The sequence below is a fragment of the Erithacus rubecula genome (assembly GCF_903797595.1).
Source record: "Erithacus rubecula genome assembly, chromosome: 1".
In the NCBI taxonomy this organism is placed as follows: domain Eukaryota; kingdom Metazoa; phylum Chordata; class Aves; order Passeriformes; family Muscicapidae; genus Erithacus; species Erithacus rubecula.
Window position 1 is genome coordinate 83,675,458 of NC_136658.1, and position 122,566 is coordinate 83,798,023.

At 39.3% G+C, this 122,566-nt stretch overlaps 4 protein-coding genes across 10 annotated transcripts; all 4 read left to right on the forward strand.

Annotated features, from left to right (window-relative positions):
* Positions 1 to 15,865: 15,865 nt before the first annotated feature.
* Positions 15,866 to 38,356, forward strand: LOC306806213 (interleukin-1 receptor-like 1). 4 transcript variants are annotated; one of them, XM_079314725.1, is made up of 13 exons: positions 15,866 to 16,011; positions 16,765 to 16,949; positions 20,149 to 20,238; positions 21,082 to 21,157; positions 23,299 to 23,500; positions 23,761 to 23,923; positions 24,004 to 24,160; positions 26,221 to 26,289; positions 27,623 to 27,755; positions 27,846 to 28,003; positions 31,815 to 31,958; positions 33,895 to 34,053; positions 35,856 to 38,356. In XM_079314725.1, the coding sequence occupies exons 3-13, from the start codon at positions 20,236 to 20,238 to the stop codon at positions 36,200 to 36,202; spliced, it is 1,611 nt and encodes a 536-aa protein (XP_079170851.1). In that variant the 5' UTR covers positions 15,866 to 16,011; positions 16,765 to 16,949; positions 20,149 to 20,235; the 3' UTR covers positions 36,203 to 38,356. The 4 variants fall into 4 exon arrangements, with proteins under 4 accessions (XP_079170851.1, XP_079170850.1, XP_079170852.1 ...); XM_079314724.1 differs by having other exon boundaries at positions 15,867 to 16,011; positions 24,004 to 24,166; XM_079314726.1 differs by having other exon boundaries at positions 15,867 to 16,011; positions 21,087 to 21,157; positions 24,004 to 24,166.
* A 4,733-nt stretch (positions 38,357 to 43,089) lies between these two features.
* IL18R1 (interleukin 18 receptor 1) lies at positions 43,090 to 61,904 on the forward strand. 4 transcript variants are annotated; one of them, XM_079301467.1, is made up of 13 exons: positions 43,090 to 43,312; positions 43,492 to 43,631; positions 44,981 to 45,149; positions 46,159 to 46,277; positions 47,292 to 47,532; positions 53,046 to 53,223; positions 54,120 to 54,273; positions 54,782 to 54,844; positions 56,305 to 56,461; positions 56,642 to 56,775; positions 57,571 to 57,732; positions 59,312 to 59,470; positions 61,006 to 61,904. In XM_079301467.1, the coding sequence occupies exons 4-13, from the start codon at positions 46,229 to 46,231 to the stop codon at positions 61,404 to 61,406; spliced, it is 1,698 nt and encodes a 565-aa protein (XP_079157593.1). In that variant the 5' UTR covers positions 43,090 to 43,312; positions 43,492 to 43,631; positions 44,981 to 45,149; positions 46,159 to 46,228; the 3' UTR covers positions 61,407 to 61,904. The 4 variants fall into 4 exon arrangements, with proteins under 4 accessions (XP_079157593.1, XP_079157594.1, XP_079157595.1 ...); XM_079301468.1 differs by having other exon boundaries at positions 43,090 to 43,631; positions 45,005 to 45,149; XM_079301469.1 differs by lacking the exon at positions 44,981 to 45,149 and having other exon boundaries at positions 43,090 to 43,631.
* A 6,254-nt stretch (positions 61,905 to 68,158) lies between these two features.
* Positions 68,159 to 86,485, forward strand: IL18RAP (interleukin 18 receptor accessory protein). The gene is made up of 11 exons (XM_079303424.1): positions 68,159 to 68,257; positions 73,551 to 73,682; positions 74,738 to 75,005; positions 75,146 to 75,320; positions 76,565 to 76,739; positions 78,430 to 78,498; positions 78,652 to 78,772; positions 80,508 to 80,662; positions 81,542 to 81,679; positions 85,112 to 85,282; positions 85,894 to 86,485. Exons 2-11 carry the CDS (start codon positions 73,559 to 73,561, stop codon positions 86,262 to 86,264), a joined length of 1,767 nt encoding a protein of 588 aa, XP_079159550.1. The 5' UTR covers positions 68,159 to 68,257; positions 73,551 to 73,558; the 3' UTR covers positions 86,265 to 86,485.
* A 2,268-nt stretch (positions 86,486 to 88,753) lies between these two features.
* SLC9A4 (solute carrier family 9 member A4) lies at positions 88,754 to 119,783 on the forward strand (the record flags this gene model as incomplete). Its single annotated transcript, XM_079320846.1, has 12 exons — positions 88,754 to 89,012; positions 91,126 to 91,589; positions 96,640 to 96,899; positions 100,015 to 100,232; positions 102,209 to 102,411; positions 103,536 to 103,622; positions 104,812 to 104,882; positions 107,152 to 107,313; positions 112,837 to 112,933; positions 114,655 to 114,786; positions 115,493 to 115,580; positions 118,956 to 119,783. The coding sequence occupies 12 exons, from the start codon at positions 88,754 to 88,756 to the stop codon at positions 119,252 to 119,254; spliced, it is 2,340 nt and encodes a 779-aa protein (XP_079176972.1). The 3' UTR covers positions 119,255 to 119,783.
* Between the last annotated feature and the right edge of the window lie 2,783 nt (positions 119,784 to 122,566).

The window sequence follows — 122,566 nt, forward strand, 5'->3', positions numbered from 1 at the left end:
CATTTTTTCTGATATCCACACTGTTTATTTATTTATTTATTTTCTGGTGTTTTTTTCTTTCCAAATATGCACAACATAATTATTTATTCTGTGCCATGGATTTGGGGGACTTGGACAAGCACTGGATTTGGAAAGAAATTTAAGCTATCTGCTCTTTTCTGATTTCTCACTCCTAGGAAAGCACACTCAGACTAGATCAACTAGTATCAACTAGATCTGTACTTTCTAGGTAAGATGTGAACCAACTACATATTTTCAAGAGTAGCGTAGCATAGCAGAAATAACAGGACAAATACATCTTTAGGTCCCTGAGATCAGATCACTTGGTCAGAGCTTGGTGCTAATAAAGCCAAGGTTGCATGTTCTATCATCATATGGGCCATTCACTTTAGAGTTGGACTTGATGATGCTGGTGTGTGTCTTCCAACTCAGAATATTCTGTGATTCTGTTTAAAGACCCTACTGAGAGGTAAAGGAGTTTATAAATTCTCCTGAAATGGTGAATAAGCAGAGGATTTGGGAGTTGAAAAAAATAACATTAATCTGTCCCTTTAAAACAGAAAAAAAACCCCTTTGGCAGTTAAATCCCCTACATATTGCCTCCAGGAACAAACAGGGAGAAAGCTAAAGAGCTGTCTGGACAGGGACACTCACAGTGGGAAAAAAACTTGTGTGCCATATGTCCCCCTTCCATCTGTGTATGCTCTCTTCTGGGTCGTGACATCTGGTTCTGCTTGATATCTGGCTCTGATTCCTGTTTTTAAAAAGTAAACGGGACTTAATTCTCCTCAGAGACTGAAGAGAATAGACCACATGCTGACTTTTAAAAGAAAAGCCAAGTTTTTCATAAAAATATGTCTCCTCATCCTAGATCTGAATGACTTGGTACACGTATGCATTTAAATGAGCCAAAGAAGTGCCAGCACCGTCTGCTGTCACTTTTAAAAAGCTGCTAGCTTTGCCATGTTTGACATTTTTGGAGGGTTGGGCCATGAAGTTTGTTGGGTACCTAAATTAGAAGATGAATTGGCTTATTATTAAGGAAGGGATCACGTCCAAGAGAGCAGACAGCTGAGGATGGGAAAAGATTGGGTGTTCCAGGGCGAGGGCTGGTGAGCCACAGAAGCCAACTGTGGGGATCCTGGAGCCCCTGGAGCTGAGCCACACTGGCCTTGTGCCGTGCAATGCCTCCACCTAGTGATGCCTGAGACTGAAGCTCTCCTCTTCCAGTAAAAGCCACACTGTTTACATGAGATCATAATGAAATTTTGCTGCTAATAATGCCAAGCCACAGCATTAAAGAAAAAAAAGCGCCCCAAGGGGGAGTAAAAAAAAGAAGATGCAATGACAACTGCTGTTCTGAATTATACTGTAATTATAATTTTTAGTGCTTTTCCTGTCTTATGTCAGAACTAGCAGGGAATTTAGTGGGAAATGGGAGTTTTGGCCTTTGAGTCTGTGCAACTGTTAATCTGGAGTCTTAGAGCTGGTTGGGAAATGGGGAGTAGTAGAGCTCTGTAGAGCTGTGTTTCCTTATCTGCCTCCAGCATATGTCAATTGGATCTAATTGAGCAACTCTTAGCATTGGTTATTCCAAGAAGAAGACTGTGATTAGAGACCACTTCATCTGGCATCTGCATTCCAGCAGATCTGCTGTGCATAATGGTTGGAGAATAATTCTGGCTCTGTGCTACCCAGGCAACTGAGAGTCCTAAAATTTACTTGACATAGTGATGAATTTGTGATGAATTGAATTTGAATTTGTGCCTAATTTAATGATGTAGTCCCCTGAACTGGGAACAAATGGATCCAATAGTTACATGGTGAGAAAATTTTGGAGTTTGGATGCTGAATTGTTTATAGAAAACCAGAGAGCAAATGGACAGTAAGTCCCTGGAGTCCTTGAAGAAAAATTGCCTAAAGGCTGTCATCAGAGAGGAGCAGTCATTGCATCATGAAGATCATCTGAAATGGAATGTCACAGCATTCTCGGGAAGCAGAAAGCACCAGCTGCCTCAAGTGACCAATCCTCAGTTCCCAGTCCTCGCCTTGGATAGTCTCAGATCCCAAGAGACCTTGCAAACTCTTTTTCCTAGTGATATGTGGTGCTTTTCTTTTTTTTTACCCCCAAGTTAATAATCTACAGCCACAGGGTTCTGTTTTTTGGGCAAAACAGAAGTGATCAGGAGGTTTCAAAGTCTATCTAGGACTTTTGCTAAAATGTTGTTATTGTTGCTGTTAATATTGATATTAATAATAAGTGCAGCCAGTTCAAAAATCCTGCCATGGTTATGGCTCAGGCAAAACGGTTCTGAGTTCCAGAACTAAAAGTAAAATCAGAGTGCAGAAAGTGATTAACGCAATTAGCACTAGAAGTCTGGGGCAGTGTGGTTCATAATTCAATAGCTCTCAGTAGTAGTTGATTTTATAGTGAGCACTCAGATGGTAATTGTTAAAGCTTTATATATGCATTAAGATATGCCTGTTGCTGAAGGATCCCAGAGCAGCCCCAGACATGCTCCTTGTGTAGATCCTCAAAAATGCAGGGCTGCCAAGACTGAAATTTTCTGTCCCAGCTATGGGAGGCTGTGAGCAGTCATTGGTATCTTGGAGTAGGCTAAGAGTTATGGAAGAGGAGGGCTTACTGAGTTTGGTGAGACTTCAGGAATCTGTGAGTCAGGGCATACATTTTTTTCCCTTCTTCATTTTATCTATCTTCCCTGAAACCCACAAAAAAAGATGGCCTCTAGCTGGCCACATACTCATACAAAGCTGTGTCTCTCAGAAAAACAACCACCTTATTCATATGTCTGGTGAATTACAACAGCTCCTAGCTGGAATTGGGCTAGAGCACTTGAGACATTTCTCTGAAGGAGGTGAATAATACAGGGTGGTGGCTATTTCCATTTCTGAAGTAGGTGGATAGTATGAGATGGTCTTCCATGGAAATGAAGTGGGAATTCTTGGTCACATCATAATGGGAGTTAAATCAAAGTATGCATTATGCAAAGGAAAACATGTCATTTTAAACAAGAGCCACATGACTTTGTTAGCTAAATACTATCTCAACTGAGTAAGATGCTAATTGGAAAAAAAATAAAAATCTTATAATGCTTTGCAAAAATTTGACCTGGACCTGGCAGCATTATGAAGTCTTTGTGGCCTGGCCTGGCAAAGAAGGGAGAAGGTGAGGAGGAGTCAAGACAGCAGCGCCATACATAATTACTGATCATGATCATATGTTGCTACTTGTGGGGCACATGAAGCAGGAAAGTGCCATTTTATCTTTGTACCTACCTTTCTTTAACCACAAATCTACTGAATATGGACTTATTCATTGTTATCACATTTTTTCCTTGAAGACAAATTAGCCTAATAATCTTTAGATTTCCTGAGTGGGGCCACCTCCTGGTTCACCATGTTTCTTTTACAAGCCCTAGTGCAGCGGAAATTTTCTTGCCTTAGATGCGGAGTGGAGTTTTTTCTTCCATTAAAAGCTTCTGGTTTGGTGTCAGCAAAGTATTTTCCAGCAATGAGTACAGTGAGTACAGAGGTGAGCCTTTTGAGGTGAGCAGAAGTTATTTTTGACCTGCACTGAAGAACTGCACCTGTATTTCATAAAGGAGTGCAGGATATAGCTGCCTGCAGGTGATCATAAATCCCTAAGTGAGGAAACCAAGGCTTTTGTTGAGTAATGAAGTTTGGTTACAGATGCTGTGAGTTCCCACATTCCTCCAGCTAGGGCTGTGTGAGGGCTGGAGGGAGATGTGCCAGCTGCAATAGCTGCAGCTGACCTATTCCTCGGGCCAAGATCTCTCACAGCCAAAGGATACAGTTTACTTCCAAGGGCTGATGGGAAAAACGGAGGAAGGACTAACACTGGAGGAAAGCATGAGGAATGCTCTGCAGTCAGGCCAGCAGCTAACCCAGCCAGGCATTCTGTCTCCAGCCATGGTGAAAGGAGTTGCTGAAAATCGCACTGGTGTCTCAACAGCTGCCCCAAGCTGCTGGGCTGGCTCTCACATTTGAAGCTCTACTGAAACCAGGGATCAGGACAGCATTCTGGTGTCTGAGCCCTGAAGTTTCTTTACTATTTTGCTTGCTCTTCCCCTCTATAGCAGCAAACAGAGCCCCATGTGAAAGCTGCTGGGTTTGCCTAGCTTGTTCGGCTCGTGTTGCTCCAGTCTTTTGTGGCCTATTGCCACTGCCTTTAGCAGTAGGTCTTGAATTAAATTACATATTTACATGAGATGCTTTTATCATGCTTACCTATCAAATATTTAGACTTGAGCATGCTGATGACTCTCTCTGGAGGGTAAAAAGCAGGTTTTGGTTCCTCCTGCAAAGTCTGTTGCTATTGGTGGGAAAGAAGGTCCCTGGGGTGAAGTATCAGAACCCAACCACTGTTCTGTAAGCCTTGAAAACCACACAGAGCAGAGTTTATTTCCATTCAGATATAATAAATAATTGGTATGTTGTTATTGCATAACACAACTAACCACATCCCCAACAGAAAAACAGCTGAGGTCTCTTTCCTTATTAAGGTTACTTGCCACCCCAAGGTTATTAAAACAGTCAATTTTCCTTTGGAGTAAACAGCATTCTTCTTTGGTTTTTGGTTAGCAAACATTCAACAGGAATTACCAGGCATCATGATGAGGCAGCCATCCAGATTTTAGGAGATTTGTGACACTTTTTGCTGTTCTTCTGGTATGGTTTGACAGGTAGTTATTCCCTGTCCTCACTAGTCTGGACTGTCCTTCTCCCTCTGTCTGCCACTTCCACTCAAGACTGTCCCTTCTATTGTGCCAGCAGAGCTGCCTGTCTAAGGAACTTGCCCAAGAAACAAAACAGCTGAAAAGTGACTGTACTTTTGTTGCTCCTTTTGGCCAGTCAGTTCTTAGGCAGATTTGTTTTCTGAACTGTCTGCCACTTAAAATCACACAATATTTTTTTCCAGCACAGGAGAGTCAGGGAAGGCAAGGGTGGATGTTTAGGATGGTGTGAGATGCTGTGCTCCTAAAGTAAAGACTTGGCAGGGCTGAGCAGCTGTTTGATGATCTGTGTGGCTACACATTGCCAGCACTCAAATGTGATCCTTTGGAGACTGTTCTGTAGATTGCAGTACCATGCAATTCTGTGGATTGCAGTTGAGATAATGTCTCTGCTTGGCCACATTTTTGGGGTTTAAGGATTTTTCTCTATGCATTGCATCTGATGGACTTTGAGCTGCCCTGGTCAAGTGGCAAATAGAACGTGGTATCCCACATTAAGCAGCCTAGTGTGACAGAACAGCTTCTGATGAGGGGTATTTTATGCAACTTTTTATATGCAACTCTGCACAACTTTTCTTATGGTTTTTTGACATCCCTATCTCAGTTCTGGCCATCCAGGACATTAGAGAGAAAACTATGCCTTTTCTTTATTTTCAGAAAAGAGATAGCAGCAGTGTGTGACTCCTTGACAGAGGACACTGTGCACATAGGAAGCCCAGATAGGTTCCTGCACAGACCAGGCTTTGATTGTGAATAAATAGACAAAACATTAACAGGCTCAGTATATTCCTGGTGGTGAGAGCTTTTGAAGGCTAGGGAAGTACTGAGGTTGGATTACAGTGTAGGTTGGATATGATTTTACTCTTTGTTTTTCTTTATACTCCTTACCTCAGAAGAAATACTGAGTTAGATGGTCTGAAGCAGCACAGCTGTTGTATTTCTATGACTTGAACTGTGAAAGCAATACAAGGATGGAGTTACTCCATCAAAGTTTGCTGCCAGTGTTGGCAAGTATTCTTTGTCATCTTTCTTTTTTTTTTTTTTTTTGTGTATCATTTATTGATAGCTTAATTTATAAATGGCAAGTATTGGAAGGAATAATCTTGTCTGAATTTTAAACTCATCAGAATTCAGCATTGTCTACTTTTGTCTATCACTGCCTGTTTCTTTGTGGTAACAACATTTGTTGTCATTGTCCATTATGTTGCCTAAAGAAACTCCACAATTGCTTTTTATCCTTCTATAAATTTGACATTCTGCCATGACTTTATTAATTCCAGATAGATGTTTGTAGTTTCAAGATCTGGTATTTCCGTTGTTTATTGCAGTAAATTATTTGTCTTTTCAAGGTTTAATGAACCATCAGAAGGGTCTCAGTGAAAATCACCTTGAAATATTTTGCAAGCACAGGTTCTATTTTTATCATCACTATTCTATTGTCTTAGTCTTTGGAACATAAATATTTATTTTGTCTTGATGTAGATGATACTTTTACTGCTTCTCATTGGACTTAACATTTTGATTTAAATTTCTAGGTTCTTCATCCCTCTCATTAATTTACCCAGAATTTCAGTCACTAGAAGGTAGGTCCTTCTTTCTAGACATGGTTTGACTCAAATGGTCAAACCAGAAGAAATAGTTAGAATATTTTTAATAAGAAGACTAACTCGAAGACTTCAGATTTCCCACCTATTTTTTAAAGATTATGTAATTTAGAAATTGCCTTATAGATATGTTTTCTTCATTGGTTTGTCAGCCAGAGGGTTGCTGTCCTACTTATGACTACTTTTGAACTGTGTTTTTCCAGCCTTTAGCATACAAATTAATAGAAGAAGTGTATAGTGATGTAGAGAGATTAAATCAATTTTCTGGTTATATATATTTTTTTTAGGGACTGCTGTTTCTGCTGAACTCTTAAAACTCAAACTGTGGTTATCCAAAGATCAGATCTAACACCTGAGGTTTTGCTGGAGCAGAGAACCAGCTTGACAGAAACGTTATGCTGATTTACCAGCATTGATAAGCTTTGTGATAACAGCAGGAGAAGAGTTTGTGGAAAGATTCTCCACACAAGCACTCTCATTCAGAACATTTCTGGTTGTCTGAAAAACTAGTATAAATTAATTTGCATGAACACAGTATTGCTTCTGTGATATCCTGTTGAGGTAGAAAAGTCAGTGCCTATGGACAATTTCTTTACATGAATTGAGGCACACCCACAACCTCCAAAGGGAGAGGGATGGTCCAGTCTGGTTAGTGGCAGAAGGTGAGGACCTCTAAGAAATTCAGAAGGAGTTCTACTTTCTTACTTGGCCACTTTTGATTAGTCCTTACTGTTGAATTTAGAGATAATTAATGGGAAATGCTTACTACCACCCCCAGTCATGATCTAAGCTGGCCATCTGTCTTGAGAAAAGTTGTTAACAGAGCTGAAACAGCTCTGATGATACAAAAAATCGGAATGCATGCTGCCCCCTCTCTCAGTTCTTCATTCTCATCCTGGCCTTGTGGTTAGAGCAGTCATTAGGAAACTGGTGACCTGTCTTGCCCTTAAGAAGAATGTGCTCCCTCAGCTTCTCCTAAGATAATTTCTGCCTCTGCTGAGGTACCTGGGGGGACTGGTAGCTGGTGGTAGAGTTTTGCTTGTTAAAAGCAAATGTGTAAAAGCTCAATGTTCTTAAAAGGAGTCAGAGCCTCAGAATATAAATTTTGTATTAATGTCCATCCCCTAAATGGCTAGAGCCAAATTCGCTCTTGGCTGTTCTCTGTTTTCCTCATGACTTAAAAATTCCAAACAAGTAGCATCCCAGTTTCAGGATCCAGGATGGAGTGTTCTTGCTCATATGTAGAAGCCCTTACAGACCTTATAATTTGGGTCTTCTGGTTTCTGGTTAATTTTCTGGCTGAAAGCATTGTGGGTATTGTGGATTGTTCTCAGTTTGAGTTGTAAATCACTTTACTTTTATAAATCTTGTTACTGTCTGGGTGTGCAGTGTCTAACCCAGTCAACTCCATGTCACCTACCTGTCCTGTCACATCCCCAGCAGTGTGGGGATGTCTGCACGGAGGTGGCTGAGGCAGTACAGAGCACCCTCAGCTTAGCCTAGCCTGTGATCAATGTGTTACCTGGCTCTGTAATGTCACCTGAGGATGTCAGGCAATGTGTTTGAGATACAAGAGCCTCAAGATCCTCACTGAGCTAGTCAGTGCTCTGGACAGAGGGTGTGGCCCTCACTTGTGCAATTATCTGAACTAAACATTCAGAGTTGCCTGCACTTACATGTGAGTCCAGTACACAGTGCACACTTAATCTGGAATAAGAGTATGTGAGAGCTTACCTGCCATGATTTGTCAGTCTTTGCAGGATGAATATTCACTGAACTCAAATGCATTTTTAAAATTTCTTTCAGAATTTCTCTTACTTCTACTTTAGAGACGTTTATGTATCCTGAGAGATACCGGCATATCCACATTAGGTGATGAAACCTAGTCTGCTTTTTTCCTTCTTTTAAACTTGTTTCAGCTGGTCTTTGTAAAAAGAAAGGAGGTGAAACATGGTTTCTCCTTCTCACTGTTTCCACAGCAGTGGAGGGACCCAGAAGTGCCCAAATCTGCTGCTTTTGCATGCACATTTTCCCCCAAATTCTCTGCTTTAATGCAAACAGTCTGCTGTTGAGACAGTGGCCCTGTCAAACTATGTGCTATGTTTGTAGCCTAGATCTGTGGAGCAATACTTCCTTTATATCTCACTGGCAGTTTGAGCACAAGGCAGGTTTCATTTCCTTTCTTCATGTAGGCATGGTGCTGAGTGACCAGTTAGCAAAACCCAGGAGGTGAAGCAATGAGTGAGGCAGTGTCTGTAATAGAGGACCATGGCTCAAGGGAAGTGCTGCTGAGCAGGATGCCCACAGGCCCTAATGTTCAGCCTAGGTGGGTGAACTCAGGTTTCAACAGAGCTGTTGTGCTGTGGGACTTCAGTGCCTACTAAGAAACACCAAGGAAGAGACTGCCAGAAAACCTGTCTCCCAAAAGGTTTTTGATACACTTCTAAAACCGGGATTTGGAATGGGAAACTGCCTGTTGGCATAAACTATTTGGTTTCTTTGCTTAGAAATGCAAAATCTTGCCAATTTACATTTATTCTCAGTGCTCAAAATCCATCAGTTTAATTGTCCTCTCTCTGGAGAAGCATTTTTGCATATATCTGCATTGCTCTATATTTCTGAGCCACAAAGAATGGAAATTTGTTGTTGTGAGCCTTTTTTTCCCTAGAAAGTTTTTCTTCTTTGCTTCAAAGTAAGAACAGCGGGGAGGAAAGAAGCAAAACCTTCCCAAAAGCACAACTTGAGGCCTTACAGGAACAAATCCCCTGACTCTGCACAAATTGCAGGTTTCATGGAAGAAGAATTCCTCTTTTGGCTCCTAGCAGAATTATTGATCACAGTTCCAAAAAAGGAATTTAAATAAAAGTGAGAGTTATCTACACTTTTGCATTTCTCCTGTTTCCTTGTTTATGTAAGAAAATAAGAACTGCCATACCAGCTTGCACAACTTCCCCCACTCACCATTCCCAGGTGTTTTTCCTATTGCTAACCAAAAGCACAAGCCATCAATAATGGGGAAGAAGAAACTCTACCAGTGTCAGCCATGGAGGATGGGCATCCTCAGTTTAAAGCACCTTAAGTGGTGATCAGTGTGTCTTTCCTTGAGTCATGCCTCTTGAAACTATGCATTTACTTTACTAACAACTTCACATGGCAATTAGATTTGGGTTTTTCTTATGTATAAGAGTAGTGTTTTCTGCTTTGACCCTGTGTTTGGTCATTTCCCTGTTTCCTTTCTCATGAGAGGTACTGAAAAATAGTTTCCACTGTAATTTTCCTGGTGCTGAAAGTCCTCTCCTTTCTCAGCCACAGAGTGACAGACGATTTAGTTTATTCTTGTAGCAAAAATCCTCTGCCTCTAATATCCTTGTTGCTCTTTTTAATAAATTCTTTTTGTGCTACAGTATCTTTTTTTTTGTCGGTAGAGATCAGAATCACACCCAATGCTCAAGATAAGGATGTGTTGTATCAGTATAATAACATTTCCTGTGTTTTTTTCTTTGTTTTTTTGCCAGTAAATCTCCACAATCTGTTTGCCCTCTTAGTAGCTTCTGAACATCAGGCTTTTTTCAGACAAAATCTAAAATTACCTCAAGTTGTCCTTTCCATGTAGCAAAATATGATCACTTTGTATATGTTTGTAGGATTATTTCTCTGAGAATAGGGCTCTGTGTAATTCAACAGTTGAAAGAAACCAAATAAAGCTAGAGGACACCTGATATCATGGCATTTTCCTTGAAAATTTATCTGCTGTCCCAAAGCAATCATTCTGCTACAGAACTGACTGGATTTCAGTTGGTTTCACAAGATGTAGTAAACTTCCAACGTTTGGGTCTCATCCTGAAGGCTCAGTCCTGGACTGTGTGTTTGGAAGGGACAGGTGGAGGGTGCGGCTGTCGGGTTCTGGCATGTGATGCTGACAGGTGGTGCAGGAGGGCAGAGAGGTGCCCCTGCTCCTGTCACACAGTGCAGAGCACACTCTTTGTTGATGTGGGAGGCCCTGGACAGGTTTGTTTCTGCAGGCTGTCAGAGGATAACTTCAGGAAGTTTGGCCTATGGTCATGGACCCTGAGAGCAATTGAGCAGGAGTGCTTGAACCATTCAGCTGTTTGAAAGCACTGATGTCCTCAGAAGCTGCTAGCAGCCTGCAAGCTCTGCTGTTGGCTGTGGAAATGAGGTGGAACAGAGATGCTTACAATTGTCATTTTTGGATATGAAACAGATGAGAACTGATCTCCATGTGGAGTGGCTGAAAGCACACTGAGGACTCATATTTCTAGTGTAGGCATTGATTAGCTGTGGGTTAACCTCCTCATGGAGGAGGCAGCAGCTTGGGCTCCATTGCCCCAGAGAACTCACAGAAGTCATGGCCCAAAAAGAATAAATGAATTTAAACAATGTTTGTCTTATGTTGACTCCATCATTCAGCATTGTTTTCCTGTAGAACTGTGGATTGTCTATATTGTGATGTCTATATCCTATGGGGAAAGCACATAGGGTGGAGTTTCTACTGTATCTTTCCTGCAGTGTTCTTACTGGCACCTTGCAGGAAAAAAACTTGAACAAAGACTCACAAATCTGTGAAGTAGTCCTGGTGAAGATCTGCCTATGTTTGCAACAGGCCATATAGGCTCTTTGCCATGTAGAACCCTAAAGGAATTAGGATTTTGGCCTGGTTGACAATGGCAAAGTGAGTAATTGATACACCAAGACCATGTCATGCAGTGGTAGTAGGCATGGTGAATATGGATAAGAATAAATAGCTCATTTTATATTGATGGGAAAAGAAGATAGGCTCCTGGAACATCTCATCTCTGAAGAAGATTGCAGGAAATCATGTGGAAAACTGTAATAAGGCTTTTAATAAAGAAAGAGTTCTCTCTTAGTGAGGGAAGGCAAAACAGATTGTGTTGAATTTCTATTTTCATGGTGGAGAAACAAGCCTGAAACCTGGGGTAATAGGTGCTAAAAGGCAGACTGCATGCTGTTTGGTTTGGTCTACAGTTAACAGAGGTAGGGAACAGTCTATATTCTCAGAATTTCTTAAAGGTGACCAAAGTGGGAACATAGAGTACAATTAACAGCCCATTTTCTGACATAGTCTATCCTAATTTTCCTGTGAATAGCTGCTGAGAAACAGATCCAGAGAAAGCATTCAAGTTTACAGCCCTCCCTGTTTTTACTGGTGCTCTAAGGTCTAAGAATTAAATGCTCTAAGAATTTCTGAACTCTTGCAGAGGAGTGTTTGGTGTTTGGATAGCAGGTGCTTCAACTGTAGAAAAACTAACAAATACATTGATTTTTTTTATTGTAGAAACAAATAACTTGGGTGATATTTCATTTTTATGAGAAGGCTTGTTTTTATTTCCAAAATACTTTAAACTCTCAGAGAATGAAAACTACAAGTTGCAGCCAGATCTGATAAATGCAGTAAGATAATGAGAGAAAAAGTTCTTCCAAAAACCCAGTACATAACCTAGAGAAAAAAAGAAAAAGGAAAGACATTTTCCTAATTAGTGGTATCATAATTTGTTTTTATAACTAAAGCTCTGCTTTTGCATGCTGTCAGTACATCATGACCCTCTTTCACCGGTAAGACATTAACTTCCAGTATTCATAACATTATGAAAAAAGCAAGACTATTTAGTAAGAAGTATTTATAAACAATATAATTGGTCAACAAATTATCTCCAGTGATTTTCCAGAGAATTGAATTTGGTTTTAGTTTTGTAAATTAAGAAGAACTGTGTCTTATGCATCCAAGTTGTGATTTCCAGAATGGCATGTATTTGTAAATATATTTTCCCTAGAAAATAACCTCTGTTCTCAGGGAAGAGATCAGATAGGAAAAACAGTGATGTGCTAAGTAATTGTTTCCAGAGTAAAAAAACATGGAGTGGGTGCTGCATGGAAGGAAGTTAGCTTCCCATGCACTTCAAGGGGAGTGTTGGCTGTAAGCACCTGGGACATCTGGCATGAGTCTGTGATCCTGTACCAAGAACTGGCCTCTTAAAATCGGGAAGATTTCACTTACTGACATCTTGTTTCTGCCCTGAAGTTATTTGGACTTAAGAGTAATGGTTACTTCGGTGTTTCTTTTGTATATAAACTTAAGATAGGCTTCTTGCCCAAAGAAAATTGCCTGTTCAGACTCGTCCTCACCTCTGTACTGTAAGGCATTCTGGCATCTAAGGACAGGACCACCTGCGGGAATGGAAGATTCTGGAGACTCAGCAAAGTGTTTTAATTTCTGTAAGAGCAACAGATGTGCTGCACAGATCCTGTCTCTGGTGGGCTGTGTGGTCTCCCCATGGGAATCCTGCTGGTGGCCTGGTGGCATTCAGACATTCAGAACAGCTGCTGTTATTTTCATTCTGGCTGGCTGTATCCAGACCCTGTGGGATGGCAGTGCAGCTGCTTTCCTTTTAAGGCAAGGCATGGAGTGGAGAAATTTAGAATTTCTTTGGAAAGGGAAACTGGTTTTAAGATACAAAGACTTTGTTAGTGATGTTACGGCTTTTTGTTTGAATATTGTCATTGGCCTGGCAAGCCTAACTATCACTGTTAGCTCTTTTATAAACTGCTGGTGATCAAATAGTTTACCAAGTAATGTATCAACGTGCAAGCCAAAGGAAATACCTGCCATCCACATAAGAAAGCACAGATATGGTTCTGTTTACTTCAGCCAATTGCTTCCTTCAAGATAGTCACCTCTACGTTATCTGGCATTTACAGTGGATTTGAAAACCTTGAATATACTTAATATTTCTGGTTTTGTGGGATGAAGGAGTGAGATGAGTAGGGTAAAAAAAACCTGATGGCTTTGTAAAACTTAAATTCTTATTAATCCTTTGTTGTCTACATTCATGCCCTCACTGCTGTGTGGGAGCCTATGTGGGATGCCAGTTGACCTTGCCTGGCCACCATGGCCCCACCAAGCTGCTCTATTACCCTCTCAATAGGCCAGGAGGAGGAAATACTAAGGAAAGTCCTTGAGTTGAGAAAAGGATGGCTGGATGACTTACCAATTACCATCAAAGACAAATCAGACTCAACTTGGGGAAATTATTTTAATTTGCCAATTATTAACAGAGTAGGATAGTGAGAAGAAACCCCAAACTAATCCCATCCTCTCCCAACTCCACCCTTCTTCCCAGGCTCAATTTCTCTTCAAACTCTCTTCTCTCCTCCTTCCAAGTGACACAGGGGGATGGAGAACAGTGGTTGCAGTCAGTTCATAACATTTTGTTTCTGTTTCTTCTTCCTTCTCACACTATTCCTTTACTGCAAAGGGAGTGTCCCTCTCTTAGAAGACACTTCACAAATTTTTCCAATGAGGGCCTTCCCATGGGCTGGAGTTCTTCACAAACAGCTCTGGTGTGGGTCTTTGTGTGGGCTGCACTCCTCAGGAGCAGACTGCACTCCTCAGGAGCAGACTGCTCTAGTGTGTGGCACCTTCCAGAAAACCTGTTCTTACATGGGCTCCCCTGTGTCCTCAGTTCCTGCCAGGAACCTGCTCCAGCATGGACTGTCCATGGACTACAGCTTCCTTCAGAGCACATCCCTCTGCTCCAGTGTGGCATCCTTTGTGGACTGCACAAGGACAAACTGTCCTCGTGTGATGATTTTCCCCATGGTCTGAAAGGGAATCTTTGCTCCAGCCCCTGGACCATCTCCTCCCCCTCCTTGTTCACTGTGGGGTTGTTTCAGCCCTCACTCACAGTTGCTGTGGAGCAGTTTTTACCTTTTCTTAGATATGTTCCCATGGAGTACTTGCCAGTGTTGCAGATGAGCTCAGCTGTGGCCAGCGTGGGTCTCTTTTGGAGCTGGCTGGAACTGGCTCTGTTCCTGGGGGCAGCTCCTGCTGTCTTCTCACAGAAGTTACCTCTGTAGTCTCCCAAGTTTTGCCAAACCCAGTACACTCTGGTTAGGAATGTGTCCACTGACAGTGTCTTCTTGGGGTAACTGTCTCAAACTTCTCCATGAAAGGAACTGTTTGGGCACCAGCCCCTTCCTCACCCACAATGTGGGTGGTACTAGGACTGCATGATCAATGATAAAGAGCAGGGGAAACTTTTTCCTTGGAAAAAGTCCATCTCTATTAAAATACTGTAAACCTTGAAAAATCTTTCTGATTTCCCTTTTACATAAAGCATAAGATGCTTTTGCTAGCCACAAGAAGGGCACCATGACACAGAGGAAGAACACTGCAGCCTCAGGAGAGTGGGTCCCCATCATCCAATAAACATTAGACCTGACACAGATGCAGACACACCCAACAGCAGCTTCCCCTGCCATTCCACCATTTGCCAATTCCACCAGAACCTGGGCTGGCCTCAATAAATGGAGGTAGTGAAACCTTTCCTGGCAGGGTCACTTGTGTCTGAATGTTTCCCTACTGTGTCCACTGACAGTCTGCAAGCAGGGTGCACAATCTGTACCCAGCAAATATTTCCTGGCTAATAGAGTTAGGTACTTAGGCAAGCAGGGCTAATATGCTGCTAGTCTAAACACTGCTTCTTGGAGCAAAGTGACCGCTGATGTTGTGAAATTCCTATTTCCCTATCTCTGCTTTTTATTGCAGGACTTTATCTTTCAATGTCATAGTTTTTCCTCTTGCATGCTTGAACTCCTAAGTCTTAAGATATCAGTAACTTCATTCAATCTGGAGTTTCATTTTTTGTATCTTGTGTGGCTTTAGCTTGTATATTTTTCACAGCCTAGGAGTAATTTTGCCAACACATTTGAGTTAAGTTCATACACTCGTGCTGTGCCAAAACAGTCATTGAATCACTAATGGTTGAATCTCTGGATCATTGACTCCTGGTGCTAGGAGTGCTAGGTAAGGACCTGTGGGGCCAGCTACTTTTATCTTGATACCAATACTAAATTGTTCTTTAACACTGAGTAGCACTAGGTTCCCAGCAACTTTCCAGTGCTTCACTACCTTACCTTTTAAAAAGATTTTTCTGCTGTCTTGCTTAACTATCTCTTGCTTCAGTTCAAACCCATTACTTACCTCTTTGCTTTGAGAACAAATGATTCCCTTGATTACTGTAGTGCTATGAATACAGGCTGACAAGGGAGCAATTAACCCCTCAAAGAAATCTCTTGAGGTGTTTCTGTAAACCCTTTCTTTCCATGAGTTTATCAGTAGGATTTTGTTTTAGAAGATGGGCCCAAAGTTATGATGCATTCAACATTGATTTTAGTTTCTTAGGAAAGCTGCAGAATGGCTTTTGCTCAGCTGGCAGCTATCCTCTGTAGCCAGGAGCTCAGTTTCCCATCTGCATCATGATCTGGGAGCAACCTGGGCATGGGGAGCAGACTATGTGATTAAGGGCTCTTCTGAGGTATGGAGTGACTATAAGCACCTTGATCTAAGTTTCAGTGGACTTTGTGATAGAATAACCTTTTATGTGTCCAGGCAATTGAACTTAGCTTGACCTGAATGTATTTAACTTTCCCTAGGTGAACCTGATGTTGTGGTTAGAGGATATTGAACCCACCACTGAATTAAGAAGTTTACTCTGGAATTTTTCTTCAGTCTCTCACATCAGGAAATGAAGAAGACCTTGATTCTGATGAAACCTCAAAAACTTGAGCAGGGAGTAATTTGTGAGCTGTTGAAGGTAGGACTCCGAACTGTTTGACCAAACATTGTGGGATTTCGTTGTTGCAGGTGGGTTGGCTTCTTTTTTTGTCTCTTTTACTTTTGTTTTTTTTTGGTTTTTTGGTCATATGGGAGGTGCAACCCCCAGACCACTTCAAAGGAAGTGCTGTACCAAGAACTGGGGAAATCATGGGTGTTACATGGGTAAGAGTTTTGCATATAATTGCTACATCTTTGTGTACTGATGTGGAGTTGTTGCATGCTAACAGTAGAGTCCCAGGAACACTGGAAGGGACAAATGGAATTCACAACTCTGCCGGGGAAGGGAAACAAAAATTTGAATGACCATAGGATAAAATCTTCTTTCCCTCAGAGACTTAATTTAACCCATGGTGCAGATAACTGTTTTTTCAGCACCTTCCTTGACCAACTTAGCTTCAGTGAAGCAGTTTCCTTCATTAAAATCTGTTCCTGATTCTCCAGAGACTTTTCAAACTGTTCTCAGGGAGCTGCTGCTTAGCTAGACCACACAAGGCTGTTACTTGTTTTCAGGAAATATCTGTTTCAAAGTACCTTCTGCCATCTGATGTCCCCTCTCTGTGCTCCCCAGCCAGCAGATTTATTGCTCTATAATTGTGCTAAAAAGGAATAACTTACAATAAAGGAAATCTTTGCTAGTGGTAAAAGATATCTGATTAACTGGAACTTTAAGATGCTATCTCTTATAGGTACTTAAATTGCTACAGTAATTTCCATGTTCTGCTCTATTCAGTGGGAGGTGTCTCAGAATGAAGCTGTTTATCTTGCTGCTACAGATATGAACTGCCCAAGCCAGATAAAAAGAGCTCACAGATAAAAAGAGCTTACATATCTGGTACAGGCTAAGCAGACAAGCCTCTGCAAAAGACCCATCCACAGAGAACAAGCCACTTCTCTGCTTTCTTAATTTTCCAAATGGTAGGTCAAATTTTTCTATTGTCATTTAAAAAGAAATAATAGAAGTATTTGATAAGAAAGTTTATTTCAGTTCACTTAAGTGATTCTTTATCTTGAGAAATAATATTAGATTAAAATAGTGGGTATGCTTTCATGATAGACAAATAGTGTTGAGACTAACATAAAAATTTATCTTATAGTGAAGTGTATTTAGAAATGGATTTTGCCATTATTTTCCTGGCATATATTTTTACTAATTAGTCAAAGACACAGAAAATCTTTACTCTTCAATTAACTTTTCAGAATTTAGCATATTTATGTATTCTTTTGTTTAAAAATATTTTTTTTAATAATAATGTGTTTATCAATTATAGAAATTCCATGTTTTAATACTGAAATTCCTAAATTTTACACCTTCACCTATAACTAGTGTAATTGTTAATTTTTGTGAATGCTACTTCTGGAATAAGAACAGCAACTACTGTTGCAGTTTTAACAGGACATTTTCAGTCAGAATGGATTTTCTGGATTGATAGAAGATTGAAAATCACTTCCAGAAAGTGTGTGGGTTGTATATATCAGTAAAAAATTGCTCTTTTGTGGTGTGTTTACATTGTAAAGTCTGTTCATTTTTTGGGGGAAGAAATTGCAATACTATTTCCAGGTTTGGTTAGTATGCAAGGTGATATTTGTCATTTATATAAACACTATTCTAAACATTTTATTGGAAAATAAAATTTTGGGAAGAAAATCATAAATATCTTGCTAACACAGCTGCCTTCAGAGAGGCAATGAGTTAAGCCCCACAGAGCACTGCTTCTGCAATATGCACAGTGAGTTCCTTTTTCTCTCACCTCTTGGTAGTGGATCATTAGAAACTATGTTTTGACCTACTCAGATAGTTATCTTGAATTTTGGATCCAGTGCTTTTTCAGCACCACACTGAAGTTTTCATTTTCAGAGCTTAGGCTTGCACTCATACCACACAGTCATATAGGAAGAAGCTGTAAGGCACTGTAGAATCAGTCCTTCTCTTGCTGTTCTCTGTCTGGACCTGCAACCTCTGTTTCACTTCATTCTGGGGTAATTTGGTGTTTACTGCTGACTCTGGAAAATGCAAACAGAATCACGTTTTAATTGCATTAATTTTCAGGGTGCATTCCTCTTTTATTAGAGCCCTTTATATTGTACACATTCACACACACAATCCCAATATCCTACTTAAACTGCTACTGATACACAACAACTTAAAAATGGAGGGAAAAATCAATAAATAATCAAATTTGGTGGGGAGCATCTCAGCTCAAGTATTTTGCATTCTTTTGGTGCAGGCTGGAAGCCCAGTATGTGTAGGGTCTCCCAAAGGAATATTTTTTCAGTAATCAGGTTAATTGCAACAACTGCCAAGTATGGAGATATGAAATGATGAATTTATTACTCCTGAATCATTCTGGCACTTGGTAGAAAAGTTGGTGAGAGTAAGTAATTGGCTGTCTCCCTTCCTGGAAAAAGATGTATCACGAAAATGGTGAAAGCACATATCCTTGCAACTTTCTGATAATCTCCAGCCTTCCTTTTCTAGGGCTGCAATAGCACTGGCAATAAGGGACTTGCCAGTGTCTCCAGCAGTGGTATTACTTGTGGCTAAATTCTTAATGAACACTTACAAATAAAAAATCAAATAAGAAAAACCCCTTCATTTCAGAAAGACTCCAAACTTAGTCTATGAAATGATTTTTCTTTAAAAATCAATCAGCTTAGTTTTTGTCATCTTGCTGAGGTACCACTCACTTAAACAAGATATTTCTAAAAAATAGAAAGGCAGTAAACATAACCCATGGCATACTCTGCTGGGGGCAAATAAGTTGCTGTGACAAAACCAAACACTTGGTGGGAAAATGCTCCCATCAGAGAAGGAATATTCTGGATAATTTTGCCCCTTGCTAGTGGTGCCTTGAGAGGCCACCTGGAAGAGAGGCTAGACAGTGTTAAAGGAATAAAGCAGGTATTTATTAAAAGGCCTTTGAAGGTTTGGTCCATTTACATATTGGGGTTAATTGTCCAATTACAGCTCCAGATAATGAAGTCCCATCCTCCCACTTTGCCCTCCTCAATTCACTGTTGTTTATACTTTTTGGGCCTGAAGATGCAATGGTGTCCTTGGTTCTCCTGGAAAAGGATTTTTCAATCCTAGAAATTCAATCCTTTCAATATTCAGTCCTGGAAAATGATTGTTTTGTTTAACTAAGCTGTGAAGAGAGCTTGCTAATAATCTATATGAAGTTCAGAGTTATATACTAATGCAGTACATAATCTGGAAAATATGAAAGCTAAAATTTAAGGCATCATGAGTGTTAGAAATAACTTCTGTAAAAAAAGCCTCATTTCTAAATGATGAACAAAGCTGAATGCTTTACAGTTCTGGTGCTGTGAATGTCATTTTTTCATTTTGTGATGTATCTCTTTCTCCTAAGGGTCTGTTCAGTCCCAACTCACTCATGAACCCTGTTCTGGGCCACCTTGTTAATTCCTTCTAGGGCAAAACTCTTGATGTTAGTGTTGGAAAGTACTCTCTAAAAATCTGTTCACCTGGCCTAAGGTTTCCTTAAAACTAAAGATGTCAATAGATTTGCATTTGTATGAGGTGCTTTTCTCCAGCAATAATGAAAGCAGTAAGATCTTCATACATAATATTTCTCCAGACTGGTCACTCACTTCCTATAAAAGGCATGGCATCAGCTTTGCTGTGTCATTAATGCTGAGATGCTGCTTTTTTTGGTCTAAAACTAATTTTTCCAGTGATTTGTGAATATCTCTGCATGATGCTGACAATGAAATTCTCACGTTCCTCTTTGAGCACTAAGCTTTGTTATTGTTTTTTCAGAGTTTAAGAATAAACCTCTGGATTTTATTAAACCTTCTAAAAGAAGAAACTATCCATATCAATGCAAAGCTGATGGTATTTCTGAAAGCTCAAAAATTAATTTTGCTCCGAAATTCAGACTTGGCAAAAACATAGGACTTGATAAGTCTTGTCATTGTTTATTTAGTCTGGAAGTTTTTGGCACTGAAATAAAAATTCCTTGCAGTCAGTGTGATGACAGTGCTTACATTTCTTGCCTGTTTTTCACTTCTCCCCTTGTGCTCACTATCTGCAAGATAGGTTATATTTCCTTTCCAACTTGATTTCACTTGAAAACAACTTGTCTGCTATCTGTAGGACCCTGTTACTGCTGCTTACTCATACATGGCAAGAGAACTCACTGCTCTGTGATCTGCAGTGAAGAACTGCATTCAAAACTTCTTAATGGTGAGTAGAATGGTTATGGCTACGTAGTATAGCTGGATTGCATGCCTGCTGTTTTATGAGATATTCCTGGATCAGGTCAATTTACTGCTCATGATCAAATGGACAGTTTTTTTAATTGAAGGGGTTTGCTGAAGAGGTTTTGGGCCACACCGTGAGGTATGAATTACAGCTGGTGTGTATCAGTTAGACACAAATTAAACATCAGTAAGATACAGAAGAATCTGCCCTGCTGCTGTTAGCCAAGTAAAATATTATGCTCCTTTACCTACCTTTCCAGTACATTTCTTCAAGTCCCCTTCAGCTTAGCACTGTTTGTGATATGTATCTGGTTTTGGTCTTACTACTAAGCACTTACCTAGAGAACTTGTCACTGAAGATAACTCCCCATTCATAAAATGATAAAAAAGTGTTGTGCACCTAAGCAATTGATCAGATGTAACCTTAATTCAAAACCAGACTATACATTTTCAAACCCAGGATCTGTCCTTTTCTAAGTTGAGGTACAGTTTCTCTGCACTTGACTGTGAAGAGAATGCCAATGTACATTTGTCTTCCTTTAAAATGTAAAGCTAGCAAATTAAAGAGTCTTCTGTCTGAGGAGCACCATGATAGAGAATTCCCTGACTCCCACTAAACTGAGTCATAGCTGTAGTTTCAATGATGATAGAACAGATAAAATCATGACAAAGGTGAAAAATGTACACACACACTACAGAGAAGCTCACATGATGCAGTTTAATCACTGCATGACATAATTTTCTGTTCAATTGTCTGATGTACACTGATACAGCATTTCTGATGCAGTCTGTGTATATTCTAAGATATCAACGTTTCTCTTCTTAGTTTAGAAATATGATGGGGCATATAGATTTGATCCTCCTATCTGCCTTCCTCTCAGTTTCCATGACATCTGAAACATGTAAGTCATGTTTTAAAAATACTTTCTGATAAGGTTTGTTCTATAGAAATGTGTAGGCTGTTTCCAAATTGGTGGTTTTATTTTTAAGCCTAAGGTTGTGAGTTCACCAAACACTGCCCATTTCTGTGTCAGCAACCCTAGGTTCAGCTTCTGCCACTGGCACCTCTGCAAACAGAAAGTAAAGAGTCTTCTTGAAAGAGTTTGAGAGTAGCTGGTGCTCCAGGTCCCAGCTGGGCACAGGCTCCAAGAGCATGCTTTAATTGCACTGAGCAGCACAATTGCATATGCACTCTGCTGAGTCAGGGGTGGAAATGGGTGCTGTTCTCCATACAGATGCTCTTCAGTGTCCTAAATTTGGGGGTGTTAATTGAAAAATGCAGTGTAACAATGATGTTTCCCCACACAGGAGGGACATCCAGAACAGTAAATAATTTCTGATGGGCCAGCTCTACTGATTCAGCTATATAATTCTGACCAGTGACACAGTGTGGCACAGCACTCATGTACTTTTATTCACTAGCTGAGATGCTAATTTCTCTGAAAAATTCTGGAAGATGTGATCTCTAAATATTTATACATACTGTCAATTTTACAATAGGACTGCTAAGATTCAAGCAAATTAGATTTATTAAGATGTCAAATTTTGCTGAAGAATTTGCCAAGATGATTTTCATGGATGTCATTATGTTTAGATGAGGCCTTTCTTTTTCAATGTGTTCCCTCTCCACACTGTTTTTCCTTAAAGAAATCTGTATTTCCAATATGTTCCACCTTTGGTGGGGCAATGCTGCCTTTTCTGACCTCCCTGATATGTCCCAGTGTCTTTGCAAGGCTTGTGAGTGGGAAAATTGTTTAATGATGGGGTTGGGGTTACTCATACCTGGCTAATTTAGGAGCCCCAAATTAATAAGCAAGATGACAATATCTATAAGTGGAGATGGACCACTTCTTTAGAAAGAGCCAGAGCAGAAGTGTTCATCATGTGGAGACTTTCACCTCCTGATTTGTGCACCTGCATGTCTAAAGCCATCTCTGCAAAGTGTAGTTTCTAATAGACATTGTCTATTTTGGTTAGCTGTTTGGTTATCTACTCTCATTTTCATGCTCCCTTATTTACTGCAGCTCCTCTGCCAATCTCAATCTTTGTCCTGTCACCATCCTTGCTGATACTCCCATTTTTTTCTTCTCAGAATGCAATAACTTTTAACTTTCAGATTAATATTTTTCAGTGGCCAGTACACTATTCAGGTACCTGAGAACTTAAGTATTTATCAAAATTACTTGATTCTAGTTTCTCTGGACCAATTTCAGTATTCAAAAATAGAAGTACACTCAGTTAAAAAAATATTAAAAATTTAGTGTCTTATTCCCAAAATTTTCTTATATGTGACCACATGTGGTTTACTTTCATAAGCTTCTTATTTGTCTCAATTATTTTGGTATCTTTTCACCTTTCCACTTTCTCATTAGATTCTTCCTTTCATGCTATCACACACTTTCATTATTTCCCACCCCATTTTCATGAACTTCAGAGAGAAGCTGGTTTTTTGTGTTTTGATTTTATTTTTTTTCCCTTAGGATCTAATCTACAGACTTCCTTCTTCTGAGATTTTTTTTCTTCCAGGAAAAAAAAAAAAATCAATTCCATTTGTCTGTATTAAAAAGGCAGAAAAAAAGCTCATCTAGTGCATAAATAAATATTCATTATACTGAAGTAAGGAAAGAGAACTACATTAAAGCCAGTACTTTTCTCTGTGTTTTAATTCGTGTTTTGAATAAAAACAGTATTTTCGGCAAAGATTTACATAGTAATCTCATTGTAAGAAATCACTATATTTTCAATTAAGTCCTCTTGTTTTTTTACTGTGTGTCTGTTTAGAACATAGGGATTTATTTATTTATTTATTTACCTCCCCCACATTAGTTACTGGTTTTGGAAACAAATGGCTCCATAACTCAAGGTAAACAAAATTTTTATTTAAAAACAATCTAGTGAAAATAAGTTAGCTATGTATCATCTCTGAAAGCTCAAGGAGAGTGGAGGGACATGACTGGCCTACTGATCCAGGAATGCCATGTTCTCTGTCTCAGTGGACAAAAGTTTAATTTATCTGAGATTTTAATCTTTTGTTCATTTGCAGTTAATCCTATGGAAGGTGAGGCTTTAGTTATAAAATGTCCCAAACGGAGTTCAGCTGTGAAAATCACCTGGTATCACATGGATACTCACAAAATAATTCCTGCAGAAGAGGAGGGATCACGAGTATTTTCCAGAGGAAACTTGCTTTGGTTTCTGCCAACTTCTAGAGAGGATTCTGGAAACTACACTTGTGTAACACATTTGTAAGTACCACATGGAAAGTGGAAGGTGAAAAACTGGCATGAAAATATGTTTTGGTAATATATTCTAATTATAATTTGTGGAAATGATGACTTTTTCATAAGTTTTTACCCTGCAACTGCTATTTTTATGGCAGATCATTAAAATCAAGCTGTGACTGAAGTAATCATCCACATTTATAGGATGACACACATTTGTTATAAGCATTAATATATCCAGTATGAAAATGCAATCACTGACATATCTTATTCCATTTTTAAAGTTCAAGGAATCGCACAAAGTCATACAGTGTGCAAGTGCATTCATACAAACCAGGAGGATGTTTCCCAAATCGGAGTAATTACGCAAATGAGACTGGAAGAGGAAGAGTTACTTGTCCTACCATTGATAACTATGAGAATGCTACTGTTGTCCAGTGGTATAAGGTAAATAAAACCCTGATAGTGCCAGTGTGGGTCAGAATACTGAAACGCTCTTTGCAACCAAACACATTTTTCTTTTCCAGGACTGCAAACCTCTTCAGGGACAGAGATACTTGAAGGAAGGAAAATATATTTATATTGAGAATCCAAGAAGGGAGGATGATGGTTATTATACTTGTCAATTTATTTATGCCCATAAAGGAAATGTGTTTAATGTATCAGCAACAAGAATTTTCATCAGTGATGGTAAGACAGTAATTCTGTAGCTTGCTAAGATAAAAAGACTACGGTGAACTTAGAGCATTAAAAAGAAAAAGAGTTTTGGTTGGTTTGTTTTATCATGTTATTTAAGATTTAGATCAGCTTTATTAGGTGAAATTTGTGGATGGTCAGCCTCATAGAGCAAGATGGGGTTAAGTCAGACCTGGTCTCATTCACTTTTTTGTTTGAAAGATTTTGATGACTCTGGTTAGGTGCTGTGGTTGGAAGAGCTCTCTGGTAGCACATTTCTGAAATGAAGGGTCTCCTCAGTGGGATGTCACAATGCTTTGCTTTCTGTTTTTTGAGGGCAGCAGGATTTGTGGCTAGTGAGGATTGTCTGGTGATCACTAGATCAGCCATGTGTTGACGGCCTACAGCTTAATGCCTCTTGCTCCATCTCAGCTCTCTAACATTTGTTTGATAGTAGGACTGAAAAAACTTTTAAAATTTGTCTTGAATGAGACAAAATGAACAAGGTATTTATATATATAAATAGAAAATGGATGGATTTCAGTGATTACTATGTCTTTGTGATTTTGAACATTGCCAGTATGACTGAGGTATGTGGACTTTGGGCTGCCTCTAGGATGCAGTCTTCTCAGGGAGGCTTTGTATTTGGATGGTGGTCAGGAAAAGGCACAGCAATTTGCAGTTTCAGATTGCATCAACTTGCAAAACTTCAAAATGCCTCTTCAGTTCTGCAGTCAGATCAGTAGAAAAATATTCAGAAAGCTCTTATCTTAGGGGGTGGTGGAGGGCTTCAGTTTGGTTCATGTGGCTGTTTTGTTGCTGTTTAGTTAGTTAGTTTGTTTTTTAAAAAATAATGTCTATTTGCAGACTGAGCATCAGGCCTTTTTGCTCTGGGGAGGCACACAGCTGGTGGGAGCCTTGGATGCAGGTTTTCTGCTGTGCCCAGATCTCAGTAGCAGAGTTTGTTCTGATTATTCTGAGTGGGACAGGAGATAGATTTGAGCAGAGACCTAGTTCAGTAGCTGAGAAATGTGCTTTTCCTCCTTTTCTATCTGCTGCTCTACATGATCCTGATCATGCTTTACATGATACTTCTCTGCCTAACAATTATTGTTCTCCCTGGGTCACAAGAAAAATTTCTGGGTTTTATTTGGCCCAAAGGCATTCCAATTTACAAAATCCTTTGTTACATCCAGGCAGATCTTGAAGTTATCTAACTTTCTTTTGAAATCCATGCAGAAAGAAGAGATTGCAACATAACATGTGAGATCTGGGCTGGGTCTGGCATGTCTGCTCCAGGCTTTGCCAAACTCAAAGTACTTAATGACAACTTCTTTGAGTTTTTATAAGACCTTATCAGATGAGTGGAGCTGTTCTGTTTTATTATTATTAGAGAACTATGATATACATTCCTGTTGCCTTGCACATCCATGTTTTTCCAGAGAATTTGAATGCTGGCAGCTGAGAACTTAGCATAGTCAGATAGCTGGGAATTTACTGGCTCTCTCCTGACTTCTATTTCATCATATCCAGTCAGTCTGGGAAGCATGAAATGTGTTCCTACAGATTTTTTTGGGTTTCACAGAAGTGCATTGAGATGGAAAAGCTTAATGAGGAAAGGGTTAGAAAGCAGTATGTTTGGAGTTCAGATACTGCATGAAAGTACATTTAGCTATTTAACATAATGGATATGAGTAATTTTTCAAATGTCTCTTAAAAAAACCCCCAAAACAGCTGGGAAAACACACAAGCCTGTAATAGCATTTGCTTTTTTTCCCCCACTCAGCTAAAACAATACTTCAAAACCTATTTTTTTCCTTACTTTCTGTGTACAAAAATTAAATAGATAGGGAGAAAATACTGAAAATATTAACATGTATGGATGCCCTGGAGATATTTGGTTGTAGGAATAAAACCAAATGATCCCAACAGGTATGTGAAACACTGTTAGTTTACAATCATGTTTGCAATCATAAAATATTAATTGTACAGATTACAAACCTTATCTTACAAAATGCATTTTCACAACTTGCTTATGTGTGCTTTATTTTCCTCTTTAATTTCTAAAGATAAATACTCACCTCTACGACCTGAAATCATATTTCCAAGGAATAAAGAGGTAGTAGAAGCAGAGCTTGGTGAGTAAAGATTATAAGTTGTTTTTAAATTAACATTTTGTAATGGTCTAGGAAACATGGGTGTTTTGGTTTAGGGTAAATTTTGGAGGAAACTTCTGAATGGGTTTTTTTAGGAAACAGATTTAGTTGTTTTGTTTTTTTGTTGTTGTTGCTGGTTTGGGGAAAATATTTTTTTGGAGAGAAGTGTTTATTTAACAGGTAAAGTACTTTTTAGCACAAAAAAGAGTAATATTAAACAGTAAAACTTTTTGTTGCTTTGAAGAGATCACAGATTTATAAGAGGTTTTTTTGTGGATTTAGGCTGGGACATGCCATGGCCTAGGTTATAACAGGATCATAAAGTCACTTCAAGACATTGGGTATCTTCAAGAAGATGTAATGATGGAACTTTTCATCACAGTTTTGCACCAAATGCAAATATTTAATATTTGCATAATATTTACCAGATTTAATTCCCTCCAGGCCCAGGGGTGTGAAGTTAAATAGAACTGATGTGTTATTTTGACATTAAGTTATTCACAGAGTGAATCATTACATCTCAGCTAAAAGGTGACAGTTTCCATCCACTTCAGAGAGGGCAGTGGCTAAATGCCTGGAAACTGCTTGGTGGTACCCCTTAAAGGGAAGGATGGACTATTCTTGTGACTAGAGCTACTCCTTGTTACAAGAAGAGATTTTTCCATGCTCCCTAATACCAGTTCATGATCTAACTATAAGATTTCATAATCTTATCTAAGACCTGCTTAGATGCAGACTTACATGGAAGCAATTTGACATGTTTTAATTATACTTTCTTTTGGGGCAATGATGACTCTTACTTTGGGATAAATATTTCCTAATGGGAAATATTTAATAAGTAATTTCCTGTTTTGGTTTTGCTTGGAGTGGTTTACTCTAATTTTGTCCAGCTTGAATAAAATCCAAGATAAGGCTGCACACAAGTCTTAGGTAAAATAATATATACTGAAGTTTAATTAGGTTATTTCTGTGTACATTTGTGTGCCAACCACCAAATCCTTTCTATGTTCCTCACTAGCTGATTACACGTGTCAAGCATCACAAGTAAAGGGTACATTGCCTTCATCATAATAAATATAAATAATTCCTTTTGTAATCCCTAGTGCGTTATTAGCTCATTTGTTGAAAAATTAATTTTACTATTTCTTTTTGTCTCTTCTATGTATCATTTTGTCAGTAGTAGTTCAGAAAAATATGTCAAAATTGTTATGACAAAACTCACAAGTTGTATGAAGATTTGTAGAAAAAACTGTTACGAAAAGAATAAAATTGTGTTTTTCATCAAGGAGTGTTTACACCTCTGTATCTTGATTAGGTGCTGCTTTGTCTCTGAAGTGTCAGGCCCGCCTGGGGATTAAGAAAGAGCCACTGGCTGCTGTCAAATGGGATGTGAATAACATCCCAGTGGAAAGCCTTGGTTTTTCAAGATTTCATGAAGAATCTAATTTGTAAGTGCATGTAACACAGAATAACCTTTCTTCTATGCAAACTGCCTAGCCAGTGAAACTAATGGTACCAGCCCTTTCTTTTTCTATTAGTTTCAATGGACCTGATCAAGTATACTATGGAGAAACAACTTTGAATATAACTGAAGTAAAAAAGGAGGATCTGCAGTCAAGTTTCACATGTATAGCATTGAACATCATATGCAACACAAGAGTCAAAGTGACATTGCAACTCAAAGTGCAGTCTGGGGGTAGGATTTGTTCATTTTGATTCTTTACACTTTGCACTTAGTTTGAAATATGTTGGTGAGTTTATTTTATTATTTGTTTCAGTTAATAAGAAACAAAACCTGCTCTGTGGTAAGAATATCCTGTTTCTAGGATCTTTCTCCATTGTGACAAATCAAACTATTGTTTCTAGTGTGAAAGCATGGCAGAAGATAGGTGAACTTTAAAAACAAGGATTTCAGCTGCTGGTTTGCCAGTTTGTTTGCCTTCTTTACTATACTACATCCACTGTAGTGCCCTTTCTGGACTGAATGTTTTGTGAATCACCTCTTCAAAATCACTCTTCATCTTCTCTGAGTGCCACTGTGTTCCCTCTGTGTGCCACACAGAGGTGTGAGTAGCACTTCAAAGGCTTTCCCTTGGTTTTGTTTTTAAATACCTGGTTCAAGTGGTACCTGAAAGAAAATGAAAATCCAGGGCAGTAAATGATGAGGACAGGGATAATCCTTAGTTGATTCAGGAATTTTTTTTTTTATAGGAATAGCCAGATCTCTAAGCTCTGTTGCCAACACCTCCGAATCAGATTCTTATGGCAGAAAATGCTGTTTTGTCTGTGAAGACTCAAGAAGCAGCTATGATTGTTTCCTTTTTCATCTCTTCAGATATGCTGAACCACCAAGAATCATGGAATCATAGAATGATTTGGGTTAGAAGGGACCTTAAAGATAATTTAGTTCCAAACCCCCTGCCAAGGATGGGGACATCTTCGACTAGACCAGGTTGCTCAGAGCTCCATCCGGCCTGGCTTTGAACATTTCCAGGGATGGATGGAGCATCCACAGCTTCTCTGGGCACCCTGTGCCAGTGTCTCACTACCCTCACAGGAAAGAACTTCTTCCTAATACGTAATCTAAAACTACTCTCTTTCCTCAAGGGCTTAGAAAGCAAATGCAAGAACTTTAACAGGGATTTGTTTTCTCTAAGAAAGTGGTGGGAAGAGTAAAATCAAGTGTAGTGTCATCACAGGGTGTGCACAGACCCATGTCCTGCTGAGTTCTCGACTGCTCGTGACTTTCTACAGGATCATGGCTTCAAAGCCTAGACAAATTTCCTTGCTGTAGCCTAGAGTAGAAGGGATGTAGGTGAATTGTGACAGCAGAATAGCACCCAGCAGGAAGATGTCAGGAGATGATTTGGTTGGATAGGCGAGTTTGAGTGCAGCATCACTCAGGAAACTGGAAGCACACTAGCTCTGCACTGAAGTACCTGAGTGTGGGAGTGTACTTGCAGTGAGAAGGAATGAAGATGAATAACAGTCCCTTGTTGGCCCCATATTGCAGACTAGATGAAGGAGAGCATATAGAATATCCTGTATTCTTCCCATGAATCACTGAATCTAATTTCTGTTACAGACAAATCTTATTTTGTTTTTTACTCATAGGTCTTCAGTAAATGCTCATGAAAGCTTTTGACTGTGACCCTGCTTTCTCTGCTGCCTTCTTTGTATGGATATCTGTGCCCTTGTCCTTGCTGCTGCTGTTGACAAGGTGTCTGCTTCTGCTCCTCAGCACTGTTGGTGTCAGCAATGCTATGTCCAGAAGTGGCTGTGCTCTGCTTTAGCTTTCTTCACTCAGTCTTACACAGCTCTGCAATATTTCTGCTAAAGCAAAGCTGCTTGTTTCTCAAAATAATAAAATCTATAGGATTCACTTGTGCCTCTCATCTTGTAAATGTGTAATAAAGATGTGCACACTCCTTCTTTTTTTTGTGTTTTGTTTGTGTGTTTGTATTTAACAGGGAAAAAATCCAAATATATGATTGTTCCTTAGTGTTTCCCACAGCACAACTTGCGTCTGCTAGTTGTTATCCTGTTAATGATTTTTTTTTTTTACACAGCATCAGCTCTTCCTCAAAGATGTTTATAACTAAAGCTAACCTTTTGGCTCATGTTTTGTAGACTGATGTGGACAGGAACTCTACACCCAGATTTCTGCCTTCACTGTCTGGCAGTGCATCTGCCTTAGAAGCCAGAAAAGATAGAAAATACTGCTGCTCTTCTGGAGTTTGTCAGGAACTCCTTCAAAAGTTGCTTTCTGACATGTTTTCTCTGGCCTTTCCAGTATTATTCTTTGTGAGTTGATAGTTCTGTATTCCCATTGCTCTTGCATATAAATAGAAGGTGGCTTACTCATTAACTCAGCTGCTAAGTGATACAGTAAAGTCAAATGGAACAACAGGATCTATTCAGCCTTGTTTGGGGGCTTGTCACATTGCCCCCATTGTGCTGAATGTTGACTAAGAAATTAAGTTACTGAACATTCCTTAGTTTATTCCAGAGAAATGAGAGGCTAAGCCAGCATTACTGGGAATTGAACCTGCTCTTCCAGGGCTCTTGTCTGACATATAACAAACTACATGGCCACATGGCTTCTTTCCCAGTTTTGGTCTAAGCAGTGCAAGCCCAAATATAAACAGCGTTTTTTAGGTTTGTAACTGAGACTGTTTCTTCTCTAAATGTGTATAGAGACTTAATGCAATGCACCAGTAATTGTAATGTTATGATATCACACTGTCAGCAAATGCATCAGTAAGAAACTGTGTCACACTGATGCTTAGTCAGTCCCTCTGGGTAGTGAAAAGGATTTCTTTACTTTGTGTGTGTGTATTGAGCAGGAAAATGGTTCAAATACTAAAATTTGAAGGGGTAAACAAGGATTAAGTTCCTTCATAGGCATCATGTGACACTGTTAAAAATATGGTCAAACTTCACTTTAGAAGGAACTGGTTGCTTTCTTGCCCAATCTTATTGGGAGGTGTTTCCTCCTGATCTAGTTCTGGTGAGGTAAGCTCCATCACAAGCCTATTTCTTTTTCCCTTTAAATGCCAAAGAAAGAAGTGTAAAGAGTGTGCAAATCTTGTTAAGTTTACCTCACATCTTACCAGGGAAAGGGAAAAGGTATTTGTAAGTTCTTAATTGAAATACCTTTTCAGCAGAATTTCTCAGGCACACCCTCCACTAGACCAAATCTCTCAGCACTGCATCCAAGCTGTTCTGGAAGACTTCCAGGGATGAGGCGTCCATAATTTTTCTGAGCAATCTGTTCCACTGATTTACCACCCTCAATGTAGAAGATGTTTTCCATATATCTAGACTTAATCTATTATCTTTTGTAAGTCTTTATCTCTGAGGTAAAGATGGACAGATTCTAGAGCTTTTCCATGAGGAAAACTGGAACTAAAGTGGGTGGCTCCTTTCTTTCCCAACTTTTCTTGCTTACCATTGCTATTACATACTTCTTGACCCTCTTGAACAGAAAAGGCAGAAGAAAACATCATCTGGCTGCAGCATAGTTTATTATTTTTTTTTTTTTGACTGGGACATGTTCTGTTTTCCTGCTTGTCTAGTGCTATCTTAGTTCTTATCTTGCAGATTTCATTACTTGCACATGCCCTATTTGTGCAATCATGCCAAAAGCCTCCATTTGTCCTTTTATGGATTTTCATGCATAGGCTTAGGTGTTTCTCACAAAATGGTTGTTTGATTTTAAAAGTTTTTAAACCCAGTTTTTAAAAGTTACAAAATACTTAAACATCATTGTCAGTTGTGGCTTTTAGCATAAGTAGATCTGGATTCAACAAAGTGAATATTAATTATATACTGCATAATATGCTTCTAGTTCAGGGGTCTGTGTGTTGCCAGCTGGGGAAGGAAAAAGTTTTGTCATATCTGTTTTGAACTCCTGAAAACTGCAACAGAAGTAAGAATATGAGGCTAAAGCTTCAGTACATGGGTTAACTTCTCTGTGGCTAACAATATATTCCTCTACTTTGCAGGGGTTCTTCCTAATGTCCTCCTGATCACAGGATGTCTAGTTCTGCTTGGTGCAATAGCAGTCTCAGTTATCTTTTACCAGTCTTTCCGAGTTGATATTGTCCTGTTGTATCGGGAGATATTCCAGCCCTACTCAGTCAAGGATGGTAAGTAAGATTTGAGAATGAAAGTTTAAAAAAAGGAAAATTACAAATAATAGATAAAGTAATTTATTTGATAGCTGCTAACTCATGATACCTGAACCTGATTATTCTCTTTGTTACACCTTTAGCAAAGAGAAGTCATACATAGCTCTGTAAGTGATCTTTACATTCTCTTGTTTCCTGGGTTTTGTACCACTGAATTACATAAAAGAGAGATTCAGACCTGATTTTGTAGTTTTTTTAATTGGAAGTATTTGCTATGAAGTACTGAATGACATTGAAAATCTGATAAACAGTGCTATTAACTGTACTTGTTATGTGCTCTCTAATGCAAAGGAACAAACCCAATGGCTAATGTGTTAAAGGCATATGTTAGAACAACACAATTTTTGTAGGCCAAAAAGAAAGATACAAATAGTGTGGAAGACATTTCTGGAGGTATACATCCCATCTAACTTTATTGGTTACTCTCAGCTTAAGATTCACACATCTTCATTTAGTTGTATGAAGTGGAAGTGCACACATGCAAGTCTCCATCTTAGACATGAAACCTGGAGATCTGTGGCTGAGTCCAGCTGTTTGACTGTAAACAGTGCTGTTGGAGCTGCCTTAGGGTTTAAGTGAGAATTGAACCCTCTGCAGGGGGCAGCTGAAGGGCAGGTAGTGCCTAATGGTATGATGAGGTGCATGTTTTTAGGAGACCAAATCCAACTAAATGGACAATTTTTAAATCTGAAGCTGACTCTTACCACAGATGTGTGCATGGTAGATACCTGCAGATGATCTAGTTACTTATCTTCTCATTAAAGAGGAAAGAAGTATGATTTTTAGGACAGTTTCCATAATAAGTATATTTTATGATGAAATTAACCAAACTCTGGAAATGGACATTTCATTATTATTACAGAATCATAAAACCACAGATTCACAGAATCAATGAGGATCTCTGCTACCATCAAGTCCAATCTATGACCAAACACCACCATTTTCAGCTAGACCACAGCATTCAGCACCATTTCCAGCCTTTCCTTCCATGGATGGTGACTCCAACACCACCCTGGGCAGCCCATTCCAGTGTCTAATCATTCTTTCCATGAAGAAATTCTTCCTCATGTCCAACCTAAACCTCCCCTGGGCCAGTTTAGCACTGTGTCTTCTCGTCCCATCACTGGTTGCCTGGGAGAAGATGCTGACCCCTGTCTGCAACCTCCTTTTGGGTCACTATGGAGATCAGTAAGGTCAAACCTGAGCCTTCTCTTCTCCAGGCTAGATAACCCCAGCTCCCTCAGCTGCTCTTCATAGGATCTGTTGTTAGAATGATTTGAGCAAGAACCTCAGCAACAAAAGAAAGGATATTTACACCAGAAAGAAAGAAACATTTGGGATTAGAATAAAAATGCTGTAATGAAAAACTTTAGAGAAATGAAGCAAGGAATGAAATAAATACTTGGCTTTACTTGTTTCTGATTATAAGACTGTTTCCTAAGGAGTGGGATTTTCACTCAGGAGGGAATGATGAATAAAATCTTCAAGATGGAAAATTTAAATGGAATATGTTGTACTGACAGACAAAGCCTGTTAATAGTGAATTGTATCACTGAAATAACAAATGCTGAGCTGCATTGCTATATCATGCTAATATGCATTGATCAGTTGAAATCTTGCTGCATATACTTTGGAATACACCCTTCACAGTACAGAGGCCACGTTCTCCAAAGCTACACACACACAGGAGAAAACAACTGAGCATGGAAAACAGCAAATATGCACAGTCTTTACTTTCCAAACATGTGACAGATAATACACATAATTCAGATTGGCCAGGACTTCTTCTTAGATCTCTTTCAGTGACTGATATTTTTATTTCTCTCCTACTTTTTACAATAGACAGCTCTAATCCATGTTAACACAATACTCCTTTCTCTTCTTTGTCTCATAGATGAAAAGACATATGATGCATATGTTATCTACCCCAAAAACCACAACAGTGAAGCCAATTTTGTGGAATATTTTGTTTACCAAGTCATGCCAGATATTCTAGAAAATAAATGTGGATATAAATTGTGTATTTATGGGAGAGATATATATCCTGGAGAAGGTAAGTTTCAGATCTGGTGATGCACTGAATTACTTGTCAAGCCTGAGCCAGTTGTGATTCTAGTCCTTTTTAGCATACAGGAGGTCACTCTACATTTCTCACCCTGAAGCTCATCTCCTCAGCAGCCATCTGTCTGCTCTTTCAGACCAGGTGTCACAAGAGCACTCTGTGCTTTTCAGTTTGCTAGGAAAAGCAAGCTGTAAGGAAGGGGCACAGACTTCTTTTCATCTTAGAATGCACAGGAAACATGACCCTGAGTGTGATTGTTTTAAACATACACTTGCTCTTTTGAAAGTGAAACTGCACAGCCATTGCCTGGGCAAAGCCACAACCAAACCATGTGTGAGTTGGCTTGGCTGACTACAAGACAAGGAAGAGGAGAAACCCACAAACTCAGCTGAGGAAACATCTTTGCTGTTACCACTCAGAGGTTTTCAACCTTTTATAAGGGTGTTAGAGTCACAAGAAATTCAGCTTCTTTTCACTGATGTTCCATTTTCCCTTCACACAGTTTCCAACATTAGTTCAGGAGAGAATTGGTATGCTTTATTCCTGCTTTTTTGTCTTTCAGGACGAAATTATGTTAATTAGTCTGTGTTAATTTCTGTGTAGACACCCTCCACACTATTGCAAATCATTGCTGCCACCTAGGTGCTGTCTGTTCTCCTCCAGAGCTGACTTGTCTCTTTACCTTGTGCTCTGGTTCTTCTGTAGACCAGATCTTCTGTCTCTGTCAGTGAGCAGGTGTGAAGCCTAAGCTGGTGCCTTTCACATTTCACATTTCTAAAATCATCTGCATTGGGCCAGGTGTCATTCATCTGCCCTGAGCTGAGATCTTTGATGTCCTTCTCTCGTGGAAAGTTGTGAAAGGGCTGTCTGGCCTTGGGAAAATTGAAAGTAAAGTTGCAAAACTTGTTGAGCCAGACCATTCCCAGGTCCAGCACAAGGAGCTCCAGTAGCTCACAAAACTTACACCACTTGCAGTGGCCTGGCAACCCCCAGCAAAGGAAAGGAGGGTACATATGGATCTGGCTGATGCATCTGCAAATCAGGTGGTTTGTTAAGTAATTGGTGAGTTGAATTTCCTCAGCTGGGCTCCCACTTCCTTTGTTTTGGCCCAGCATCACAGTGACAGTAGCTTTGATCAGCTGTCCCTAACGTGGCAGTGGGAAATTCAAACACCTTCAGTTGTGCCAACACACAGATGCCCTGAGAGCCCAGATTTACCCCAGCAGGGTGAAGGGCAACACAATGCACAGATTAGTGTATGAATTAGCACACATAACTCAGGACAATTAACTGTAATTAACTTTAACCCCACCTGGAAATAGGCCTCTCAGAAGCAAGTCACCCAAAAGTCTCCTTATGACCAGTTTCCATGGGTAAGTATTGCAAGATCATCTCCAAGGCATTAAACTTGCTACAACACAGTTCCTTACATGGAGACTGTTGATCGAACACAATTTTGATACAGTCAGATCTACTGAACTTGACCCCAGGTCACTGGACTAGAAATTCCTAACAATACTTAAAAGCAGTGAAAATATTAACGTTTCAACCAAAAGAAGCCCAGTTGAAATGCAAGCTTTGTGTTTTGGCCTTTTTGCTTTTCTCTCCCCCTGCCTCATCCCCTTTGGTTGGTGGTTGTTTTTTTGTCTTTTTCTATAAATAAACAAACTGTGTCAGACTGCAAACGAGATAGAAATTATGTTTGGTTACAAAGCAATAAAAATGGAGTTTCCAATCTCAAAAGAATTTCAAAAGAAATGCCAGTTTCTCTTCATTTTCTTGTACATTGCTAGATGCAGCCAGTGCAATTGAGAAGAGGATGCAGAACAGCAGACGGTTGATCATCCTGCTGACACACCAGCTAGTTAATTCTAAAGAAGATGCTTATGATCAACACATTGCTTTATACAGTGCCCTCATTCAAAATGACACAAAGGTGATCCTTCTGGAAATGGAGACAATTGGGTCTTATGGGAAGCTTCAGGAATCTCTCAGGTTTATTATTAAGCAGCAAGGTACCATCAAATGGAAAGAGGAGCACACGGTGCACCCACAGTCACCCAAATCCAAGTTCTGGAAGCAGGTGAGGTATCACATGCCACTGACACCCAGGGCCTCACACTCAGCTAACACCAGGTGAGCAGTCTTGGAAAGCAGCACTGCACTACCAGGGCAACTACAAGCCCACAGCTGTGTTTCCTTTCAGAATGTACATGACTGTACAGTCTGGAATTCTGGCTGTGTTTATTGGACTTTATTCAGTCCTTCAATTGAGTAATGGTGGGTTAGATTGATGGAAGAAGTCTAGGAAATGGAGGGAACATTTTATAGGTGTGAGAGGTCTGTATAGAAATGATTCTAGATTGTGTGGAGAATTTTGCATGTTACAGAAAACCAAATGTACTTATGCTCTTTCTATATATAGTTGTGTATATAACAAAGTTATGATTGTGAATAACTGAATGTCTTGCAGGTTTACTTTATCTTTGTAATTCAGTTTATAAAATAAAAATCCCTTCTGTATTATTTGACTCAAAAATATAATGTGTATTTTACAAGTAGAAAGTATAGTGTTATGTTTTTTTAAACATTTTTTCCTCACACTTATTCCTTTTTGTTTCAATAGTGATACTCACAAGATGAAATTTTATTTTTCCTTGGTATGGATGACTCACTAAAGGGTCTTTTGAGACAGATTTGAATAGCAGTAAAAAAAATTCACTGTTACGGGAAATAAATGCACTGCTATATCTATATATCTACATATCTATATGTCTATGTATCTATATCTATATAATTATAAATATAGTATTCATTGTTACAGGAAATAAATGCACTGGTACATATAAAGGTATTTTACATGCACTTTAAATTATTTTATATATCTATTAAAATTATTCTCACTAAAAAGGGAAATTTTAAATCTTTCAGGTACAATAATCATGCTGTTACTGTAATATCTCCAAACAGAAATAAAATATTAAAATGTAGGATGCTCTTTTGATACACTGACAGCATTCCTTTAAGTTACTGAAAAATAGACTGGTTTTCTTATAACAAGAATTATCTATCTTTTTCATGCTTTGGCCTCATGTGTAAGTGTACTTTCTGATAGGAAATAACCTTAGATGCAAAGGTCAGAGCTAAATCTTCTAGTTCAGGGGAACAGGAACAAGATGTATTCTAATACAGGTATCCCTGCAAATTGTAATCTTTTTAGATTTTCAAGCCTAGGAAATGTTTACTGTCAGAGAAGACTTGATTTTCAGCTTTAGACTTGCTACAGAGTGGATTTAAAAAGTGAAAATTAGATGCAGAACACTTACTGTTATCAAGTCCAGGATTGCAAACAGGCAAGTTCTTTCCTTTTACTGCAAGTTTTTATTGAATATGGATATTCAGACTTATAGATAGCTATTTGGAGTAGAAAAAAATGTGCATAAAATATATGTATACATATTTTTCAGCATTCAATTAAAAATCTATGGCAAACTAGACAGTTTTTCATTAATGGGTTTTATCTTCAAGTGTTCATTCACTCATTGCTGGCTTCATTACAACTATAAAGCATCAAATGCTGCATTTTGCTATTACTTCATTAGATTGTGTGCAGTGTTGAGTCCTGTTCCCAAAGATACCTCTGGATAAACCTTATTGTCTCTGTGGAGGCCCCACAGATGGATTCATGCCAGTGTGAGGCTTGGTTTATTCCTACAGTACTACTTCTTCCCACAGAGAGCATAACACTAAGACATATGTAAAAGCAGGAAAGATTGTTGCTATACACTATAAAGATTTTTCACATAAGCTACCATGGAAGACAGAATATTCACTTCCAAGATTATCACAGAAGAAGCTTTTAAAACAGTTTGAGACCTGGGCTTGTAATGAACAAGAAAGGATGATATGCAAGTATCTTGGAAATGAAAAATCTAAGATGACTTTTGAAGCTGGAAAGAGATGAGAAGGTACAATGAGGAAGTGCACAGGATCAGCAATGAGCTAAATTATTCTGAAATGTACTGATGTGTCATTGACTTCTGTTAGCCAGGCATGTACTTATGATGGTCAAAACCAGACTCACTACATGGATCTTATGGTGATGATACTTTTTTTCAAGTTTCATGGTCAGTCCAGAAAAAAAGAAAAAAAAGAGGAAAATTATTCTTCTTGTGGTTTTCCAGCAGTGAACAAAATGGCTTTGACAGAAAGAAAAGGGGGAAATTCAGAGAGTGACAAAGAACATTTACAGTATCAGGGGGTGAGTATGTGACTGTAATAATGACTAAAAATTTCTGCAGTTGTCACAGTTTGTTTTTTTTTGTTATTCCTTAGGATTTAGTAAAGAAATATGAGATATGCATTAAAATTGATATCTTCTACAGATGTTACCGTATTTGTAATGTTAGAGAGAAAGCACAAAAAGAACTGTGGAATACTTTTACAGCATCATTGAAACATCAGCACCCCTGAGGCCACATCAGGAATTCTGTGAGAGACATGGACACTGGAGTGAGTACAGCAAAGGGCCATGGGGTTGGTGAAAGGGTTGGAGCATCTTTCCTGTGGAGAGAAGCAGAGAGAGCTGGACTCTTTAGCCTGGTGAAGCCCCTCATTTGAAGGGAGGGTACAAAGAAGAGGGAGTCAGGCTCGTCTCAGTGATGCCCAGTGGCAGGACCAGAGGCAATGGATGAAAACCTAAAAACAGGAGGTTTCCTCTGAACATCAGAAGGGTTTATTTTTATGGTGAGGGTGACCCAGCTTTGGCACAGGGTGCTCAGGGAAGTTGTGAGTCTCTGGCTTTGGAGATACTAAAAAAGCCTCCAGGGTTTGATTCTGGCCAATCTTGAGCTGGTGATTTGACTGGATAACTTCTAGAGGTGTCTTCCATCCTCAATCATTCTATGATATGCAACTTACAAACAACCTAGATTTGAAAAAAACATCTTTTGAATTAAAAAAAAAAAGTTTTTTTACATGCTTTCATTGAATAACAGCATGACAATCTGCCCTGCCCCCCCCCCCCACCAAAAAAAACCCCCCACAAACAATGGTTCTTTCAACATAGAAATAAAGAAACATAGGAATAATAACATAGCAATAAACATAGAAAGCTTATAGAAGATTCAGTTTGGATGCTTTAAGCTTAAGCTAAACAGCACCAAGACAATTTTGTTGCTGAATTATATTGTCCACAAAGAGTTTAAATGTTATTTAGTTTCTGCCCTGTGCTTCTGTGGTTTTGGTACCTCAGGGGACTCTGGAGAGCAGACTTGCTTTCACTTCTTAAGAGAGCAGAGTCATCCTGCCCTCTCGTGGGTGAACAGGCACCCAGAGATTCTGGCCAGCTAGAAATCCTATAGGGTTGAGATTTGATGTTCCTATTGCTCACATGGTCGTGAAGCCCAAGAGACTGACCACTTAAGGGAAGTTTATAAAAGTTTTCAGGAGTTTTTGTAGCAAGCTATTATTTGTAGTATATGCTACATTAAAATCTTGCAGCATTGGGCAAAGCCTGTTTGGAAGATGATGTGTAAAATTGATAGTACATAAAAGTGAATGTACACCTGTGTGTTCCTGACTCTTATAAGGGCTGTAAAACTACAACCATTGTTTTAGACACAAATCATGATATCCAGCTGTATTTTGGACAGTGGGAGGACCCTGAATGCTGCACATCTTGTATTGAGCAAGGTCCTTAACACAATCTCTGCTAGACAGACAAATCCATTAAAGTGATCAGAACAACAGTGGGACCAAAGTTCCTGTGGGGCTAACAGGTTGGGACCAGCATTCAAACTTCAGATCACAGCTAATCACTAGAGGCACCCCTCAGGGAGTGATACAGGCACCAGGAATCTTCAGCATCCTTATTGATGGCCCTGACAATGGAACAGACTGCACAACCAATGAATTTTCAGACAGAAAATCAAACTGTGTGGGAGGGATGTGTGTCATTGTGACTAAGATCAGCCTGCATCTTAATAATGAGAATGAAGTCGTGGAAAGTGATTATTCCCATGAATGCAGCATTTGTGAGATCATCTCTGGGGCACTATGTCAAGTTTTGGATCCCAAGTACAAATGAGGTACTGACATATTGAAGTCCAGGGGAAGACCATCAAGAGCACAGAGCACAAAAAGAGTAACTGGCACTAATTAGAACACAGGAAATTTATATTACATATAAGGGGGAAAAAAAAAATCACCATATGCATGTTCCAAAGCTGGAATGTGCCCAGAGAAGCTGTGGAATCCCCATCTTTGTAAGTGTTCAGGTCTCATTTGTGTAGACCTGAGGAGGGGCTGGACTTGAGGACTCTCAGAGGTCCCTTCAGCCTAAATTATCCTGTGATCCTGTGATGCAGAGGAAAGTTTGAAAATGTCCAAATTCTGTATTTTGAAATTTCTGAGAAACATATGAGGCTCTAACAGGCACATTATCAGTTTGTAAACTGCTTTTTTGACATCAGGGGAAGATAATGCTGAAAACTGTTGAGCATGACTTAATGTATGATAAGAATTAATATAACTTGCATATAGAGATAATAGATGTATTTTAAGAAGGACTATTGCCACCTTACAGCAAACAGGTTTAAACTGTGGTTACAGGAGCTGGATGTGTTGCAATTTATGATGGAAATCATTTCAGTTTTTCAGTTAGCACCTTGATATAATTGATGTTGGATGGAAAAGAAAATGTGAAAACCTATGTGAAATACTGGTCAGGTTGTCAGCGCTTCATTCAAAAATCTGTTTTCCGATTTTAGTGCAAACTTTCATGTTCATCATGGCATTTTCAAAGTTAAAATCTAACCTAGTTAATTTACATATCAATTACCAGGCTATGACTTCTCCATTAAAATTGTATTAGTCTGAGAACTGAAAAGTGTAAAGTTTATACTCCTTTCACATATGTTCATGTATCACAGAACTAATTATGACATGGGTTGAAAGGACCAGTTGAGCACAGCACTTTCTGCAATGCAGATTAAAGTTCAAAAGTTGGATTATTCAAAAGGATATGAAAGCAAATAAATGTGAGAAAAGCTCATGGAAAATATTGCTGTAAAAGATGGAGTAAAAAAAGAAGTTTCCAAACTGTCACTATGAAGACAGTAAGTGAAAGTAAAAAGTTGCTGAGATTTTACTTTACCATTTTATTTATTGGCTACTAGCTAGTTTCCAGAGTATAATGTAAAATTATTTTCATCTTTATGGTATCTGCTTTCTTTTAGGTTTTAAAATCGGGTACTAAGTCATAAACCCAAAAATACTGCAAAGAATCTTCTGCACATTTTTAAAGCAGTTATAGTTAATTAGTTAATTAGATCCTTAGCTTACTTTCCTGGAATTGCTGACTTACATTATCCAAAGTCTAACTGTGGTTGTAGACATATTGCTTCATTCTGTGATGAGGAAAACAAATGAGATGAGACAGTAAAACACTCTAAGGTTTCTTTGGTTCACCTCTGCAATGAAAATATCCAAGAATAATCCCTCCCTCCTTTTAAGTTTTTTTTTACCTCTAAACTCTCCCCTCCTGTTGAAATGGGGAACTTTTGCATTAGCAGTTGTCCTAGGTAAAAAACCCAAGAGGTCGCTGTCACCAAGCAAATTTCTGAGGATTAAAAGGGTGATATGCAAATGAAAAAATTCCTGAGGGAATTGTTTTTTTCCTGCTGCTGTCAAACTAACTTTGGAAGTATAGTGAATCATTGAACAGTACTTAGCAGATAAAGCATTCGTGTCTTGAAATTTTCCATTATTATTCCCTTGAAAGGAATGGTAGCACAGGAAAAATATAGCACTGAAATGGGAACATTAAAAACAGTGTAGAATCGTATCTTTTGCCTTGTCTCTTTTCCTGCACACCAAGTTTGTAATTCTTTTTGGCGTGATGTTATTTGTGCGTGTATATGTGTGTATGTGTGTCTTTGTGTGCGTGTGTGTCTTTTGCAGAATATCAGCCTTTCAGTGTTACCTCCTGGCACCTTCTCATTCTCAAACCGGGCAGCGAGGTGAGGAGGAAGCTACAGCAGAGATAAAACTTTAAATACTCGTTCCTAGCACTCTGTCCTACCTCCACAACACTGCCTGGAAGAGTCTACAGCGAGCGTTCAGCGGAAAAGCGGAGGAAGAGGCGTTTCGGCTGAAGACATCGGAAGACATCACCTCCTTACGCCTTTTCTTCCCCTGAAAGGTCGTGAGAGGGAAGAAACACGCACATCTCACCCCGCTCCGTCTCCTAGAGACTCGATCATCGCTCGCCGTGCTCTCGGGGCGCATCTCTGTGTTTGGGGGTCGGGGGTCAGCGCAGCCCCCTCGCCCGGCCGGGCAGCGCCGGGCTGCAGCCAGGTAGGGCAGGGCAAGGGGCAGCGGCACCGGGAGCCACGGCTGGGCTGGGCAGCTCGCCGTGCTCCGAGCCACGGCTGGGCTGGGCAGCTCGCCGTGCTCCGAGCCACGGCTGGGCTGGGCAGCTCCCCGTGCTCCCAGCCGCGGCTGGGCTGGGCAGCTCCCCGTGCTCCGAGCCGCGGCTGGGCTGGGCAGCTCCCCGTGCTCCGAGCCATGGCTGGGCTGGGCAGCTCCCCGTGCTCCCCTCGCCCGGGGAGCGCCGGCCCCGCTCCGGGTATCCCTGCGGCTGTGCGGAGCCGCCCTCGCTGCCCGGGGACCTTTGAGGGACACCCTGCTCATCCCAAACCTGCCCATCCCCAAATCTGCCCGTCCCCAAATGTGCCCGTCCCCAAACCCGTCTCTCTCGAGCCCTGTCCATACCCAACCCTGCCCATCCCCAAACCTGCCCATCCCCAAACCTCTCTCTCCCATCCTGCCCGTTCCCAACCCTGCCCATCCCCAAACCTGCCCATCCCCAAATCTGTCTCTCTCCCACCCTGCCCATCCCCAAAGCTGTCTCTCTGCCACCCTGGCCATCCCCAAAATTGTCTCTCTCCCACCCTGCCCATCCCCAAAGCTGTCTCTCTGCCACCCTGCACATCCCCAAAGCTGTCTCTCTCCCACCCTGCCGCTCTCCCCGGTCCGCCCAGCTGCTCGCCGCTCCCCAGTGCCACTGGGCTCCCACACCTCTGTCAGGGCCCATGCTGCACTTTTTCCTTATTACCTATAAACAATTTAGCCTGGAAATTGGCTTATTTCAACATAGAGCCCCTGCCATCTCTGCACTGTCTTCAGCCCTTTCCCTCACCTGCGGGGCTTTGGAGGTGGAGGGGCTCCTTCAGCGCTGTTCTAAGTGGTAGGAGCAAAAGATTATGCCTAAAACACTTGTGTAGCAGCTCTCAAATGCCTCATTTAGAAAAAAAAAATATTATTATTAAGGACTTGATATTAGTTTTCCATTAATGCTAGCAGAAATTAATTTCTCACATCTTCCTATTCCTTCCTGCAATCAATAGTTCTCTTTTCCCTTTTCAGAAGGTTTTTTAAACTGAAATATCTGTGTATTGACTCACTGAGAGAGACAACTCTCTGTGTCAGTGATGAATGAGTTTCGAAAGAGTTACAATTCTTTGGAATTTGGAAAACTCCCTCTCCGTCCATGTTCACCTGGCATAGTAAGTAAGCAACTTTGCTTATATTCTTTTAAATTAAGACATTTTAATTTTTACCAAGAAACTACAATCCTGGCAGAATGATGTATGGACCTAGTATGGTTAAGATAACTGATTGGAAAATATTTTTGTTTTCTTCATCAATGACACACAAATTATGGCACTGTGTGGTAATATTTAAAAATGCTTAAATTCCACAAGAAGACATTCTTAAAGAGGAAAGACTGGTGCTTTCCTTCCTCAACCTCAAGATGATTGTTAGAACAAGTCTCGTGTTCAGAAGAATTTGTTGTGGTTTTTTGTTTTTAAAAGGAAGTCACAACCCTTCAGGACAAAATTAAGTTTTCCAAAAGTGTTGATAAAAATTAGTTACTTGTCCAAAATTGCAGATCAATCACTTCTATGTATCAGCCCCATTTCACTCCAAAATCTTGTGGTGATTTTAGAAAAGTGGGAAATAATTTTAATGGTGCACAATTTTCTAATTAATGAGACATTTGTAGTGCACTTTACAGAATTTAGACTTTTGGTTTGTTTAAAGTTTTTGTTGGTTTCACAGTGGCACAAGCATTTTTAAGAACTGTATTTTATTAAAATTCCATCGGTGGTTTTAAACAGGTATAAAAACTTAAAAGAGTACTCAGAGCTATTGTCACTTTGAACCTTATAGACAACTTGTAATTTAATCAATTTTCATTGAAACTGTCATTTCCCTCTATAGGCTTAGTTAGCATCTTGCCCATTAGTATTTCTATAGTCCTTTATTAGGCAGACAATTTTTGCTTTTAGTTCAAAATAACTCTCATTTTTTTTTCTAAAAATTAAAAATCTTATTCTGTTTCTCAAAGATTCTCTTTGTATTAGCTGCCTTTCAGTAAAAGCACTTTTCTTTTTTTTCACCTTTCCCCTCCCCAACTTTTCATTGAAGAATGCTCAAACTGTATGGCTCAAATGTAAAGACTTCTAACTTACAGTAGAACAATTTCAGACAAATTGATCAAGTTCAACATCACTGAGTTAAAGGTCCTGTGTCTTGATTTTTAGTAGTCATGAATCTCAAACCTAGTCATTACTAAGTTGCTTTCATTATACTGTGTGCATTCAACCAACCTTCTGTGTGTTGATGTGATACACCAAAAAAGAAGTGGATTTAGAATTAAAAATCTGGTGTTATATAATTCTATCTTTATGTAGTGGATCTTAGTCTTGTAGTCTCTAACATCTATATTTCTTCTGAATGTGAAAGCATAGAAAAGAAAAGCAAAATTCAAGAAATTAAAGAGAGAGGCCCTTCTTTTCTTATGAAGTTTGAATCTCCATGTGTAATAAGGAACTGAAATTGCTTGTTGAAGAACTCAACATCCAGATTCTTTTAGATTTCTAAATCTGGATATGCCAACCAAACCATCTGAAAAAAGGGATGTGAAACACTTCCTTAATCTCCTTACAATGCTTTAAGGGATGATGGCACACTTATTAAGAGCTGAGAAGAAAGATGAGAGAGGGAGAGCAGCTACACAGGTTGGTGTCCTGGAATAATGCTGGAAATGCAGTAGCCTCCTGCCTCCAGACTCTTCATGTCACAGGAGCTTTCTGACTCTAAATCTTAGGGCAGTCTCCTTAAGTTTGATTTCTCAAATTTCAACAGGTTTACTTAATAAAAAAGAAATGGATTGCTAATGAGATTTCTTTTGGCAGATCTCTCAGATCTCTGAAATACATCTCGTGTGTGTGTGTGTGTCTCATTTGTCCATCCATGTTTGGGCCACACTAAGCAAGGTTATCTGTTTTGGATTCAGGGGCTGAACAGAGCTGATTGTGTATGTCACCTGTGTGTTTTGTAAGCAAAACTGAAGCAGAGTCTCAGGAGTAGCTCTGCCTTTGGTCCTGCTGTTCTGAGGAACCTCAGATCATGCTCCAAACTGGTCTTATTAATGGTGTTTTTCATTTGCCTTTGAAATCAGTTGACACATGAAGTAACTGCTTTGTGTCCTCCCCCTCAGTGGAAATTTTAGCACTCAGCTGGAACTTATTGCCCCCAGAGACCAAATTATGAAAGAAATGTCTCATTGTCTTCCAACAGGGTCAAAGTTTTAACCATTGACATATCCAATCCACCTTATGCTTTTCTCATTGAAGGCAAGGGAAGTTTCCCTTAGCTGTTTCTACAAGGTCCAGTCTTACAAAATTTATTCTCTTTGTGGATAAAAAAAGCACTGTACCTGTCCTGTGGTAGGTATCTACTGGCTCGGGATTTGAGTGCTCTTGTAACACCGAAAAATGCATCTATTAAGTAAGAAAATTGAAGAAGGAAATCCTGCAGTGCTTTATGAATTTGAAATTAATTTGCAAAGAAAAATCTAGATACATTACCTGATGTATGAAAATAGCTGTTATGTTGAAAATATGTAAATTCCCATGTGGAAAACACTCTTCAGCAGCAGGCAATAGTTATACTGCTCACATATCACATGCTCAAAGGAACCTGTTTCACTGCACTTGTGCTGAACTGTGCTGTTTTTACTCTTAGGCTTTCAGAATAAGCAGGAGCAATTCAGTTTAATTTTTTTTGGAGAAGAAGTGAGAAGTATCTCAAGAAAATGACTCTAATGATTTTTTTTTTAATGTTGATCATGGAATCTGCCACTGGTAAGTAAAAGTCTTCAATTCAATAATAGAAGCTTCAAAATATGTGCCATTTTTTTGACAGTTGCTTGGAGTAGGACAAGCTTTGTGTTTTGCAGCCAAGAACAAAAACTTAAAGGTTTGGCAATTACAGCCCAGCTCCAGACTTAGGAAATTTGGTCCCAAACACTAAAATTATGAAGTGAAAAAGCAAGGGTGCTACCTGGAGAATGATGTTGTATATGACCATGGCCATATGAAGAGACATAGCAAGCAAGAGTAGGAGTTTGCTTCTTTTTGTGCCATTCAGAAGAGTGGTCACAATAGTTGCTAAACAACAATGATCTCAGAGAACCTCAGGAAAAAGAGAGACTAAAGGCTGATTTTATTTTTGACCCTTGATCCTAGATCATGGCTCCTTTTCTGTACTTTTAATAACTTTTGTATGCAAAAGTAAATTTGGGAGATTTGTTTGGAACGGCAGACTTGGAGACTAAATTTTATACACTTGATGTCATTCCAAGGCAGCTTTCCAAAGATATCTGAAGTTTTTCAGAAATATATCTATATAATGATTCAGTTTTAATTAAGAAGATAAATGTTAATTTATAGGACCTGTGCTTTTATCTTAGACATATTTGTCAAGTCAAACCATATGTGAAGAATTTCTCCCTTCCTCTTCCATTTGTGGCAGCTGCTTCACTGCAGAGTGAGGCCAGATTCTGCCCTTTGAGCCAATTTGGTTCTGAGACTGTGGAACTCATGTGAAAGAAACAAAGATAGGGAAATGTCCTTTTATTTTCAGCACCCTTTTCTTTCTGGTGTTGCTTTTGTAAGATAAAGTCTTGGAAAACTGATTTTTTTTCCCAGTAAATATAACACAAACAAATAAATAAATATTTCCAGACCATTTTGCTGAAAGAAGTATTTTTATTTAAAAAAAAAAAGCACAGCAAATCACTTTAAAGTCAGGCTAATGGAATTTTCTGAAATAAGTATTTGGCTTCCTAATGTATCTTTTTACTCCTTTCTCTGAAGAGAAGCTGTGCCCCCTTCGTGCCTCCATTGATGTTCTTGAAGGAGAATATTTTTTCCTTTGTTATCTTGAGTCGAGGCAAGAACATTTTCAGGAAGAAGCATACACAATAAACTGGTACAAAGAAAGTGCTGGAAAGCAACAACTGATAAAGGGAACACAGAGAATTGTTTCACAAATGAATTTTCTGGAGTTTTGGCCAACTGAACTCAGTGACTCTGGGATTTACTCTGTCGTTCACAGGTGGGTACACAACACAATGGGTAAATGACTTGCCTGTGCACATGTCTATGATAAAGATAATTTCTTTGTTTTGTTTTCTATAGCTAGTGGCATCCATATAAAAGGGGCTTAGGGCACTGCATTAACTGCAGTGTCATTTCCAACTTCATCTCACAATAGCTATCAAGGTGGACCTGTAATATTTATAAATATCTATAAGGAGTTTCATCCTTTCAAATGTTCTGTAAACCTTTTGATAAGGCAGGTAGCATTTTTTCTGACTTGTGATTAATTGCCTAAGGAAAATGAGTGTCAGGCAACCCTTCTGTCCACTGCCAAGAAAAAGGAAAAATTTGCTTGTCTTCTTCCCCAGACTTGTTCTTGCTTGCTCTGCTGAGTGGATCTCATGCTATGAGGCTTGCAAAATCATCTAACTGTGTAATAAAAGTTAAACATAGCACAGCTGAATTCTTCTTTCTGTGCAAACCTTTGCCTGCATGGAGCCATTCAAAGGACAAATGAAATAATTGGATTTGATTTCTTACTGCTGTAGAACATCATGAGTTAAAAGGAGAAATAATGTGAGCCTCCATTAATTGGTTGCAATCTTCATTGGAACCCCCAAAAGACTAAAGGATTAAATCAAAGGTTAGCTGCACAGAGTTCTTATGAGTAACTTGCACTAAACCCATAATTTAGCATTTAAGTTGAAACACTGACTCATTTGAAGCAGATTACCTTACATACAATGATTTGTGCTGTTCTCCAAATGATACTTTTAAAGTTCTAGCCAGGTTTGTAAAGGGTATGAGACTGTGGATACTAAAAAATCCTGTCCATATTTTTCTAAAAATATTGGAGACTCAAGTTTGATAGTTTACAGCTGTAAGCTAGACTTCAATTGTGAACTTCCATGTTGGTTTTGAAGCTGAAAACATTTTTTTATTTTTATATATACACCATTACTATTATCTCCTTACTGATATTATTTTTAAAAGTACTACTGATGGTACATGAAAAGAAAAATATTTTTAATTGAAGGGTAAATATTGATAATTTATATTAAATTCAAGAGGATTTTCTTTAGGGATGATGAGTATGGTACCTTGTAATTTTGTTGTGTTGATCAGTTGTCTATATGGTCTCTTCACAAAAAAGCTATTAAATCTAAAAACTTGCACTAATGCCACCTAATCAGTGGCACAAAATGCAGACTGACTAATTTAGGCATGGGAAAAATACATGGAGATCATATCTGAATTGCCAGGCTACTGAAGGAGACTGCCATGAGTCTAAAATACGGGGAAAAAAGAAGAGAGCTATGATAACCCCAGCCATAATTCACATTCATTGTGGTCTTCTGATTATTTTAAGTGCTTGGGCTAATGGCAGTAAATCCATAGTAAATCACAAGAATTCTATAAAATTATTATGAAAACGTGTGAACCTCAAAACTGAAGGGAACAGCCTTACATATAGAAGGATGATGACAGGAAAAGAACAGAAGTAAAACTATTAGAATGAAGTTTGTTACAATAAGTAATTGTTAGAAAACACAAAAATGTCAGAATCATTATGAAATGTCTTAATTTACTCATTTGCTTAAGAGAGAAAGTCAGAAAAAACCTTTTGATTACATCAAAGATTTCATTTGGAATTGAATTTTGAGTTTCTGCCTTTTGTTTTTTGGGGTTTTTTTTGGGGGGGGGGATTGGTTTGGTTTGGTTAAGTTTTTAATTTCTTTCTGTAGGGCTCATATGAATACTCATTTTTCTGTTAGGATCAGAATGATGCCAGAATCTTGCAATCCTCTTGTGGAAACTCTTCACAGGTCTCACAGCTGGAACAATAGGCATAAGGGGATTTTTTTCATGGGGTTTTAATGGGAACTTGGACTTAGTTTATGTGATGGTTCTCACTATTGGCAGGCATATTAAATGAGTTACATTTTAGTAAATACAGAAGATTATTGTAAAAACTGTTTTCTGCAGAGGCAATGGACTTTTACAAGTCTCCGTAGGGAAAAATTTTGGGCTGTTGTGGACTACTGGACTTGTTTAAGATTTAATAAGAATTACCAAGTGGAATTACTTTAATTTCAGAGTATTTATGTTAGAGTAAAAGTTTTACTTTTGAAAGAAAATATGGTAAGTATATTTTTAATTATCTTTTTAATTTTCAACTGTTTAAATTAGACAGGTATTTGTAAGCTATGTGGGAAATAATTTTCAGAATACTTAGAACTGTTTAGGCAGTTTCAGGAAACAATGTGGCAATTACATATACTGCAGATTTTCAAGAAAAGAAGACAACATGTTGACAGCTTTTGCAAACTAATTAAATGTAGGATTTTTTTTCCTGATGTGTTACAACTGACAATATGCAAGAAACAAGAGGCAAAAGTGCTGCAACAAGGTTTTTATGATGCTTTAACCACTTATGTTTTGCTTAAAGAGGAATCAGAAGTTTTACAGTTAAACCAGAAGTGTCCTGCTGTGACATACATAGATAGCTGAAGTGTGCCTGTATGTTTGTTGATGTGTTCACATGTGTTTGTTAGTACACTACACTTAGAATACAAATTCAGGAATCAATGGAAATCACCCATAGACCTGAATGTGTCCATCTCCATTGACATTCTTGAAAATAAAAATTTCATGTGTACTTGTAGTAAGCGAGGTAAGCAGCAAAAACTCTGTCACTGGTCTTTGGAAAAATTTGTAATTTGTGGTTTTTTGTTTTTTGGGTTTTTTTGGTTTTGTTGTTTTTTGGGGTTTTTTTTCGAATAGCCTAAGGTTGTCAAAGAAAAAAACAGAATACAATAAAGCAGGTCATCAGGTTTGGTGATCTTGAAACTGTGAGAACTTAGAGGTTCCTGGAAAAAACAAAAAATTTAAGAGAACCACAATAAACACGTGATAAATTTTAAAATCCTAATATTGCTTTATTTTTCAAAATGTTTAGAACAGTTGAAAGCTGTGGGAACCTCCATATAGAGGTAACACTGCAATTTTACAATTTGGAAATAGAGTGACAGTTTCTGCAGAAGATTATATCAAGATAACACTGGCTTGTTGCAGTAAAACAGCTAAGGGATAAATGAATTGGCTATGTATCCAGTAAACTTGGTTTGTATTTTCCAAGGACTTTCACTTCCTTGTATCATCCTCTGAGTCAAGCTAGATTTTGTTGTTCCTTCTTGGTGGGTTTGTTGGGGGAAGATTGCAAAGCTGTTAAACCAGAAGTGGTTTTGTTCCCGACAAAGTATCACTGAAGACTCTCAACAAGTGAAAATCAGGATAAAAATGTATAAAAATTAAGATAGTAGGAGTTTAAAAACTACAACTAGAGGATTTGTGTGTGTGTGTGTGTGTTTTGAAAACCATGTTGTATGGCAGAAAAGTAGAAATTATGTATGAAAAAATTCATTTTTGTTTGTATAGTTTCAATACCTTCCAGGGATATCCTCCTTGGAATTCCAAGGACAGCCTCCTCAGATTTTGGCTCACCAGGTAGAATATCTTGGTCTACTTTGAGTGATTTCCCCAAACAGAGGAAAGTCTCTGTGGAGTAACAGTGTTGGGGTGAATATATGGCTTTATGGACCCTTCTCTTTCATCTGCTGAATCTAGAGAGTAAAATCATTTTCATTTCATGGCTAGATCTGTAATTAATTCTCTGACAGTATTCAGATTAGTAGGGTGATGCCTAAAGAAACACAGGCTCAGTGGAATTAATTGGAATTAATGCTTATGTCCACACCTAAACTTATTTTAGGTACCTTTTCTGTCAGGGGGAGAGAGGCCTTCCTGGGTCACAGATTACCTTGTCCTAAACAAAACAAAAATAGGTTGTATAAACTGCACTGTAACAGGGTGACTTTTGACTTTGGTCCCATTTCTGACTGTGTTTAGTAGCTCATATTTAAATGTGTGAATAAGATGTTGAAGAATGTGTGAAAAGATCTCCATCCACTGTGAACATCCCTGTGAGCTCGTCTCTGATGGAAAAGTTTTGGTAAGGCTTTTCCTGTTTGTACAGCATAGTTTGCTGATTCACCAAAACCACCATCTGTTGGTTTAAGGTGTCAAATGCAATTAGGAGAAATGAACATCTCAAGTGAGTAAGGAGAACCTGTGTAGCTTGAGAAAGGGCTACAATGCAAAGAGGGTGAAAAGAAACAACTCAAGATTTGGTCTAAATTCATCATAAAAATGGTGTGCTAACAGCTCTTCTGAATCTTGTACACTCAAAAGGTATGGCAAAAATGGTGCTCAAGCTGAAGCAGTCACCAGGGATACAACTCCATTCCAACTGCTTTGTCCTCTTGGCCTTTCTCATTGAAACAATTCTTGACTGGTTGCAGTTCTGGAATAAATTTGTTTTTCTTTTCTTGGAGGCAAAAAGATTCAAACGTATTTATGAAGACATGACTGACACTGGAGGGAAGTGCTCTGTGGTTGCTTCTTTTCCTCTGTTCAAAAAACAAATGAGAGCTTTTATGCACTAATTGCAAAATCTCACCCATTAACTGACAGACTCTCACCCACTAACTGACAGCAACATATGGCTTTCTCTTAAGCTCTAACTTTGCCAAATTTAAGTCAAAAGTTCTCCAGGTTCCTTTCCTTTGGTAGTCTTGTCTTTGGATATATCAATCAGTGAAATAACAACTGTAATCTGATTCTTTCAAGGAATATACAGATAGAACTTAGTAGATACCTACATGAAAATGATCAGCTCCTAGATATCCAAAGAAAGTATTTTTGGAGCATATTTCTGTGGTCTTTTACAGACACGGCATGGGATGTGATGACTCTGCTGCAGAAGTGATAGCTCCTGCCTCTTTCAGTCAGCCTGGGGTGCTCAGCTGCTATAGATCTCTGATCCCTGCAGACTCAAAGACAGAGATGCATCCTTTCCAAAGTGCCTTGTTTTGCAGACATGATTGAATCATAATAATGCTGTGATTCATTAGACTTGTGGAGTTTAGAAATATTTCCAAAATACCATTGAATTCCAAAATATTCCAAAATACCTGCAGAATATCAAACAATTACTAATTCATTAATGTGAATAATACCAGACTTGCCTACATTATTTTTAATTTTACAAATATAATTTTCTGTAATGGCTTTTAACTTTAGTAACATAAAGGAAATTAAACCTGAAAATTTTTAGCTGATTCTATGTCCAAAATTCTTGAATGCTCTCATGTAACTATGGATGATGTCACAGATTGTTGCATGCTTTTTCAGGTCAATGTAGTATACATTGTCATGTTCCATAGATATAATTGTATTGTGAAATGTTTTGTCACAGTGCATTTAGTTTAGATAAACTGTTTGATTAAAGGAAATTATGTTTATTTGGGAGTGGGAAAGTGATAAAGGGGACTAAAAATAATTGGGTCACTGTAGATGTACTTTCTGCCTAACAGATGTATTTGGGAATTTATTTGTATTTTGTAACTCACTAAGCTGCATTATTTCAGAAAGCTCCTAAAACTGATTTTGCTATATTTTTTTTCTTAGCAATGGAAACCAAAATGTCACAATTCAAAAGTGGACCTTGAATATACTTGAAAGAAATAAAAGCAGCTGTTTCAATGAAAATCATTTAACTACAGAAATTAAAAGTGCTGGAATTGGTCATTCATTGAAATGCAGTGATTTGTCTGTCTATGAAAATGACAGCATAACATGGTACAAGGTAATTACTGAAGCAGTGTCACTCAAATCATTGGCTGTAGAAACAAAACATCTGATTGCAGGAAATATTAATTACAAACAGATTTTTAGAAGCATCTACAAACTTTGTAAAGCTCTAATTTCTCATGGGATTAGAGGGAAAAACTTTAGACAGATATACAAAACAAAGCTTTTGTCTGCTGTCAGTTTTGTTAAAAATATACCTGTTTCAGAAGTTATTAAACTAGCAGTTTGGAATGATAAAAGAGCTGATGTGCCTGTCTGTTTGCTGATTTAGGCAGCAGCTGGTTTAGCCAGCTGCTACTTTGCTGATACAGATATTGTACTGATGCTAAATGAGGTGCCAAGATTTTTATTTTACTGTTAGCATGCACTCATAAAGTATTTGCAAACTTTTTCAATTTTGTTGTTTCTGAACAGTTTTTAAGTGTGCAACATATCCAGTTCTATTCATTTTTGGCAAGTCATCTTTTTGAGGATTGCTCCTTATTCCTCTCAGGTCTCCTGGCTGGAGTAACAGACCCTGTTCCCTCCAAGATCAATCAGTTTCAGGAAGGGATTTTGTCTGATTTAGTACAGGCATCCTGAGTAGCCTGGCAAGAATGAGCTACAGCCCTGTTCTCTTGCCCTTTGGGACCTGGGAGGGTGGGTAGGGCTGTAAGTTATGTTTTCCTCAACTGCAGTGTTCTCAGATTCTAATGGGTTAAATGTTCAAATGTTGTGTTTAAGTGACCATGAGTGAAAATTGAGCCTGCACCTCTTTTGGGTGAGACACATGTCATTGAGATAGTGAAAAGGTGATGGTGACACTTTGTTTAAAAAAAAAAATCTTAATTTCTTTAATGTTTTGAATGCATTTTTGCTACAGAATAGTATTTTCTGGTTTTATTGATGCAGGACTGTAAGAAATATGAACATGAAACAGAGAGGGAACTAAATTTTAGAGCCTTAACAGTACAGAACTCTGGGATATATACCTGTAAAATTTCAATCAGTCATGAAGGAATGATATACCACAGCACAAATACAATTAAACTTGTAGTAGAAGAAGGTAAGAAAGCTTTCTAAAAATTTGAAGTATACTTTTTTGGTTCACTTTACTATGGAGATTTTTAATTGCTGTTCTCATTTGATAAATCTATACCGGGGGAACAAGTCTGGTAATCTGAACTACTTCAGAATAATTTGAGAAGTAAAAAAGCAGAAGTTAAGATGAAATATTACTAACTTTGGAAAATGTATTTAATATGTTTTCCCTGCAGTTTTTTTTTTTTTTCAAAATAGCTGCTCTAAGTAAGTCATACAAATTTATTAAGAATTTTGCACAAGAGCCTTTCCAACCTTTGCAAATTGTATTCTGTATATATAAGTATGTGAAAAAAATTCAGCAAACATACTGAGTTTTGAGCTACTCAGTAATGTCAGAATCCACATATTATTCTGTGAATTAAATGGAATGTTTGTGATAAGTTTTATATATAGAGCAATTAAGCACAGTAACTTTTACTGTGGAAGAATGTAAGTAAGGTATTACTTCAATCGCAATGCTTCTATTTTAGATGCACCAGAGGCTTTGTCTTTGGAGATAGTTGGACATCATGAAGAAATTGAAACAAAAATAGGTATGAAATTAATACAAAAATCTTTGAGGTAACTACTCTAACTACATGCTTTTGTTATGATTTCTTTGGGGTTGATGGTCTGGATAAGTGTAATTAAATTAAGAATTGTCTGTGCATCCTACTGTATGTGGTCCTACCTCTCATCTGGTAATGTTTTGCCTGGTGTAGGTATTACATGATTGATACACAAGTACACTAAATGTACCCTTTCAAAGAGGCAGAAGCTGCTTCTTTCTCTTGCTACAACCTGCATGAGAAAGTGGTGGTGCTGATTAAACATCTCTCCAGGGCTTTCTTTTGTAGATAGCAAACCCCATGAATCAATGTGTAAAAGATGTATGGTTTACTCAGTGAACAGCAGTAATAAGTAATTCCATTGATACCTGATTTGTACCTGATACTAGGTTAGGTCTGTGCAACTGTAATTTAGATTTCTAAGGTCTGAATCTACAATGGACAGTTTTTCAGCTGGATCTTGCTTTGAAGGTTCTAGAACTATTTGATAAATCTTGAGAAGACAGCTTTTTGTGGTCTTAGAGAATTTCTGGGTAAATTTTTTTCTTACTGGAAAGTAAGATATGTGATGGTCTAAAGAAGGACTGACATGCACTTTTCCTGGCTTAATGAAGAGCATTCTGGATGCGTTCCCTGGAAATGATGCTGCAATAGCCTTGAAACTGTGGTTGCAGCTAACTTCAGATCAAGTTTCCCATGACAGAGTTTAAAAAATCTCACACTCCAATGTTGTAGTTTTCTGCCCTTTTTTTTTTCCAAGTGTACAATTGTCCTTTTAGTTTTTCAATTTCTTCAAACTATTGGAACTTTATGGGATGGTTCCTGTCATTTACAATTAGTGCTTTGAAATGGGACAAGTAGCTAACTGAGTGAATGACTTGTTCATGTATTCAGGAATTTCCAGTTTTGATACTGAGATAAGAAATTGTTCTGTGCTTGTTGAGCAGGGGCTTTGGTTTTGTTGAGTAATCATATGTAGTTTCCCTATTATAATTAGTTGGTTGTAATTCCCCTTACCAGTTACTTACTTTTACCTGGCCCTGGAGCACAGCTGATAGATTTTCCTCTTCTGTTCTCAGCCTGCAGAACACAGTCTAGTTTATAAAATCATAGAATATGGCAAGTAGAAGGGACTCATAAGGATCACCAAGTCCAATTCCCTTTATCTCCTAAAGCCTGGAATTCTCAGGTCTGTTTGAACCCTCCTGGCTGTGATGATTTATCTGAAAGGAAGCAATGGATGGCTGTCACTCTGCAACAGTGCACAATTGCTGAAGCCACCAAGACTGCAGGTGTAACACCTATAAAACATTGAGCAGGGGCTACAAAATTCAGAAAGGAGCACAGCTTATAGGGTATGTTTCCTGGAAAGCTGACACTTTACTACACTGTGTACATGAATCCTATTTGTCACTAAATTTCCCATATTATGCTATTTTTTGTAGGTGAAGAAGAGATACTCAATTGCACAGGTTTCCTGGGTTATTATATGCGAGAAGATGTCAGCCTCTACTGGTTAATTAACCAAACGTTTCCAGAACAATGCACAGATATCCCTGAGAATGAACCTTCAATGTGTGAAGAGGAACTCAAAAAACTACAGTAGGTTTCCTGAAAGTGCTGCATTTAATATGTGATAATGTCCTATGCTTTGTGGAACTGCAAATTCAGTAAAAAACACAGTCTGAGGGTTTTCTTTAGAACCTTTTCCTCAAAATTTGCCTCTCAGGTGGTTGTAGGTTTCTGAGCAGACAGTGTTGGTAACACCATTCCTTGTTGCAGGTTGGGAACCAAGTACTATATCACAAGGCTGCTACGGATTAAAAAAGTGAGAGATGAGGACATGCATCATAATTTCACCTGCATGTTGCAGGCTGATGAGAGCACACGGATTAAAATAGTAAAACTGAAGAAAGGTATGGCATGATCTAGAACTAATTTATTATTCACCCTTCTTTATCCTGAGGGCATTTCAAAAACACTGTTCCAAATCCTTCTGTCTGCTTGTGACAGCTAGTGCTGGACCTAACAACCCCTGGGTGATTCCTCCTGCTCTCTGACAGGGACAGAAGGAGTGCAAAGCAAAAGAAATAGACTACAATGAGTGTGTGTTGAGAGTGCCTTCATAAAAATTTCATGAAGTTTAAAATGTTCAAAATCGGTATAATAATAATAATAATAATAATAATAATAATAATAATAATAAAATCAACAATAACAATAATAAAGAAAAGCCTGAAGAAGACTAGAGCAAAAGAATATAAAAATATCTCAGCCAAAGAGGTTAAAGTGTACATTAAAAACTTATGGATAGGACAGAGAGAGGGGTAAAAGGTAGATAATAAGAGGAAAGAATAAAAAAAACTTGAAGGAAACTCCTCACAAAAGTGAATGACTATCATTTTGGGATGCTCTGCATCTATGAGGATCTGTAATTTCAGTCTTGATCTCACATAGCCTGAAAACACATAAATTAACTGTATGAGATTTTGTCCAAGATTGTTTCTCTTGTTTTTACAGTAAAACTTGTTTTGTAGTTTCTCTCAGAACCAGTGGCATGCACATGTGCTTGAAACGTTAGCAGGAAAGTATTCTTATCAACACTGTGATTTTTTTGAGGTGACTTTTAGGTGCCATCAGCATTTGATACATTAATCTTGTTATATAATACTCTTTGTTAAGGTTGTAATTTGCTTGGTTTCTCTTTACAGGGAAGACTCAAGACCTGCCTGTGCACATATTTACCACTGGAATGGTCCTTGCTCTGCTATTTCCATTTGTTGCTGTAGCTGTGGTGTTTGTGTTTGTGATGTTTAGGGTCGACTTCGTCCTATTTTACAGAAGTATATGCAGGAGAGATGATACTGCTGGAGGTATGGCTTTGCTAATGCTGACATTGAAATAAGTGTATTGATGTAAAATATTTTCTGGTAGGTTCTGTGGAACAGTCAGCTTTAAGGAAGAGAAAAGAAAAATTGTCTTAAATCCAGGAGAAGAGTGAGAAGAAAAAAACAATGTATAAAAGAGAACTTGATGGTCGGGTGTTAATGTGTGTTTGTTATATATGTGGCAATGGCAGCAGATAAACACAGTGAAGAAGCTGCCTCTGGAGCAGGCAGAGGAAGGGATGTGGTTGGGAGCTGTTCAGATGAGCTCTGACATGTTCTTCATCACAAAAGTTGGTAGGGGTGGAGGGGTTTGTAGTTGTCTATCCATGAAGAGGATGAACACTCTGCAGATTTGAGATGGGCAGACTGATACAAATTTGTTTTCATCTCACTGATGCCCTTCAGTTGGGTGAAGCTTAAAATGTTTCCTTGACTGTAGATGCCATTGCATGTTTATAGGTTTGTCACTACATGCTCTTAAGGAAAGCAGGAATGCAGATTCCCACTATCTGGCCAGGCAGCAGCTCTGTGGCCTTCACAGCAAAAAAACGTGACAATTACTCAATTTTAGGGATTGTTTTTCTGGAAATTCTGGTGACAAAACTTTCTGTATATATGGGTCTGATCTTGGCCTTCCTTCTAAATCAGTTTGAATATAGCTTGAATGCACTGTAGCAGTTGGAGATCTTTCATTAATGGGTGGATGTAATTTATTCCTGCCAGTGTTATTGTCTACTCGTTGGTATCAGCTACCACAGTGTGCACTGACTTACACTCACTCAGGGAGGAGCTCTGAGAACCTGGACTGTGCTGCCCTGGAGGAGCTGCCTGTTGGATAGCAGGCAATGGATTTCCTCCTCCTAGAGCTCTTGAATGAGTAGGGTTTCATGGAGTTTACTTTGTGCTCTCTCTTGTGAACTACATGCAGTAAAGTATTCAGAAAGGGAAGCAAAGAAGTAAAATTTAATAAGCTAAGCCACGTGTGCTTGTCTATCAATCCTGATAATTGTTCTCTGTGCCAGTGTGGAGGGCCTGGGTCTGGGTCAGTCTTTGATTTTCTGCTTGTAAATGACCAGTCACGGCATATTCTCATAACAAAAATAATTAACTGGTTTGCTCTCTCTTTTACTGGTACTCATTCCACTTGATACTCATAGACACATAGTGTACAATAAATGTTGAAATCTGCAATATCAATTAATTAGCATTTTTTTCAGTTTACAGACACATTTTTTGCTTCCCTGCATATCTTGATCTTCACAGATGTGACATTAATTGCTTAAATTAATCTAATTTTATTTAAAAAGCACTTCAATGTAGAAGGAAATATTTTCAAGTATTTTCCAAATGCAATCAGAATCTTTTGTATCAACCTTAAATTTCTTCAGGATATTTTTTGAATATGAAAAAGAGTGTTTAAGACTGTTCAGAGTCTTCAGAAGAAAGATGAGGGGTTTCTAGATGCTTTATTATTGGGACACTAAGTTTGAAAGCCAGAATGGCAAATCAGATACTGGATTTCTAGTGGTTGATAACAAGACAACAATTGTTGGATTATTTTCAGATGGAAAAGAATATGATGCATTTGTGTCTTACCTGAAAGACTGTGTTTCTCCTCTTGAAGAAGAGAGGGAATTTGCTTTGAAGATATTGCCCATGATATTAGAAGAAAACTTTGGATACAAGTTATGTATATTTGAGAGGGATGTATTTGCTGGAGGAGGTAAGTGTACTGAATATTCTTGTCATTAAATAGGCTCATTGTTTTCATACAAAGAGAAAAGTCTATAATTAGAAGGAATTTTGTCACGTGTTGTCCATTGGAAGGATATGTTTTTAATTTAATCTGGACTATGCACATGCAAAGTTTTGTAGACATTTTACATGTTTTAAAGTTGTATTTTTGAATTCATATACACTTAACACACACATGCACTGTATCACTGTATCAATAGATATCAATATACTTCACAGAAATAGTGCTTTTGCTCTACTTTTGCTGAGGGTCAAGGATTGAACTCACATTTACTGCACAGAGCAGCTGGAGACTCTGGTACTCTTTATTCTTAGATAAACTGTATGTTTGCTGTATCTATACAGTGGTGGTTGAAACCATTCTCTGAACGAAACGGGTGCCATAACAAAATAGAAATAAGAAAATGGAATTTGGTTTGGCCTATGGATGTACCTGGCATTTGCCTTTTGCTTGGATGAAAGGTACTATGAGTTTCCAATTAGTCCAAAATCCAGCTAAGGAATAGGATTTCATTGTTCAAACCACAGAACAATAAGACCAGTCAGTCTCTTTCATTAAGCAGGATCATATCTCTTTATATCCGTTCCTGACAAATCTTTCTAACCTGAGGTGAGCCTCATCTCTTCCAAGCACTTCCTTTCTTACCTATTCTCTAAGTATTTGAAGTGTGTAGTCTAAATATTTCAGTAGTTTTAGCTTATTTGCTTTTCTCTGGTCTGATCCATTCTGAACATGTAAAGTGGAATATTTCCTTCTTTGTACAGGAGCCTTTGGTGTTATAATTCCCTTGTCAGCCTCCTTTCACCCTCAGTTTTCTCTTTATTAGGTTAGTTCTGCAGTTTGCTTTGCCTTTCTCTACAGCTCATGTTTTCTAGATCTCTGGTTTATGATGATTTTTGTCCCACAGTGCTAAAACAAGCTTTGGAAGTTGTGGAGGAAAAGTCAATTAGATATTTAAAGGGTATCACCATTCACTTTCATTCATCAGTTTTCATGCCAAAAGTCATCAGTCTAAAACACAGTTGGAACTCCTTCTGTCATCACATGCTGGTCTTAGCTCTGGATTACTGGAAGTAGATTTGTGTGTTTGGTGTCATAAAGGAAGGTGTAACCCAGGGTTACAGAATACCTGGGGAGAGGTTGCTGTTTGTGCCTTTCCATGCAATCACTCCAATGGTATCTATTAGAAAAGAGCAAAGAGGTGCCTGGTGGGAGGAAAGTGAAATTTTGCTGTAGCCTTCTGTCCATGTGACTACTGCCAGATTACATGCAGGAGATTATAAACAGGTTTATGTCTGCTCCAGAGAGCAAACTTTGACCAAATTGAGTTAATTTTCAGTGACTCTTAATCTTTAACACATATTAATCTCTTCATAAGTACAGGATGATTACATGCTGTCACTTTATGAGAGGGATATTTTGGTACATATGTGAATTTAAAAGATAAGTTGATTTTGTGGCTATCCTTTCAATTTAACAATAAATGTATCTTTAATTTGCAGCGTTTGTTGATGATATCCATTCATTCATTGATAAAAGCAGAAGATTGATCATCATTCTGAGCCAGAACTACGTTTCTGACAGAGCCATATATGAACTTGAGAGTGGACTGCATAAAGCTCTAGTTGAAAAAAAAACTAAGATCATATTAATTGAATATATGCCTATAAGTGACTACAATTTCTTGCCAGAATCACTGTCACTTTTACCATCAAAGAGGGTGGTGAAGTGGAAAAAAGATAAATCTCTTCCTGTGAATTCCAGGTTTTGGAAGAACCTTCGGTACCTGATGCCAGCAAAGCCCATCAAGACAAAGACCAGAGGGGAATATAATAATCTTGACTTAGGCTCAGAAGCTGCTCAGCCCTGGACTGAGGGCTGTGACTTTAATGCAATCATATAACAGTTCTGGAGACAGAAGATGTAGCAGAAAACTGTATGTTTTGCTAACTAATAGGACTAAATTAACTATTATCCTGGGGAATAGTGTTGATTAAGAGGCCAGCTCTGAGATCTGAGAAGAATGCAGAAGTTACTGCAGTGGCCAGGAGGATGATGTTAACCCCAATTACTAAATCCTATCCCAGAGAAGGTTTCCTCAGCAGCTGCACAAGCAGCAGAAGTTTCATTCTGCTTAGGACTTACCACATGGCATGAAGCACAATGGAAAACATTTTTATTTCACAGTTTTCAGTGATGTAGAATGATTCTAGTTTTACTTGCATATACTTTTTAGGCTCTTCAATAAATAAATCAGTACTTGCAATGTCTTATTATTATTTAGATGCTCTTTTATATTGTATTTTCATATTTTCTAAGGATTGTGATTTTAAGCAGATCCAAACAGCTCCTGCCTTCAAGAGCTTGGCATGCAGGCTTTGGGCAATATCAGGTAGAAAAACCCCAAACCAACAGAGAAAAGGGAGGTTAGAAAGAATAGGGCAGTTTTAGGTGCTTTAATAGTATTTGCTACTGAACTGTACATGGTCTACCACTGGGAATCATTTGAAGGAATGATAAAGACTGTTTACATCCTATTTCACTGAGAATATTGTAAATGCTTGTTTTGGCAGGGAGAAGAGAGGGTTGGGATACAAACAATGGTATTTTGTTCATGGATACTGATGCTACACTGGACCAATCGCCCAGAGAGGGTGTGGAGTCTCCCTCACTGGAGATATTCAGGAACTGTCTGGACACAGTCCTGTGCTATGTACTCTGGGATGAGCCTGCTTGAGCAGGAGGCTGGACCAGATGTCCCACTGTGGTCCCTTCCAACCTGACCTGTTCTGTGATTCTGTGATACCCTGAGCTGCCTTCAGCTGTTGCATGTAGGGGACTTAGGTGAAAACTTGATATTTGGTGTGTATATACACTCCTAACCCCTTGTAACTCCTGTTTTTTAAAACCAAGTTAGTAGTGCTATTCAAAGCTATGCTAATCCTCCCTTATTATTAGCTGTGTGACAGAAGATAACTTTCTGACATTAATTCCTGGATAAAATTGAAGGATATTTCCTCCCAGCATCAGCGGGAAGAAGTCAAGGGAGAATCATTTTGGAAGATCTTTTGTCAGGTTGCTAGGATGTCATCAAGGCTCTTCCCACTCTTGTAAATGTCTTGCATGCCATAACTGCTGGTTTTGAGAAGGCATCTCTTACACTGAAACTTAATTCACACATGGAGGAGCTGCATTACCTTCTCAGTGCACTTGAAAACAGTTGGAGTGTTGGGTGTTATGATGATGTCTCAAGTTTAATGGGAATGAAACGTTTGTCAAATATCCTTTAACCATGCATAGTTTCTGGAAGATGTTTGGGTAGAAGAAAAGGCCAAATATAGATTTCCAAAATGGAGGCAACACTGTGGCCAGATTAACAGGTAGGTGGAAAGGAATAAAGGACTAAGGTGTATATCTGTAGAGACTTTAGATCAGCTATAGGAATGTCTCCTTTCTATCAGACAACTAAAGAGCTATGTAAATGTGGTTCATAGGCAAAAGCCATTCTCTGGTGTAAGATTTTACTGAAGAGGATTTCTCCTCTGCAGATGTGTGTCTTTACATTTCCAAATTTCAAATCTTTCTCAATCTTCTGTTCTTCTTTTACTAGTGTTTCCTGTGTTTTCTAGTCACAGATAATTTTTAACATTGTTTGTCAGCACAGAAATGCCATCAGACATATTAGGCACACCCATTTTCTGACCAAACATTTTACAGAAATGTTAGTAACTTTCCCAATACTTAACTGAGTAGTTAAACGTAGTTTTTCATATGCTGTCATCAATGTATTGCCTAACAAATTAAAGGTCAAATGAGTTTTACTACACATGTGAGTATGGATAGTGCACATGGTTTGTTAATAGCTCTGGACCAAGCCTACCCCCTATGAGAATCAGCTACTATAAACTGAAATTGAATTTGGCATGGATGCCCCCTCATCTCAGCTTGGAGAGACAATGTGACTGCATATACCTGCTCCACCTCGTGGAGCCTGTGACACCATACAGAATTTGACTGCCCTGAGATTTCACAGAATAACAGAGAATTATATATAAGGAAGGTTGAAAGCTAAATGGCATTAATTCCCAAGTTGTTTGAATGCCAGCAAAGCAGACACTCTTTGAATGACTCAACATCTGTAAAAGGAGAAGTATTTTTGCACAGAAAAGTATCATGACACAGTCACTTTAGTGATGATCCTCACTGCCCATGTGCAGTGGTAAAGGGGAACAAGGGAAATTAAGGATATGCATACTCATACTAAGGCCAGATGTTGTTCTTATTGCTCTTATGTCCTGAATTACTGACATTAATCAGATCTTGGAAATGCCTACTTTTTTTTTGTCAGTCAGAGAAATTACTTTTATAGACTGTAGTTGTGATGATTTGCCTGATCATGTATATGTTAATGTATAAGTGAATTCACATGATAGTTGGTTGATGTAATGGGCCATTTCAGTGATTTATACTGTAGGTTTTGTTCACTTTTGCACTTAATAAAACTGTATTTCTTCTTCTCCACATCTGTGGTTTCCATTTTTGCTGCAGCTAGACAGAAGTAATATCATGAATGAGTGTTTTAAGGTATCTTATAGAATCACTGAATATGTATTGGCAAAAATATATTAAATATAAAAGTGAAATGGAGAAAAATTCATTGGCAAGGTTCACTCTAATACTTACTAGATGGCTAAAGCATACAGACAAAAATCACACTAAAACCTAAAATCAATCAATCTAACCCCAAAGTCAGCATGAAAGTTATCTATGAGGAGGCTGGAGGACGAGTAGGGGTAAGAAAAGAGTTAGGGTAGGAAAAGATAAGGATAAAAAGGAGTAAGTAAGATCCAGTTAGGCACAAAGTTCAGAGTCACAGCTAAACTGAGCCAGCCTTGACCAACACTTTAGGTCTAAAGGGTTAAGAGCACTTAACAGCGCTTGATCAATAGCTTAAGTTAAACAATTTAACAAAGGGTTAATATAGAATTTACTGCAGCACAACAGTAACTCATTTACAGGCCTAGCTTGCAAATTTAAATCTTTTAGGATAGCAACATTCATAGTACATTTGCTACAGCATGTTCACAGACCTAGAGAAGTATATATCAGGTATACCTGTGAAAAATGCCCCTCAAATTCAGTGAAGTGCTCCCATCAGATGATTTTGTGTTTTCTCAATGGACAAAAGGTTGAGCCTGGAGCAGTGTGGAGGTCAGCCCAGGATCTGTTGTCTGGTGTTCCTCCAGATACAGCAAAGTTGGGAGTTCACTGGCTCTGAGAGGGAGATTGCTGGCTGCACCCCACTGTGGTCCTGGAGAGCTCAGAGGGTCCTGCTTAGCACTGCTGTTTATAGGGTTGCAGGAGAGTGGGCTTTAGTCGTAGTAATTTCCCATCCTAGCCACAAATGGGGCTGGAAACTTTGTTCAAGAGTGCTCAATCAAGGTGCTGTTCAAGACCAAGGCTGACTGAACATTTCTCAGCTCATGGAGCAACCTGAGGGGTGGTGGGGAGAGATGCACCACCACAAGTGTCAAAAATTAAGCTTAGGGTATGAAGAAAAAATGCAGGAAAAGCAAATGTGGTTAGACCACAAGCAATGTAATTTGTAATTTAAGAAGAGTAAAACAAAGCCAAATCCGCAAAAGCTATTGAAATATGTAATTTGCCTGAGGAAGACACAGATGGGACCAGTAAGGAGACAGCTGTTGCAAGCCACAGGTCTTGAAATTTCTTGTCTCTCTTGCTATGTACTATAACATAGTACCTGGCTGTGACAACATGGTCTGTGTCAGCATTTTTTTAGTACTGCTGATTTCTACCAGACACAGTAGGGGCTGGAAGCAAAACAGTATCAAAGAACTCTTCTTGTCTATTGATAATTGTAACATAAATGTAAAAAGAATTAGGGCTATTGTATATAGCATCATTGCTGTAGTGTAGTGCTGTATAAGGGCTGATAATTGCATAAGGTTTGTGAATTAGAGGGGTTTTTTTCTACTGTAAGTACTTCTGTTCCTTCACGATCATTTGGATTCTTTAGAGACTCGAGAGGTAGAACTTGTGAAACAGGATTCCCCATAAGGACAAATCTTATCAATTCCACCACTCTCCAGATTGTAATGAAAGCAGGAGACGTGCAGAAGGCCTGGACAGAGGGAATCTTAAGATTTGCTGGTTCTGTTGCAGAACAACTGATGGTGCCTGCAGAAGCAAATTGTTACCAACTTGTGTTTGCTGAACTGGAGGTTAAACATAGTAGTTGATGTCAGCAGTCACAAAAAAAGGAGAGAACCAATAAGGATGCTCCTACAGATTCTGGGAGCACAACTCCTGTGTGTGCAGGGCAATGTTAATGTTCACTGGACATCTCAGACCTTAAGGGAGTACATAGTTGATTCATGCAAAATGCACCAGAATTTTGTGTCACATTCAGAATTTGGCAGATTTATTCCTCAGGTAATTAAAAATGGTTAGAAAACAGAGATTAACAGTTGAGAAGATACATGTGTGTGTCTGACCTTTAAAGTTACTCTAGAATTGTGGCTATACATTGAAATTGTCCTTGTCTATCTTGCTTTCTCAGAGAAAGTAAAAAAAGTTGCTTCCTTTTAAGAGACAATTGTGCTCTGGCTTGCAGACTTTAAGAATGCTTCAAATTTTGCCTTTCCTAATGAGATGCTTGTGATGTATTTGAAAAGCATTCAATATTTTGAAAAAGAAAATGTGATTACATTTTTGGGAAACAATTTTCTGAACTAGAATTAGATGGGGTGTCTGGGTGAAGCAGTAGTTACTGAGCTTTCTGCAGTATCCACAACTTACAGCTTCCTGTGGTTCAGCAATCCAAATTTTCTGCATTTCAGCAAAAGCAGCTGCAAATAGGCCACAATAGTATTTTTTGTTTGTTTTGTCAGCTAAATATATAAAAAAATCATCACAGGGTTTTGTCTCTTATTGTTTGATCTCCCATCTGGTCTCTGAGGGTGAGAAATAGTGTGTATATCAGCAAGACAGCCCAGTATAATATATTTGATGCTTGTAACCTATCAAATACAAAAATAATAGAGTTCAGTACATTGATGCCTTAAGGTGTTTCTGAAAGATAATTAAATAGATTTATGGATTATTGCTCTATTGCTTTTGACCTTTACCATAACTAAGCCAATTTCAGTGGTGTGCTGGAGACCTCATTCTACTATATGGCTACAAAACTGTTTTTCATTCATTGCAGGAAAATTGTTCTAGGGTTTTTGGCTGTGGTGAAGGAATGCTGTTCCACAAGAAGTTCCAGAACTACTTGCAATGTAACAAATTTGACTTTATAGAAACAGTTGAGCAAATTTGGAAGTGACTATGTCTAGTCTTGAAGAGCTGACAGAATATACTAGGAATTATCTGAATATCACTAGCAAAAAGATCTCTTGAGGACTTCATTATGAGACCTCATTTATGGATTTTGACGTTTCTGGAGACTTGAAAGTAAATATTTACCTTTCACCTGTGATAGCAATGTCTCTATTTATGCATATTGGCTTGATAAGCAGTATATTAAGCATATTTATTTATGTTATACATAAGGAATATACTGCCTTTATGGACTAGCAACAAAAATTCATCTACAAAGAAGGAACTCATATATTGGAAATAAATGTAACAATCTCAGGAGTGTCTTCAGCTTTCAGCATGATGAAGGAAAGACAAATACCACTGAATTGCTTCCAGTGAAACAATACCTTGAGACCTGTGAAGCAGAGCCATAGGAATCAGCAGGGGAGCCATGAAAAGGGATCCTAGAAGAGTTTAATTGCCCAGGTTGGTAAAATGACCAGGGAAACGACAGGAGCATTGTCACCAAATGCAAACAGGAAAAGAAAAGCAGTAGAATGAAGAGCTGCTCAAGGTAAGGAATGATATGCATACAGGGATGTGTCCTTGAATAAATGCATAATGGGCATGAAAGCCATTAAAAGAGTAAGGTCTCCTGTGAAGGTAAAGGAGAAATTACTCTGACCTACCTTTAAGCTGGATTACAGTAAATTTCTGAGAGAATACCAGAAATTCAGCTGTGGTCATCCCTGTCAGGTTTATGTTTATTGGCTTGCAGTAAGCAGGCTGGACTATCAAGGAAGGCAAAAAAGAATTTTCATGGCATTTGAGGTGCTAGACTGTGTTTTTTAATTAACTGCTAAGAATTGTGAAAGTGAAAAGTTTGAAAGGCTTGCATGGTGAGATTTTGCTTTGCTCTTTCTCTGTTGGCATGTGGCTATTCAGTTATCAGTATACTCAAAGTACCTCTGGGCTCTGGACATGTTAGTCCTGATGCCTATGACAGGATTCACTGTAGTGAAGCAAATTGATGGTAAGTAACACCACCTTCCTTTGTTTCACAGAGACTCACCCACAAGCTCCAGAAGCCACCCAAATGTATGTCATTTCACTGAGTGCATAAACTAGTACAAAATGTATAGATGTTCACATTGAGATATTGTTCAGACACCTCCTGCAGCAGCAGAACCAGCACCACTGATTCAGTGTAGAAGATAATCACAGTGGAAAATTTCTTTGCCCACGAGGTGTTAAGCATAGCTGGGCAGAGGAGGAGGTGATGTGTAAATGTGTCAAGCCAGAATAGTGCCAGAATAGTACCAGAACAGTCAAAAAACTTCATCCTCTCAGCAGTATAAGACTACACTGCTTAGGAGATGCACTGAGATGGTACATTTTCCCCACTTGAGCAAAAGTGAGATGGACAAGGTAAGATAAACCCTCCAAATTTGACTCTCCACGGGGGTGGGGAGGTACAATTTTCCAGAGATACAGCACAAAATATGCTAAATTTTAGCAGAGTGGGAGGGTAAATGATTAAAGGGGAGGAGAGGGTGGGGAGGGAGGGGAAGCAGAGGGGATATTCTGGAGTCATCCTTTACCCTCTTCTTCATGCACTTTGCACTTTGCCTAGCAGTCAAAGATAAACATGAACCTTGGAAATGCAAGTGTGTGAGGCTGCTTTTTTAGTGCTTTTTAAACTATATTACTTTATATACAAGATTTTAATCCAGTGTGGTGACCTGTATGACATAGCACTCAGACTTCTGGTAGCATGGCTTTCAAAACTATGCGTGACTGTTGCTTCTGTTGTATTTCTAAAATGCACTTTCGGTATGATAGTTGGACTGTTATGCTTAATTTTTGATTGTGATAAGCCATACCACTTGGACACTACAACAATTTATACTTAAAATGAATGATTTTATTCCTTAAAGATGCATCTCTGTGAAAGAACCATTTTTTTCTGATAATTTTAGTTTGAAAGAAGAAGGGCTTTGACTTCAGCTGTGTTGCACTCTGTAATTCCTTTAAGTGAAGAGGGAACAAAAGTGTTTTGTTTTTTTTTTCTAGTCAGACAGGACACCTTCAAAAGCTTAATTCTTTTTACTGAAATTTCTAGAGATAAATTGGAACCTTTTACAATTTCTAAATCAAACATATTTTGCGATGGGGCAAAACATTGAATATAGTTTAGGAGACAATTACCAAGATTGAGCATCAGTGAGCTCAGGTCTGGAATAGGCAGAGAGCTAAAAACGTGGTGGAAGCTGAGAATACAAATCCTTTATCTCTAAATACTCAGAACCCAACAGAATCAAACATTAATACTTGTAATTGCATAAAGGAATGTGTGCATAAACAGAGGCAACATTAAAATCCTTTGTTATATAACAACCAGCCTCTTTTACATATGGAAAAAGAAAAAAAAAGGAAACATTACCCTTCTTAAATGAAGCAAACTAAAAAATCCAACACATTTTTGCACACAATGCAAATAGAAGGTTTTAGAACCCAAGAGGCTTTGATCTCTTGCTAGGAGCTATTTCCTCTGTTCTTTTTACAAGAAAGTGACCGGAAATTTTCAACCTAGTGCAACTAAACTGAGAAAGGAAGGGATGATGATGAAGTGGGGTGGAGGAAATTCCTGTAAAGGAAACAGACTCAACACAGTGCACAGCTAGAACTAACCACAATTCTTATCATGTTGTGTAGGATGTGCAAGTAAAATTTTGAGATAATTTTAAAAAAAATTATATGTTTTAGCTTCAAATTTTAGCCCTCCCTACCCTGTCTGCTTGAAGGTGAGTTTGCTTTATTGCCTTTGAATATTCATTTTGAAGTAAATTGGCTTTAACTGCTTGGTCAGGCAAACAGTAGTGTCTTAATAAGTAGCTTCATGAAATATCCTTTTCCATTCTGTAGACATGTAAAGCTTTTTACATCTCCTTTGTGGCTATTACTAATCTTACTCCTAGCATCAGATTATTCTTGCCTTTCCATTGATATAAGTTCAATAAAAGACACAGGAATTGATAGCTTTAGTAGCCAAGTGATTTTCATCAGAATCAGAGTTGTATGATGGTAATGATTGTGGTATGCCACCCTTTACTAGATTTCAGACATATCGTGAAACTTGGCACAGCTCTCAAGAAACTGATTGTGATGTTTTTGCTTGTATTTTATGTAAAAAGCTGTAGAAGAAGAGAGAGAGAGAACACCTCATCACAGTGTACAACTGATCTCTTCACTGTGGTGACAGTGACAGGACCCAGGGGAATGGCCTGAAGTTGTGTCAGGGGAGGTTCAGACTGGATCTGAAAAAATGGATTTTCACCCAGAGGGTGGCTGGGCACTGAAATGGGCTCCCCAGGGAAGTGGTCACAGCACCAAACCTGTCTGAGTTCAAGAAGTGTTTGGACAACACTCTCAGGCACATGGTGTGATTCTTGGGGTGTCCTGTGAAGGGCCAGGAGTAGGACTCGATGATCCTGATGGGTCCCTTCCAACTCAGAATATTCTATGATTTTATGATCTATTTCTCTGTCCTCTGCACTCCACTCTCCCTTGACCCCAGGCAAATGGCCCAGTCTCTCTCCTGTGACAGCTCTGGTCCTTCCTGGTGCCTCACTAAGCTGTTAAGCCACTACAAGCTATTTGAAAAGTGCCTGACCTGGCACAAGATAAGCAGTGGAAGTGTTTACTTCCCAGCTTCCCATTTGTGTGCAACTGGGAGCACACAGGCCACATGTAATGAAACTACATTCTGTTCACAAAGCATTTAATAATGCCAGTGATGTATAATCTCTTTGTTCTGCAATTTGCTGCCATAAACATAAGACCTTCTTTAAGATCCAAAAGGTCACCACAAATGGGAAAGAAGTGCCAAAGGGAAGGTTGACTAGTGAATGTTACAGCTTTGGTTAGCAATCTTTTCAATTGTTCTGTTTTCTTTAGCTAGGCATGGGAAAATACACCACTGCTGTTTTGTGGGTTTTTTTTTTAGTTTTTTAATTTTTGTTTGTTTGTTTTATTTTGTTTTGTTTATTTGATTGTTATTTTTTGGGGGGAGGGGGTGTTGTTTTAGGGGTATTTTTGTGTTTTTGGGGATTTTATGTTTGGTATTGTTTTGGGGAGGGGGAGGAGGTTTGTCATTGCTTTATTTTTGTTTTTAAAAAGTATGGTAGGATGTGAAATAATAATTGTCATCTTGCAAGTGTGCTTGATAGGAACAGGGAAATTCACAGCAGAAATAGGCAGCAATCACTGTTCAGGTGTATTTGCACTGCAGGTGGACTCAGGTGATCTGGTGACTTGGTTTACTCAAGGGCTCGTTTCTCTTTATCAGCATCCACCAGAGAAAGAAAGGACTCTACTCTAGGCAATTTATCATCATAGGTCTTTCTACCTTCTCCTGCCATGTACACAGCCATAATATCATATCCTTATTCCAGGGATTTAGGGTGCCACTTAATTGCAAAATATCATATATACAAAGGGAATTAATATGGTCTTCACATAATTTCCTGTGCTAACAAAAGGCAAGTGAAAAATAGGAATTGTAGTATATTGCTTATATTTCAACTCTTAAAGGACTGACAGAAGAAAAGAATAAATTTTTATTTCATAGAATTTTCACAGTATCACAGGACAAGCTACTTTGGAAGGGACCTATAAGGATCATTGAGTCCAACTGAAATCCAGCCTGAACTTCCCCTGACACATCTTCCTGCTGTCTCCTTGAGTCATGTCACTGGGCATGAGAAAGAAGAGGTCAGTGCTTGCTCTTCTGCTTTTGACAGCAGCAACACCTGCTCACCTGCTCAAGGGACCAGAGCACTGAACCACACAGAAGGCCCTTGGGTCCTGATTGCTGCTGGCACAGCATGCCTTTGCTGTGTGGGCTGTTGGATGACATAGCTCAAAACACCCTTCTTGGTTTTATACAGAATTAACATGGCTAGAGATGCAGCCTCAATGGATGCCTTGAGCAACATCTTCACATGTGTCATAAACCCAGATAAGAGAGTCAGGATCCATTGATCTTTTTGCAGTGGATAAAAAAGTTGGATAAACTTGTGGAGGGCTTCTTCCCAGTGCTGGTAGCAAATTCACTTTATTCAGACATACACAGAGGCTTGGAGTTTCAGGATGATTTTAAAAGATATGTGGGGTGATGACAGCTGGCAGTCAACCTGTAACAAGCACCAGGATGGGGTCAGACAAATGAGTTAACTTACTTGCTGTGACTCTGATCATAAAAATAGATCGTTCCATTCACTTGCAAGGAATAGAAAAGAGAATTCTCTGAAGAGAATGGTGGCTAAAAGTGCTCCCCTCAACACAAAACAGCTGCCTGGAAAAGTGCAGCATGGGAGTTCTCATCACCCCTCTCTCTAGCTCAGAGTGCACTGGATGCTCTGCTGATGGTAACCAGTATGAGCAGTGTCTGCTTTGCATGAGGTGCCAACAGACAAGGGACCAGCCTTTGCCCAACCTCTCTGCTTTTCCCTTGGGCTGAATCAGTGCCTCTCTGACAGCGTTGCAAATGCAGAGTCACTTTGCCAAAGGAAAGAGAAAAAACCCCTGGGGGCTCTGTTGCACAATGCAGAGCTGCACAAATTGAGCAGCAGCCAAGTACATGCCCTTTACTCCTGAACCAGGCACTCCATAGGATTTGTCCTTACTAAATACCCAAGTTAAACCATGGCTGTGGAATATGCACACAGGGCAGCCTGCAGCTGAGAAGACTATGGGATGCAGGTCAGACTTCTTAGTAGAAGAGGGAAAACATCACAAAATGGTTTGGGGCTCCACCTTGTACAGGGTACTGTCCTACAGGGGCCTGGATGCACCTGAGTGCTTTGTGGACCTGCTCAAATCCCCTGGGTGTTCCCACTCCCAGCTGACAGAGAGCAGCCCACAGAGCTGGTCCCTTACTGTGGTGTGGGTGTTATCCTGCTCAGCAGGGTTCTGCCATGCCTGTTCAAGCAGGGCAGCACAGCATGGTAGTGCAAAGTGAGGTCTGCACACCCAGGTACACCCTGGAGGGGGAGAAGGGGCTGCTGGCCTAAAGCATCCCAAGCATCTCCATATGGCTGGTGCCAAAGCCCTCAGGGAGCATGTCTCTGGGGTGGAGGAGGGAACCAGACATGTGCCCACACAGAACAAGCTTTGAGGGCTTTACTTCTGCAGAGTTCTCCAGTCTCAAGGGCTCAGTGCTGTTTGCAGCTGCAGCGCATCTTCAGATTTGGTTTAATCCCAAAGAAATCCAATCAATTCACTCTGGGCCTATTGACCTTCAAGCTACAAAGTGCTCCATGGATTTTTGGTGCCATTTATGCCTGTCTCAGTCTGTTGCTGATAAGGATCATGAGCTGAAGGCTGATAATATTTGGTGTCTTACCTCTCATCTTAGAGAACATGCTCCTATCAAGGGAGGGAGGATTTGCATTTCCACTCCAGAAGTGGAGTTCTGCATTGCTGTAGGTATGACTTGGAAATCCATCTGTAAGCAATTCTATGCAAGGTGTATTTAGAGAGACTGTTTCATAATCTTGAGTATTATTCATTCTGTATTTCTGTGAAATAGTGTGAGCAGCAAAAGCACAATATGCAGGAAATAGTGTTTGCAAACTTTCATAGAGATACATGATGAAATATGCAATTACCTGTTTTATTGGACTCTTATTTACAAAAATCCCATTTTCCTCTTCTACAGAAAGCAAGATGATTCCTAAAGAAAATTCCTCAGAATGTCAACCAATATTGATACAGAAAGTAATGCTCACTTTGTGCTGGATACTAACATTGTTTATCAGAGGGGTAGAAGTTAGAGAGATTAACTTGCCAGGTAAGAATGTGCTCCAGTGATGTTTGGTATTTGTGCTGCTTTCTGAAAACTCAGAAAAGATCTTCATTTTACCTTGCTCTTGTGAGTTTTTCCTGCACAAGTCCATGTTTGTGTCAGACAAACAGCCTTTCTGCAAGCTTCTGAAGTATTGGTAATACAGTCTACCCTAAATTTGACCCAAAAATCAGTTTCCCAATGAAAAAGATAAATGTAAAGGAGAATCTCTGAGGCTCACATGGAACAAATTAATTATTCCTGTGACTTAAGTCTGCAGCATCTGATCTAGCGAGGCAGGGACTGGGGAGAAGGAAGACAAAGAGAAAAAGAGACATATTTATCAATCTTCCACACACACACCACATCTGGAGGACCTTGATCCAATTTAGTGTGCATAGAGAAAATGAAACTGTAAAGAGTTTCCCAGGTGGGCAGGTGAGGAACTGATTTCATGACCTCCCTTCTGCTGGGGTGAAATCCTGCCATCCTTTCAAAAGTCACAACAGCCTGACTGGCAGGAGGGGCATTAGGATGGCTTACCACACCTTTCAGAATAATAAAAAAAAAAATATTGTGATGTTAGGGACAGTTACTGAAACATGGATAAATAGTTAAAAGCAGGGAGACAATAACATTTGTCAGTCTTACCCTAAATAGGGCATGTAGTGGGCAGATTCTGCTTCCTCAGGCTTTTGTCAGTCCCTTCTCCATTAATACAAGGAGATAGAGAAGAGCTGCATCTGCTTTTCTACAGAGTTGAGGTTTAACAGGTCAGCACTCATGCAAAAGTCTACACATCACTAAAACTCTTCACATTCAGCTTTTGAAAAATGGCCTAATAAGTCTTTGGAAACCTTTGAACAAATTTTCAATAACACTGGCAAATTCCATATTCAAGAAAACCCATTTTTTATTAATCTATCTTTTGATCACAAAAAGAAATATTCAACACAAGAAAGGTAAGGTTCTCTTTCTGTAGTGCTCCTAATTTTTATTTTTATTTTTTTCACCATGACTCTGCATTCTTTCAGAGGATATCTTGCTGTCCTACTTTTCAGGATGTTCCCATGTTGAACCTCAAATATGGTATCGTGCAATTAATGGTGAGGAGTTTGTTCTACAATGTGCTTTACCAGATAGAGATGCTACCAACATTTATAACAGCTCACTTCTAGACCAACATAAGGTGAAATGGTTCTGGCATCAAAAAGACAAAGAGACATTGATGGCTGTCAAGGAAAGCTCAAATCTGACTTTCCAAGGGGATGCACTTTGGTTTAAACCAATAAGGGACAGTGCTTCTGGAGTCTACATCTGTAAGATATGGTAAGTGATGGAGTAAAGGAGCAAAAGGTTTCTATTTTTATAGGAGAATTATTGTTTTGGTTTGGGTTTGTGTATTAAATGTTTAACTTTTTTTTTTTTTTTTTTTTTTTTTTTTTTTTTTTTTTTTTTACATCACTCAGGGGAAAAATCCCATGTCTCAAAATAGTTTTGGATGTTCAAACAAAGAAGGCAGCAAAATGTTCAGGTTATGACACAAATATGTTATATCTGCTTGCTGGAATTGGGAATTCAATAACCTGTCCTGGGACAAAATGTTACAGCCACATAAAAAAGCCAGATGTGAAATGGTACAAGGTAAGCACTGAAAACAGCTGAATGCAGATGGAGCTTCAGGTCTCATTAATGTCCATGTGTTCTTGAACTCTTCCTTGGCTAGCAATGCAGCCTGAGAAATTCAATATAAAAGCACAGTCTTGAACTGATATGTATATCAAGTGTTTAAGGAGAAGTTTTGAAGAAATTTGCCACACCCAAAATATTATATGAAACAGAAGCCAAGAAATGCTTTCTCTTCATCTAAGCAATTGAAGTAATTGAGAATTAAAACAGGTTTTATACAAAACAGACGTGATTGAAATGTAACATTTTAAGTTTTGTTTTGACATTTCAAATTTTGAACATATCCAATATACCAAAGTAAAACTGGCTTTGTTAAACACAAAATTATTTTAAGAAAAATGCTTCAAATTATCTTTCCAAGACTCCTATTTTTAATGAAACACTATTTCACTAAACCACTACTGACTCAGTGTTTTTAAGGATTGTAATACAACATCCAAGCCTGTGTAAACAAGTAAAGGAAAATGACTAAAATTTGCAATTGTGGATCTTCCTGCCTGGTATTATTTACATTATTTTATTCTATCAAGTAGAATTATGATCTAGTCAAAGTCACTCTGCATTTGCTTTAAATTTTTAAATGAGGTTTATCTTTACCTACATCTTGATCTGAAGCCCACTGAAATTAAGGAGCTTCTTCACATTTGTGTTACTGGTTTTTTTCAGGAACCTGTTTTAAGGAAAATTCTTACTGGCCTTGATAGTATTTGAATATATTAAGCTGAAAAATAGGGGTGCTTTTCAAAAATAGACCATTTTCATGCTTCTAAAAGGAGTGACAGTGTTCTCAGCCTCAGACAATCCAAACTCATGGTTTACTTTGCACAAAATAACTTGAAAATGTTTTCAAAATTGTTTCTTTACAAAATAAAAGAAACTTAGTCCATCCAAAAAGTGATACTTTTGGTTGCTCTTTAGTAATGTGAGTTTAAGTTAGATTAGCTTCATGATTTCATATTTTTGTATCAACCATACATTTTAAATAGTTTTTAAAAGTCAAGTTTATTCACATATTTTTTAGTACAACTAAAAAGTGTCCTCAGACTCCTAATACATTCCTTTTTGGGCTTCAGTTGAAATTTTGTTTTAGCCCTACTGCCATGAAAATCCTGTGCAAATATATTAAAATATAATTTAATAACAGCAACAACAGCAAGAAAAAATGCTTTAATTATTTGATATTCTTTTATTTTCACTAGGATGGACACCAGATAAAATACAGGAAAACCAGACAAAGCCTAAAGCTTAAGCAGAATGAAATCTACTTGAATCCAACCTATGACAAAGATGCTGGAATATATGTGTGTGATTACACTCTGCCTGACAACATTACCAAGTGGACAGTGAGAACAGCAGTAACAGTAGAAGTCATTGGTGAGTAATAACTCAGAATAAAATACCTGAAATAAGGTATGTTTTCTTTATTATGTTTATTTCTGTCTTTTGTTCAGTCTCTTGTTCTGAAAAACACTTAAACTGAATTAGCTACAGTGTCATTAAAATCCTCTTCCAAGTATTCTCAGGACATCTTGGGACACCAGCTAGAACATCCAATAGTAATAGCAGTGGGTCCTGTAGGGAAGTATAAATCTCTTCTACATCCTGAACTGTAAGGATGCAGAGCAGCTGTTTGTGTATGGAAACAGCACAGGACTATTCTCACATCCTGGTGGAAGGTAGGCCACTCTGTGAGAGGGAGAACAAGATTTAGGGAGCAAAAGAAATGTGTCAAGTGAGGCAACCTAGTTCCATGGTCTAGTGAAGAAACACTCCCCTGAAATTCCATGGTCTAATGAGGATAGTGCTTCTCTGAAATAGGTGATCCTTTTTCCCCCAGGTATTTTTCGCATTTGGTTCTAAGAATTCAAGGGAAAAATGTATCCATTCCATCAGAACAGGAAACCATGTCTCACCAACCTGTGAGAATTCTGCGTGGTGGCTTAAATACCTCTTGCTCTTTCACTCTTCCTTCTGGCTTTATTCCCACAATATTCTCTGGGCAGGCTTGGACTAGCTCTGCTTTTATTCTGATTGAGCTGACAGGTTGTCCTTCTCAATTATTTTCCCTGACTTCCTAGCAGAGTCAGAAAAACACTTAGAAGGTGCCATATGCATCTACACTGCCCCAGAACCTTGCAGACTGAGGGGAGACCTCCTTGCAGTTACAACTTTCACAGCAGGGGAAGAGAAGGGACAGGCACTGATCTCTTCACTGTGGTGCCAGTGACAGAACCCAGGGGAATGGCCTGAAGCTATGTCAGAGGAGGTTTAGGTTGGATATTAGATAAAGGATAAAGGTTTTTCACCCAGAGGGTGGTTGGCACTGGTATAGGCTCACCAGGAAAATATTCCCAGCACCAAGCCTGACAGAGTTCAAGCAGTGTTTGAACAATGCTCTCAGGCACAGGGTGTGACTCTTGGGGATGGTCCTGTGCAGGGCTGGGTGTTGGATTCCATCCTGTGGGTCCCTTCCAACTCAGCTTATTCTGGGATTCTGTGATGTGTTTCTCTGCTGTGGCTTGGTAAAAAAAATCAAAAACCCGACAGCAACAACAAAAAATGATGTTATGTGGCACCACTTCCTGCAGTATGGGACTTTCCTAGCATATCAGAGCTGTGGGTTTCATTGTGCAACCTGTGGGTAGCACTATCTGTGCCCTTTGGCAGTCTGAGCTTTGAAAACAACGTGGTTATTTTTGTACCAGCACCTGTGCTGTGAATGAGGTGTGCATGTGTTCTGTTTGTGCTTACAGGGCATGAAAAGAGGTTTGACAGGGAACTGATATGAGGATTGCATCCTTCAGGGGGTTTTGCAAGGGGAGTTCCTAATTTTTTAATCCTAAGTAATTTAAAGCACAAACTGAACTCCCTCAGTAAGAGGAGAATGCCTTAGAGTAAATGAGATAGCAGGTGTTTGAGTAGCTACACAAGTTTTTCTGTTCTCTTCTTGGACTTAGGTGTCTAAATTACACATAAAAACTGAAAAATTAAAATTTAAGCTATTTTCTTTGGTCTTCTGAACAGGCAATAACTTTATACTCAATTATATTCTTGTTAATTGCAGCAAAAAACACTATTCATCCACCAAACCTTTTGTATCCTAATGGTGTTGTGATCCTTGAAGCAGAAGTTGGTAAGTTTCAATTCCTCCCCTAAAAGCAAATGAAAATATTTAAATGAGATATTGATAAATAATGACGAAGCTTGATAAAGCAAACCAGCTTTGCTTTCTAGGCTATTTAAGACAATTCTGCAGGTATGGTTTTTTTGTGTTCATTTGTTCCAGGCAAGCCACTTGAATTGCAATGCCATGTACAGTTTGGGTTTGAAAGAGTTTCTCCAGTGAGGGTAACATGGAAACGAAACAATGAAGAGAATGTAAATGAGAAATTGAATCAGAAAACAAGGTGAGAACCTCCTCCCCCATCTCCCCCATTAGCCTAGTTACTGACACCACAAGCAACTGGAAAAGTCCTTCTATAACAACTTTGCTGAATACATTTTATTGAAAAAACTTTGGAAGGTTTTTTCTCTCACCTAGTAATGTGTATGCACATCACCTTCACATACAGAAAGACATACTGATGGCCATAAAATCAAGAACTCAAACTCTGTGCTATCTTAGCTCTTCTTCCTAAAACTTTATCTCATAGAACAGCTTCTACATGAAAGGTTCATGGTTACTTGTCCCCACATCAGTTTAAAATGTGCTTGTTTTCAAGTGTTTTTGAAAGCACAGTCTCTGTTGTGCCTTGCTAGCAATTCACACAATCTGTCTTTGGAAGCTGTCTCTGAGTGGGGAGTAAATCAGATCAGCAAAGCAGATCAGTGCTGTGGGCATTGAAAGGAGTTTGTGTGTCTCAGACATTGAGGTGTAACAAACTAGGTCTGAGGACTTGTAGCACTGAATTCCAGGACACTGAATTTTGGGACTCCTCTCTGGTAAGAATTAACCAGACCCTGCAGAGAAGAAACATGTAGGGGAAAGGTTTTCTGTGACCTGGGGACAACCCCTACAGTCATTACTCTTCCCTTTCCTTCCTGTTTTCATTCACTTACTCAGTGCTCAACTTGGGCAAGCAACAGAGTGAGGCAACACAGACAAGTGTGTCTTTCACCACATCCCTGAGTCAAATTTATGGGTAAATTTTCTCTACACTGGGGGAATTGACTGCTGTCACTGCTAAAATCAAGTTCATAACAGGAGTCATACGGGAAAAAAATAGAATTATGATATCACTCACACACACTCATGCACACACTCATGAGGTAGATTGTGAATTTGTATTTTCTGAACTTTAGAATGTTTAGATTTGGAATATTCCTATTAACAAGTTTTTACCTTTTTCATGGGTAGAGTTTCTATTTATTTTTAAAATTCAAACAAATGAAGCATCCCCAACAGGCTTTGGTTGGATCCTTGCCTATGCTCACTCCCACATATCTTGAGGTTGAAGAGGTGGAGCTGTGGGATACTGTCCTTTTGCATGATGAGAGATGCCTTTTAGGGTGACCCAGAGATGCTTATACTTGTGGATTTCAAAGGGGAATGCCAAAACTCAGAAACCCTGGGTATTCTGGAGTGATTACAGACACAGAAGTTTCCCATATCCTTCACTGAGCCCTGAAAGGATCCCCCAGTTACCTCTTCATTTCTCATACTTCTGTCCCTTACATCTCTCTTATTCTGTTTGCCTATCAAGTTCTTGGGCTTTTTTTACCCCTGTGCAAGAGGCTGAGCTGCTCAGTCTTTTGGTCAGCTAATTCTTTCTTGGGGCTCCTTTTTGAAGTTTTCTCTGCATTTTTGCTGGGCAAATATTTAACATCTTAGAAACTACAAGGAATCTTTTAGAAGTAAAGGGACTATATATCGTAAATCAGGGAAGTGGTAAATATTTTGCTGAGTTGTTGAATTAAGAATAAACCTTTCAGTATTCAGTATTTTCTTACAATGTTAGTTACTATTTTCTTACCATCTATAAATCAAGTGGAGGTTCCAAACCAGAATATTGCACTACTATTAAAAGCTCAAGATGAATGTCAAGAAGTTGCAAGCTCCTCTATGTTTGTGTGTAGGATACTGGGAAATTTTGTGTATGCACAGCAAAGATATCATGAAGATACACATAATTTTCTCTCTAGTGCCTGTCCAAAATGTTTGAAGGGGCACACACTTCTTCACATTGCAACTTTGACAGAAGTTACTGAAAAGGACCTCAGAAGCAACTTCACGTGCTTTGCTGAGAATTCAGTGGGGAATGCCACTGCTGTGATCCAGCTGAAAAAAAAGCAGAGAGGTAATGCTATCAATTGGTGACTATTTACCCCTGAAGGTACATTCTGATTTACTCTGCTGCTACTAATTAATTCCCCATTGACACTGGCTTTTAGCCACCAGCAGAAGTTTCTTGAACCTGGGTGGGAAAATTCTGATTTGTCAGATATCTTAAAACCCACAGTATTTTGAGGAATACTCAGAAGGACAGGGCTCTATGGGGATTTACTGCAGGCAGGTGAACAAGTGGGAGTTAGAGATTAGCTGGAAGGAAGAAGAGGAGTGTAATCTCTGAACATTCATAAGCAATATACTAAACTGAAGCAAAGAGGCTGCTGAAAGCAACAGTATTCCCTGATTTTCATAGGATATTTCTGTTTATTTTCCCAGTTATTAGCATGCATGTTTCTGAGAAGTTGCCATAACTGATATCAATGTGACAGCCTTTCAAGCTTCTCAAGGCCCAAACCAGAATCATTGTGGAAACTAAAGTGTTAAACCATAGTTCACAGTGGAGACTCATCATTGGAGTGCAACAGCAAGCTGCCAGGAGGGCACTGTGTGCAGCTGTGTCTGCTCTGATGTAGCTTTTCCATCCCAGGCAATGAGTATTTTCAGCACTGCTGGGTGTACCAGAGACTATTTGCTCAGTGTATTCTGTCATAGATTGGCTTTTCACAGCACCAAAGAGATGCCATGCAAAAAAAGGCCACTGACAGTAGATTGAAATTCTGTCTAAAGATTTGTGGCTACATGAAACCTTGGCTTCCCTAAATTTTGCCTGTGGGATAAGAAAATAGACTGTGTGATGGTTTGTCCCCATTTCTGGACTGATTTTAAAATCTAAGTATCAATATTATTTTGGCAACACGAGTTATGAAAAATTCTTTTCTTTCTGCAGTGCTCTTCTTATATATATTATGCAGTGCCATTTCTACTCTATTTGCATTTGTTTTGTGCACTGCCTTTATTTACCAGCACTGGATTGAGATAGTGCTGATGTATCGAAGTTATCTGGTCCACAACAAAAGTACAGAAGGTAAGCAATCTTGTATAATATTAATTTCCTGCAGTTTTTCTACTGCTTTTTGCCATGTGGGGTAATGTTATTACTCATTTAATTAAGTTCTTTTAATGACCTTGTTCTTTTTGAGCCAAAGCAAAACTACTAAACCTTGTAAGATGCTCAGTGAGTGCAGATGGAAAAAAAGTCAGATAGTGTGGAAGACTAACTGAAGTGTCAGTTAGACTTTTACCTTAATTTACCCATAGAAGATTAGAGTAGGAAGTTGAATTTTGGCAGTCCATTTGCAGGGAATAATTTAGCATCTCCAACATTTCAAAATAATTTTCTGATAAAGTTCTTGTATTTTTCATTTGAAGCCAAAAAGTTTCTCAGAAAAATAAACACAAGAGAGAAATACTATTCTAAAGGACACCAACTGACAAATGAATGTTCTGGAAATATTCATATTTCCTTTCTAAAATCTTTGGAAACAATTTGACATTTGCACCTGAGTGCTTTTGATTTTTCAAGTCTCTGTAGCAACATTGCCCCATCATCTCAGATAACCAGGCCCCTGAAATAGTAGACAGTGTAGTAGGAATTACTACTACTACTTCAAAGAGCTTAATGTATGATTTTCATCTGAGTTGAAAGAATTCTGATAGTTTTTGCCTGAGAAAATTTTCCTAAAAGTTCTTGAGTCTTGATGCATTTTGAGATAGAGGTGTCTGAGTCTGTTTTTGTGTTTGCAAATGTATTTTATATGTGAGTGTGAAATAGCTGTATCTACATACCTATAAATACATGCACAGTTAGAAATTTAACTGCCCTTTTGGAAAACTTTTTTTGTAAGCCCCGAAGCATTTGGCAAAAGCAGTCTGGGAAATCACTCAAAATTTCCCCTCCATCTGGTAAAAAAGAGATTTAAGTGGAAAGTCCCTTTAGAGCACGTCCTGTGTGTCAGCAGGACAGAGACAGACCTGCCAAGGCTGTGCACTGAACTGGGGCTCCACCTTGGCAGCCCCTGTTGCCCTGCCTGTGCCCTGCCTCTCATGCACACAGCACCATCTGCAGAGGGGGAGTACAGGGGTGTGCAGACCAGCTCAGCACACCCAGAGAGTTTTCTGACCAAGGAAAATGTGTTCTCACCTGCAGATTTTGTCCTTCTCTCTACACGGATGCATATCAAGTCACCTGAGTTCTGGGAGGACTTGCTCATAGAGCAGCAAAGCAGCAGTTATGACTTGATTTTGCTGTTTCTTCCTTTCTATCATTTCTTCTCTTATGTGCCTCTCAGCACAGGAGCAGACAATTGAAGAATCCCAGATTGGAGGGTATCCTGGGCACCTGCCCAAAGCACAGCCAGCCTGGGTTGTGCAGGTCCTTGTGGACAGAGAAACCCCAACCCCCCTGGGCTTAATTTGCCTCCTTAGCCAATTCAGATATATCTCTTAAAAAATCCTGCCTTCTTCTACATGTGGAAAGAAATAATGCAGGAGATTTTATACTAACATTTATAGAACATGTATGCCATCACTTTGCTTAAGTCAGGTATTCTTCATTTCCTACACTTTCAGCATCTTAAATACAGCACCAAAGGTTCATCAGCTTGTGATTTTCCTGTACAATTATGTGAAAAAATGGCCTAATGGTGCTTATTTTGTATTTGTTTTTAACTTGCTATTGTAAAATAATATTATAAAGCTGTGTGTTTCTAAGTGGTTGTTGTCTAATAAGATTGCAGTGACCTCTGTGGGTGAAATGAGGAATACCTGGCTTGTAGTGCAATTTATTGTAATTTAAAATCTGCTTTCAAAGGAGACTCAATTTAGGGTATCGATGAATTGAAGTTCAGCTAAACCAATCTAGTGACCCTCTGGCCCACCTTTAATTCTCCCATTACCTACTGCTGGTGATTCACTCTTGTGGGCCTAAATTGGCTCAGCTTGGCAGAAAAATAACTCAGTGAAAGATAGTGTGTAGCCATCAAAGTGAATCATCTTCCTCTATCATCACAAAAGCTTCAGTAGAAGGATGTGATTGAAGGTGTGTGGCCAGGAGCAGAGGGGAGGAGCAGAGATGTAACATGTATTGTCTGGTCACATCCTTGGCCTCCAAACCTAATCTGCACACCTCTGTTTTGTTTTGATGACACAGTTTCTGCTATGTGCTGGTTCTGAATTTAAGTGTTCAGCCCCAAGCTCATCCATGTTAATTTTCTGAATTTGCTTTACATGTGGGCTCTTCTAAATCCTGTGGGAACTTGGTGACCCTAGCTTGTGTCTGTGATCCTAACCTTAATCTAGGGATAGAAATTGGGAGGTTAACACCAAGGGATGTGGGTCATGACACTCATCACTTGGGTGTCTGTGCTGGATGTAGGACTCAGTTCCCAAGCAGTCAATATGGTGAATTCATAGAGATTCACCCTGCAGCAACCCTGAGTGGGACTCTGCTCTGCACAGGGGAATTTCTTTCTAATTTCTAATCATTGTATTGTCATGTGATTCAATTAGTTGAACATGGGTGTCTGATGTAATTTGGGCTGCCTGAGGATGTCCTGCCCTTCCAAAATGCCTGAGTCTCCAATACTTCCCTGTGAAATCTTGAACACTTAGGGTATCTTAAATGGCCCCAAGTAACTGGGAAACTGGACTGAGTCCACTGTACCTTTTGCTTTCACCAGAAATTCTTTCCTTATATGTTCCTTCTCCCTCGAGTGTAGATCAAAGTTTATTCAGCAAATAGATACAATTTATTTTTGCCAAATTACTTTTGCCTTGTAGTTAAGAATGGGCCTAACTCAGGATGTTGGTACCAGGGTGATCAAAGCTAAGAAAAATTCTTTACTTAAGTTTCATCTGCACTGTACAAATGTTCTTTTAAGGAGACTTGGGGTTTAGTGACTGGTCAGTACTTGGTGTCTGAGCTGATATTTTTGTCAGACTTAGATTTTGCTTCTTACAGAACTCTCTCTGTTTGCAAACATAACAGTGTATGGAAACAGCATATCTTTTGCAAGCAACTAATATTCAAGAACACTGTTCCTTTAAGCTTCATTATATTTTCAAAGAAGATTGGCCATTGACAAGATTATTTTTTTAAATTATTATTATCATTTGGGCAAATGAGAGAAAATATTGAGAGTCATTCCCCACCACATGGCTTTTGCCTGGAAGGGACCAGATCCTTAAACTACCTTGCACTAAATACCTCTGGCTTCCTTGTTTGCTTTGGTAGCAGAAGTCTCCAGAATTTGCAAGACAGTGAGGAGAAAGGTTGTTTATGGTTGCTGGAGAGCTGTAATCCATGAACAGGTCATAATTTAAGGATTTTATTGTGACTACTTTGACAGATATAATTGGAAACAGAGCTTTAAGAAAGAAGCTGAAGGCTTCAGCCAGACTTGTTAATCTATATAAAGTCATTTATTAATTAATTTATTTATTAATTCATTTATTTTAGATGGCAAGGAATTTGATGCATTTGTGTCCTATGCAAAACTAAACTCTTCTGAAAGTGAGTCTGCTTTAATTAGTGAGGAAAAATTTGCCCTGGAGCTTCTTCCAGATATACTAGAAAATAAATATGGATACAAGTTATGTATTCTTGAAAGAGATATTCTTCCGGGAGGAGGTAAGGTCCCTGGGCATGGTAAAAAATCTTGAATTTTTATAAAATTGTGTTTTACTTTGCCAGAAAAAAAAAAAAAACAAACCAGAAAACCTTTATGCACCAGAGCAACAAACTGTATAATTAGGTAGTGGAATTTTTGTTCAAATCTCATAATGTTTTGATCTTTGTGCCTGGTCCATGACATACACATACTTTGGAGTGAGGTCACTGTGAGCTACTGGACTGAGACAAAGCTTCTTGTGCAAGAAGCAGACTCCATTCCCTGGAAATAAGACTTCAAATATTTCAGTAGTTACTTTCTGAGTGATTTCAGGCAGTGCTACCTCAGTAATTAGAAAACCCTGTGTATCTGTTCTTGGGAGAGACAAAGACAAGTCCAAGTGTCCCTTAAGACCCTGTTGAAGTGTGCTCATGTCCTGAGCAGAAAGTTGTGTTCTTCAGTTGTATCAGAGCACCATGGTACCCTCTGATAGCAAACACATTTCTAGCTGTTATGTGTTTACTCAGCATTCCTATTCTTGACTTATTTCTGGGTTTAGCAGTTGATAAAGGAACTGATAAGATAAAAACTCCTTTGCAGGATGCAGTAACTCTCACCATTTCCTCCCCAGCATACACAGATGATGTTGTAACAGCCATTAAACAAAGCAGACGGGTAATAATTATTTTGAGCCCAGCCTATGTCAGTGGACCAAGCATCTTTGAACTGCAGGCAGCAGTGAACTGTGCATTGGAAGATAAAGGCATCAAACTGGTATTAATAAAGTTCCTAGATTTCCAAGAGCCAGAGACTTTGCCTCCAGTAGTGAAGAAGGCACTTCGGATTTTACCACTGGTTACCTGGAAGTCTTCAATTTCTGCTGCTCCACACAAGAAATTCTGGAAATACATGCAGTACCATATGCCAGTGAAAAGCACCAAGAGGCTGGAAAATTGCAGCCTCAAGGGCTTATCCCAAAGGTTATTCAGACTGGTGTATTGATAGGGGAAATTTCACAGGAGAATGACACCAGGCTCAGGAATGGAAGCAGGATTGTCAAAGGCCTTTTCTATATCATCTGACCACTGTCTACTGTCACTACAGCCAGCAATAGATTGCTCTGAAACATCCAGAAGGACTGAAGTGTGACAGTGCACAGCAAAACTGGGCTACTGTACACAACTGTAAATATTTAAAGATTAATTGTCTTTCATAAATTAATATTTTATTGCCATTTTTATTGTATTTATTATACCATTTTGCTCTGATTTTGTGACGTACAATGTTCTTTGCACTGTAGTCCTTTCTGGAATATTTTAACACTTGTTTTCTAGAAAAAGATTAATAAAAGGGAACACCAGAGGAAGCCTGCAGTTTAATTTTCTGATGCAGTCCAGTGGGACATATCCAAATTCTTCAAATTAATTACCTTCTCCAGTGGGAAGAAAATACCATGATAGACTGCTACAGCTGGGTATGCCATAGGGATTCAGAAAAGAAGGACCACTGTGTGGGCTTATCCCAGGCATCTCCATCCTTCCTTCAATGAGGGGAAGAATTCCATGAGCTGTGAAACATTTCCCACCTAGGGACACCTGCACCTGGACATTGCTGATCCTGTCTGGTGCTGGTCACTCAATGCCCACTGAACCTGTTAGCATTACAGGTGTTTTGCAGGTGTAAATCACAGCCCTGATTGTCACAGCTAGTAGACTTGCAGGGACTCTAAGGGTTTCCCTTGCAGTCCTCTGTCTGCCAGAGCTCATAACACTTATTCTCAAACCTATCTTGTAGTCTGTGTGTGTCTATAACTGAGTGAAATGCAATGATCAGCATTAAGCAATCTGCTCTCTTGTTCTACTCACTTCATTTGGCCTTCAAGTTAACTAATCCTTGTTTTATAATGCTAATTGAATATCTCATCTGTGAGGTTCCTTGTTGGAAAGGGATTCCAAGAAATACTGCTATTATATTTTCCAGTATACTGGGGAAAAAAAACCTCTTTTGCAAGCAGGTTGAGCATTATCTACCTGATGCTATCTTATGTTCAAAACTGATGTTGCTGTGAGGCTGTCAGAAGATTGTGTTTCATGTAGAAGCAGAAAATCAAAGGGTACTGACTGTACTACAGAAAATTTTGACATTGCAGTTGCACCTGTATTGGAGATTTAGTACAGATCATAATAATTTTTATGCAAATTTACCACCTGTCACCATTTGTTGTCTTTTGTTTTGCATTATAGACCATCATAGTTGTACGCACTGGATCCCTTCTGCATTCATGGAGATATTCAGTCTGTGAGGCCAATTGGTTTGAAGAAATCTCCTCCCAAGCACATGCACTGTGGCTTCAGGGTCCTCAGAACTGGTTGTTTTGGGGTATCACATCTGTTCTCACCATTTGCACTGTCTTCTAACACAATCAAATCATTGATGAATTTGAATAATTTGAATAATTTGTCAGTAAATTAAATGCACTCAGTTCTAAGAAAAGTAATGCAGGTTTTAGAAGCTTCTAATCAACAGCGCTATGTTTATTCACTCTGTTATCCTTACACTAAACATAGCAGTTTTTGTGGAGGAGAAAATATGCTGGCATTTAAAAAAAATGATCCATAAGAGAAGTTGGAGGAGGATAATGTGTTTGCCCAGCAAATGCCTTACTGATACGAGTAAAACAAATGCCAAACACAAGACAGCTCAAGATCCAATTTCAGGCAGGTGGTGTGACTCAGACCTTCCTCTTTATGTTGATATTGCCTGCTAAACACATGCAGGTGTTTAAGAAGGGGAGCCCCTTTGCAAACAGGGCTGTAATTTGTGTGGTGCCCCACCAGATGTCCCTCCTGGGAGCCCTGCACGGTCCCTTTGCACAGTCCCTTTATTTACACACCCAGTAGTTTTGTTACCGGTGTGACAGGACCAGGGAGCCGTGCCAGGTGTGGTGCCCGAGGTGCCACTTGCTGTGGGCAGGCAGCTGAGGAGAGAGGGCAGGAGGGGAAGGCTGGAATCAGCCTGTCCTGCCTGCCCAGGCTGCCACCACCTCTCCAGGCTCATGCTGTTCCCCTGTGCTGTGCTTGTGCTGAACGGTGAGCATTGAAAGCTTTCTTGTTTTTTTTATTTTTTTTAAATTTTTTTTGTTTTGTTTTGGTTTGGTTTGGTTTTTTTTTGACAGTGGAAAAATCAGAGAGGCTGCATAAGTAATGTAGTTGGAAAGGTCTTTTTATTCCTCAACAGGGTGATGCCGTGGCTAAGGCTTTTCTGGGTCACAGGAACCTGCACGACCGGTATCTTCACACAAACTCCAGGTCCCTCTGCAGCACAAGGATCGGGACAGGCACAGAAGGACTAGAAAATGACCTCTCACAGGCAAAGGGAAGAGCCCTGAGGAAGAAGGGGCTGTGGGCAGTGTGAATCAGCAGGAGTGACTGTGCACACCTTCATGCACCCATTATATGCTAAATCTGTAATTAAATTGTCACAGCCCAGACATGGGCTTTGCCATGCTTGCACGTGCAAAGCTTTCCAAGCTGCTGCTGTTGCTGCTGAGTGTGGAATTCTGTTCTGCTGCTGCTCATGGGGATGAGCCCAGCCTGGGCAAGAGGTCCTTGCTTCACTATGAACATGATTCCAGTGATCTTGACTCTTCTCAAGACACGAGGCTGCATGTTTTCACACTGGACTATGACTATGTGCAAATTCCCTATGAAGTTACCCTCTGGATCCTCCTTGCTTCTTTTGCAAAAATAGGTAAGTAGAAAATGCGATCTTGGGTTCTCCTAACTCGGAAATAAGTTTAAAAAGTACAATGTAACCAAGTAACTTTCATTCATTTTATAGCTGGGATTGATTTTAGAGTGTCTGTCCTCAAAAGAACAGGTGTGTTCATTAGCACAGCAATGCCAAAATTCCACCTTAGAATGATTCCATCTTACTTAAGTTAACATATGACCTCTAGCCTTCATGTCTCTTGGGCTGTGAGTAGCAAATAGCAGCAGAGCTCCCTGACACAGTGCTGTCCATTCATTTTCCTAGTCCTTATAGATCACAAGATACTGGAATTTGCAACCTGACACCAGACTGAGACTTCAAGTGTATCAACTTTTGGGGAGAAAGCATTAAACATTCTTCCTTTGTATGAATAAAAGGAAAAATTTCACTCTGAGTCTTTGTTTTACATATTTTCTCCTTAAAGTTGGTGTGAAAAGTAATTCCTGGAAGAGAGAATGAGGATGTGGATCATCAGAGATATAGGCTAAGTATCTTTTGAATACATAGCAATGTATCTAGCTTCTGTTAGACTCCATGTGGTTATCTGAAAGGGGAAAAGGCAACTCAGGGAGCAGTAATTGCTGTAGGAACTGTAATTAACAGAGCAAAAAAGGCTCATCATGTCTTATATATTTTCATGGTTGGGCTGAAATTATTTTGACCATTTAGAATTAATGGAGCAATATCAAATAAAAAAATTATAATAATGTGAAGAGTTGCAGGCATAAAATCTTCCTTTTCTTTTGATCTTTCTATGGGATGCTCAAACTTTTCTGGAAGTAGCCTGAAGAGAAACAGTTTTCCTATCATAGTCATCCAACTGACAAAAATCATTACCATTCTCTATGATTTGCCAGTTTCATTATAGCTGATGCCCTCAATCAGATTCCTACTAATGTCTTCACTGGTAACATAACAATCAAAATTTTAACCAAAAAAAAAAAAAAAAATTGCAATGGCATCAGCAGAGTGTGTTAGTAAACATATTTACCAAGTTCCTTATTTATTCTCCATAAAAGTACAAGATTTGACATAGGGCACAACTACATAATATTCTTGTTTTAAACATGAATTAGATACTTTAGAAGAATTGTGTGATGCCTGCAAGGAGGACCTGTTCCTTTTACTGTGAGTTTTCAAATAATATTATTTTTGATGAAAAGTGTGGAGCCATTACTTTTTAAATATATTTGAAAGATAGAGTTAGTCTAAATTATCTGGTTACCCAAGGAAGAAAATTTCCAAAATGTTAGAGTTTTCAGTATTTTATTCAGGTATTATCTTCTTTCTTGGTTTCAAGACTTAAGGATGGAAAACAGTTCCAAGATCTTGAAAGGCAAAACAATCCCTTATCTATAAGACTGGCAGAAGACTTGAAAATTATTTTTTAAAATTAAAAGCAGATAAGTAGAGTTATGATATAAACATACTTCTTGGTAAAAAAGAAAAAAATTAATGTCCTAAAAAATATTGGCACTTTCATAAAAATATTTTTATGTTCCTTTGCTTTTGAAGACTGATAACCCAAGGGTCAGAAATATTGTCCTGGCAGAACCTTCTAAAGTTGCAAGATGAAGACTTAGATGACCTAGCTCAAGCATGGAGTCACAGATATTGCATTTAAAGGTTTCTTAGTTGGCCTGATTTTCATCCTTGTAAATTCTAAAAAATCCTGACATTTTAGTACAGGCACATCTCATCCACAGTATGATCACACAGTTCCTTGTATAGTGACTAGGTAAGCCAGTGGGCAGTAAGGATTCTTGATTAATATTTTCTTTCCAGTTTGTGGAGGATCATTCTAAGAGGTTCCTCCCTTCCCAGAAGTGAGCTTAAACTCAGACATGCTTGCTCAGAAATCAGGAGCTGGGCAGCAGGAAGAGAAGAAATTCATGGTCAAACTCTTGCTCTGCTTTAGTGATATAAGTGTGGGAATGTTCAGTTTTTAAGGAACAATGCTGCCCTTTTTTACCTTCTTAATCCTTAGAGTAAAAGCTGGCTGACTGAAGACAAAGTGTCCAAAGACAGGCAAGACAATTGTCTGACATCAGGTTAATTTAAACTTAAATAATCATCTAATGTTTTATTCAAGGTTTCCATATCTTTCACCGCTTACCAAGACTTATGCCTGAAAGCTGCATCCTGATTGCCATTGGAGCCCTAGTAGGAGCAATCATCTTTCTTTCCCATCACAAATCTCCACCAGTGATGAACACTAGTATTTACTTCTTGTATCTCCTTCCACCCATTATTCTGGAGGAGGGTTATTTCATGCCAACTCGACCGTTTTTTGAAAACCTTGGATCCATTCTGTGGTGGTCTGTTCTGGGAGCTCTGCTAAACTCATTTGGGATTGGCCTCTCCCTCTATGGAATCTGCCAGATTGAAGCCTTTGGCCTGACTGACCTGGACCTGCTGCAGAACCTGCTCTTTGGCAGCATGATTTCAGCAGTGGACCCCGTGGCAGCTCTGGTAGTTTTTGAGGAAGCCTCTGTTAATGAGCAGCTTTACATGATGATATTTGGAGAGTCATTGCTAAATGATGGCATAACTGTGGTGAGTTTCTTTCTGTTCCTTGTCTTCCCCTCTTTGGACTCTTGTGGTTTGTAGGGTTACTGGGCACAGGACAAGAACTGCTCAGGGGAGATCCTAATACATTGCTTATTTTATGCATACTCCACTCAATTTCGTGCAAGGGATTTTATATGCAAAAATTATATCTTATATTACTTCTTTCCAAAGCATGTATTTTAGAGCTGTTGGAAGAGGGAAACACACACATACAGGTGAAATGTGCTCTTGCAGTCACTGATATGAATGGATAAGCTACAGCTGATTTTCCTGGTCAGATCAGTGTAGGACCTTGGAATGTTCTTGACATTGTGCAAGCAAATAAATAGAAAATTGTACTGCTTAAAGACTGAAGGCAGCAAGGGTAGAAATACAGGAGACACTGCTTTGTCTTATAACAGAGGAAGTTCTATGAGGAAAAAAAAAAAAAAAAAAAAAAAGGATAACCAGATGTGGATAACCTCTGGAGACCATACTCTGTCCTTCAGTCCCTTCCAGAAATTTTGCCAGAGACCTTAGACAGGAATTCCAAATGCCACTAAGAACTTTGCATAACTCTGTTTCTGTCAGTAAAAATACTGACATCTGACAAACATTTGCAATTTTTGGCTGTCTTGTCATAAATATCCAGAAGCAATGTTCCCTGAATGAGAGATTTGTTTGTTTGTTTTTGTTGTAGCTGTTTTTTTATTTGTAATAGAAGAGTGTTTGTGCAAAGCTCCTTGTGCTAATTTTTTTCCCCTTATCTCATTAGTTCTGCTAAAATTGGACCAAACTAAAATTATAGATGTAAGCAGAAGTGACAAGAACATTTAAAACATGTTTCTTAAGGAAGAAACTTCAAGCATGAAATTTATTGCTCAGAAACCAACAGGATTGCTCATGTGGTACAAGTTAACAGCAGGTTAAGGAATTCCACTAGATAAGATCTTCACAGAATTTAAATCACAGGAATCTAAAACACACAAAAACTATTCAGACACTGAGCCCACTTTGGACTTGTAAAATCTGTACAGAGTTCACTGCTGAAAGGCTCATGGGAGAAGTGCAGTTTATGAGCATTTAGAAGAGAAAAAGGAACAAACTAACTTCTTGCCGCCACAGCCTGCTGATCATAAATCCTTCCTCTTGGTGATCAGAGATACATGGCTGATTTAGAACTAATGGACAAGTGTAATTTAATTTACACCAAGCTACTTGGGTGCTATAGCTGTAACAGAAAAATCCCCAATGCATCAATCTCTTACACTTTTCTTCTTGGTTCCTTCTAATACTGACCTCAAAAATGTAGTATCTCTTTTTCACACTGGAAGAGCTTGTTTCATGCTTTTTTTGATGGGCTCACTACCTTGCCTTGCCTTTCCTTTCCTCCCAGCTATTTATCATGTGGATCCAACTCCTGGTGGTATTTACCTGACTTTCATCTGTTACAGTGTGAATGTGGAGTGACAGAAAGCCTCTTAAAACAGTGGACTTAGGCACTGCTCAGCAGCACTGGGTGTGTTCACCTGAATGGAGTCCAGTAGGTGACTTTCTCCTCTCTGATATCCCACTCACTTTTTTCCAACACTTTAAAACTGTTTGTCTTGGGTGTCTTCTCTTACCATTTCCTTCTCTTTCTCTCTTAACAGTTTCATTTGAGTTAACTCTAAATGTTTAAAAAAGATAATATCACCAAGATATATTAAGCATACATAATATTTTATTGTTTAAATACAGATATCCCCTGGTTCTCTCCAGCCTGCTTATCAGCTTAAATATTTTTTTTCCCCAGCAGGAAAAACTGGTATGTGTTTCGTTGAACTTGTGTATTACATTTGTGGCAACAATAACTCTGTCTCCTATATTTAGTTCAATATCCTGGTATATAAAAAGATATTACAAAATAACATAATTTGAATTATTATCTAGAAGTCATGACTTCCCCTTAAAGGGGTGGAAGAAAAGTTGATGATTTACTCTTTTTACCCATTGATACTTTTCTTATTTTCCTTGATACAGCCATGTCTGTGGATGGAAAAAGAAGGCTCCAAGTCCTGTTAATTGATTATTTCCTCATTTATTTCTGAGTGGGCTGTTAGCATCAGAATAGTTCAGACAGCAACAGGGCTGGACTTGCAAAAACATCACACATTAGTGGAATTTCAAAGCCCTGTTCAATACAAGTGTAAATCCAGTGCAGATCTTATTCAAACCTGAACTCAGGTGGAATACCCTGATTTTGCTGTGAAGTATTTCAGCCTGAAGCTCTGGTTCCATACATACACAGACAATTTTGTTTCTAAGCAGGAGCTGAGCACCTGTGTGTATCAGGAAATGAAATATTCCCTGCCTCATCTCTGAGGCTTAATTTTAGAAATATTAAGAACACCTATATATCATGCTGTATTCAAAATGGGTGGCACTTGCTGTATTCTCTAATGGAACCCTCTCTTCTTTGTAATGCAGCAGAACAGTTAAATCTAATACCTGATGAAGGCCTGAGTAATTTTGTTCTTTTTTTATTTGAGGAGATTTGAAGTTGCCTCTTTGGTGTCATTGAGAAAGATTTTGGCCACTGGTTTGGATGCAAGAAAGGAGGAGAGAAATACTCTGCTCCTGCTGTAAAAGTTGTTCCACTGTGCTTAGAGTAAAACCAACTACAGTGGTCAGGAAGAATTAGCAGGGTGATAAGAGAATTATCAAGACAGCCTGTGTTGGTGGTTAAGGCACTCACCTGAAAATCTCTTCTTCCAATGCTTCTGATGTGGATTGTATGTGCAGTAATTGTACATGGACACCTGAAGCATGGAGCAGACCCTGGGAAGACCCCTGTGGCACCAGTGTCATGGTCTCTGTTCCTCACTCTAAGAGCTGCCCAGTGGTACAAAATCCTCTCCAACAGCCCAAAGCATGATGTTCTCAGAGCTGCTACATGAGACCACTATCAATCCATCCCTTATTTTTGTGTGAACAAAAGCCTCCTAATCTGATTCAGGCTTTCCTGATGCATAAAGAATTCTAGTAATTGATTTACTGGCATGAACACTGCAGCATAATTTAATCAAGCCTTACTTACATGACACAGTGCAGGTTGTGGTACAGAGCAGTTTGCTCCCACAAAGCATGTTACAATTAAAAAAAATAGTTTCTGTAGCTTTTGTTTTTATGCCAAATCAGTTGAATCATATAGGTACTTTTGGAACTGAAAAGTGAAAAAAATTCTTAAGTCATTTGCTGAGAATCTTTCATCATTGTCAGCATAGAATCATGCTGTGGTATCATCTATAAAAAAATCACAAGTCTTAGGAAGAGCTCAAAGTCTACAAGAAAGGGTAACAGAGAGAAAACAGGCTCTGAAATTAAAAGCTATAAGGTTGGTAGGGTCAGGTTTGCTTGCTGTGAGGACATGAACCCTCTTTTCCTTATCTACCACTGAAGCAAAAAAATTCATACACTGGCTTTAGAAAAAAGAAGTTCTGGGTATTTTCTTAAATGAGATATTTTCCTTGACTTTGTCTGCCTCCCAGAACTACTAGCAGTGAGCCTTCTGGAGAACAGACTGTGTGACAGCTCAAGGTTATATGTCCCCAGCAGCAATTTAAGATTAGATAGTAGCTGAGCAGTAATTATTATCCTAATGAGCTTGACTCTTCTACCTGCAAATACCTGCTTTAGTCATCTTAATAACCTTCTGGAATTAACTGGATGAAGAAGAAAGACCAAAGAAAACCATAAAATGCAAATTACTTTGGTCTATTTATTGTTTTTGAACTAATGCTTTTGTGCAACAGCTTTGAGAATAGATGTCTTTAGCTGTTGCCCAAATTCTCTTCAAAACTGAAAGGTGACTTTCATGTGTTACACACTCACTAAACAGATCTGACAGGATTTAATGTTAACTGATTGTCAGCAACCTCTAAGGCCTTTTTATTACTACACCACTCTGGAAATTTTCTTTTAGGTTCTAAAAGATGAATGAAAGTGGAATATGCTGAAAACTTTTCATTAAGAGTTTCTGCAGAATAGAAATTATTGGTAATAGAAGCTTGGTAACATTTTGTGCTCTAAGATATTATCTTTACAGATCAAATTTTATAATACATCATATAAAATTATAATTTGTGATACATTGAATCTTTCTTCTAGTCTGATATTTTCTTTTAAGTTTTGTAATTTCAAGCTTTCTAGTCAAAATGTGTATATACGCAGGGTCTGTAAAACATTTAGAATGTCACAGCATTTGGTTCATACTTTGAGATTGTTCTCTGAGGAGATGGTTAAGTGGCATCAGACTCCAAATACAGGATAATAGAGAGGCTTTTTTACCTAGCTGGAGACAATATGAAACTGAGGCTACCATCTTCCCAGTGATGTCTTGTGACTTTTATGTTTCAAGTGCTATTGAAAACACGTAACATTCCCATGTCCATTTAGTTTGTTGAGTCTACTGACTGATCCTGTAGATAAACTAAATGGGACTTAAATTGAAGATGTGGTTCTTAGTCCCTGCCCTGCCCCAACCTGAGTCAGAAGGAGAATATGGAGATTAGAACCTGGGGTTTTCAAGGTACCCGGCTGGGCTTTTAATTTCTGCTACAAAGACCAAAAATTAACTTAACCATCAAACAAACCCAAAAAAGAGAGTGTTTTAAAATTATTCTTGTATTCTATTGTTATTATTGTAATATTATTATTGTATATTTATTATTTATTTATAATAATTTGCATTTAATTATTATTTATTTTTTTATTCTTCAATGGCATGCGGTTCCCCAGTAATTTACTTCTATTCCACAGCTATTACCCTTCCTTTTTTTTTTTTTTTTTTTCCCACTTTTTCAGGACACTTAACAGATTCTTATTTCTGGGACTTGTTAAAAGCCAGCTGAGATTTTAATTGCTATTTTGCTAATCTGTCTTACCTATCCCAGAAAAAGCAATTTATGGGATACACAGACACTGAAACACACACACATTGTTTCACCTGTGAAATGAGTAAGCCTGCCAGGTTCAGAAAGATGTTTACTTGCTGTGTTCTTATTTTCCCATGTAGGTTTTGTATAACATCTTCATCGCCTTCACGCAGATGCACAGGTATGAAGAAATTGAACCCATCGATGCCTTTGCTGGCTTTGCTCGCTTCTTCGTGGTGGGGCTGGGTGGAGTCTTGTTTGGCATCGTGTTTGGATTTGTCTCAGCGTTCATGACTCGCTTCACCCACAACGTCTCTTCAATCGAACCCCTGCTGGTCTTCATGTTCAGCTACCTCTCATACTTGTCTGCTGAAACCCTTTACATCTCGGGCATTTTGGCGTGAGTACTGCCTACGGCTTTTTGGATGATCTCTTTGAGGATCTGGAATTGTTCTGTGGTGGTTTGCTCAAGGCTGGTACAACACAGACATTCAGTCTCTGGCTTAAAGAGGCAGTGCACAGCTTCTCAGAGGTCTGTAAAATACAGGGGTAACTAGGAAAAACAAACCCACAGTCAGTGTAGGCACCGATATGCTACAGAGGAGTGTTGGCAAAGTACTGCAAGTTGTGGGTAAAGAGGCCAGTGCTGCCACTATCTGTATGCTCTCTCTGATAAGATCAGCAGCAGGAGAGAATGATTTGATAATACATCAGTGTATCTGTATCTATTTTTAAGCAGCGTCACAATCAGATTATAAGAGAGACATAAAGCAATGGGTATGGAAAATGAGACAGGATGATGGAGGAGGTATTACTGGCACCAAAGAAGGCTTCAAGCATCAGCACTTTGTTGTTCTTCAGTTCTTCTCTCCCCTTTTGTGATTGCTCAGTACACCACAGCATTACATGTTTCTTTACCTTCAATACTGTTCACCTGTCCTACACAGTTGTAGTCAATTATGGATGAGGCTCGACTGCAGCCCCATTCCCAATGACCACAAACTGTGCCTACAATTCCCCCTCTCCTTTCTTTTAGATAAATGCCATGTCTGCCATCCTTCTACAGGGTCCTTGCAGAAAAGACAGCAAACATGGTACAAGTATGCCTTGTGAAGATTCCACTAACTCAGGAATACGTCTGTGTACTGACCTTGATTCATTCCCCAATGAATCATCAATGATAAATCACATATCATCAAGGTTTTTATACTTATAGGATAGTAACAAGCACCATCAAAATCTTTGTACTTATGCCTATGGAATTATTATTTCATAGAGAGACTTGAGGAGAAAGCTGCTGGGAATACCACAAGGATACCACACCAAACAACCCATCTGCAGGGTAAAGCATAAAGAGAGGGAGACTCATGCTGCTAAATGCTCCAGCTGGGGCTGCCGTAGGCTCAGTGCACAACTGGTGGGTAGCAGCAGCTTTACATGGCCTGAGCTTTCATGATGGGTCCTGGAGGACCTCATGTTCCAGAGAGTGCTTCCCTTTGTAGAGGACAAACCAGCTTAAACTTAAAAATTTACAGCCACATGGCTGCTGATGTACAGACAGGTGCATTCACCTCAACTTGTGAAGCTCTGATTTCATAGAATCAGAGTGGTTTGAGTTGGAAGGGACATTTAAAGGCCATCTAGTCCAGTGCCCTGGCAATGAGCAGAGACATCTTCAGCTAGATCAGGCTGCTCAGAGCTCTGCCCAAACTGGCCTTGAATGTTTTCACAGGTGGGACATCTTCCACCATTCTGGGCAAACCATTACAGTGCTTCACCACTCATTGTAAGAGAGCTTTCCCCTGTGTCCAGTCTAAATTTACCTAAATCTTTTAGTTTAAAACCATTATCCCTGTCTTATTGCATAAGTGCTACTAAGAGGTTTGTCCCCATCTTTCTTATAGGCCTTTTAAATGTCAAAATATTTAAATAAGGTGTTCCTAAAACCTACTCTTCTCTAGGCTGAAAAGCCCCAAGTTATCCAGCTTCAGAGCAGAATGGCCCTGGGAAGCAGTATTTGAATATTTAAACATATTAAGCAAGTGGTTCAACTGGATATAGATTATCTTGAGCAATTAGACAAAGCAGATGTGTCTTTTACTATGTTTTGCATACCCAATACATATGCTCAGATTTAGGTGACTGGCAACTTTAGTTGAGCAGGATTAGCTCTACTATGCAGGCAATAGTAATACCATATGGACCTTTTTCTACCTGCACTGCTCAAAATACTGCTTCCCTGCCTACTGCTTGCACTAGGCCTCATAGCTCTTTATTTCTTTCACTTCTTATTTTCATTTGAATTCTGAAATTATTAGCAATATAAGAATGTTAATATAAGTTGGATTTATTATTCTTACTGCTTCATTAAGGAAATTATTGCTTGTTTTAGGGATGGGAATTTATTGTCACCTTTCTGAATTATTGAGGATTCATTCATTTTTCACTTGGATCATGAAAGTCTATTATGTATGTGTATCTGAAAGACAACAATATTAATCATTAATGCCTAATGGCCTTGTCTTGGAGTGTCCTTGGACATGCTAAATGACTCAGCTCCACCAGGATACCCTTGAGATTTCTTCAGAGGAAATTAAACGAACTGAAACTAGAGGAAGGTTATTTAGTGAACAGTCATCATTCTCTGAATTCACAAGTTTGGAAAAATGTCATTACCAGAAGCCTCCAAAGACTAAAATCATATCAGTAGAAACTCGATAGGTGATGGAATATGTTACTAGCACAGCACTCAATCATGCAAAAGGCAGAGTGGAACAGGGAATCCCCTTCAATAGGGCTGATCAAAGACTGCTGCTCCATGTGATTGTCACCAGTGTCTGTGCTGGGTGGCTGCTGATGCCTCTGATGCAGGCTCTAGTCTTCATTAACAGTGAAGAAGTGGGAAAGGATCCCTTTGCTTCCTTAGGCACACTCACCACACCCTAAGTAACTAAAGGGAGAAGGACACCTCTGTAGGATAACTGGGTTTTCTCTGCTGTGCCACAATGGGCTGCTGTGGTTGGAGTGTCCTGGCACTGCCAGGGAGCCATGGGAGCTATGGCCCTGGCATGGCACTACCATGATCTGCCACTGCCACCTCAAGGGACAATATCACCCAGAGGCAGGTCATGTCTCTACAACTGATCCACCTGTAGGCTGGTACAAAACAGACCTGCCTACTGTTTGAGACAAATATTTGGTGCTTGGTGGCTCCATGTTAGGCAGTCAGGATAGAATGGACTTTGAACTGGTATGTGATATCCTCACTTCCTTGTCAGAAGGGCTGAATAGTTTGCTTCCTTTATCCTGTATGTAAAGCAGATTTGTTTACAAACCTGAATGAAGATGCTTTTCTATCTAAGGCAATAGCTAATATTGGTGAAGAAATAAAATGCTTCTTGTTCTGATGGAGGTCAGAATCTGGTGATGGACAGTGGAGGAAGTGATGGCTGATGTTGTCTTAACTGAAAAGAAGAGCAGGTTGCAGCTGATTTCTGATGTTTTGCTTGATACAGGATGACAGCATGTGCAGTGACGATGAAAAAATACGTGGAGGAGAATGTTTCCCAGAATTCTTATACCACAATAAAATATTTCATGAAGATGCTAAGCAGCATCAGTGAGACCTTGATTTTTGTGTTCATGGGAGTGTCTACAGTGGGGAAAAACCATGAATGGAACTGGGCCTTCATTTGCTTCACTCTGCTCTTCTGCCTCATTTGGCGGACACTGAGTAAGTCAGCTTATGCTTTTGCAATTTTCTCTGCACCTCTGAGAAAAACTCTTTGGTAAAAAGCTATGTTAGAAAAGTCTGTGGGGACTGGCACAATTGGTTTAACAAATTTACTGGGTTTATATTAGTGACAAGCAAATTTAAGAAATCAACACAGAGAGAAAAAGGGGAAAAAAAGCCCCACACAAATCTGAGTGCCAGTCTACAAGCACAGATTTATGTTTAGGTGAAAATGGAATTTTTAAAAGCAAAATTAAAATATTATCATGATTATGTTTATAGAGATGTTTGTATCTTAATTTACTATATGTCCCTTGGGTAAGTGAATCTCATAATGACTTCACCACACACTGTCATTAACTTACAAATTAAATAATTCACATCATCACACTTCCAGCTATGGCACTACAGGTCCTGGGCTGGGGAGTGCTGGAGGCATAGAAAAAGAGGGAATGTGGAAATTAGCATTAATAGATAACTGAACAAGGACTAATACCACCTGTGGGCTGAATGCTCTGTGCTACTACTCCTCACAAATCAAGTCTAAAGTTTCAAACTGCTGAAAAGTAGTGCCCATATGAAATTACTCCATTTTTCACATTCCTGCAAAGGTCTCCTACTCCCTGACCTGTGAGACTGGAGTTTCTCCATCATGGGCAGGGCAGTTTATAGATAATGTCTGTAGACAAGTTGTGGGACACAGCTTCTCATCTTCTCCTATTGCCCAGGATGGGTTGAAAGGAATACTGAAAAGAGGGAAGGAATAAGAAGGCTGGTGGTTGGTGTTCTGGAGGTGGTATCAAAAAGAAAGTAATTATATATCTTCTTGTTATATCTGAACCAAGCGTGGCCTCTATATTTTATAAAGGCTTGCTCTCATTTTGAAATATCCTTCCAGTTAAGACAAAAAGAGTGTTCTCCTTATAGAAAAGCTGTTTTCTAGCCACATGTCCATCCTTCTCTCAGACACCAAGGGGAGTGCTAGAGCTTTCCAGAGGAAAGCCAGAATATTTTCTGCTAAATTTATGTGTTAAAATGATATCATCATTTTCTCTGAAGCTTGAATAAAGTAAAGAGAAGTGGCCTGAGGGTGATAGCTCACACAGGCTGTTTCAGTCTGAGTACCTGATGTCTAGCATAGTTATAAGTAGCCAGAAAAGCTCTTGCATAAAGTGGGATCCAGCAACCTACATAAGAGGATACTGCTACTGGCTTTACCTCTAATAATCTGAGTGTGTCAGTGATTGCTGTGTAAAAGAACACCAGAAATTATCAGCATTTTTCAGCTTTTATGTCAGTAATTTAACAATTTCCACATAGAACATAGCGTACATATTTCTTATGGAAGATGAAGAAGATTGACTAAATAAAACAAATTGCTAAAAGTACTCTATAAAGACAAGTTGCAGTCTTTACACAGTCATAGATTGACTTATTAATTTCAAATTTTATTAAAAGTAAAATGAAATTTGAGAAATAAACAAAGAATTAGAGACACAATAAGCCTGAGGATTAAAAATTAAAATGCTATTACTCTTTGTCTTTCAGTGAACCTGCCCCCAGGACTTGTTGGTAAAGCACTGTTCAAACACTTTAGGTAGATACTGTGCAGAAATCAGGAAACATTGCAGGGGAAGGCACAGGGAAAACTCTCATCCAGTTGTTTTTCTTTTCTCCAGAACACTTTGGGGAAAACTATGCAACATAAACATAGGAAGTTAATATTTTCCCATAATCTCTCTCCTAAACTGCATTAATACATTTAAATCCTGAAACCATTAGGAACCACAGTATTTTATAGGAGATATTTCACACAAGCCAAGTTTAGCAGTTGGTCAAAGAAGCTACAAGAAAAGAAAACAGAAAAAAAGACATGGGCTGTCAACAGTTCCTCATGCCAAGACATTGTTTTGCTTTTAATTTTTTATATTTTCTTTTTCTGCTTGTGTTAATCAATGCTTTTTTCCCCTTCCTAGGTGTATTTGCTCTGTTCTACATCAGTAACAAGTTCCGAACTTATCCTTTCACCTTCAAAGACCAACTCATTATTTCTTACAGTGGCCTTCGAGGAGCCAGCAGCTTTTCTCTTGCATTCTTGCTTCCAAGGAACCTTTTCCCCAGAAAAAACCTGTTCATCACTGCCACTCTTGTGGTTATATATTTCACTGTGTTCATCCAAGTACGTATATTTCCTAATGGATAACTTTCATGTAATAGAGGTGGTGAAAGCTCCATAGTGAAAATTGCATTGAATTCAGTTTTAGGCTAGGACAAGTTACTGCATTTTAGGGCCAGATTTAGCACTGCACTCTGTAATTAGCCTTTTTAGGGCTTTCAGGTAATACAAAAATTTTGTATTTAAAACATGTATCTTCTAAAATATTCAGGGGAGAGGGCACTTGGTGTCAGAAATTACTTATGTTCATTCCACATGCATTTTCTTGCTCTTCCATTTTAAGAAGTATTTTAACTTTGCATTTCAGAAATTATTCATTCTTTATTGGTGATGTATCTCACACTGACCAGAAAACAGTATGTCTGTTCTGTGACAAATTTTGAAATTTGTACTTTTACCTTTGTCTGTCTTGGAGACCAAATAAAAATATTTTGAAATCCTTTGTGAAAAAATATTAAAAAAATATAAAGTGAAGATGTCACATTTATAAGTATAGGTGTCTATTTTAGATATTTGAGTTATTCCACCTGGCTTAGTGCTGTACCAGGAAGAACTGAAACTTTGAGAGTACTTGCATCCCATATTTTGGATTTTTCCAATACCAAGGTCTCAGATCCCCTAGGGTGCCAATGGGGCACTATGCACTTGTGATAAAAACACTTACATTCCACCAGAATGTTTCAGAAAAAAGTAGCTTGTTTCTATTTCTCCTTTTAAAGTGGTTTTCTGTAGCAGTGCAGTAAGGAAACAGGAAACTGAAAACTGTTGCTAATTGAAAAAAACCCTGGAATGTTTAAGTCTGAAAATGTTAGAGTAAATGGTTTCAAGATTTCAAGACCTCACAAAGATTATATTTTCTTTCAAATGAATCCTCTTTTGAAGATGATTGCCAGTGAGTCAGTTACTTTACATAATTAGAATAAGCCAATAAATAGAATCGCACTTAAAAAAACCTCTTTAAAAAAGTTTTTGATTTTTAATTCTCTTCTGTAGCTTTCCATATAAATAATGGTTAATTTCTGTGCTAAGGCACAGATTTCCTATCTAATTAAAATTATCCCCTTTTGCTTTCTTTCTATTTTTGCCTAAAAGATAATTAACAAATCAACTCATTATTCCAAATGCAGGGAATCACAATTGGACCATTGGTCAGATATCTGGATGTTAAAAAGACAAACAAAAAGGAATCTATCAATGAAGAAATTCATGTGCGAGTAAGTTTTTTTTTATACAACTAGCTGGTATCCAAAAAGAAAAGAACAAGTATTTTAAAAGAGCTGGAAAGAGGGAGGCACTTGGAAACCTGGCATCCAGAGGATTTGAATGCTCAATGCTTTTAAGAATGTATGGAAGTAACCCTAGGCATAATTTTCTAAGATATTGCATCTCATTTATATTCATATTTACTATCATATTAGACTATCATCCATGCTGTAGTAGGTCCCTTATTTATTGGTACTTTGACCATGAGAGAACAGAAACAGAAAGATAATGTTTACAAAAGGCACCCACCATCCTTCCTAACTGAATTAGTCAGAAACATTTAATCAGTTTTATTAAACTGAGCTGAACTGTTGAACTGCAATCTTAGTTTCAAGTTATTCTGAGCAGTGATCTTTTCTCCTCTCAAACATTTACTTCAGTTCCCAAATTACTATTATATAAAGTAACAGGAAGTTGTTCAATCTGATGTAACATTATAGAAAAGGTATGTGCATTCTTACATTTCACAATAGGGAGTACATTTGAAATTAACACTGTGCTTAAAATGAAGCACACACAGAGACATAGGCTGCAGAGACATCTGAACTGATTTTGAATTTAAAGTGAATTTAATTCTTGTTATCTGAACCTTTACACTTAACCTTGATGAGAACTTGCATGTTAAAACACTCCTTATATGTCTGTAAGAATTGGCCTTTTTCTGTCTCTAGAGTGTTAGAAATGTACAAAAAAAAAGACCAAAAATAATAGAAGTTAGCAGTGACCAGACTTGTGTCATTCTGCAAAATCCTCAGAGAATTTACCTGTCAAGGCAAAGGTGTTGGTATGCGGCCCTGTGCCTTTCCTAGGAAGGTCACACATAAGGAGGGGAAACTTGGAGGGAAAACAGAACCAAGAATTTACTTTTTAGGTGTAGTAGACAAGAAGGACCCAACAATTTTTTTGCCTCCACCAAAACACTGCCTCTGCAGCCAAGCTACCACAGTGGCATCTTTGCCTTGATTTTTAGAGAAGTGTAGTAGCAGTTTTCAGAGAAGTTTATTAGAAATGCTTTCGAAATTAACTTACATGCTGCAATAAAAAAATAAATCTCAAAATCATGTCAACAAGTGCATATTTGTGGTAACACTGTTTTTTCATACTGGCCACTTAAAATGTTTCCATGTTTTTTTTCTACAGTTGATGGACCACTTGAAGGCTGGTATTGAAGACATATGTGGACATTGGAGTCATTATCAGCTGAGAGATAAGTAAGTATCTCTTATTGCAGTGTAATATAATAAAATAACTTATCTAAAATGTACAATACAGTAGGTAAATAGAATAGGAAATCAAAATGCTGGGCTCATGTGCCATATCTCTTTTTTAGAAACTGAACTCCTAAGTAACTATTAACTCTTGAGAGTGCAATGCTCATATATTGCCTGTTAAATTGGATCTGCATAAGCAGAAAATAAGATTTCAGAAAGAAAAACATAACATGGGAACTCATGCTGCAGACATCAGCCTGTGCATAGCCCTTGGTTTAAATCTAAGGTCCTGGAAAATGCTTTTTTAACTCTGGATTTAGAATGTGAGCTACACATGGTGTCAGTGCTTCACTGACTTTTGCTGTGAGCCTCCACAGAAAATAGGATCCCTTGCTGGTAGTAGAGAACCACTAATAATTAGTCATCTGTCCTTACAGGTCTTTCTTTCATTCAGTAATACCTAAAATAAGAGTCCTGAAGAGAATATTTGGATTTAAGTAGCCAGTAGCATAAGCAGATACTTTCAAGCTAGTCTTTACTCAGAAATGCAGGATCTGTATTGTCCCTTCCATAAGCAGGATGAGGTGCCTTTGTGAAGCTTTGTGGCTCTTCCAGGCTTTGCCCAGAAAAAATGGATCTGCTGTTGCCTTTATCTTTTCCCTAAGAGAGTCCTGTGGACATGCTGCCCACCACTACAGCATGTGAAAAGAAGTAGGGAAAAGACTGATTTTTTCTTTCCCCCAAACATCTTATAATGATGCCATGATGTCAAAGTTATCCCTAGTTTTGCCTGGGCTTCTGTGCTGGAATCCTGTCTGACCTTTCAGTATTGGACTCCAGTAATGCAGCCAAGGGTATGTGCTGAGACATGTGGCAAATCTTTTCATGACTGGGCTTCTCCCTGTGGAAACCAGAAATTCAGAGTGGGAAGAGGATATATCCTCTTGTGTGCATCCTATTCTTGTCCCAATGGGGAGTAATGATATAATGTACTAGGGCATACCCAGAAACTAAAATGTCCTCTTGGCTCTGAGTACAGAGATAGCTTTAGGACATCCATCTGCTGGGACCACACCACTGTCTGTGCAGTCAATGAAGTGAACAAATCTCTGTTGGAGCAGGAAATTCATTGAAATAGCTGCATTTACACGTATCTGTGAGTAAATGCTATCCCTTTATCTCACATCTATCTGAATAGCTCTGAAAAGAGAATTTTGCCCAAAATAAATGTGGCGTTTTGGTTCATTGACAGATTAAAAAAAACCACACTGTGTCTGAAGATCTTTAATATAAGAAGCTTTTATTAAAAAGTATTCCCTAAACTTTTGTATTCAACTTTAAATTTCTCAGAATTAATTACCTAAGCAATGACAATCCAGGAGGCTTTCTGTTACATAGAAAAACATAAAGAGCTCTAATCCCCATGCAAACATTTGTGTACCTTCCCCTGCTATTAATGAATAAAAAATGGCCTTTGCTAAGGAAAAAAAGATACAAAACTTGTAGTGCTTTTCCCAGCATCGTGGAGCACCTTACCTTGCTGTGGTAAACTGTTCCTTTGAAAGAAACAGAACTGTTGCTCTGTTGAAGATCTGCTGTTGTTCTGCTAAATGTCTGCCTGAAAGCATGTACCTGTTCCAAGGCACCCACACACATTCACATTCAAATTATGCCACACATTAGTGATATTTTACAATCTGCAGCAGGCAAGCACATAGTATTTTGGGGTCCTTTCAATTTCTCTGTTATTCAGAATACAAAGAAATGTATTTTCTCTGCTCTAATTGTCAGGATTCAAAATTATCAGCAATGTAATGGGTCCTAACTACTGTAACTGCTGGGCCACTTAGAGCCTCATTGGTGGCTGGCTGAATAGGCCAGGATTACAGTAAGAGCAGCTGCTGCTGTTATGCCCCACTATAATGCAACATTTGTACAAAAGCATGGAGACTGGCCGTATTCTTTTCTGACAAATGTGGCAGTGTAATATGCAAACATACACGCAGCCCTCTTTTTTGCTCTGATTGCAGCTTGTTTCTTTCTTTTGTCTAGCGGGCTCTGCAATCTCTGTGGACCAGCAGACTATGCCAAATATCCCCCTAAAGGTCTCTGCTCACCAGGCCTTCAGGAGTCCACAGGTGCCTCTAATTTGTATTCAGTTTCCACCACTGAATTGTAGATATATGCATTTGAATGAAGATCAGCTTGTACTACAGAAATGAAAACATGTTTCCTTTTCTACACTTTGATTTTAGTATCTCTTTTGCAGATTCAAGAAGTTTGACAACAAGTATTTGAAGAAAATTTTAATTCGGGAACACCAGCCGAAATCCAGCCTTGTGTCACTGTACAAAAAGATGGAGATAAAATTGGCCATTGAGATGGCTGAGAGTGGCATGAAAATTTCAAAATCATCCACTGCTTCTTTACAGTGAGTACCAATCTCCTGACCCTTTGCAGAGTAGGAATGAGGGCAGGGACAAAAATGAGGAAGTACCCAAGGCAATCTGTGACTTAATTGAAATGTAAGACAAAAGAAGACAGTTATGAAAAAAGCAGGTGCAATTTGGTGTTCATCGTATTTGTGCTTTGCTCAGAGGGTGAAAATTAAAATCATGGACATTTCCTCTGTTTCTTTTCTGTGATGGGCAGTCCTGAAGAGGGATCATGAGACAGGTACAGAAGCCACTCTGGTTGCTCTAAATCACCGTAGTAGCTCAAGACAGATGCACTTATCACTTACCTGGCCAGTGGGTTTTGTTAATCACTGTGAGCTGCTGAGAGACCTGCAGGATGGCTCAGCATATGAGACCTGACTCCATTATCCCAATCGTGAGTTTTTGCTGAGAGCAGATTTCTTTGTGGAATTTGCAATTTTTGCTGCTCCAGTTTGCAATCCCTCAAACCACCTTGCCATATTTTGGTATTTCCAAAACAAATAGATTTTGTCTAATTAATTATTGAGAGCAGCCTGCAAGAAGGACTTGAGGACACTTTTGGTGGAAATGCTGGATATGAACTGTCAGTGTGCACTCGTAGTCCAGAAAGAAAACCATCTCCTGCATCAAAAGTAGCATGGCCAGGAGTTGAGGGAGGGGATTCTCCCCTGCTCCTCTGCCCCTGTGAGACCCTACAGTGGTGTGTCCATCTCTGGGGTCCTCAGTACAGGAAAGACATGGACCTGTTAGGGCTGGTCCAGGTGAGTGCCACAAACATGATCAGAAGGCTGAAGCACCTCTCCTAGGAGATAGAGAAGGCTCTGGGAACACTGGTTTGCAGTTTTTCAGTATTAAGGAGAGCTTACAAGAAAGATGGGGACAGACTCTTTAGTAGGCTTGTAGCAGTAGGACTAGGAGAAGGTAGATTCAAAGTAGGCACAAGAACTTTTTTATGACAAGGTGGTGAAACTCTAGAACAGGTTGCTCTGGGAGGTGGCAGATGCCTCATCCCAGGAAACATTCAAGGTTGGGGGTGATGGGGCTCTAAGAAGCCTGACAGAGCTGAGGATGTCCCTTGCTGCTCGTGGGGAGTTTGTAACCAGATGCAAGCCATTGTATGATTCTGTCAAACAGTAATGCATGTCAGCATCAGAAACCAGGGGACAAAACAGATGGGATCTCCAGAGGGAACTGAGGGAACTACCCTGTAGAAGAAAAGTGCACAAATCTTCCATCCTGCATACTGTAATTGATATGCATCCTTGCCTTGCAACACACTGTCCAGAGCACAGGTATTGCTGCAGGCACTTACCTCCCTGAGTCCTTGCTGACCAGTGTTGCTGCTATTGCCTGCTCTTTCTCATTGCATCCTTAAACCACTCTCCATTTTGCAACAGCCTCTGGTAGGGTTCAGCCTATTACCTTTTTTGAATGATCTCTGCCAATAGCAGAAAATCCAAATATCAACTGGATATTAAATTAAAATCTTTCTTGAAACTCTGGTTGAATCCTGTCAAGATCAATCTGCTTTCTTGTAATGATGTCAGCATGCAGTGTAAGACCTAGCCTGTTTCTCTCTAAATTATTCTTTGCTGAATGGATGATGTTAAAAAACATTGCATGTATGTCAGGTTCCTTTCTGTCTGCTGTAATCCCTTAACCATTCTGAGCCAAGAGAAAATGTGCAAGGTTGTTAGACAATCCATGGCAATCAAGCCACATCCCTCTTCTTTTCCCAAGGGAATAAGAAAATAAGACAAATCACTCCAGCATAGTTCAGAAATTTTTTCCTGAGCTGAGAATTTAGGTTGAAAAATGTTCTTTAATAAACAGCTGATATGATGGACTAATTTTTGCCATCTCTGCTCTGGCTATAATTGAATTTTACTGTGCATCATCCTCTGATGAGAAACCCTTTTTAAAAATGAAGTGTCAACTTCAGAAAAACAGCCTGGGGCTCAAAACCATTCTGATCTTGCAGGCTGTGAGAGTGTTCTAGGAAAATACACATTTTCCCACCTCTGTTCATTGCTAAGTGTCTGCTGTTGAGCACTGCAAGAGACAGGATATTGAGCTGGTTTGTGGATCTTTGCTCTGAGCCAATACAGCAGTTCTTGTTGTCTTTCCACATAGCAATTAAATGAACCTGTGCAAAAGGTTTCTAAATATATTTATAAATTGTCTAATTGCTGTTATTGATTCAGTGTGTACCTGAAGTCCCTGTCTACAGCAAAATAAAAAACTCTGGCCATGAACAAGAGGAGATTTGAAATAAAATTCCAGTTTTATGGCATGTGAATCATTATCAGCAGTGCCAGAGTCGTGAGAAAACTCTCACTCACACTTGTGATCAATTTTTGCAGCCTTTGTACACACAAGGAGATTTACTTTATAAGAATCAATGCAGATCTCCAGTGCTGTGAATTAGAGAATTACATTTGTGCTGGTGTGATTCCTGCAGGTGGAGTGGGTGTCCACTTTACAGTAAGTATTTCCAGTGTGGAGTGAAAAAAAATTGCCCATTGATTGCACAACAAAGAATCCACATTAGAATGAAAGCAGAGCATTTGGTTATGACATTTTGGAGAATATAAGCCTTATAAATAAGGATGGAAATGGCAAAATTGGAGTCTAGAAGATATTACCAAAATCGTGAGTTCATGGCTGGTTTTTTGTAGGAAATATGACCATTTGAAAGATGGTTTGATTCTGAGATAATGCTGGCTTCATATTGTTGCAATATTGACTTATGGTAAATCTTAGAATATATCAATACAGTACAGGTCAGAACCAATTGTTGTGCTGTCATTTGTGGTGCTACAGTTCTGAGAAAATTGTGCCAAATATGTTATTCCTTCACTGGATGAGTGAACATTAATGGAGAGCTTACAAAGTTCAAAACTTTAGATATAATATAAAAAAGATAATATTAAACAGATAGCTAATACTTGATACATTGGTACTTGCACTATCTCCAGATCTAAGGAAGAAAGAAATAATGTCATGGCTGTCATTACAGAGAAACAGTTTTCATGGCATATTAGAATATAACTTTTTTCTTTACAAATACATATCCTATGCTGTTCTTTGTTATAATTACATTCTTTGTAATGTTGGAAGATTCAATAAGAACAAAAATTGTTTCAATAAGGATTACTTTATGGGTTTGGTAACACCCTGGACATGTTTGGGTTTTTGAAAGCACTTTCTTAATGTATTGCAAAATGCAAAATCAATCTCTTCCCTATTACCATATACATGCACTGTTATCAGCTGGGTAGGGTTATTTCCAATCCCATGAAAAGAATGATGGCTTTTGATTTGTGCTCCAGAACAATGTAGATTATCTTCATGCTATTTTTTCTTTTGCTGCTCCAGCTCAACTGAGACCCGAGGAGTTTTTATTTATTCTGTTTAAATTCACTTTAAGAGCAAAATAATAAGATTTGAAGTTACTTAGAAACAGAACAGCTAGTTCTGTGTTGACATGTGGAGAAAGTCAGGTATGCAGCTGGAAAAGTAAAGAGATAATCTGATAATCTGATCATCTCCCCAATAGAGTCAACCTTTTCCCTGTTTAGATGCTTTCCCCTATTTATTTCCAACTGTAAGGTGTAAAGACCCTGTGGGACACGTTCAGTGAAGCACAAAGCAGGGAGGCAGTTGTTCCCTGTGATGTCCAAGTCACCTGCAGCAACTATTCCAGTTCATTTGCATTACACAAATGAGCCAAGCCTGTATTTTAGAGACCAATACTGGTTGACAGCCCCCAGGGCTTGTGTTTGTGTATATTTTCCAGGTGTACCTAGGGTCTCCCTGTTGTCCAAAGGGACATCAGATGGGGGTTTCTGACAGCAAGGACTCTGGTTTCCCTGCTGTGGAGGGCAGCATACATGGGCTGTGCCCAACTCTGAGACACACCACACCCAGGAGGGAGAAAAGGTGCAGTGCACCCAAGCCTGGAAAATTGGTAGCATCCCCAGATCTTCTCAGTGAATCTCTGAAAGCAAGTGAAAAAGGAACCAACCAACCAACCAATGCACTCACCCACTCAGCCTGGAACTGGGTGATGGCAAAGGTCTTTTTTTCCCTTATGGTAAATAATTAACTTTGTTGTTATTGCAGTTGTTGAGAATTGATGAATGTCAATAGAAAATTTATTGGAAAGGATTTATCAGGGACAAGATAAGATTTCTGGTCAAATCCAGAAAGGTTGTCCTTTTGTGTCACAGCAGCTCAGTGTCAGACTCATGGGTTGCTCAGACTTTACTGAGGTCCTTAACCTGTTGCCTATCCCAGTCCTAGCTCTAATACTACACCTTAACCTGTTGTCAATTTCTCTCTTTGTTTTTATTTCACAGAAAAAAAGTCAGATCTCTGTTTTAGTTTGATGGCAGAATGAAACCATATTCCAAACCCCTTGAAATATATCAGGAATTAATTCCTGTATTCCAGGGGCTTTGGTCAGGGGTCAGGGCAGCAGGGATCACTGTCTAATTAATGGTAAGAGGCAGTAAAATATAGAATCCAGGCAGTTTATGTTGGTCCTACAAGTTTTCAAGATGTTCATGGTAGATTATAGAACAAAACATTGGTAATACTATTAAACCTTTTTCCTATTACATCATAATCACAGTTTAGCTTGAATCACTTAGGACATCACTTAGTTGAAAAACAGCACTTGCAATCACTTTTTTTTTTTTTTTTTTTTTTTTAAGAGGCGAGAAAGGAAAAAATCAGAAACAACAAGATGAGCTCAGACTGATTCATCCTGGATGATCACTATCTATTTCCCTTTCTTTTCCTGGGAATTCATCTGAACACTAACTCTCACAGTGATTGACTGATTCAGAGAAACCTGATAACATTTCACAGGAGCCCTCCTCTACTGTTTTGCTAGTGAAAAACCAGGGAGCTACAAGTGGCTGTGGGCTTGTCAAAGATTTTAAAGACTTAAAGATAACTATCTTTCAGATGGTTCTTTTATTTCAAATGGAAAAACAGGTTCAGTAGCAAGGAAACTCTATATGTTCTCTTCATCACAGGGCAGGTCTCTCAGACTTCATAATTGACATGGTCATTTGTTCTTAAGGGTTTTCTTCACTTTCTCAAAGGACTAAAAACCAGTAGGAAGGCAAGGTCCTGACTGCTACACCATGCTGAGGTCTTTGCCCAGACAGAGGAGGAAACTTGCAGTGCTTTCCTCAGCTGGTTATGGCCTGATCGAATCCTTAAAAAGGAACTTTCTTATGGAGGTTTAAGAAAGAAGAATTTCTGCTGCCAGCTGTATGAGGGCTTAGGGCCCAATTTTACTACTTACTATATGGATAAAACCAATGACAGAGCAAAATTTGACCTTTTAAATTAATTTTAGGATGATTTCCAGGGTTGCTGGTCACTGAAAGGTGCTACATAGCCTTCTGTTCTAGCACTAAGAATACACCATTCATGATTGCACGGGACCGGTATTTAACCAGCTCGTTAATACCATATTTAATTTCCCTTTTTATTGACAGGAGCGGCAGGAGGCAGCGCGCACACAGGCTGTCCCCGGCAGAGGTGGAGTCCATGAGGGATGTGCTGGCACACAACCTGTACCGAGTGCGGCAGAGGGTGCGTGACTGCGCTGCTCGCCCCGGAGCCGCTGGGGCCGGGAGGGCAAGGGGGGCACAGCTCGGCCTGGCACTGAGCGGGGAGGAATAAACGAAAGATGGGTCGGGTGTATTTTTTTATTTTTTCCATCCCTGGCGGCGGCGCGAAAAGGCAGGGAAATCCGCGAGCGAGCTGTAGAGGTCAGGCTTCCCTCGCCGCACGGCTGCGAATTGGAGCCCGCCCGGCTTCCCGGGGCTGGCAGGGCTCCCGGGGGGACTGCACCCGGCAGGGGCCGGCAGGGCTCCGGCAGCAGCCAGGACAGCGGGCAGAGAGAGGCAGGGGCCGGCAGGGCTCCGGCAGCAGCCAGGGCAGCGGGCAGAGAGAGGCAGGGGCCGGCAGGGCTCCGGCAGCAGCCAGGGCAGCGGGCAGAGGGAGGCAGGGCCGGCAGGGCTCCGGCAGCAGCCAGGGCAGCGGGCAGAGGGAGGCAGGGCCGGCAGGGCTCCGGCAGCAGCCAGGGCAGCGGGCAGAGGGAGGCAGGGCCGGCAGGGCTCCGGCAGCAGCCAGGGCAGCGGGCAGAGGGAGGCAGGGCCGGCAGGGCTCCGGCAGCAGCCAGGGCAGCGGGCAGAGGGAGGCAGGGCCGGCAGGGCTCCGGCAGCAGCCAGGGCAGCGGGCAGAGAGAGGCAGGGGCCGGCAGGGCTCCGGCAGCAGCCAGGGCAGCGGGCAGAGGGAGGCAGGTGCTGGCAGGGCTCCGGCAGCAGCCAGGGCAGCGGGCAGAGGGAGGCAGGGGCTGGCAGGGCTCCGGCAGCAGCCAGGGCAGCGGGCAGAGAGAGGCAGGGCCGGCAGGGCTCCGGCAGCAGCCGAGCTCCGCTGCGGGGGCGGCGGGCAGCGCCCGCAAACACCGCGCTGCCTGCGTGGGAGCGGCATCCACAGGAGAAAAAAAAATAATTCCATGTCCTCCGAGATTTCATTTTACACATTTAAGCTTTTATTTAGTTTTTTTTTTTTTTTTTTTTTTTCCTTGTAAGGGTGGTGGGATAATACCTCAGCGGGGATTTGTTTTGCAGAAATTCCCAGGATATGGTATCTGCTTAACCCAGCCTCGGGCGCTGAATAGACAATTGAGAGCTCGCCCACAGCCATGAGTGGTAGAGGATACATTACAGTAACCTTGAAATTAGCCTTGTTTATCAGCCTAACTCATGTAACACACGTGTACTAGAAAATGCTAGGGCTTGCTCATTTAAATGTGGCATCATTAATATGTTTTTCATTCCTAACGTTGTTTGATTTGCCATGGCTAATTATCCGTATGATATTAATTTCTTATCTTACCAGCAACAATTTGCATATGTATTTATCTCTTAGCTTACTGGAATGAAGTTTTTGTCCTCAAAATCAATTACAGTAATGATTATTTGGACAGTCATTTCCTATGTAGGATGTATTTCCTATGTAGAATGGTGTGCTTTAGGAAATGAAAGATTGGAAGGAAAAGACTGCCACTTCTAATACTTCTTTTCAGGTCTTTAAATCCCTTACTCGCCAGACCAATTATACAAGGACCCTTGCAAATGGAACTGAGATCAGATTCTACTTTTTAAGGGCTTATAAATTTCCCTGAATACCAGAGATCTGTGTTGGGTCAGTGACCAAGCTGAGGCAGATGTCCCCATGGCCCTGTGATTGATCAGACTGATTAAAATTGCAAATGCAACAAAAATGGGCTGCATTTTCTGTTTCAGGCACCAGCATACAACCGGCACAATCTTCCTACGAACACAAGTGAGAAAGAAGCCCAAGAAATCCTCATCCGTCGGGAGCACAGCCTGAGGCAAAGTTGCAGGAAGGGAAACAGCTTGCCTTGGGGTAGACCGGTACCTGTTATCTACTGTTTATGTAAAATGTCTCTGCTTCTCTGTAAATATGCAAAGACACTAGCTTTAATGTGCTCTTAGCTGTAATCAAAATGAATATTTGCCTGGTGTGTTCATGCAGCACCTAAGAAAGAGCTACACTTAGCATGTGAGCAGCAAATCTTCATGTCCAATCTCTATACATTGTTCAGAAGTCAACTATTGTGGCTCTCTGTACTAAAATAATGTAACTTGCATTGATTTTTCATGTGCAAAGTATAGTGTAACCAAAAAAGGCCTGATGCAAAGCCTCTGGCAAGTTGATGATTTGGGCTCTCAATCTGTGATAGATTTGTCTGACCAAGGGTAGGCATTTAACAGCACAGATATTTATAGCTGAGATAGTAATGGTAAGAAAGAGAAAGAAGTTCTTGTTGGATAGATTATTTGTATTACAAAATTTTACCTGAAATAAGAAATGTGAATTTTAGAAAAACATGTTTTCCTCTAGTGAGGGTAAAAAACCCTTTGGCTATTATATCAGACAAACATTCTCACTGGAGCTGATGTTGAGTTCACCCATCCAAACCAAGCATTTATCTTATTCATACCCCTCAAAATTTGGCTGTAAAGGTGCAGCATGTTGCCATAACTCTTTACTGTTTCACCAAGTAAGTGCCAAGTGGAAGAAACCACGGTACTGGATACACTTCTGCCTCCTGCACAGGTGAACACCACGGAAGTACGCTACCTCTCCTTGCCTCAGGGTCCATGCCAGCCCACCAGAAGAAAAGCCAGGCATGTTACTTTTACAGGTAATGGAAGTGCTTCATTCTGTATCCTACTCTAGTAGCCAGAGAAACTTGGCCAGTTGTTTGGTGGATCTACATGCACACCCCCATGTAAGTCAACGGCCTTTTTAAATGAGCTACACCCTTCCCTCCCTTCTATTTTATCTCTGCTGTTTATATGATCATTACTGAGCAGTTTCTGTTTTGTTCCAGTACCTCCTGCTTTTTTCTTTTTCCCTCTTGAACAAATATTCCTGTGATCCCTGCAGTTGCACCTTGCCAAGCTCAAGAACATAAATTATCTGCTTCCTGCAGCCCCACAGACAGAGCTGTATGCAAAATTATTATGACTCACTGAACCTGTAACCCAGTCAAGGTGGAGCTCCATGCCCCCAGGTCCTGCAGGTACCAAGACTGATCAGGTATTCCCAACAGGCAGCCCCACACCAAAATCCATCCATGTGTACACACAGCCAGGCACAGAGAGCAGCACAGACATGGCACAGGGCTCACACAAATACAGACAGCACCAATGGCCTCATCCTTGTCCCCTCTCTGGCTGATGAGGCTGATAGACTGTTAGTGAAAAATTGTAAATACATACATGTTATCTGAACGTTCAGCAGCTGTCCTGAGATCCATGCTGTGCTCAGTAGCTGGCCCTGGACCTTCCATCTGCACACTTGGTGGCCCTTGGGCATGTAAGGCCAAGCGGGCACAGCCCCATAGCAGCTGCAGGTACACAGATCTACACACATGCACACAGAGACAAGCTCTTACACTCCACCTTTGTATTGTAAGACCCTCCAGTAGCTGGCCTTGGACAGCCAGTCTTCCCTGGAGAAATTTCCTGGATCCCCTGGTCTCCCTGTGCCTCACACCTGTCTCTTTGGTATCCAGCCCACATTATGGCCTGACTAGTAGCCAATCACAGATCCCATGGTCTCTTCAGTCACTGCTCTGGACCTTCTGCTCCCTCCAGCAGACCCTCCCTACAGACCTTCTGCCCTCCTCAGTCTGCTCCAGACTGATGGTGGCTCCAATAGGCAGCTCCCAAGCCTCTTATCCTACTCAGTGACTACTCTGGCTTGATGGTTGCCAGCAATTCTGCACTGACAGATGCACCCCAGTCCTTCCAGCTGCTGGCACTCAGGCCTCCAAACACACAAGCACGGATTATGGGGAGCTGCTGATAGAGATACACAGTCAGACAAGAAAACAAAATGAAAAAAAAGACAGACTGTTGATCAAGTGCAGAGCATCACTAGATGTATGTGCTGACTGGCCTTTTTTATCCTCTTTTTCCTTTATTTTCCTGCACTTGCTTCTCCATGGATTTCCCAAGTATTTTTTCTTTTACTTTCTTTGGTTCCTGCCCTAAACACTCCATTCAAAGTCCTGTATGGACACCCACACATGATGGCAGCAAAATGGAATCCCATAGGATCAAGTCAGAGAAGAAAATAAATGTTACCCAAAGGGATTTTTTTGGTCCTGTTTATCAGGACATCATCGCAGGAGATGTCTCTTTTTAAAAGAGTTGAAGTATTCTACACAGCAGTCTTAGATTTTAGGTCTTGTACAGAAGACTTTCTTGTCTGAAAGTGCAGACACTTTCAAGGGACCAAATGCTGCTATAGGAGATGTATTATTTTAGTGGGGAAAGAGCTAAACCCTGAAGCATTGAATGCAAGTACTTTTTTTTCTACTTTTTTTATTTATTAGATAGGCCTGAACTTAAGCCCTGCCTTCTAATCTGTCCAAATAAGTAGACTCTTTGGTCCAGCCTCTGGCCCCGCTTTAAGCCTATTGTGTGGCATTAACACCACCTTAAGTGTCTTCAGCAGGAAAAAGCCACCCTAAAGTCCTCCCATAAACTGTTGGGATGAGCTGAATTGCACTTGGAAACTAAGATGAGATGTACTCAGTATGTAGGGAATTAGAGTGACAACTTCATACATGCACATATGCATTTCCACAGATAAATGTCATCTCTTCTGTCTATGCCTGGAAGACCTTATAGAAAAAACAGCTTCCAGCAAGCTTGGTTTAGCTCCTATATACAGCATGTGAAGAAGATTTAGGAACTAAAAGGTCAGAAATGACCACAAATAGGTCCTTAAGTCACCTATCAGCTCTTTCTGCCACTCACATCAATGAATTGTCCAAAGAGGTTGTTCTTGCCCAGACAAGATATGGACTCCCCATCCCTGAAGGTGTTCATGAGCAAGTGGATGGAGCTGGCAACTTGGTTTAGTTCAAGGTTCCCTGTTCATGGAAAGGGGGCTGGAAGCAAGGGATCTTAAAGGTCCCTTCTAACCCTAACAGTGTATGATTTTAGGAATTGTTTCTTTGGCAGCATATATCTTTCATACTTTGTGGCAGTGATGCTCTCAAAGGGCTGGGTAGAAGCCCTGGAAATCTGAGAAATCCTATCCTGCTTAGGGTGTAGTATGTCTATGTGGCCTAAGAGCAGCAGTGCTTTACTGTGCCAACTGTGAAATAAACATTAGCTAAAAATAATTTAATAGTTACGAATCTCCAGTAATTTTTAAATTTTGACACTGTGACCATAGACAATACATGTGTGATTTAATTGTAGCAGAATTTGGACTAATTTTACTATCCATAGACCTTTGTGCTTATATCCCAGAACCTCCTACCTTAGGTTGTTAGGAATTGTTTCTTACAATAACTACTTCGCTACTGTGTAGTTAGACTACAAGTGGCTTTAAGAAAGTGAAAAGGTATATTCTATAAACTCAGCAGGATGAGAATGCCAGTTATTGGCCTCTTACAGGCTAATTTTTACAATGTACTTGTGGCAAAATAAGCTGGTAGGGACAGATCTGACACACCCAAAGTAAGCAAAGCACGTCTAGTTTCAGGTGAAACTGTTCTCTTCCCACCTGTTAGTCACAAGTTACTGGCTAACTTGATTTTTGATGGACCAGAATTTTCTCCTTTGTCACATTTTTGTTTTGTGCCGTGGGTTTAAAAATGCTTTTGAACCATGGTACTAGCTACACTTGTGAAATTTGAAGAAAATTCAAATTACATAAAGGAACACTCTTACATTTCACTCTTGCCCTTCACCCTTGCATTGAAGGCACTGGGCAGGTCTGTAAGACAGCAAAAGGTAGATGAATGGGCCTATCTTCTGGGGTTTCAGACCTAAGAGATAAGGTAAATAAAATATTTCAAACGTCTACTTTGAGATGAAAATTAAAAATTAGGGCTATTTTTAGTTTTTGACTGCTTCCTTATTCTACAGTAATTATTTCAAATGCTTCAGTTCCAGGGTACTGTATTGTATTGAATACCCTATATCTCTTCTTTACAATACCATGTCATTTATCTTTTCTTTAAAAAATGCATTATTTGTCTGTTTTTCTTTAGATCAGCATAGAAGTGACTCTGACTCTGCATTCCCATTAAGATCAAGATCCCAGCCCCGACCACAGCCACACGAAGCAAAGCAGCACCCAGAGCTGATTCCACTGGCACCCTTGGATAGAGGAGCAGGTCCCTCCAACCTGCCAGGGAGAAGAGGAAATTCAACCATCCGCCCTCGTTTCACCAGAGCAGACAATCTAGCTCCAGTGCCAAAGGCTGGGCTCACTGTCAGAGAAGTAGAGGAGTATGAGTCAGAGGAAGAGACAGAAACAATGGCACCAGCCAGGCCATTAGTTATATGAGGAGCAGAGAAGATCAGTGTTTGCATCTCTAGGGCTCCTGGTGCACTGCTTCAAAAGAAATAACAAAGCTTTTATATGAACCAAACTTTGATTTTCCTCTGGGGACCAGTGTACTTGTTCTCGTATCACTTTCAAGAGTTGTATTAAGGTACTTAGTGGCTCAGAGAAGACTTAAATTCTTATGTGCTTATATCAAGCTTTCTTTCCAACAAAACACTGCAGGAAAGAGGAGAAGATGATATTTGTAGGGGTTTAGACATGGATTTAAGCAGCAGTAGTTGGGTGCTTGCAATGGTATGGATGGAAGCTGACACTTTGTTTCATACTATGGTCTGCATCCAGAGGACAGAAATATATAAAGACATCCCTGACATGTGAATGCATGGATTGCCTCAACTTGCATAGAGCTTTTGATTTCAGAGTGGCTGTATTCTGGGAAAGAGTTAAAACAGAAAGCATTTTTTAGGGCATGTAAATGTCACTGAAGATGCCTAAGAAAGACTTAAGTCAAAAGGATTTTCAGTGGACATTTTCAACACTTTGCAACCTCTTGGAAACTCAGGTTTTGGCTCTGCAAAAGTCTGTAAAGTCATCCACCGTGGGGATCCATGACTCCAGCAACTTAAATCAACTTCCATATGTAGATTCCTAATATTCACCTACAGTTTTGGATGAATAATGGAGGTATCCTTGTACATACAAGTCCAGAGAAGTTTTAAGAAAGGAGTGCTGTCAGGATTTTATTTCTAAGCATGGAATGACAAGAACATACACAATATTTTTGTGATTCAGCAAGCAGGAGGCTTCCTTGTGGAGTATGTAACTTCTCCACTCCCACCTTATGTGCCCAGAGGCATGCATCATTTTTTACACTACAGCTGCACCAGCAATGCAGATAGGAAGCAAGAAACTGGGATTAAGGCTGGAGGGAGCCTAATCCTGTAGCCTGCTGGCTAGCAGGAAAGAGAGGCCCTGTGTTTGTCTCCCAGCTTTTTGTAGTGTGTCCTTCTATATGTTGTACAGAGAGGTTTTTCCTTAAAACAAAACAAAACAAAACAAAAAAACCAAACCAACAAACAAACAAAAAAAAAACCCCAGAAATAACTAGAAGGATGTTTACTACAGCACTTAACCTCCCAGCCTTTCTATGGAGCTGCCTTCCAAATGGCTTTGTGTGCCTATGCTCCACTCTCAATGGTGGGTCTCCCTAGCAGCAGGAGAAGCAAGAAATGTGGTCTTTGATAATTTTAGCTAAGTCCCAGAAACCTAGTTTCTCTGAAGAAATGCCTTTCTGTAGAATGGAAACAGCAATGCCACTGTCTTCTGTATGCTGACACTGTAGTTGAGCTGATTTTATCCAAAGGGATGAATTGAGTCCATAAGTCCATAAACCCACACCTGCACTAAAGTCAAATCTATGGTTAAGAAATGCACCAAGTTGAGTCATGTTTTTGTCAGGTTTCCTCCGGTCTCTTCCACTCAGGCCTTGCTCAGCTGCCCAAGTCAAAGTCTGAAAATTCTACTCTAAGGGTCAGAGATTCAAGAGTTAGAGATAGCAGTACTAGCTGCATATTTCTCTTTTATATATTGCTGGTGTTGCTTACATGTCCCAGTCCATAAAAGAACTTATTCCTGTAAGTTATGATTTCACATTTCTTACAAAGGGTTTCTATTCAGGATAGGTAGAATCTAAACTAACAAACTTGAATAGTACCAGAGGAAGAAAACCCTGCAAGCCCTTTTCCCCATTTACTCATGTTCACAGCTTTTATGCTTGGCAGGTTATAATGAATCATCTGTACTGAAATTGTACAATGCTTTATGAAACTGGAGTTCTGTTTGTATTTCCTTATTGTGCCAGGAAAATTATATGACTTCCTTTTATGAAAACAGTGCTACATTATTAAAAGAGGGTAGGATTTTTCTTCTGTACTGATACCGATACCGAATTAGCAATGAAATACAGTGCTGTACCAGAAAATCAACAAATAAACCCAGCTCCACCAAAGGAGGAAGTGCACCACAAAGTTTTTAAACAAAAGCCTAGCAGCAGATCTCAGTCCTACAGCAAGGTATATTGACATATCATAAATCTAAATTAAAACATGATATTAAAGGAAAGAGTTATCATACAAACTCAGGTCTTAAATTGCACTGTGAGACACATGGTTGCCACACGATATTTAATTGAGGGCAAAATTAGTACCTGTGTGTTGTGGTCTTAGGCCACAGAGGTGCATGGAGTCGGGCAACAGAAGTGTGAAACCTGTTTCTGCATCACAGAACTGGGGAGGATTAAGATCTCCAAAACTGGCTGGTGGGTGATACGAACTGCTGGCAATCCTTGGGGACAGGGAGAATGTGGAAATCTGAAAGGAAGGCGAAGAACCTTCCATGGGAGGCTCACGAGAAACAGCTTTAATGGAGGAATTACTGTGAACTGCAAATTCAGCATTACATCTTTAAGAAGATTTAATCAACGAATTGTCTGGGGGAATTGGACAGAGACAAACTCTGTGAGACGAGGATTAACAGGATGTCAGGATGGCATTGGAAGGGACTAGACATTCATAATGGAAAAGAGGAGTCTGTGCATTTTGACCAGTATATGTTTGACAGACATGCTCATAACTGACTCCTAAATTCCTTAAATATTGTAGAAGTTGTCGAGCATAGTGTAATTACCCATCAGAAGTTGTGAGCAAAACATTCAGTTTCTAATTATGGGTTTATATTAGGACTAGAGAAAAATAATAAAATACTAAGAGAAATAGTGCATAGATGGAGTCAAATCTCCCTCTGCTTCATTCCTAATCTTCTCATTGATGAAATCAGTGACCCAGAACTTCAGAGAGTGTAAAGCTGTAGGGCAGCTAGAAGTTGATAGAGTGCTTTCAGATTTTGCAGTCTGGCTCCTAAACTTGTAATATCTATTTTTAGTTTTTTTTCCTAGCAATTAGTAAATAGTACTGGAAGAAAATTTCCTTCTGTGCCATTAGTTGCTGTTAATGGCTTTGCTGGCCATCAGCCAGGAAGCAATGCTGCAGATGCCTATATAAAATATGTTCCAAAATATAATGTTGCACTTTTTTTTTTTCTTTGATAGTTATTTCTTGCTTTTGGACAAAAAAAGTTCTCCTGCAAAAAAGCACATTGCTTATACTTTAGAGAGCAATAACTACAGCAGTATTTTATCACAAGTAACTTAATCCATGTCTATAGGTTTTCAGGCCTCACCATAAAGAAAGCTGAAATGGTTTAGGACATGAATTTAAATTCAGGGTGTGGGCATTCTTAAACTCTTTAACCAGG

What these genes read in the sequence shown, in the direction of transcription:
- LOC306806213 (XM_079314723.1), top strand. Translation starts at nt 23,205, where the DNA reads ATGACTGGCCTACTGATCCAGGAATGCCATGTTCTCTGTCTCAGTGGA. An exon ending in TACACTTGTGTAACACATTT is followed by an intron (nt 23,501 to 23,760) that starts GTAAGTACCACA and finishes CCATTTTTAAAG; the next exon opens with TTCAAGGAATCGCACAAAGT. An exon ending in CTGTTGTCCAGTGGTATAAG is followed by an intron (nt 23,924 to 24,003) that starts GTAAATAAAACC and finishes TTTCTTTTCCAG; the next exon opens with GACTGCAAACCTCTTCAGGG.
- IL18RAP (XM_079303424.1), top strand. Translation starts at nt 73,559, where the DNA reads ATGATTCCTAAAGAAAATTCCTCAGAATGTCAACCAATATTGATACAG. An exon ending in GATCCTTGAAGCAGAAGTTG is followed by an intron (nt 78,499 to 78,651) that starts GTAAGTTTCAAT and finishes CATTTGTTCCAG; the next exon opens with GCAAGCCACTTGAATTGCAA. An exon ending in GCTGAAAAAAAAGCAGAGAG is followed by an intron (nt 80,663 to 81,541) that starts GTAATGCTATCA and finishes TTCTTTCTGCAG; the next exon opens with TGCTCTTCTTATATATATTA.
- IL18R1 (XM_079301468.1), top strand. Translation starts at nt 46,229, where the DNA reads ATGACTCTAATGATTTTTTTTTTAATGTTGATCATGGAATCTGCCACT. An exon ending in GATCATGGAATCTGCCACTG is followed by an intron (nt 46,278 to 47,291) that starts GTAAGTAAAAGT and finishes CTTTCTCTGAAG; the next exon opens with AGAAGCTGTGCCCCCTTCGT. An exon ending in TAAACTTGTAGTAGAAGAAG is followed by an intron (nt 54,274 to 54,781) that starts GTAAGAAAGCTT and finishes CTTCTATTTTAG; the next exon opens with ATGCACCAGAGGCTTTGTCT.